At 37.7% G+C, this 131,575-nt stretch overlaps 3 protein-coding genes and 1 long non-coding RNA gene across 18 annotated transcripts; 3 read left to right on the forward strand and 1 right to left on the reverse strand.

Annotated features, from left to right (window-relative positions):
* The first annotated feature begins 12,819 nt into the window (after positions 1-12,819).
* On the forward strand, positions 12,820-20,211 carry NOF1 (U3 small nucleolar RNA-associated protein). 12 transcript variants are annotated; one of them, XM_086590244.1, is made up of 7 exons: positions 12,820-16,047; positions 16,152-16,213; positions 16,274-16,359; positions 16,534-17,386; positions 18,379-19,005; positions 19,105-19,207; positions 19,305-20,211. In XM_086590244.1, exon 1 carries the CDS (start codon positions 12,933-12,935, stop codon positions 14,919-14,921), a length of 1,989 nt encoding a protein of 662 aa, XP_086446370.1. In that variant the 5' UTR covers positions 12,820-12,932; the 3' UTR covers positions 14,922-16,047; positions 16,152-16,213; positions 16,274-16,359; positions 16,534-17,386; positions 18,379-19,005; positions 19,105-19,207; positions 19,305-20,211. The 12 variants fall into 12 exon arrangements, with proteins under 12 accessions (XP_086446370.1, XP_086446371.1, XP_086446374.1 ...); XM_086590245.1 differs by having other exon boundaries at positions 17,253-17,386; XM_086590248.1 differs by having other exon boundaries at positions 16,152-17,386; positions 19,305-19,397; positions 19,555-20,211.
* Positions 15,907-47,056, forward strand: SPI (BEACH-DOMAIN HOMOLOG A1). 3 transcript variants are annotated; one of them, XM_086590235.1, is made up of 19 exons: positions 22,158-22,742; positions 22,818-22,887; positions 22,970-23,055; positions 23,213-23,348; positions 23,429-23,485; positions 26,108-26,284; positions 28,617-28,808; positions 28,960-29,025; positions 32,662-32,776; positions 33,031-34,208; positions 34,624-35,326; positions 35,419-35,521; positions 35,620-36,737; positions 36,870-38,520; positions 39,287-42,352; positions 43,184-43,492; positions 44,230-44,536; positions 44,644-44,790; positions 45,255-47,056. In XM_086590235.1, the coding sequence occupies exons 1-19, from the start codon at positions 22,585-22,587 to the stop codon at positions 46,428-46,430; spliced, it is 10,815 nt and encodes a 3,604-aa protein (XP_086446361.1). In that variant the 5' UTR covers positions 22,158-22,584; the 3' UTR covers positions 46,431-47,056. The 3 variants fall into 3 exon arrangements, with proteins under 3 accessions (XP_086446363.1, XP_086446361.1, XP_086446362.1); XM_086590236.1 differs by lacking the exons at positions 22,158-22,742; positions 22,818-22,887; positions 22,970-23,055; ... (1 more) ...; positions 23,429-23,485; positions 26,108-26,284 and adding an exon at positions 26,342-28,038; XM_086590237.1 differs by lacking the exons at positions 22,158-22,742; positions 22,818-22,887; positions 22,970-23,055; ... (4 more) ...; positions 28,960-29,025; positions 32,662-32,776 and adding exons at positions 15,907-16,047; positions 16,152-16,213.
* Positions 47,057-48,960: 1,904 nt separating this feature from the next.
* Positions 48,961-50,266, forward strand: LOC147518390 (uncharacterized). Its single transcript, XR_015214051.1, has 2 exons — positions 48,961-49,862; positions 49,955-50,266. It is a non-coding gene; the product is annotated as an uncharacterized LOC147518390 (long non-coding RNA).
* Positions 50,267-68,892: 18,626 nt separating this feature from the next.
* On the reverse strand, positions 68,893-78,477 carry LOC147518391 (protein argonaute 10-like). Of its 2 annotated transcripts, none has more exons than XM_086590251.1 (23): positions 77,876-78,477; positions 76,607-77,212; positions 76,234-76,442; positions 75,938-76,087; positions 75,713-75,846; positions 75,494-75,603; positions 75,268-75,374; positions 74,986-75,124; positions 74,721-74,837; positions 74,100-74,207; positions 73,932-74,003; positions 72,926-73,048; positions 72,662-72,821; positions 72,415-72,536; positions 72,192-72,329; positions 71,965-72,107; positions 71,804-71,866; positions 71,314-71,377; positions 71,086-71,221; positions 70,926-70,999; positions 70,195-70,289; positions 70,078-70,109; positions 68,893-69,381 (listed from the first exon to the last, which is right to left on the reverse strand). In XM_086590251.1, exons 2-23 carry the CDS (start codon positions 77,102-77,104, stop codon positions 69,191-69,193), a joined length of 2,985 nt encoding a protein of 994 aa, XP_086446377.1. In that variant the 5' UTR covers positions 77,105-77,212; positions 77,876-78,477; the 3' UTR covers positions 68,893-69,190. The 2 variants fall into 2 exon arrangements, with proteins under 2 accessions (XP_086446377.1, XP_086446378.1); XM_086590252.1 differs by having other exon boundaries at positions 78,389-78,411.
* Positions 78,478-131,575: the final 53,098 nt, after the last annotated feature.

A 131,575-nucleotide genomic window follows, 5' to 3' on the forward strand; every position in this document is an offset into this window, starting at 1 on the left:
TCAGAAAAGGTTTTCACTTGCATTACCTTAAATCTATATTTGAGCTTCTCAATTTGGTTTATTTCTGATTTTGTTCTTTCTTTCTTTAAAGGCATTGGAAAGTCTAGATAGCAATGGTAATATCCCTGTCTCAGTTACAAGCTAATTTTATGCATGCCACCAAGCAAATGCACCATTCTAAACTACAAGGCTATATAATTGCAATAAAGTTACCTAGCGATCCCAAGTTAGGCTGCACTATGACTTTCGAGGGTTTCACTAAGCTAGCTAACAGATCAAGTAGCATCAACATAGCCAGCACTGTCGATATTCACAGCTCAGGTAACAATTTATCCTTATAAGGCGCAAGTCGGATTTTACATATCTAGACATGTATTCATTTTAACTAATTATCTAATTAGGTCCTATTATTATCATTTTGTAATCACTTCCTTCTGTCTTAGAAATTATTTCTTTTTAGTCTCCGTCCAAGCCATCACGAAACGTCTAACTAAAGAAGTATGCAGTCAAGGTGTACTTCTCTGACTTGAATGGGCTGCACAGGATTGTTGTTTTTTGCTATAGAATCAGTTTTTAAAAAAAAAATCTTGGCAATGATGGGATACTTATGCAAAAGAGTTTTGTTCAATTCCTGTCTGAATTTCCTAGGTGATCTTTGTTGTGAAAGTAACCCATCACACCAATCCTTCGTTTTTGATATTCAAGAAAGCACCATTAAAGAATTTCAGTTAACTCAAATGTGTCTATTCTTTGATTAGAATTACTATATAACTATTTGTTTACTATAGTTAATTAAATATCAGGTTTTACCACATAGCTAAAAATAGGTGAATGTCTTTTCTTAAAAGAGAATACTCTTTTGTATGCATTAATTCATCGAAGAGCACGTTCATGTGATAAATCAATTCTTCTAATTTAAAATTGTGCATGTTTTTTTTTCCTAAGTTTGGAGGAGGTGCATACATAAATTATTGAAGAACTATGTCATTTGCAATGATGCATATGACTCAAATGTGACCTATCCTGCTCAGCCTAAGGTATCGCTCTAAACTTAGATTTCATTCCACTTACCGCAAGCCTATGAGTAAAGCAAAAAGAGTCGTGAAACTTATATATTGAATATGAAAAAGATTTCTTGGGTGTGCTCATATAAATTATAAAACAAATATATAACATGATAGGAGCAGAATAATTAATCTTTCTTAGGTGTATGGTGGTGCAAAGGGATATTAAACTCACTAGAATCTTTTGATGACATAGTATTAGAAAAATCTTTCTTAGGTGTATGGTGATTGATGTGCGTATCAATTTTAGATGATAGCTAGAGTGATATCACTGAAGATAGATCTCCTCATGCTATTTGTTTTATACTTTAGAAGTCACTACAGTAATTACCTTATTATATCCCCACGTAACAAACCAAACAAAAATAAAACCCATCGTGAGTGAAGCAAGAGAAATATGGGTTTTTGTAGGAGAAAAAAAATGGCAAACCATCTTTGCTTCTTCATTCATCACCAATCTAATTTCTATTGACACCATATATGTTCACCTTCGTCATCATCAATTTAAGAACGAGATATTTAGTAAGGTATGTGTTTCGACCCCCACCTACGTGGCAAATGTCCATTAGTAGGGGTCTCCATTTTATTCATTTAATCGACAGGGCTAAAGCCCAATTTGCAATACCATGGATCAATGTACAGGCCCATTAACTCATATGTCTAAGGCTGAACCTTAGCTACATGGCTTGCCACTAATGTACATTGATTTATGTACAGATTCATTTATTATCAAAGAGATAATTATCAGTTGAGAGTTATATTCAATCACAATTACTTAAGATACAAGAATACTTGAGCTACAAGGACTCTCTACTCTACATATATAAATACCAAACTATTTTTCATAAGGAACTACATTGAAACTTGATCCCTAGAGAATAGATTTTGGGTACGTAGGCAGCCATTATTTGGTTCAGTTTCATCTCCCCTAACATCAAATTCCTCTGTTTTTTAGTGCATTCTTTACCATTGCTCTCGTTGTGTTGAAGCAGTTTACTGCCGAAACATAATTGGCGCCATCTGTGGGGATTTTAGAATTCATTATCACGTGAAACAATCAAGATGGTAAGCACAAGAAGCAGACCAAATAGTCGACATATTCCTCCTGCTAATAATACTCGCAACCCTCGAAATTCAAATCGGCCAATGCAAGAACCGTTGAACAATCAAGTTGCTCCTAGTGGTAGGATCAATTCGCAACATACAACTGTAGCAACAGCACCGCCGCCACCGCTACCGCAAACGGCGGTACAAACGCCTCCGAAAGAAGGTGTCGCGGAAGAAAGTATAAGGAAAAACTTCATCCTAGACTGGACCGACCTGACAGGGAAGGCCGACCTCGCAGATTTGCGGAAAATCGCCATCTTAGACAGGTCCATCCAGACAGGGGAAAAAGGCGTCACGGAAGAAAGTATAAGGAAAACCTTCATCCTAGACTGGACCGACCTGACAGGGAAGGCTGACCTCGCAGATTTGAGAAAAACTGCCATCCCAGATAGGTCCGACCAGGTAAGGATGGAAGGTGTCACAGAAGCAACTAGAGGGAAGACCACAATCCCAGACAAACTACCAACCTAGATAGGTTGGTTACACACAAAGAAAAAGACAATCTCCAGTCGGACTCGAAAGTGTGTACCGCCTAAAATCTCTAACTCTTGTAAGAGGTAATGGCGGTGTCATCTTCCACATAGGCTCGGCCGGGCGTGCAATGTCGTTTAAATCTTCTCGGGTGAAATGAATTTCACTCTTCAATACAATTTTTTCCGATCTGCTGGGAAAAATAATGGAGGCTTATATCGATGATATAGTCGTTAAATCGAAGGATACGGGTGATCATCTTTCCGATCTTTAACTTGTTTTTGATAGGCTTAACAAGTATAACATGAGACTCAATCCGGCCAAATGTTCTTTTGGGCCTCTCTTCTAGAAAATTTTTGGGATACCTCATGACTCGTAGAGGTATTGAGGCTAATCCTGATCAGATACGCGCCGTTATTGATATGCTATCACCCAAAAATAAGAAGGAAATTCAACGACTTCGGGTCGGTGGAAACGCTCTTCATAGATTTATTTCTAAATATTCCAATCGTTGTCATCCCTTCTTCCGGACTTTAAAGGGGGCAACTTGGAACGTTGATTGTGAGATGGCATTGCAACAAGCGAAGAAATACTTTGTCGGATCCTCCTATATTGACAAGTTCTTTAAGCGGTCAACCTATTGGCATATACCTAGCAACTACAACTCAAGCCGTTAGTCTTTGTTCTTTTCGTCGATGATGGTAGACCCGTCTTTTTATCGAGAAGGCGTTAACCCGAGCTGAAGTCTCGTTATTCAAAGATGGAAAAATTGCACTTGCATTGGTTCATGCCGCTCGTCGGTTAAAACCATACTTCGGGGAGGTTGGTCGAGTTTATCTCGAGTATCCCTTTACGCAAGATCTTTCGTAATGCACAAGAATCAAGCAGATTAATGAGAATGGGAAAGTTATCTTAATGCATATAACATTGTCTTTGAAAGTCGTACTCTTGAAAAAGGACATGCTCGCTTCTTTGGTAGCTGATTTTTCGATTGATGATGATTCTCCTATTGACGATTTTTTCGCGGGGAAGAATCTATGGAAGACGATCGCGCGCCCAATAAGCGGGGGCTTACGAAGACAACTTGAAAACGCAATTCCTAAACCCATTGACCTATGTATTGTTTACTCGGATGGCTCCCATAGTAAATGGGTCGGAATGGATGTGTTTTTGTTAAACCCCGCGGAGAAAAGATTGGGAAATTGCATGCGACTTGGCCGCCGCTTCAAATAACGGCCGAAGTATGAGGATGCCATTTGTGCTTTGAGAACATCTTTTTGACCGGGGGAAAAGCTCGGTTATACACGGATTTCGCCTTGTTGCAAATCGGTTTGGTGGGTCTTTTGAAGCAAGAGATGGCGTATGGCGGCTTATCTTAGTTTGATACATAGTCTTGCTCGACAATTTGATAGCATCTCTATCACTCAAAGACCCCGAAATGACTTACGTCATGCAGATTCATTGGCTTATCTCTCCGCCGCCATTAAAAGCGAAGGGCTTGACACATCACTTTTGCAGTCATCTTTTCGTCAGTCTAAGTTTGAACGTTTTTACACTCGCTTAATTCATTACTATCATTACGAAAAAATCTGACGAAGTTACCACATTTAGCTTTGTCAATCTAAGTTTGAATGTTTTTACACTCGCTTAATTCATTACTATCATTACGAAAAAAATCTGACAAAGTTACCACATTTAGCTTTGTCAGTCTAAGTTTGAACGCTTTTACGCTCGCTTAGTTCATTACTATCATTACGAAAAAATCTGACGAAGTTACCACATTTAGCTTTGTCAGTCTAAGTTTGAACGCTTTTACGCTCACTTAGTTCATTACTATCATTACGAAAAAAATCTGACGAGGTTACCACATTTAGCTTTGTCAGTCTAAGTTTGAACGCTTTTTACGCTCGCTTACTCATTACTATTGCTACGACAAAATCTGACGAAGTTACTACGTTTAACTTCGTTAGTCTAAGTTTGAACGTTTTTACGCTCGCTTAGTTCGTTAATATCGCTACGACAAAATCTGACGAAGTTATCGCATTTAACTTTGTCAGTCTAAGTTTGAACGCTTTTACGGTCGCTTAGTCCATTACTATCGTTCCGACAAAATCTTACGAGGTTACCATGTTTAGCTTCGTCAGCCTAAGTTTGAACGCTTTTATGCTCGCTTAACCTAATTTTGCAAAGTTAAGTACGCATTGGGGGTGTTTTTCTCTACATGGGGGCGTCTCATTCTATTTCATTTCAATTACATAAATCTACAACATTGTCAGTTTTCCGCATGTATGTTATCTGACACAACAACAATATTCAATAGTAAACCCATCTTTATTTTTATTTTTCATCAAAAGAAGTTTTAACTCTATGGTATTACATTCACACAATTACCTAATCAATTGTCTCTGTCAATTGTCTTACGGTCGCTCTATTAAATCTTTGTTTTCTTATTCGAAATCTGCATTTGTTTCGCTAGCGCTTTCGGTTAACTATCTTCCGATTTTTCTAAGGCATTGTGCCGATCTTTCTACGAAAAATTTTCCGAACGAAAATTTTCGTCAGCTTCATTATTTTTTCTATGGCATTGTGCCGATCTTTTTACGAAAAAATTTCCGAGCGAAAATTTTCGTCAGCGTCATTATTTTTTCTATGGCATTGTGCCGATCTTTCTACGAAAAATTTTCCAAGCAAAAATTTTCGTCAGCATCATTATTTTTTCTATGGCATTGTGCCGATCTTTCTCCAAAAAAAATTCGACGAAAATTTTCGTCAACGTCGTTATTTTTTCTAAAGCATTGTGCCGATATTTCTACGAAAAATTTTCCGAGCGAAAATTTTCATCAGCTTCATTATTTTTTCTAAGGCATTGTGCCAATCTTTCTACGAAAAATTTTCCGAGTGAAAATTTTCGTCAACTTCATTATTTTTTCTAAGGCATTGTGCCGATCTTTCTACGAAAAATTCTCCGAGCAAAAATTTTTTCGTCGCCATTATATTTTTTCTAGGTGATTCTCACGATCTTTCTACGAGAATTTTTCCAACGAAAATTTTCATCAGCTTCATTATTTTTTTTCCTTCGCGAGTTATGTTTTTGTTGTGTTCGTCCACTGTTCCAAGTTACGGAGCTTATCACTTCCTAATCTTCATTATTTTTTTTCCTTCGCAAGTTATGTTTTTGTTGTGTTCGTCCACTATTCCAAGTTACGGAGCTTATCACTTCCTAATGTTCATTTTTTTTTCCTTCGCTCCAAGTTACGGAGCTTATCACTTCCTAATGTTCATTTTTTTTTTCCTTCGCGAGTTATGTTTTTGTTGTGTTCGTCCACTATTCCAAGTTACAGCGCTTATCACTTCCTAATCCGGATTTAAATTCATGCTTATCACTTCCTAATCCGGATTTAAATTCGTTGCATTATCTCCTTCTTGCCTCAACCACCGACTTAGTAGATTTAAATTATTCCTACCTTATCGAACCCGGATATTTTCAATATATTGGACCGGCTTTTAATAGCCCAGGTTTGGGAATCTTTGAAATTCAAAAATTAATTTGTCCATGTGGAGACTCGAACATTGTTCACCCCTCTCACCAACTAGTGGGTGTGCCACTACAGCCCAACCACTTTCTTGAAAGGAATCTATTTTTTTTTCATACTTCTATTAATACTAGATCTGCCAATCCGGGTTAAAAATTGGTTTTCTTTATCGATTTTTTGTCACCTATTTTACTTCTTGCTTCCTCCTCTATCAATTAATTACATTGCAGCCTCATATAAATTAGTTTAAAATTATTTAACACACAATATTTTAGGCATTTTTCTCGACATTCCATTTTTCTATTATTTCCTTTCGCATGATATTTCGTTATACACTACGCTCACTCTTTTCTTATTCCATTTTTTCCTTGTTTTTTTTCTCTTCTTTGTCATATGGACTTTGTTCGCATGCCAAAGAGGGGGCGGTGTTTCGACCCCCACCTACGTGGCAAATGTCCATTAGTAGGGGTCTCCATTTTATTCATTTAATCGACAGGGCTAAAGCCCAATTTGCAATACCATGGATCAATGTACAGGCCCATTAACTCATATGTCTAAGGTTGAACCTTAGCCACATGGCTTGCCACTAATGTACATTGATTTATGTACAGATTCATTTATTATCAAAGAGATAATTATCAGTTGAGAGTTATATTCAATCACAATTACTTAAGATACAAGAATACTTGAGCTACAAGGACTCTCTACTCTACCTATATAAATACCAAACTATTTTTCATAAGGAACTACATTGAAACATGATCCCTAGATAATAGATTTTGGGTACGTAGGCAGCCATTATTTGGTTCAGTTTCATCTCCCCTAACATCAAATTCCTCTGTTTTTTAGTGCGTTCTTTACCATTGCTCTCATTGTGTTGAAGCAGTTTACTGCCGAAACAGTATGCTTCTTCTTTTCCTCTATGAATCACTCTCTCAAATCAATGACTACATACAATTTTGTAGATGTTTGATGATGGTAATATCTATTTTACTGACCCCCCAACATCGTATTGCCTAAAAATTTGAATTAAGTTACTCTAATAATCCTTTTTTTTTTTACTTCGTATCTGATGGTTAAATGGAATATTTTGATTTATTTAATTGGATTTTTGAGTTGAAAGCGATTAGACTCTATTCAATGGAGTTGCGATTTTTATTTTATTTTATTAGATGTCTTATTATTTTTTATATTCCCTTACAATTTGATGGTTTGGAATTAAAGTTTTTTGGCAGCTATGTTTAATGCATAAGATTTTTGATTCAGTAGTCTGAAGTGTCGTCGAAGATGGAAATGAATAGAGGATCTTCTAGGAAGAAATTACTCTGATAAGCTAAGTCCTAGAAACAACCAGGTACATTGTTTTCTCTTACCTATTTTTTATGAGATGAAGTTGTTTTTTGTATTTGTTTGTGGTGTTTGTGGACTTATGATCATGGTTGGTTAAGTGAAACAAATATGTATACTGTTCAAATGTATATGGTTTGGAGAAATGTCAATATCGCTAGAAAACAACTGCATCCATGGGTATTAAACGTGAGGTATTACTACCTATAATTTATTAATGGTTATCAAAAGACTCTTTCACATGTCAGAGTCTCTTAATTTAAGCTGCAATAGCTTCTCTGTTCATAGCTACTGGTGGTAATGAAACCACAATAGTCCTGCCCTCACTTTGGAGTTTTGCTTTTGAACTGCTTTGTTATAAGATTAACTCTCACGCCTTGATTACAGTGTATACACAAACAAACATTAACAATTCATCAGTAGCTAATGGTGCAAGTGTGTAATTGTAACGACGCATAAATAAGAGAATCATGTAACTATGTAAGAGAACAAAACAAACCATAGGTGAAAATGGTCATGCAACAAGTAGGTTGTTGGGCTCACAATACTGTGTGGAGTCTCAACCGTCTCAATGTTCATGTACAAATGGCAATGTCCCTCTTGGTCTGGCACTGAAACGTCTGTGTATTTTCCCGCCCCTCACTAACCAATACACAATCTACAGTCTTCAGAGCATCGAATTGCTTCTAACAACCATAAAGTGAGGGTCCTAAAGAGGTGTGATCAAATGGTCATGCAGCAGTAGGTTGTAGGGCTCATAATTCTGTGTGGAGTCTCAATGTCCACGCACAATTGGCAATGTCCCCCTTGGTCTGGCATTGAAACGTTTATGTGCATTTTCTTGCCCCTCGCTAACCAATACACACTTAATCTACTATCTTCAGGTCAAGGAATTGCTACTAGCAACCAAAATGAAAGGGTTAGATAGGTGATCAAAATGGTCATGAAATTGTAGTGAGTCAACCTCTCTGTCTATTTAGTCATATAACGTAATTCTATTTATTTCTGCAGGAAAGGATTGAAGCTGAGTGAGAACTGATGAAGACTCAGAATCCCGAGGACTACTTGAAGCTCTGCGAAGTTGTCAAGAAAACCGGCCCAAAGTCCTAAGCATATTGAAATATATGATGGTGCTCATGGTGGTCGTGTGATATTTAAATTAATTTACTAATATGTTTTTAACCTAGAAATAGAAATTCTGTAGTGCATAGCTTGCTGCTTTGTATCTAAAATCTCACCTCCCTTTGAATGGTCTGTAACGCAGATAGATTTTGCTATTGTTGATCGTAGATTTAGATCTAAACTCTCTCTCTCTCTCTCTCTCTCTCTCTCTCTCTCTCTCTCTCTCTCTCTCTCTTAATGTGGATGAACTCTTCAGATTCATGGTTTATGGTGGAACCATGGAAGCATTTTTGAGATGTGGCCTTCTGTATTCTACCTCCATTTAAAAGCCTATAGTAGCTAATGGTCAAGTGAAAATAAAGTCGGTCAGGACACAAATACGTCCCCCACAGATATTCTTCTGTAAGGTTTGAAATCACAACTACTCTAAGGGAAGTTTGTGTAGCATGAATCTGTAATTGGTCTTTAAAGACATAATATTACTCTACCCTATGCTATACATTGTAAATGCATTCAAATTGTGGAGTATTTTACTACTCGAGTCTTCGGTATATATCAACATTCTTCAGCATAGATATGTTTCTATTAGAGGAGTGCCAATATGGTTGCTATCATCTGAACCACATGTTAGGACCATATAATATGTCCAAATTCCTCTTGCAGTGCCATATGCCTATATTCATAGTAGGGGTGTGCATAAACTTTTGTGCTACTAATCAATGGAGCTACTTCATGTATTACATAGAATGTATGTGTCGGATGTCTTTTGATGAATATGAGAAGTAAAATCATTTGCGTTGAAAGGTGGACAATAGGAGTACGTTGTATCCAATGCCATTGAGCCCCACCCTATAATATCCTCTTGCATTCCACAATATGAAGGTTTTAGTTTTCCATCATTTCCATGAATCTCATGGACTTAACCTCTCTATTTCTTTCTCACGATTTATTTTGTTGGCTATCTACTCACTTTGTTATTCTTAGTTTTGTCGTGTGCAATTTGGTTATGTTTTTTATTCAACATTTTTTTTTTCTATAAGGACTTTGAAACATAAAGGGCACTGTGTTATTTGGAATAATGCCTTCATCGACTACTAATGCTCTTGCGCGAGGAAAATGGTTCCCATTCTACGACAAATAAATGGTATATGTGTTGGATTATTATTATATTATACTCACAATCTTGCATATTATTGAGTTAATCAACATTAACAAATTGGTTATGCAGTTGATGTTTTGGATTCGTAGTGCATACTATCGTATTGATATTGCCACATAGAACGTTGATATTTGTAGTACTTCACATTTGACGCGCTTTTATACCTCCATTCGTTTTCATTGCATTTGCGAGTTTTATTTACCATTATTTGTCAAATTATGATGAGTATGGACTATTCAATGAATGTGGGAAAGTTAGGAAAAATTTGACCCTATCTTTTGGCCAAATTTGTAGAGTAAATTTATATCATTACTAGAGATATTGTAGTCTGGCCATTGTCATAGTATTTACAATGTACCATTACTATAACCTTGTAACAATCGATATAGGCTGTTGATTAGTTTTGTTGAAATGAAGCAATGTCATAATAGCCAATACTCTATAGAAGTTTCCTGTCATTGATTACTTTATTTATAATCTTCTCTATGTTGTAAGTACATGCAATTGAATTTGATACACACCTACTCTGTGTAATCAACATAAATTGATGCCACGCGCACACACAAAGTAAGATGGTGTACTAATGCATGTTCATTATTCTGTCTAATTACTCAAAGTGCAACGCCAGCTCTAATCCCCATGAACTCCACTCACTTGAGTATAAAATCAATTTTACTTGCAGGTGGAAGAGCTGAGGATTGACATGAAATATGAAATTGAGAAAAACCGTAGGTGGAAGTAAATAGTTGCAGGTGGAAATGTTTAAAATGGATACCCTTGCTACTGTTATTTTCTTAAGAAATTATTGATGGAATGAAAAAGCAAATGTATTCTCTTATCTCTTGATTTGCATGAGTTTTGTAGGTAGAACAGAGGGAAAAATTAATTGCATCTTTGAGTTTGTTTTCCAAATTCAAGGTACACATTTTTTTCAAGGGAAGCATTGAAAGGATATTATACACATTTTATTGCATAATTTTAATGTTTGATATGTAACTACTGGAAAGTAACCATGATAATTTTCAAAAAATGTTAATCAAGAATAATTACTTCATAACGTACATTCATCAACCAATTATGGTTTCATGTCGATTATTTATTTTTGAGTATGTTTAATCAAGAAAATAAAACAATGTTGATTGTTAAGGAGAAATTTATTTTCTTTTAAAAGTGTTGAATTTTGAAAAAGGGTGATCTTTTTCACATTAATGAAATTGTTTAAAATTTTGTTGCTTAACTTTATTTAATACATTCCAGGCATAAAATTTCAAGTAAATTTAAAATTTTAGCAAAAATATCTATTTTATTAACTGCACCCGTTCATGGAATAACATTTCGCTAACATTTTGTAATGATATATGAAAAGAGATGTATATTCTGTGAATATACTAATTAAAATTATATAGATTCTTCTAAAGTTCAAATTCATATACGGTAGGATTAGAAAAACAAATGGTGACCTTTGAAAAAAAATTGTGTTTTTGTCTAAGATTTCTATCATTTGTGATTTATTTGTTGTGCCTCTCTAATGATCTTCAACCGATTATGCTTTAACATGGAATTGGATATTGCTTTTTATAGTTGAATTTCTCACTTATAATGATATGTTAAAATTACTCATCTTTTACAACTTCCCAAAAGAGGCGACATAATTTGTTGCATATTTCACTAAATTTTGGTTGATCAAAACTTGAATCATATCACTATAATATTTTAGAGTTGAGATTTTTAGTACATAATAATTTATAAACTTCAATTATAAAAAATTAACAAAAATCAAAACAAATATATGAAAACGGTCTTCGTTCGTTGAATGGGTACGAAAACTAGTTGTTATAATAAACAAACTAGGATTTCCCCGTGTTGTATAACACTGAACAACTTGTCTATTCGCCAAAAAACCCAATCATGGCAAGTCCATTATCCATAAACTCAATAATATTAATTGGGCCAGCCCAGTAAGCCAGCCAACCCTAAATGCAAAAAGAAATGTACCAGGCCAAATTTGGAGGCCCAATAGTTTGTGGGTTAGCCCAGTGTTTATAAGTCCAACTGCCCTTGTTGACTGTTGGGTGATTTTTGGATGGATTCCACAAGTACTGATTGCGCGCACATACCCATAAATCACTTAGATTCGCCATGTCACAACTTGTGAAAACCCATTGAATGGGCCTTGCGTCCTCACACTGTCCCTTTTTATTGGATAAACTAAGCTATATTTAACAGCTTGTGTAGCAACTTTTACAATTTAAGTGACGCCCGACAAACTTTGTGGTCACCAGCGGAATGCCCACATTTTGTGGTCATATGTGAAGGCTCCTACCCATCACTAGGGCTGTCAATGGATTGGTTTGGGTTGGGTTTTGAAAAATTCAAACCCGAACCGATAAGAAATTTTGGAACCCAAAACCGAACCGAACCGATAAGAAATATTACAAACTGAACCCGAACTGACCTGAATCGAAAACTATAAAATCAATTAAATCTTAAATTAAATCAATTAATTAATTGATAAACATATACAAAATTAATCATAAATATTACTAAAATGTCATCTTATTAGTTCAGGTTTATATCGGTTCGGTGGAAGGCTCTTATTGGTTTGGTTTCGGGTCGATAGAAAATAAATCAAATTACCAAAACCCAAACCGTTTTTTATCGGTTTGGTTCGGATCGGTTATCGGATTATCGAAACCCATTGACAGCCCTACCCATCACTTAAGTGAGGTGACTCATCTTTGGTGACAAAAGATACAAAGTGAGGGTTACAAGGAATTTGATCCATTAAATAGACAGAGTTCTAGCAGTTCCGTAGTCCATGCACCACGATCCGTATTATTCATTATATACCACCTTTCAATTACTATCTCTGTCAACAGGTATGGACTGGTCCTAGGAATTCATTCTCTAGCTAGGGAATAATAAGTGGTAAAATAGTTATGTGGCACGAGTTGGGCTTTTGGACTTAAGGTGGGCTTTGAAATTACAAAACTGGACGGAATAGATTAACTAGGGTTCTAATATCCAAAACTAAAACCCTAGTGAACTAAATATCAAATTATAATAAGTCAGTGACAACAGACTTAAATTTATTTTATCGGTTTCTAGTGAGATTGCAAGTTTACAAAAATGACAAAACGTTACGGCGGAAAAGGAGGAGTGTTAAAGAGACATAAAGAACCTGATGAGAAAGTTGACAGTATGAAGCGGGCAAGGAGTGAAACTAAGCTTGTTCTTCATAGTCCGAGTCCTAGTGTGTCTGAAGAGGATGATGAGGAAGGTACGGAAAACGAGTCCATGGGAAGTGATGTTGAGGAACCTATCTTGGGTGATCTTATAGTGGAGGGTGAAAATGAGGATGAGGCGTTTGACACGGACTATGAGGATCATATTGATTCATCAAAGAGCACGATTTCCATGACAGTTCATCTGGGGCGTGTAATTACACAAGCAGAAGCTGATGAGTTAGCGAAAAAGAAATGGAAGTTTGAGTGGAAGGTGCCTGCAGTTGACATGCCGATGACCAAATGGGTTGGAACAGGGGAGTGTTTTCTTAAGGAGGTGAGTGAAAGTTCAGATTATGGCCTTAAGTTGAAGTTTTTTAAGCATTGGCTTGATGTGTATAATTCATCGGGAGGTAAAGAATTTCATTCTTCCAGGCGAAGACTCTTTTTCTCTCTCTGCAACAGCTATCGCGACATATTGCACTGTAACAAGAGGCCTTTTTATCGTAAAGGTTTGGAAGAAGATTCGAGTATCATGGATGGATACATTATGCATGCTTTGAACCATGTGTTCAGAACTAGGGAACTTGTTACTAAGAATGAAGCAAAATTGGCCAAGCTTCCTGAAATTAATAAAGAGGAGTCTAGTAATGAAGGTGGATTCCTTGATCATGGATTTACCCGTCCCAAGGTGCTGATCTTGTTGCCAATGGCCAGCATTGCATTTCGAGTTGTTAAGAGGCTGATACAACTGACACCTTTGTCACACAAAAATAATGTGGAGCACAAGGACCGTTTCTATGAGGACTTTGGAACAGAAGAGGTCAAAAACAATGATGACGATGAAGAAATCCCAATACCTCAGAAGTCTTCAAAACCGTCTGACTTTGATATTCTTTTTGGTGGAAATAACAACGATCACTTCATGATTGGCATTAAGTTTACTAGGAGAAGCATAAAGCTGTACAGTGATTTCTACTCGTCAGATATGATAATTGCTTCCCCTCTTGGTATAGTTACTAAAATCGGGCAGGCTGAGTTTGACAAGGAAAAAGATGTCGACTATCTCTCTTCTATTGAGGTACTAATCGTTGATCATGCAGATGTAATTTCAATGCAGAATTGGTCCCATGTGAATTCTGTAGTGGAAAAATTAAACCAGATTCCATCTAAACAGCACGGAACTGATGTGATGCGCATTAGGCAATGGTATCTAGATGGACATGCTAAGTTCTATCGACAGACAATAGTGTTGGGTTCTTTTCTCAACCCAGACATGAATGCATTGTTCAATCACCACTGTCTGAACTACCAAGGAAAGGTGAAATCTGTCACAGAATTTAAAGGTGTTCTTCCAAGAGTACTGCTTCAAGTGAGGCAGATTTATGAGCGCTTTGATGCCGCTTCAATTGTTGATGCTGATGATGCCCGTCTTGATTATTTTGTTAAGAAGGTGTTTCCCAAGATAAAAGATTCTGTTCTGGGAGGAACCATGCTTTTTATCAATTCTTACTTTGAATTTGTTCGGATAAGGAATTTCTTGAAAGCCCAGAATTCTTCCTTTTGTCTGCTTGGAGAGTATACGAAGCAGAGTGACATATCTCGAGCACGTGTGTGGTTTTTTGAAGGAAAAAGGAAAATCATGCTTTACACCGAGAGATCACACTTCTATCACAGATACAAGATTCGTGGCATGAAGAATTTGATCATCTACTCTCTTCCAGAGAGAAAAGAGTTCTATCCTGAGGTTATGAATATGCTTGAAGGGTCTGATGACTTGACTTGCACTGTGCTTTTTTCTCGCTTCGATCAGTTGCGGCTTGAAAGAGTTGTTGGAACGACTCCCGCAAAAAGGATGATGTCTTCAGACAAAGGTATATTTGTTTTCTGCTAGTGCACCCTTTGAACAAGAAGTACTCAGAGAGTATGCAACAGAAATACATTGTGCACATGAGCCGATAGAAAGATGTTATAGCTGTTTCTGGATTATTAGTTGGTAGTTGTTTAGTAGAGAGTTGAGTAATTTATACCAAGAAAGTATCTGATCTGACTTTCTGGTTTATTTCTTTAATCTGCTCATTGTTTTAGAGATGCATTGTTGTAATTTTAGATAGTTATATGGGTTATGGGGCAATGGTACCTATGTGCTAACTGAATGCTATTCATTTTGTTGTTTAAAACTGGCAGTGGTACGGTATTACCTTATTTGCTGATGTTGTTAGATGATTAATGGTTATTTTCATTTGTTTGAAGTAATTAGGTTTCCCCGTCTTATGTGAATTCCTTACTTGTTTTAATTTCATGAAATTTTATAGCTTACTGGAAAACATATTCTTTAGATGTGTGTTTGTGTAGTTTAGGTGCTGGTATATGTCATAGTCCTAGGAAAGAATGCTTTTATTTGTCAAGTAGAGTTGAGCTTTATATCATTGATTTTAAGACCCTTGAGTCGTTAACTTCTAGAAACACTCTACCTTCCTGAGTATTGAACACTATGATATCTATCCTTGTATTGGATTAGACTCCTTTGATTTGTTTATATGAAGTACTTCTTAAAAGTTAAGGAATTGCTTAGTCATGTTACTTAGATTGATACGTTTCATGGTCATCTTTAATGTGGTGGGTGTCAAAGGAATGATTTTTTTCATGTGGTTGTGATGCATAGGGACATCTCTTTTGTCTTTAGAATATTAGGAGACCTCTCTGCAGTGACTTCATGCTGTATGCAATTTAATGCACAATGGCTAGCTTCCGAGAATGGCACTAGCCTAGGCAAGGGGTGATTTTAGACGCTACACTTTTGAATGCATAGGCTCCTAGCTAGTTGTGAAGGAGGTAGATACCATTGATTGGTATGCAGTGCCACCTAGATATGTTTCCTTAAGAACAGGTACACTGAGGAATCTCCCGAGGCAATTCTAAAAGCACAAGATGGGTCACTGTCTCTGAAGACTAATGAAGAAACTCTTGATGGTTTCTCTCATATCATGTTTGCGACTGGGCGTAGACCAAATACTAAGGTTATTTTGATCTTGTTGTGGACACCTTTTGTTTTTTTTTCTCTACTTTCCTTTAGAAACTTGTTTTTAACTATATTTTTCCTTTGGATTTTTCTGTATCCCAGAACCTAGGACTAGAGGATGCTGCCATACTGGGGTGAAAATGAAAAAAAATGGAGCTATAGAGGTAATTAGTATTAATTGGCTTCAGAGTTTTCTTTATTGTTATGTAATTGTTTCATGTCAGGTTGATGAATACTCCCGCACTTCTGTTCCTTATATCTGGGCCGTTGATGATGCTACTGACAGATTGAATTTGACTCCCGTTGCATGGTATCTTAATCTAACACATTTTATTGTTGTGTACATCAGATTTGTATTTGTAGTGACAATTGGAGAGCCCGTGTTTGGAATGTTTGCTTTCTTTGTGGTCCCCCTATTTGCAAAGTTTGTTGGTCAAAATAGAACTAGAAATAGGGTGATCTGAGGGTTTTGCTTGTCTTGTAGGTGTTCGCACGACCAAATTATCCATCAAAGAAAATGCAAATACAATAAAGAAATAAAAACCTTGCTGCCATTTGAAAACTACAAAACTTTGAGGGTTTTTGCAGCTTTCTCCTAAGGTGATATTGGTGGAGGATCAGGTATCTAGGAAATTGAAAATAAAGCCTTGAATCACCTTAGCTTAAGTTCTATCTTTATCTTTCAATCTTTTCGCCGAACTTGCAGGTTACCCACTAGAACGTTCTCATGGCCTTTTCTTTCACTGTACTCAAACTTTTGATTGATTAATTGTATTTGTTGTGAAATTAGTCTTCTAGTAATACCAAAACAATTTCCATAGTTTTCTTATTAACCAATATAAGAGCCGAAGAGAGTGCTCTGGAATGTAGATAAAGGTTCAGAATAGGGAGTGTTTCAGAACATTGAACATTGAGGACTCATTGAATGTGTGCATTCCTTTGAAGAATTGAAGAGGATACTAGGCGTGTTGGATACATGCATGCTGTTCATTGCTCACTACCGGAATAACATACATTCAGTACAACTTTCCTTTTCCTGTTTTTTCTTCTTTTATTTGCCTACCATTCAGTTTTATCCTTTGTCTTTAATGATTCGCCCTGGTTCCCCTAAAATGGCAAGTCCTCTTGACTTCTTGAGATAGAATCAGGTGACACAGAACTAGTTTTACTGTCTAAGTGTTTAATGGTCTGCTTTTCTTTTAGAGTATGGAATGACTTGGGTATGCCCGGACCGGGTATTGGATTTGCTTAAAGGTTGGAGTCATGGTCCTTTCTCTTCTTCTGGAAATCGCATGTGGAGCGAAACCGTCGTCACTTTAATGGCATCTCTATTTCGCGTAAGAATACAATTCTCTCGATAAAAGCTTTGTTATTTCGGTGGTCTAAAGTCTTCAAAGAGTTTAGAGGATGGTTCTTTGAGTATTTTGTTGCTAGATGGGATCGTATTATGTTTTTAGACATGGGGTGGCGGTGCATGTCAGGGGTTTTTTGTTTTTTTCCTTCTTATGTTTTGTTTCATCGCTTGTAAATATTTATTTTTCGGTTGTTCTCTTGTAATGTAGGTCTTCTCAGCCTACTTTTCTTTTATTAATGGAATATCACTTTTACCGAGCAAAAAAAAATAAAAAATGATGCTAATCACAAAAAATGATACTCTTGAAATAATATATATTCCATGTATTTTGGCACATTTCAACTGCATCTGCAAATAACAGTTGATGCGGATAAGGGATTGCAGTTTTTTGCTCCTAAGGATGTGATGCAGCAGAGCCACTGCCAGTGGCGTGCCAAAGCAGAAAAACCCACACACCAGTCAAACAAGCTTCTGACGTTTGTTGACTACAGACAAAATTTTCCTTTGACGAAGTTAGCGCCCTTCCCCACGAAATTATGCCACTCCGAAGACTAGAATGCTAGATTAAGATTGAAAATATAAGTTAATGTATTTGGAATGTAATTGTTTGGGGAAGACTAATTGGCGCACGTATGTCAGCCACTGGCAGTGGCAGTGGCGTGCCACAATCCTGCTAGAAATTCTTAACTTTTTCACCAGTCGATATCTGTTCTATGTTAAGATCAGAATACTAAGCCAATGATATCGTTCTTGTTCCTTAATCCTTTACATTGATAAAGTGTGGTGCATTCATGTAAATTGTCTTTATCACTTGACTGCACCTGAGTTGCAAGGTTTTCACTGCGTCTGGCGTCATTTGTCCATTTACTGTATAAATGCAACATGATTCATACTTGCTTCTTTATCGTATTTGTCCTTGTCTTGTGATAATTTGAGTGAGTTCTCTGACAGTGTGGTTATGCATTTTAAATGCAGGGATACTAGCTAAAACTTACTGGTGAACTGCTGGGAATGAAAAGAGTGAAGGATAGTTTGAATGTCTGAACTTGCACTGGAGGAACTTTCAAAAGGGGTACCACTCTGTGTTGCAGTATCAGTTTATACTTGAGCGTATTAGCTCTGATTTACTTTTTCGATGCTGGTTAGCTGACAGGCCGGTTCAACGTGATGATGTTCTGGAAGACGACTCCTTGTGAAGCTGCAACGTGCTCTTACAATATTCATTGATTTTATATTTTCCCTTCCATGGACTTCAATTATATTCCTTCTCCTCATTTCGATATACCATCAATTATAAAACTTCCTGAGGCATCGTATCGATAATACCAACATATCCAAAGGCCAAAGTATATTCCCAGTAATGCCCAAATCAAGGAGTTGTGGCCTTACTAGGGGTGACCAAAGAAAGAGAAGCTCGATACTGTGACACCACTGTTGAGTAATGTAGAAAAGTCTCCTCGGGGAAATCCTCAAGCGAGGAGCTGAGGAAAACCAATTGCAGAAAACTAGAAGAAGCGAAACCATAAGTATGTTTTGTTTGATATTCACCGATCAGGGGTTCTACGGACATTGTCTTGTTTGATTGTCGAGGATGTTATGCAGGTTTGTACAGAGTAAAAATTTAATCCTTTCTTTTTAATTAAGACATTACTTGTTCACAGTCTTCTTAAGTTCTTATTATATATTTGCTTGTAATTTTAGGATGCTTGGGACTTTTACTTGAGACAATTCAGCCTTTTCTTCTGGGATCATCTTCATTACTCTCTCATGCTTTGCAAATTGTGGAAGCACTTGGGGCTTACAGGTGGCTATTATGCATCTCCAGAAATTACTGATGCAGGTTTATTTTAATGTTTTTTTCTTTTTTCTAAGCACACTGAATAGCATGTTTATGCTAACAGGTTGTCATCTTCGGAGCTTCGAGTGCTTGTTAGATATATTCTGCAAATGAGGCTGATGAGCTCAGGCCATGCTCTTGTTGCCATGATGGAGAGGTTAGTACACATGGAAGATATCACCACACAGAATGTTTCCCTGGCACCCTATGTGGAGATGGATATGAGCAAGTTTGGGCATGCTTCCTTTCAAGTATCTTTAGGGGATAGATCATGGCCCCCTGCTGCTGGTTATTCATTTGTCTGTTGGTTTCAGTATCGGAATTTCTTGAAAGCTTGGGGAAAGGAGTCAGATCAAACTTCCAAGACAGGCCCTTCTAAAAGGCGAAGCACCGGTAGTAAGCAGCAGATGCAAGGGCATGTTCTTCGGCTCTTTTCTGTTGGTTCACCAGATGACGGAAATACACTCTCTATGCAGAGCTTTTTCTTCAGGATGACGGTATTCTTACTCTTGCAACCAGCAACTCTTGTTCATATCTTTTTCTGGGTTAGAATTGGAACTGTGACACCACTGTTGAGTAATGTAGAAATCAAGCTAGGAGCTGAGGAAAACCAATTGCAGAAAACTAGATGAAGCCAAACCATAAGTAAATGAAGATAGCAATTTAATAAGAAACCTGAAACGGGAAATGGCTTCGAACTGTTGGCGAAAGACCATTATATGACAAAACTAATAGCTGTTTGCAGGTTCCGATCTGTGAACCGTAGTGTTGTGAAGTAATCTTGCAATCTCCGTAAGCTCTGCCTTTAACATCCTATCAGCCGTCTTGCTCAAAATAGTGAGCAGTCGATGGAGTGACTCTCGTAAATATATTTATTTGTTCCATATTTTTCTATCAAAAAATTTGGCACTCTGAAAGTAACAAGATACAATTCTATGAGAATCAATAATTGCAGTACCAGTTTACCAGCATCTCTGTCTGAACTTATTTAGATTACGCAATTTCTATCATGTATTCATGTGTCACTTCTTAGGGTTCACAAAAAAAAAAAGTGTCATTTGGAGTCTCCACTCTCCAGTTATGCAGTTTTAAATTTTAAGTAAAGTATGCTCTGTGGAAACCATTGTCACCAAATACGGCGTTTTTTTGAAAAAAACGCGTTTAAAACCGGAGATATTGCCAAGGCTTTTTTTTCCGTTTTTTTCCCAAGAAAAGTTTTTTTTCAAGTACACCGTTTTAAACCCGTACCGTACTTGGTGACAATGGTGGAAACTGGAAAGTCGAAAAAATATAGTAAAGAGAAAAAGTAAAAAAGAAGATTATCCATTTATCAAAAGTCAACAAATTAATCTTCTTTATTCCGCGTCTCCCGCGCTCTTCACATTCAAACTAGAAAAACGAGGTGGGGGGACCAGCACCAACTGACTCAGATATTGGATTTCCCCCAAATCTCCCCACAGTTAGAATCTCTTTTGTCCTTTTTTTTTTTTTTTGAATAAGCTCTTTTGTCCTTTTGTTTGCTGTAATAATTGGATAAACCTAGTGACCCGGTTGTAAGTTGTAACCCAATTTTTCTGGATTTAGACAGGTTTCCCTATTTCTGAGCGGCTCACAGTTAGCTGAAGGAATCTCTCTTAAGATCAATTTTGCTTCTTTATTACAAGTGTAAACCAAGCTTCAGTGGACTCAAACGCGACCCTATGAGCGATATAATTGACCATCAAAAAACTTTTGATATGGGTACCGGTGAATTTGTACGCATCCAAGACCTATGTGTATTTTAACCAAGTCTTTTTTTTTTTTTTTTCATTTTTAAAGTCCAAACTAGCTAGATGAAGTAACACGAGTTTGTAGATATAGAAATCATACAAGTGCTTTTCCTAAAATCAGATTTCATAGTTTGCATGTTTGAGTTTGCTTTTGGTGCCGCTGAACCACATCCTGGGCTCCCAGTATGGGAGAGATTGCTTCCACGCAAAGTTAAAGATAAGATAGTAAAATGTGGTTCAACTTTCACTACATGCAGAATCCATTTTAATATTAAACAGTCCTTTGCTGTCAGTGGACTCGATTCATCACAATTCTCGGCCTCATCGTGCCATTCACCACACTTTACTTTCTTTTTCCCGAGATATTTTGGAATAAACAAGTCTTTTTGGCAAATGACCAATTAATTTCGCCGCGCGTGATTCATTTTGGAGGTCTAGCATAGAAATGGTAAAATCACACCGACCCTTGGCCTCTTAATGCTAATCAGTGGTGTGTTGCATTCCTTTTCCTTTTTAAGCGGGTATTGTTGGAAACAAAATCAATACAATGTCATCAATTCTCACTAGTTTAAATGCAATTAGCTAAAGAGTTAATATCTCATTAATAATTCCAGTGAGACTTCTAAGTAAAGCTGAGTGACACTTAAATTGTATGAACATGTTACTGTTAGATTCAAATCTTGTCCTTCACCTACTCTTTTTGTTTCCTTCCACCCAAAGAAAGCCAACTACGGCGCCATAGATTTTCCTAATCCATTTTTCCGCAACAGTTGGTTGTCTCCTTATCAAATGAGTAATTATTTCCTCTCAGCCTAGCTAGCTTTTCTATCAAACAACTAAATTAATTGATGAGTAGGCCATCTTTTTCAACCTCGTCGATTTGGTAATTTATTTATTTATTTTTGGGTTTAGGTAGAGATGGTGACACCATTTGATGAGATGAAAAAATCAAATCCTAGAGATTTAGAGAAGGGTACAGAAGTGATTAAATAGTGACTTTCCAAAGTCAATAAGATGGATTATTTTTTTATATCGGGGAGTGTCCAACCATTTGACCACATATATAGTGGTTGTAATAATGAGAAATCTAGATATATATAACTCATTCCGGCAATTCATTTCCTTTTTATTATCGCGCATGGTTACCAAGTTTCCTTTGGCTTCGCTAAGAAATGATTGTTTTTTGAGACACCATCAATTTTGTAGAAATACATCATTATACATACACTTGACACTTCCCATTACGATTTATATTATTAAAACCGGTAACAAAATCTCTTAATCAACTCCGGTATTATTCTAATCACAGAGCAGAAACAAGAAAGAACAAGGCAGATTTGGCACGTGGCAATTTGATGTGTGAGAAAACGAAAAAAGAAAGAGAGAAGCGCGAAACAAAAGACGCGGAGAAGATTTTGTCTCTCCTCTTAGCCTTTCTTTCTAAACAGAAAACCGCGTTTTATTAGCAAAACATAAAGATTAGATCTTTTTACTCGAGTGTTTTAAATAATTCATTTCTGGATCTACCACTAGGGCTTTGGGATTAGATGATCGAATGACAAATAGAAGAAGTAGATGTTTCAATCTTCTAGAAAAACAATGAAATGGACCACATTGCTTAAGGATATTAAAGACAAGGTCGGTTTTAATCAGAATCATTCCAATTCCAATTCTCCGTCTTCGTCTTCTGCTCATTCTCTTGAACATAATGACTTGCCAGCTACCCCCACAAGGTACATTCTTTTTAATTCTATTGTTAAGTAGATCAGACGCTCAACTTGTTATTATTTTGGGTTTGTTAAAATCAGAGACAGACATGAGTTGGAGTTGGACTTTAAGAGATTTTGGGAAGAGTTCAGATCATCCAGCTCTGAAAAGGTTGTATCTTACACGAGATGGTTAACTTATGTCAAATGTTGTTGTTCCAGATACTAATGATTTGGATGAATTTTCTATGCAGGAGAAAGAAGCGGCCCTCAACATGGCGGTAGATGTTTTCTGTAGATTAGTCAAGCAAAATGCAAATATTGCGCATTTCGTTACAATGTAAGCGATTTTTTACCCCTTGTTTACTATTTTCTAATTACTTATACATATCCGTTATCTTCATGTGGAAGTAATTCTTTTTATTATAGCTTTTTAATCAGCATGCCTTATCATGTGCCTGTAAGTTAACTATTTCTTGAGCATCGAATGTCTATAGGTTAGTTGAAGCACACATATTCTCCTTTGTCGTCGGAAGAGCATTTGTAACTGATATTGAGAAGTTAAAGATCAGTAGCAAGACTAGATCATTGGATGTGGGGAAAGTTCTAGATTTTTTTTCAGATGTCTCAAAGGTATGTTTCTTTATGTGTTCTGTTCTGTTCTTTTGAGATGTACTGTTCTTGGAAGAATATACATGGATTTCATTGTGCAGGACGGCTTTAGTCCTGGTTCAAATTTGTTGTATGCGGTGGAAGTCCTTGTCTCCGGGGTAAGCTTCATCAACTTTATACATTCTTCTGGGCTATCTTTTCCCCTAATTTTTAAGTTTTATTTTACCCCATGTAGGTGAAATTTTCTTATGAGATTTGCCTAACAAAAACAAGGGAGTTCCTTGATCATATTCTTCTTATTCTCCTCTCTCTCTGTGAGGCACATCATATCATCTAGGTTAATACTTGTGACATATATGAGCCTCTAATATATTAATAGAATTGACCCTTCACATAAGTTCGAACTTATGGAGAAATTGGCAATTCAACATGGTATCAGAGCCATTGGTTTCTGAGAGGTCTCAGGTTCAACTCCTACCAGGTGAAGATGTCTAGCCCTTCTACTTGTATATTTTTAGCGTGCCCCATTGAGGGAGAGTGTTGACATAAATGAGCCTCTAATATATTAATAGAATTGACCCTTCACATAAGTTCTAGCTTATGGAGAAATTGACAATTCAACAAATACAACTGGTTTTTTCTTTTGATACACTCAAATATCTCTTACATATCCTGAAACTAATACTACTTAAGTGTATGTTTATAGAGCTACAAGAAAAAACCAGTTGCTAATATAAATGAGGTAGAACCATATTCATGACTAGCCTTGGACTAAGTGGGTAGGATCATGTATTTTGGTTCCAATATAAATTAATTAACAACTTGTCTGGTCATAGTAATCATAGCTTTTATCCTGCACTGATGTTCTGTGAACATAATTAGTATTGCTTATATGGAGTTAGGGAACCCAAAGCTGAATTGCATGACCTATTGCAATTTGCGTATATTTGTTCGGTTGTTCCTTTGCTAGACATGTTTCCTATGGCGGGTGTCATTTGGCATGTTGCGGCCACATGTTAAATCTCGCAGTCCATTTGATATATATCCAGTATATAATGCACTTTGAGTGGAATACGAATCAAGGGTCCTCGTTCTATTTTCTTCTTCAGCAAGAGATTATTTGATACCAAGCCTAAGAGGTCATGTCTACTTAGGCAACCTGGAGGAATTCTCTTAAAACTTTAAGTTTCTTTTGTCATATATCCCACTTTACCTATTTTTAAGATCTGGTAGCTATCTCCTTTTTTTTTTTCTGATCAGTAAGTATACAGAAAAGACAGTTCTTTGCTATTATATTAGTATTATTCAAAGATCTCAATTTATGTTATGGCTCTCAAGTTCTCATTATAGCAATCTCAATCGTAGAGTTCTGTACTTTATGCAAATCTCTGCTGCAATTTAAGTTCGTGAGTTCGTCAAACTTCAAAGAGCACAACTCTAGCAAACTTCAAGTTCAACATACCGGAGGAGAAGTAGCCTTGGATATGGATGAACTATTGGTTGTGTTTCAAACAGAACCATACTTCTCGCCATAGATACTAGAATCAGGATGCAGTTCCTCTTTTTCTGTCATCTAGTGTATGCCAAGTACAACCATACTATTCTCAGTAGCTAGGCCAACTGCCAACGTCAACGAGGAAAAAATCTAAGGAAGAGTTGGTTGTTGTCTTTTTGAAGTCAAAACACTGTTTTGAGGAGCAGTTGCAAGATGTGGAGAGTGGAGACGTGGAGTAGGGGAAGCAATAAGTTCAGGAAGTAGAGTAGATAACTTTCTGAGGGTACCGAACTTTTCATTGAGTTTGAGAGATGAAATATGAAGATTTTGAGAAAGGCGCAATGAGTGCTATTCATATCCAACTGCATGAGTAAAATAGCAATGAGATGAAGAGATGGAACAAGAAATTTATGAGGACATTGTGAACAGTGGTGATGGTGATGACTAGTAGAAAGATGATTAGTAAGGGCATGAGGGGCTTCTGCATGTATCATTTATCGTGAACTTGTGAATAGTTATTTATGTTGGACAGTGTTTATTGGTGGATAAGTTAATTTAGTAGTTAATATGCTTACATTTGGTGCTTTTTGGTTGATTGTGTGGTAATATGCAAATTTTACTAGGAAAAGACAACTAAATAATATGTGACTTAATGTATTCAATTTCACCTGTTAGATTTAATTATCTCTTTTTGTATTAGCCAAAATATCCGTGACAATTACATTTGTAATATCCAATATGATAAGTGCATTTTTTTTTTCTTTTCAGTAATATAAGTTTGAACTTATATTAATAATAAAAAAAAGCTCTTATTTTTGGTTAAGGTTATTTTTTTTAATAGGTTTGCCTTTTGTGAGATTTGATTTTACTCAAAAATGGTTTAAAATTTTCAATAGTAGAAGATGTAATTTAAGTTTTTCCTCTGTTGTCTTGGAGTCTTTAAGGATGTAGATTTCCTTCTTTCTTCTCTATTTGGTATTTTGATTTGAGCCCGATAAGGCGATAAATTCGTCTATATTGGTATCTTCAACAATTCCTTTATTTAATAATTATACCTAGAATAATATGTATACGAGAACTGTTGCCTCATGCACAAAGAAATTAGAAAGAAAAAAAAATAGACGACAAAAGAAGGAAAAACGAAAGGGGATAAATTGTTGAATGTGATATGTTCAAGTGATTAAGATTTGTTGCAGAACAACTATGTATTATATGATTTTAATATTCAATATATGAGGCAGTGTACACACCATGCAACTTCACCCTTTCTTGTTGCTTTTTACAGCCAATTGACAAGCAATCTCTCCTCGATTCTGGAATTCTTTGCTGTCTTATTCGTATTCTCAATGCCCTTTTGAACCCTGATGGGACCAATCAACAGCAACTGGCTGAAAATTCAGGGGAATCAGTTGTAGTTAAAAAAGGTCATGGTGGAGATGTGGGACAAATACGCCGGCTTGAGGTCTCTCTCTCTCTCTCATCTGTGGTTGGTTTTAACATAGTTTTTGCACTTAGGGTTGCATGCTTTTATTGATCTGAGAAAGGAAAAAAGAAGAAGAAATCATTGCTTATGATACTTACTTTTTAAGTCTGCGGTTTTGTCTGAATCATTCTCATGCTCTTTCAGTCATTTGCTATTGAATGAGCTCTTTGGTTTCAATTTTTTTTTCTAATGGTTTTTCTTGTGTAATTGTACTTTGTTGGTCTTATTATAATCTTTTTTCCTGGTTGATGGGTAAAAATTGATATGAAATATCAAGAAAATGTTGAAATTTGAATATATTCTTTGAGAAACAAACTAAAGATACACCATCATGGGTTGTGGAAATCTACTAATCAGCAAGAAAAAAAAACAGCAAAGAAAAAGAACTAGGAAAGGTACACTTCACTGCTTACATATGATAGAGACACCTAGCCAGGGGTGGAGCCAGGCTTTTTATCCAGGGTGGGGGTGGAGTTTGGGTCAACAAAAAAACTTATAACAAATCACATATATTAATTCTATAATTCTAAATTAGTCAAATAAGTTTTCACACACATTGATAATTGTAAGCAAAATAAGTTTGTAACTCAAAAACATTCAACATATTATAAGCATACCAAGAATCATAAATAGCCATGTCTAAATGCAAAATGAAGGCCGACCAAAAAAATCAAGTTTTAACTTCAAACTTAAAAGAATTTTCCTTTACAAGACTTGACATCAAAGTCTACAATCAATGAATCAGTGCTAAATTTAAATTTTCTAGGAATCTCCTTTTCGATATACACTGCTGACCTGAGAAGACAAGATCGAGTGGAGTGATGGAGTATTTATTCGCTAGTTTATTTACTAATTGTGGAATTGTGGGAATTGTGGGAACTGAGAAACTAATTGTGGAATTGTGGGAATGAACCGAATGATGGCTAGACTTTAAATATTTTGAACTTTAATTTGAATATTTTTTATGTCAGGGGCCCATCGATTTCATTCTCACCAGATAGTAAGCCCAAACAAAAATAAAAGACAAAACAATTAACTTCTGGAAAATGAAAAAGAGATATATATATATATTTCATTTTTGTTTCTTAAAATTTTAGGGGGGGCAACTGCCCCTGCCCGCCACCCCCTTGGCTCCGCCACTGCACCTAGCTAAGATGATAGTATCAATAGACTTATCTCCTTTCCCAGTTTCCTTACTGGGGTATTTTTTTTTTTAAAAGAGAAAAAGAAAAAAAGAGAGATTAATCTCCTTTCACTTGAGGGCTCTTGGTTCTCCCCATTCCAGGTATCCTAAGAGGCTAAGAACAAGGAGGGACGTACCCAATCGTCTCTCCGTGGAGAAGGCTGAATGTGAATCGCACGTAAAAAGAGAACCTTTAGGCTTTAGCTACTCGACTTTGTAAGGAGTCAATATGCACCTTTCTGTTTTCACGAGGATTTGAGTTTGCAAAACCTGAGAATTGTTTCTGTTGTCTATCAAAAGAAGTGGGCAGATACAACTCAAGAAGGGAACTGATGTCGTCAAATTCCCAAATTTTCACCTCCTCCAAAGAAGAGTTTGAGGTACTCCGGCTAAGTTGGTAGCCTCAATCTAACACAGTCTGAGTTCACAAAGTGCTTTATGTCCGCATGCTTTTTCGTTGATGCTACCTGTCGAAGTAGATTGACTTTCCCGTGTGATTTTTGAATTGTAACAGTTCATTTCCTTTGTATGAAGACTTAATCTCATCCTGGTAATTATCTCTTCAACCCAAAGACCGTGTGATCAGATGTTGAGATTCATTAATGTGTATGCACTCATGTGTTGCGCTGTTTTTATTATTTTATTTGTTTTAAATTCCTTTTATGATTTTTTTAAATGCATTTTGTCCATTATTCTTACTAAACCATTGATAAAAGTTCTGTTTTCTTGTGGCATCTCATTGAACAATATTTGTGGGTTGGGAAATATCGAAAACATTATTCATCTACACACTATTACTAGAAACCTATATTAGTTAATCTCAACTGAATGAACTGATACTTGGGTTTATAGTAAAAGTCAATCTGCAACAATTTTAAAGATTTCGTTTCTTTGTGTATATATTATTTTTGGCTACTAATGTGTATATATCTTTTTTTGGGTTACTATTATGTATATATCCTTTTTATTTATTTATTTTGGTTTCTTTTCTGTTGAGAAACTGATTCTGATGCAAGATTCTCTTTAGTTCGACTATGTGGTTTTTTTATTTGGAGGTTATACTTAATTGATCATTGGATGATATAAATTGCGGGTTTGGATAATTCACTGAAACTTTGTATCGTGCAGGTAGAGGGAAGTATAGTGCATATTATGAAAGCGCTGGCAAACCATCCTTCAGCTGCACAAAGTTTGATTGAGGATGATTCACTTCAGTTACTCTTTCATATGGTTGCAACTGGGTCTCTCATTGCTTTCTCTCGATTTAAAGAGGGTCTTGTTCCGTTACACACAATTCAGCTTCATCGACATGCAATGCAGGTAGATATGTAATCACAATTGAGCTCAACAACTTTTGGAGTAATGTTATATCGCATTAATAACTATAGTTCCATTTCTCATTTCCATAATTTGATATTTTTTATTAACCAATCTCTCAACATGTAATCCTTGTTTTCGATTGTTATTCCAGATACTCAGCCTTCTTTTGGTCATTGATAGTGGAAGCACAGCAAAATACTTGCACAAACATCATTTGGTATGGCATTTTTCTTTTGTTGGGTTTTACCTTTGAATGTGCAGCTATTTGTAATATATTTGGTTTATGCAACTTGTTCTCTACTGTTCATTTCTATTTACATCATAAACTAAATTGCAAAAAAAGGTACTGCTGTTGAAAAGTAGTCACCTTTTGCTCATGAACTTTTTTACCATGCAAATCTACCTTTGAACTAAGAAATACATCTAAAGGTGTTTGTGCTGGATTTCGGCAACACTATTGTGTTGGTATGCATGATGTGGTGCAGCAGCAGTGATAAACATGAAGCCATCATCTTGTCATATGTGATTAGTAGTTTCCCTTTTGGGTTCAAAAATAATTAGGAATAGGCTTCAGCTGTGGTGGGAAACCTCAAACCCAGATCCAGATCTGGTGGAAAAATAAAGTACTGGTGCCCAGTCATAAAAGTCCTAACAAAATGGGAGGGTCCAAGCAACTTATTAGACCAAGTCCAAAGAAAATAGAAAAATGCGCTAAGGGTCGATTTAGGTATAAGATGTCTGAGGGACAATCCTTCAATGGTTGAGAGGATGGAGGCGATTCTAGTTGAAGTGAAGGAAGTCCAGAAAAATAACGAAGGTGGGAGTGAATACTGGAGGCAAGAGAGACTCAAATTGATCTAGACATAGAGTTCAAGTCAAGCCCATGGGTTGCATTATGCGGACCCCCATTTTTAGTTGGTTTATTTTATTTAGTTATTTGCCATGTGGCATATTTTCATTGGTTTGCTTTGTGTCAGTTAGTATAAATAAGGGCTTGTAATTCAGTTTAGGGAGAGAGTTGATATTTAATAGTTTATGAGAGATTAGAAACAAAAGAACAACCCTTAGGGTTCTTGAATATTTTCAATAAAGTGTGGATTTTAATTAATGGTTGCTTCTGCCAATTGTTAATCTACATTACAAGTGGTATAAAAGAAGAAGCAAGGGGCTAGAAGAAGAGAAGAACTTGAGGAAGCAAGTGGTAGAGGCTACGTAGAGTGAAAGCGAATGGGAAGAGCCCTCCTAATTCTACGAGGAACAAAGCAAGGCATAAAGCCGTTTAAGAAGGAACGGGACTCATTCATACCAGTGGCAGGTGAGGAATGAATTGTGGAAGAAGCTAGCAGCTGAAGGGAGGCACAGAATGAGAGCTGAGAGCAGTGAGGGCGGAAGAGCCATCCGTTTATATAGGATAGGCCTCTCCACTCGACTGACTCATGGCAGACCGAAGAGAGCAAGGCAGTGACAATGGTGCTTAGACCACACCTCGCCAACCAACCCCGATCTTTAAGGGTGGCTAAATGAGTCCATGCTACATCAAAATTTGCTTATACCAGCGGAAGTTTTACAGAGATGATACAAGGTGATCGAAATAAGGAATTAATCAAGGAAGGTAAAAAGGCGGCTGATGCAGCTGAGAAGTAACAAAGTTATCTTGATTTTGGCAAATATTGGGTGTGAATGTGGGTAGAATTAAAGGTATGCTTTTGGAGATTATAGATAAAGAGGGGTGCTAAGAGCATCATCAATGCATTTTTAAATTCGATTTCTAATGTTACAAATATCAAAATTGGGCAATTTGTGTTGTCACTTCCAAATCCTAGTAATTGCTAGAATGCAAACAAAATTTGTATGAAATTTAGCAATGATTGGGATGGGACAAGTTTCACATCCCCATTTTTGCGAATAAAACAAAAAAAAAAAAAATTATCATATAATATGTAAAAGATCATTTTAAAAAGGAAAAAAAATTGGGATGGCACAAGTTTTCCCGTTTCATTTATAGATTCGAAACAAAGTGAAAGAACACATTGAAGCTTAAGATAGCAATTGCACTTTTTGATGGTTTGAAAAGCTGATGGGCCCAATTTTTTTTGGCAAATGCGTTGTTGATACTGTAACTGAAGGTAGCATGAACTTTGACAACATGAAGACAAAGAAGAGGAAGATGCCAGGTTGGATCTTGACTATTGTGGAGAGGAGGTGTTGACTGAGGGAGTAATGGATGAGGAATGGGGGCTGACCGGCTGTATAATTGAACCTATGATCAATCATTATGTAGAGGGGGAGAGAGTGTAGTCGTGTAGATGGTTTACAGGTTATCGGGTGGTCCTGTGCATGGAATCAGTGGTGGTGTGGTGCCTTGGTGGTGCTTCTTGGCCTTTGCACTGTTTTTCATTTTTGCCTTTATGGATTTTGTTGTTTAGCCTCTTTTTTTTCCTAGATTTTTCTTGTAGTTTTAATAATTATATAAGGTGCAATTGAGGTATCGGTTATGCTATCTGGTGAGACTCTTAGGTGATGCAGCTGCTGGCTATGTTCCGAAGTATTGATGTACTTTTAACAATTATCTCAATATACTATATTTTCTTGATAAGAAGTAAAGTATCAATAGGAATATGATTAGGTGGTTTCCAAGCTCAATTGGGATTAGTATATTTATAGTAATTATTTTTCCCCCTATTTAAGCAAATGTAAAGTTAGATACTTTAGTTCTTAATGTTTGTTTGGAGGATTAATTGAGAAATTCATTATCCCTTTTTTGGGAGTTGGAAACCCTAGTTGTTTGATTTTACTTTATTTTAGCTGATGTTGTTCTTTGTTGTTTTTGTGATTACACATCATGATGCCTTGTAGTTTTCGTGATGCCATTTTGAGCATACGAAGGCTTGTAAGTGAATTATTAGACTGTAGATCAGAAACATGATTATGAAATCAAATAAAACTTGCATATAATCAGAGTGAGAAAAACAGGAAGTAACTCAAAATAACTCTCATGAATAGCAGTAAAAATTATTGTATTGCTGATGGACGAGAAAGTTTGGAGAGAAAGGTGACAAAAAGAGGATATGTCCTTTGTTGGTTTCGGCCTTGTATCGCTCTATATATATATAAAGAAAATTAAAGTTTTGCATGATAGAAACTTCCTAAAAAAATGGGAGATGTCCTTGTAAAACTCTAACAACAGAAATTAGGCAATATAGAAATGCATCAAAAAGGCAACAATGTCAAAGAAACTTTTCCTAAGGTCACACCCTAAATCTAGATGGACCACATCAATTGGACTGTACATTCAGAAGTCATTGAAAGAATTGACTTATTCAAATTTTGGCAAGAATTTTTTCTTTCTCCATTTTGGGTCAGTAAAATTTGGTATCATAAGTAGAGAATGTTTTTTCATGAAAACATCTCATTTGGGTTAAGGTGCTATCTGGATTGCGCATGAACCTTACTAAAATAAAAATTTATGAGGTGAGTGGTGATGATGGTAATATCCTTCAGATTTTACTAACTACTGTGGGATGTGGGGTGGTGGCTTTCCTCAACGACTTGGGGTTTCCTATCACCACCAACCACGTAGAGCTTCAGTTTTGTTAAATGGATGCACAAACTGGGCACATCTCAAAACCAAATAAGTTGTTTTGAAGAGCTCTGCCCCAAAAAACAGTGCCACTTATGACAAGACACTCAAATAAATGAGTGAAGCACAAAATTGCCACTCTGCAATGTTGTTGATGCTCTGCAACAATCATATTCTCCATCTTTTCTGGATAATGGCTTTGATCGTGATTCTATTCACCTTTTCTCCATTCTAGAAAGGTTTTTTACCAAGTACAAATGCTCTTCTGTTCAGGTAAAAGTGCTGTTGATGGCTGTAAAAGATTTCAGTCCTGAATGCGGTGACCCTGCTTATACAATGGGGATAGTAGACTTGTTACTTGAATGCGTGGAGTTGTCATATAGACGTGGTAATTTTTTTTTGTGATTTCTCCATTTTTTTTCTGATAAAATTACTGATGAGAAAAACTTCATCAGCTGTCTTTGACACTCAGTGTCATGTTACAAATGCTTAGGTAAATTATTTCAAAATTTCATATGTTCTAGCTGCTTGTATTTACACTGCCATGTGTGCGTGTGTGTGCTTATGTGGAGTGTGTGTGTAGTTATTTGTATATCTAAATTTATACAACTGATATGGGAACAATTGAATTTGTTTTTGTAGACGCTGGTGGCACCAGGCTCAGGGAAGATATACATAATGCTCATGGTTATCAGTTTCTTGTTCAGTTTGCGTTGTTACTCTCTACCTTGCAAAAAGATCAGGGCGTTCACTCTGTCCGTTCAGATACTTCTGATGAAGTTTCTCGACCAGATACTTCTCATACATACTATACTGCAGAAAGAAAGGACACCAGAGAAAGAGGGGACTCCTCACAGTCACAGCTTTCTCCACCATTATTCAGGTTACTTGACGTTCTCGTTAGTCTTGCACAAACAGGTCCAAATGAGCCCACTGTATTGGTTGGAGGCAAAGGATCCAAATCAAGTTATGGCAAAGCTAGTGGCCATAGCAGAAGTCGTACACCATCTTCAGATAGACTAAGTGATGATATCTGGGAGAAGGACAATAGTAAAGTTAAAGATCTTGAAGCAATACAGATGTTGCAGGATATTTTTCTCAAAGCAGACAACACAGAACTGCAGGCAGAAGTTCTAAATCGAATGTTTAAGATATTCTCAAGTCATCTGGACAACTACAAGTTGTGCCAACAGTTGCGTACAGTGCCTCTTTTCATCCTAAATATGGCAGGCTTTCCTCCATCGTTGCAGGACATTATCTTGAAAATCTTAGAATATGCTGTAACCGTTGTCAATTGTGTTCCTGAACAAGAGTTACTTTCTCTTTGCTGCTTACTGCAGCAACCAATTACATCTGAGTTAAAGCATACAATTGTTTCCTTTTTTGTGAAGCTCTTGTCTTTTGATCAGCAATATAAGAAAGTTTTGCGAGAAGTTGGTGTTCTAGAAGTTCTATTAGATGACCTGAAGCAGCACAAATTTCTTTCTGGGTCTGAGCAATATAATAAAAGCACTGGAGAACTTGAGAGGAAGTCCAGTTCAAGCAGTTTCAAGAAGCACATGGATAGTAAAAACAGTATTATTTCTTCACCCAAGCTTCTTGAATCTGGTTCTGGAAAATACCCTTTGTTTGGAATTGAAGATACAATATCTGTTGCATGGGATTGTATGGTCTCCCTATTGAAGAAAGCAGATGCCAGTCAGTCATCTTTTCGCTTATCAAATGGTGTGACCATACTTCTTCCTTTTTTGGCATCTGATATTCACCGATCAGGGGTTCTACGGACATTGTCTTGTTTGATTGTCGAGGATGTTATGCAGGTTTGTACAGAGTAAAAATTTAATCCTTTCTTTTTATTTATTTATCTTTATTTTTTAAAATTTGAGCCTTTTTTTTTATTTATGTTTTATTATTATTTATTATTTGTATTATTTATAGTTAGCTTAGTTGGCAAACCTTTGGGTGACGATACCAGAGGTCTCGAACCCTGCTAGCAAGACTGAGTTACTGATCTCATTAAAAACCGACTTGCCAATCAAACAATATTTCTACTGCCTCCCTCGTTATACGGTTGGCATAAAGTCCTCCATTTCAGCTTTATCAAGTAGGCATCAAACAGTAACTGTCATTGTTTGCATGTATGCTTTGATTGGTTTCCATGCTGGCATGTTAGTTGTCTAAGACTCGGTGTAAATTATTCATCCACTAGATGATTTGATTTTCAAATTGTGCCAGACTCATCCAGAAGAATTGGGAGCTTTGGTTGAAGTTCTAAAAAGTGGGATGGTTTCAAGTGTTTCGGGATCTCATTATAAGCTTCAGGCAGATGCAATGTGTGAGACTTTTGGAGCCTTGTGGCGCATCCTGGGTGTTAATAATGCTGCTCAGAGAGTTTTTGGTGAAGCTACTGGATTTTCCCTTCTATTAACAACCCTCCATAGTTTCCAGAGTGATGGACATGTTGAAGATCAATCATTACTGGCGCACATGAAGGTTTTTACATTTTTATTGCGTGCTGTGACTGCTGGAGTATGTGGTAATTCTGTTAACCGGACCCGGCTACACACAGTAATATCATCACAAACCTTTTATGATCTTCTATCTGAGTCTGGTTTGCTTTGTGTTGATTGTGAAAAGCAATTAATCCAATTGCTTCTGGAACTTGCACTTGAAATAGTACTTCCACCATCCTGTGTGTTGACATCAGAAAGTACCACATCATCTGCTATGGCTGAAGCTGGGTCTGCTAATTTTCTTTTAAGTGCTGCATCAGGTTCCTTTAATCCTTCCAGGGAACGGGTGTATAATGCTGGTGCTATTGGGGTGCTGATTCGTTGCTTGCTGCTTTTTACTCCAAAAGTGCAATTAGATCTCCTAGCCTTCATTGAAAAGCTTGCTCATGGAAGCCCTTTCAATCAGGAAAACCTTACATCTATAGGTATCAAACCGAGCTTTTGTAACTCTTTAATTAAGACATTGCTTGTTCACAGTCTTCTTAAGTTCTTATTATATATTTGCTTGTAATTTTAGGATGCTTGGGACTTTTACTTGAGACAATTCGGCCTTTTCTTCTGGGATCATCTTCATTACTCTCTCATGCTTTGCAAATTGTGGAAGTACTTGGGGCTTACAGGTGGCTATTATGCATCTCCAGAAATTACTGATGCAGGTTTATTTTAATGTTTTTTTCCTTTTTTCTAAGCACACTGAATAGCATGTTTATGCTAACAGGTTGTCATCTTCGGAGCTTCGAGTGCTTGTTAGATATATTCTGCAAACGAGGCTGATGAGCTCAGGCCATGCTCTTGTTGCCATGATGGAGAGGTTAGTACACATGGAAGATATCACCACACAGAATGTTTCCCTGGCACCCTATGTGGAGATGGATATGAGCAAGTTTGGGCATGCTTCCTTTCAAGTATCTTTAGGGGATAGATCATGGCCCCCTGCTGCTGGTTATTCATTTGTCTGTTGGTTTCAGTATCGGAATTTCTTGAAAGCTCAGGGAAAGGAGTCAGATCAAACTTCCAAGACAGGCCCTTCTAAAAGGCGAAGCACCAGTAGTAAGCAGCAGATGCAAGGGCATGTTCTTCGGCTCTTTTCTGTTGGTTCACCAGATGACGGAAATACACTCTATGCGGAGCTTTTTCTTCAGGATGACGGTATTCTTACTCTTGCAACCAGCAACTCTTGTTCCCTATCTTTTTCTGGGTTAGAATTGGAGGAAGGAAAGTGGCATCACCTTGCGGTTGTTCATAGTAAGCCTAATGCTCTAGCCGGGCTGTTCCAAGCTAGTGTGGCATATCTGTATCTCAATGGAAAGCTGAGACACACAGGAAAGCTAGGATATTCTCCATCTCCGGTTGGAAAATCATTGCAGGTGACTGTAGGGACACCGATTTCATGCGCTAAAGTTCATGAGTTATCTTGGAAACTCCGCAGCTGCTACCTTTTTGAGGAGGTGCTCACATCAGGTAGTATTTGCTTCATGTACATTCTTGGTAGAGGATATAGAGGGCTCTTCCAAGACACAGATCTTTTGCGGTTTGTTCCTAATCAGGCTTGTGGTGGGGGTAGTATGGCCATCTTAGATTCTTTGGAAGCTGAGTTGCCTCTGGCATCAAATATGCAAAGGATCGACAGTGCTAGCAAACAGAGTAACCTCAAGGCAGATGGAAGTGGGATTGTCTGGGATCTGGACAGGCTTCGAAATCTATCGTTGCAGCATAATGGGAAAAAACTTATATTTGCTTTTGATGGAACATCATCAGAAGTTTATAGGGCATCAGGAACTTTGTCGATGTTTAATCTTGTTGATCCCAAGTCAGCAGCTGCTTCCCCAATTGGTGGTGTGTAACTGATAACCTTTTCTTTTTATGCCTTTTATTTATTCAATTCATATCACTTCTTTTGTTAGTTTTTAAATTTATATAGCGGATTGTGACCATTCAGCGTTTTGATAAGAAGTTCCTATGCTGTAGGCATACCTCGCTTTGGTCGTCTTCATGGTGATAGTTATATCTGCAGACAATGTGTTGTTGGGGATAGCTTACGTACAGTCGGTGGCATGACTGTTGTTTTAGCTCTTGTTGAAGCTTCTGAAACCAGGAATATGCTGCACATGGCCTTAGCTGTACTTGCTTGTGCTCTTCATCAAAATCCTCAGAATATACGAGACATGCAAGCGTATAGGGGATACCATTTGCTGGCCCTTTTCTTGCATCGTAGAATGCCTTTGTTTGACATGCAGTGTCTTGAGATATTTTTCCAGATTGCTGCATGCGAGGCGGCAGTTTCTGAACCGCATAAGACGCAACAAATTCATAGCATTCTTTCCCCTGTTGGCGTCAATTATGAAAGCAGCTACGAGCATCTTGCTTCTTCAAAATTTCCTGATGAACTTTCTTCAGCTGGATCTCTTGGAGATATGGATGATTTTTCTGTGCAGAAGGATTCACTTGGTCATATTTCAGAACTCGAGAATAATGATATGCCAACTGAAACCTCGAACTGCATTGTTCTTTCCAATTCGGACATGGTTGAGCATGTCCTGTTGGACTGGACCTTGTGGGTGACATCTCCTGTTTCCATCCAAATTGCATTACTTGGATTTCTTGAACGTTTGGTTTCTATGCATTGGTACCGGAATCATAATCTTACAGTCTTACGAAGAATCAACCTTGTCCAACATTTGTTAGTGACTCTACAAAGGGGTGATGTTGAAGTTCCTGTTTTAGAGAAATTGGTTGTTCTGCTTGGGGTTATCCTAGAGGATGGTTTTTTGGGGTCTGAGCTGGAACAGGTGGTCAGGTTTGTGATTATGACATTTGATCCACCTAAAGTGACACCAAGGCATCAAATCATTCGAGAGTCTATGGGGAAACATGTAATTGTACGGAATATGCTACTGGAAATGCTTATTGATTTACAAATGACCATAGATTCTGAAGAATTGCTTGAACAGTGGCATAAACTTGTTTCGTCTAAGCTGATAACATATTTCCTTGATGAAGCTGTTCATCCAACCAGTATGAGATGGATCATGACTCTTCTCGGTGTGTGTCTTGCTTCTTCTCCGACATTTTCACTTAAATTTCGTACTGGTGGAGGTTATCAAGGTTTGGCGCGTGTACTCTCAAGTTTCTACGATTCTCCGGAAATATATTACACCCTGTTCTGTCTAATATTTGGAAAACCTGTGTACCCAAGATTACCTGAAGTTCGCATGCTAGATTTTCATGCCCTTATGCCAAGTAATGGTAATTCAGGAGATTTAAGGTTTGTTGAGCTGTTGGAATCTGTAATTGTTATGGCTAAGTCAACATTTGATAGGCTCAGCTTGCAGTTGATGCTGGCCCACCAAACGGGCAATCTATCACAAGTTACTGCTAGCCTTGTGGCGGAGCTTGTAGAAGAAACAACAGATATGATGGGAGAGCTTCAGGGTGAAGCCCTTATGCATAAGACATATGCGGCACGTCTTATGGGTGGGGAGGCAGCATCTCCTGCTGCTGCGATGTCAGTCTTGAGGTTCATGGTTGATCTGGCAAAAATGTGCCCCCCGTTTTCTGCTATATGTAGAAGAGCAGAGTTTCTTGAAAGCTGTGTGGACTTATATTTCTCTTGTGTAAGGTATGCTAAAAGATTCCTTTAGTATGCTTTTTATTTAATTTGTATATATATACAGGAAGGTATATTGTGACACTTTAAATGACACGTTGTTGGGCGCAGATGGGAAAAAGTTAGGGGCTGATTTTTTGTGAGGATGTTTTCAGTATGAAGATCCTCACAAAATTCAGTCCATATAAAATGATTACCCTTATCAAAAGAATGTTGCAAAGTGAGTATTTGTGAACCATTAGATAAATCCTAAGCTTGAACAGGTTGGGCACATCCAAAGTGGTTATGTGATGATGATCTCCATGATGTGGAGAATGTACCCACAAAACATCAGCTCGTAACTTCTCTCAGTTTGCAAATTAAAAGTGTCATTTTCATATGTCATTTTAGTGTGTCATAATATCCTTGCAAAAACCAGCTATTGAATATGTATAACATCGTCAAAAGCTGTGTTAAAGTTTTTAGGATTAATCGAACGGTCCACACATTTCAACTCTTATGATATAGCTACACATTCAATTGAGCTGATTTTTCGTGTGTATGATCTTCATTATGAGGAGATTATCTCCCCAAAAATCAGCCCTTAATTCACATTGTAGGCACACTTTATATACGGGATTGTACATGGGCAGTGGCTCTATTACTCCTCTATATATGTGTGTGAATAAATATAAGCTCACAATCAATGGGATGAGATAGTCGTGTTTCGTGTTGACATCTTGCTTACAAGGTTACAAAATTATCCTTTCTCACTTCTATGCGGACTTTTACTTTTCAGGGCTGCTTGTGCTGTGAAAATGGCCAAAAATCTCTCTATAAGAACTGAAGAGAAGAACTTAAATGATTCTGATGACACACATAGTTCACAGCATACCTTCTCCAGCTTGCCTCATGAACAAGAACAGTCTGCCAAGACGTCTATAAGTGTTGGAAGCTTTCCTCAAGGGCAGGTAAGTACAAGTTCTGAGGAGATGTTTGGGCCCCCTAATTATTCAGTGCATGATAAAGACGAGGAGAAAATGCCCTCTTCAAGGAAGTCCTTAAATAAGACACTAGATGGCGTAGCTGGTCCGAAGTCTGAAGGTGTAGACCTTGATCAGATGTCTAAGGTGACCCGCAGCAGCAATGAACTAAACTCTTCTGATGCTAATGGAGTGCTGGATGGTGTTCATGCTAAAGAGTCTTTCAGTTCTGCATCTTTGACTGTTCCCAGTTCTCCTATGATATCTGAGAAATCTATTCCTAAAGTTCCCTTAACACCCTCTGCGTCCCCTGTGATTGCTTTGACATCTTGGCTTGGTAGTGCAAGCAATAGTGAAGTAAAATCTCAATCATTTGCTACCCCCTCAATGGCATCCTCGGTGTCTATCAGTGAATTTGATGCATCTCACGATTCAAAATCTAGTCTACAGGGATTATCTGCTGCAAACACATTTTTCGCTTTAAATCCTAAGCTGCTACTAGAAATTGATGATTCTGGTTATGGTGGGGGTCCTTGTTCTGGAGGAGCTACTGCTGTTCTAGATTTCATGGCAGAAGTGCTTGCTGATATTGTAACGGAGCAGTTTAAAGCAGCTCTGATTATAGAAAGCATTTTAGAAACTATTCCTTTGTATGTGGATGTGGATTGTGCTTTAATTTTTCAGGGTTTATGCCTTAGTAGACTGATGAACTTTCTTGAAAGGCGACTTTTGCGTGATGACGAGGAAGATGAAAAAAAGCTGGATAAGACTCGTTGGTCTCTGAACTTGGATCAGTTATGCTGGATGATTGTGGATCGCGTATATATGGGTGCTTTGACTAAGCCGGGAGCTGTACTCGGAACTCTTGAATTCTTGCTATCCTTGTTACAGTTGGCTAATAAAGATGGTCGGATTGAAGAAGCTGCTCCATCTGGAAAAGGGCTTTTATCTATAGCAAGAGGAACCAGGCAACTTGAGACATATGTACATGCTCTTCTGAAAAATACAAATCGCATGATAATGTATTGTTTCCTACCATCATTTTTGAATACCATTGGGGAGGATGATCTTCTTTCAGGAATAGTGTTACAAATGGAACCGAAAAAGATTTCATATCTGAATTCTTCACATGAAAGTTCAGGGATTGATATCTGTACAGTCTTGCAGTTGCTGATTGCTCATAAACGAATTATATTTTGTCCGACCAATCTTGATACTGATCTAAATTGCTGTCTGTGTGTAAATTTAATCACTCTCCTCCGTGATCAAAGACGATCTGCACAGACTTTGGGCGGGGATGTCATAAAGTACTTATTAGTGCATCGTCGTGCTGCATTAGAGGAATTGCTGGTTTCTAAAGCAAACCAAGGTCAACATTTGGATGTTCTACACGGTGGTTTTGACAAGCTATTGACAGGGAACTTATCTGTGTTCTTCGAATGGCTTCATAGTTCTGAAAAGGTGATCAACAAAGTTTTGGAGCAGTGTGCCGCTATCATGTGGGTACAGTATATTGCTGGGTCAGCAAAATTTCCTGGGGTTAGGATTAAAGGAATGGAGGATCGTCGTAGGAAAGAAATGGGGCGAAGATCACAGGAAACTTCAAAACTGGACTCAAGACATTGGGAACAGATAGGTGAGCGCAGATATGCACTTGAGTTGGTTCGCGATGCAATGTCAACCGAGCTTAGAGTTATCCGTCAGGATAAGTACGGATGGGTTCTCCATGCTGAAAGTGAGTGGCAGGCACACCTCCAACAACTTGTACATGAGCGAGGAATATTCCCAATGCGCAGATCCCCAAGTAATGAAGAACCTGAATGGCAGCTTTGCCCCATTGAAGGGCCGTATAGAATGCGCAAAAAGCTTGAGTGTTGTAAACTGAAAATTGATACGATTCAAAATGTTCTTGATGAACAATTTGAACCCAGTGGAACTGATCTCATTAGAGGAAAAATTGAGAATGGTTTTGATGCTTCTGAAACAGACTCCGATTCAGTTTTTCAGCTCTTATCTGATGATACCAAAAGGAAGTGTTTTGATGGTGGTGAGTATGATGAGTCCTTTTTTATAGACACTGATGATGTTAAAGACGGTGATGCAACTTCTGCTAGGATTGGTTGGAATGATGACAGAGCTAGCAGTATAAATGAAGAAAGTCTTCATTCTGCTCTTGAATTCGGTGTCAAGTCTAGTGCTGTTTCTGTTCCTATTACTGATAGCATCCACGGGAGATCTGATTTTGGTTCACCAAGGCAATCTTCTTCTGGAAAAAATGATGAAATGAAATCGAATGAGGATAAGTTGGATAAAGAAGTATATGATAATGGGGAATATTTAATCAGACCTTACTTAGAACCTCTTGAAAAGATCAGGTTCAGATACAATTGTGAGCGTGTTGTAGGTCTTGACAAGCATGATGGCATATTTCTAATTGGGGAGCTATGTTTATATGTTATTGAGAATTTCTACATTGATGAATCTGGATGCATATGCGAAAAGCAGTTTGAAGATGAACTCTCAGTAATTGATCAGGCTTTGGGTGTTAAGAAAGATGTTACTGGCAGTATGGACTTCCAATCAAAATCTTCTTCCTCATGGGGTGCAACAGTTAAAGTGTTGTCTGGGGGAAGGGCGTGGGCTTACAATGGTGGTGCTTGGGGAAAGGAAAAAATGTCTACTAGTGGTAATCTTCCGCATCTATGGCGAATGTGGAAGCTTGATACCATCCATGAGATTCTAAAACGTGACTACCAGCTGCGTCCTGTCGCTGTGGAAATCTTTAGCATGGATGGATGTAATGATCTTCTGGTTTTCCACAAAAAGGAGAGAGAGGAAGTGTTCAAAAACTTGGTCGCAATGAATCTCCCAAGGAACAGCATGTATGAATCTCTACTTCATATAAATAATTGATGTTAAAAGACTATTTTGGCATATTTGGTTTATGCGTAGTCCTGGGACTTTGGGGTTTCAATGAGGGATCTCCTCCTAGATACCAGTCTCGTTGATGCATATCTTACTAGGGGAAGAAGTAGAGGAAAATACATGTTCAATCTTCTCCTTTATGATAGATGAATTCTTGGGATATTGGTGAGGATGATTGCCTCGTGACATCCCTATCAATAGGTTATCAGGTCACTGTAAAATTCATAAGAAGCACCGACCACCATCTCTTTGTTTTTCTTTTAAAAATCTCAAATTCTACGGATAATAGATTAGACATACAAATATTTTGGAAAATGTGTTTCAGTGTAATTAGGAGTTCATGTTTCATGTGGTTAGAAGCTTCGTGATTGGTTGTTTGTTTTTTAGCTTGATCCTTTTGTTAGTCATTATCAAAATCTTTATTCTTCTCATGTCGACGTAGAGTCATATAAGCAATAAACAAACATGTTTTCTCTATGCCTATTACATAAGTCTAGATTGTAGTCATTTCTAGTGCTCTATGCCTGTTATGGGCTTCATCACTTGTTTTGTCACGTAAATAGTGTCACCAGATCCGAACCTTACGTGTAATGGAAATAGTTTTATGATGACTCTGTTTCTGTCATAAACTGACGAAGCCAAAAGTAGTTAGAGTGATGAGTAGTTTGGTTTATCTTACTACTATGCTCTACATTTTCTTTTTATGTGTTGTTTTAAATTTGACCTTGTATCTGTGTTAGAGATTGACCTTAGATTGTCTCTAATATTTGTATCCATTTCTGCAACAGGTTGGACACAACTATTTCAGGATCATCAAAACAAGAAAGCAATGAGGGAAGCCGTCTTTTCAAGATTATGGCCAAGTCCTTCTCCAAGAGATGGCAAAATGGTGAAATAAGTAATTTTCAGTACCTCATGCACCTCAATACTCTTGCAGGGCGTGGATATAGTGATCTCACTCAGTATCCTGTATTTCCATGGGTCCTTGCTGATTATGAGAGTGAGAGTCTGGATTTGGCAGATCCCAACACGTTTCGCAAGCTTGAAAAACCAATGGGATGCCAAACAGCAGAGGGAGAGGAAGAGTTCAAGAAAAGGTTTGCTATAATATCACTTACGATGTTGTCTTCCTTTAGTATTTGATTTTCACTTCTGTTAGTTTTTCTTCAATGAAGATTTTAAGACAGTTAGGCTTATGATTTCGATATTCCATGTTATTTTTTAGTTTTTTTCATCCATTGTTTGACAAATCTTCTGATTGCTTGTTCTTACCTTTTTGTGTTTAACCTGATCAAGTGAATTTGTTCGTTCACCTCCATCATCAATCTCTCGCCAATACTGTTTAACACCTCCCCCCCTCTTCTAGCATGATTCTTATAACTTATTAAGGATTTTGAAATCAAACAAAATAGATTCTGCTTAATGAAATTGCTCAAATTCTAGTTAATTATTTAAGGTCTGTAATCAACGTCATGAAGTGAAAAGCCTTACGTTCACCACATTTGGATATGGTACCGCTATGCATGTCGTTCGTTGCATCTGTTATGTTACTGGGGAACAATTCGCCTGTTTTATCTTTCCCTCTATTTATTTTCTTATTGTTATGTTGTCATCGTTATCATTATCATCACCACCACCACCATCGTTAGAATTAGTATTACTGTATTAGTCCATCACTATATTTTTTTCACAGGACTCAGTCGTTCTTCAAGTTTATTGTTCTCGCCTGCTTCTGTTACTTCTTTTTGTCTTATGGTCTTTAAGATACTAATGTTCTTATGAGATCTTTGTGCTGCCTCTGACCTTTTTCCTTTTCTCAATCCGTTTGTCACAGATACGAGAGCTGGGATGATCCAGATGTTCCAAAGTTTCACTATGGTTCACATTATTCTAGTGCTGGAATTGTACTCTTCTATCTTCTTCGTCTCCCGCCATTCAGTACAGAGAACCAAAAGCTACAAGGTGGTCAATTTGATCATGCAGACCGTCTTTTTAATAGTGTGAGAGACACATGGTTGAGTGCAGCAGGAAAGGGTAATACATCAGATGTGAAAGAACTTATTCCAGAGTTCTTTTATATGCCTGAGTTCCTGGAAAACAGGTTCGATCTTGACCTGGGCGAGAAACAATCAGGAGAGAAGGTTTGCCTGACACCTTTACCTTATTTTTGGCACCGTTGTTTCTACTTACCTGCCAACACCCTGTCAAGTAAGTTATTTGAGCAAGATTTGTCTGGGTGCCTTTTCAGGTTGGGGATGTTGTTTTGCCCCCTTGGGCCAAAGGTAGTTCCAGGGAGTTCATCAGAAAGCATCGTGAAGCATTAGAATCTGAATATGTATCAGAAAATCTGCATCACTGGATCGATCTCATTTTTGGATGTAAACAGAGGGGAAAGGTTGGTATTTCCCAGTAGTAGTGACATCTTCTTGTTGGTATCTGTTCTAGCGAGTCATCCCAATGTAATAGGCCTTAGGTACCAAACCAGTCTTCTTTCATTCTTCATAACATCAGACATCTGATGATGCCACTGAGACACGGCATACTGTTGTATTTCTTCCTTAGAGGTTTATAATCAATTCAATTGGAAGAACATTCTTGTTGGCTTTTGGTTGTAAATTTCCATCAATATTTGACTGAGGAAATCTCTCAGATGGGACCCATGGATTGATGGTCCTTTTGACTGAGGAAATCTCTCCGGTTGAAATTATGTGCTTGAAGAATTTTCTTTTTTCGTATTGGCGTGTCTTCAACATTTATGTTTGCACATGGATAACCGTACTTTATGTCTGACTGTACTATTTTGTTAAGGTTCTTTCCATTATTCTGTTTGTTTATTTATTTATCCTTGACTATCCACAGGCGGCTGAAGAAGCTGTCAATGTCTTCTATCATTACACATACGAGGGGAGCGTGGACATCGACTCTGTTACAGATCCTGCTATGAAGGCCTCCATTCTAGCGCAAATTAACCATTTTGGGCAGACACCCAAGCAGCTATTTCTTAAACCCCATGTGAAGCGTCGGCCGGATAAGAAGCTTCCGCTTAATCCACTTAGGCATTGTAGTCATCTGGTCGCGCATGAAATCCGCCAGACTTCGTCTTCAGTAACTCAAATCGTCACTTACAACGATAAGATCCTGGTGGCTGGTATAAATAACTTACTTAAACCCAGAACATACAGCAAATATGTTGCTTGGGGCTTCCCAGACTGTAGTTTGAGATTTATGACCCACGATCAGGACAGACTCATTTCTACTCATGAGAATCTTCATGGAGGTAATCAGATCCAGTGTGCTGGAGTTAGCCATGATGGTCAGACCCTGGTTACTGGGGCTGATGACGGTGTTGTCTGTGTCTGGCAAATCAGTAAGGAAAGGTTACGCAGCTTACGACGTCTACATTTGCAGAGGGCCCTATGTGCCCACACAGCCAAGATCACATGCCTCCACGTAAGCCAGCCTTACATGTTGATTGTGAGCGGGTCAGACGATTGCACTGTCATTTTGTGGGATCTCAGCAGCTTGGTTTTTGTGAAGCAACTTCCTGAATTTCCAGCACCAGTTTCAGCAATCTATGTGAATGATTTGACTGGAGAGATTGTTACAGCAGCTGGAATCCTGCTTGCTGTCTGGAGTATAAATGGTGACTGCCTTGCCGTTGTTAATACTTCTCAACTGCCATCTGACTTCATTCTTTCTGTGACTAGTGCAACATTCTCTGATTGGTTGGACACAAATTGGTATGTGACGGGTCATCAGAGCGGGGCTGTGAAAGTGTGGCACATGGCTCATTGTTCCGACGAAGCAAGCGGCCACAGCAAATCTCCCACCAGTGGAGCAGGGTTTGGCATTAGTGAGAAAGTACCCGAATACAGATTGGTCCTTCACAAGGTGCTCAAGTCCCATAAGCACCCAGTTACTGCTCTTCATCTTACAAGCAATTTGAAGCAGCTATTGAGTGGGGATTCAGGTGGGCATTTGCTTTCTTGGACATTACCGGACGAGAGTCTGAGGGCTTCATTTAATCAGGGGTAATGATAGTGATGATTCCCAGTGAGAGTCGAACTTCACACCTCCTGTACCAGTGCTGTGGCTGCTTTTCATAATTTGTCTAAGCGCTGTGTTTAGCTGGTCTTTGGCAAGGGAGTAATTCATGGGGTTTATCAGTCAAAGACGGAGCAACAGACCGAGCTGGCCTGGAAAACTATCGGGAAAGATGAAACTGACAGCATTGAACTCCCACTCGCCGCTGGTACATGTTTGATGTGGATCAGCGTCACCACATGCTACTTGTCGAGCGGAGATGAAGATAATGACATAGCATGAAAGGTTGGTGGCTATGATCAGTGGCAATCGGAGGCAAGTTTTTGAATGTGAACTAACATATTTGTTTTACTGGATTTTCATGTAAATATGGGTGACTAATTTTTGTACCAAACTTGTATAGTGGAAAGTGCATTGCGGAAATGTACGCAAAAAAGAAAGAAAAAAGAGAAAGTGATATTGCGGGGTTAACACAGTAGAAGATGTTTCAGTTTATTTTTTCAGTGTAATTTCATTCATGTCCATGCACCTACTTAAACCCCCTTTTTTCGTGGAACGTGTGATGGTTTCTGTTTCACTTTTTAAAATTTGTATGATAAGGCTTCTTTAGCGTCAAAGCTGCGCAAAGGATCGAGTGATTATTTTCTTTATATTATGTTAACAAATAGTGGGGATTGCTTATATGAGTTCCAATTGAACAAAATTATGAAGTATGAACATCATCTATTTTGCCAAGACAAAAGATAGAATTTAATTATGATTGTTGTTTTTATATTATTTACTCTTTTCAGATTGTAAAGGTGACGAACAGTTGTGCTATTTGAGTATTTTTATTGGCTTCAATACTTTCACCTTCCAATTATATGTCTACATATGCAGTGATTTCAGAGGCAGTGAAGGCCATCTCAACTGGCCTTAACGTTATCTGAATTGGTGTCCGGCACTCCACATCACCATCTCACTGCCTGTAGAATGAGTGCGCCCCCGTTCTGCATATCTAGGACCCTCCTATTGCAAATGCTATATAGCAGTTGAATTCTCCTGTAGAGGTTGGAGATGGTCTCTTACCCTAGCAACTGGTTCTAGTTTATATTTGGTCTAATTATGAAAAGATAGAGGTAGAATCAAACATACACTTTAGTTACAGTACCAAGAGAGAGTGTTGCATAACCGCAAGCAAAACTAGAACATACAAGAATATCAACGGCCTCACTATATTTGCACTTCAGAACTTCATAGCTTTCTCAAGGCACGCCTGCTCCCTGCATAACCTTTTATTATCTCAACATCCAACCTGCTAATTGATCAGTCACCCTCACACCCTTAACTCAGATACTTTAATGGTACAGTACTACAGTTAACACGGCAAGGCTTTCTTTCTTTGCTTTGGTTTCGTGCCATAGTGTCTCCCAAGAGAAAGGCCATTCATCTCTCTCCCTAGTTAATAGTCCTACAAACAATAGGACCACTCTACACTCCTAAAATACAACTGCAATAAAAGTTGGATGCCAGCACTACTATACAAGGACTACTTCTGAAATTACCCTTTACTTTTCAGAGCTGCATTTTGTCTTTAAGTCTTTCTCAGAGTCATGAAGGTTCTAATGGAAAAGTGATATCCTATATTCCTACCTATCAATTGGCTTATACATAAAAGAGTGCTGACCATAAACTATACTTGTATGATACTTGGACGGAACCAGGATTGAACGTCTTGGAGTGCAAGACTATATGCACAGCCTACAATTTAAATAGGGGGGGGTGCGGGTAATAGAAATTTTGTGAAAAATCTTGAGGGGTGCAAATCATTACAGTTTAAACATTTTCTGGCAAAATACTCATACAGTGATGGAGTTTTCCAAATCCTTGGGGGTGCAGTCGCCTCCCCCCCCCCCCCCGCTTGTTCCATATATGCTTGAGGTAGTCGTGTGGGGACTGAGGATGCCATATATATTAGGTTTATGGTGTTGATCTGATTCCTGTGTGAGTTCACAGGTAAAATGCTTTATTATTCATAAGTCTTAACACTTGCCTTAATCAATAATTTGGACATTATACTCACATGCAATGCTGATATGGGCCAAAAAGTGAAATTCAATCCACTGTCGGAGCAATCCACCCTAAACCCGATCTGCATGTTAACATCCCTAAACCAAAATGTGGGTGGGGATTCTGCAATTGAAGATTTGAAGCTTCAACTCCTGCAAGTATGAATGTATGATAACTAAGTTTTTAATTGCTTTTGACTTTTTTCATTAACTACATTCTAATGTCTTACTCAACCCTCTGGTGTCCCCCATGTTCCTGCCAAGCCACCCTACCCAAGTCCTATATGAAAACTAGCTAATACCTACTCCAAGCCTACACCACCAGCTATGCTCACATGGTTCTTTTTTCATCTCTCCCCTCAAAGGCAACACTGCTATGCTGTCCCATCTCTATCTTCCTTTCTCTTCTCTACATCTGTCTCATACTCACATCACTTCCTCTATATATAACAGATCTCCAAATTTGTATATCTATCACTTCAACTTCTTCTTTAGGGTTTTTTCTTGAAGCAAAGTCTTATTTTTTTTCTTTCCTTTTTCTCTCTTTGTTCTTGTATACTCGAGTTCATGCGAAGTTGCAATTATACTTGGGTTCTTGTGGTTCCTTTCACACAGTCTCCTTCCTTTCACACGTGGGCCCACTAGCTTTTACCACCAAAAGTGCTGGTGAACAAATTCGGACTCCTTCTCCATCCCCTTGTTCCTTAATTATTATGTATTAAAATATTATTTTATCTTCATATCATATCCTGAACTTTTTTCTTCTCTGCAACCTATACTTACTTTGGTTGTGACCATAGTGCATGGTTTCTAACTTCTTAATAAGGAAGTTGCACACATATTTTCTGTTAATAGTTTCTTTTCAGTTCTAGGTTCTTTAACTAGCTAGTTAGTTAATCATGCAGTTTCGTACTTCATAAGGAGTTCAGATTTTCATTTTTAGTTTCTTTGGACGAAATATCCTTTTTCTGTTTCTCCTTTGGTATTTGAAGATTTTTTTTTCTTTGTGCTGCAGACGCGTCTTAATTATTTCAAATTTTTATGTGGATTGTGGAGAGAGAGAGAGACCAAATATTTCCATAAAGCCATGTGAAGATGAGCCGGCCTTGAGTTATTGTAACAGTCTCCAAGGGAATAAGTGAAGCTGCCAGCATGATCTAGCTTTGGATGGCACAGAGGAACAACTATATGAAATATAGCAACCTTTAGCTAAACTTACCTAGGTCATGTCCTGACAGCCTCACTCCTTCCTATTTTGGGAACCACAGATTCCAAATCCTCATCAATTCTAATTCAAAGAAATGAAGATGGAAGAGAGTCCACTGTGATTATAGTCCACCATGTGCAGTGGCGTTCTTCATGTGCAACTATATAAGTAACTACTAACTACTAACTCGTACCTTGTCTTTTTTGATTTATTTATATTTCTCATTAAACAGGAACCAAACTTTGCTATTGCATGTGCAGCAAAAAAGTCCTTATAGAGCTATATGGGGACATGGGGTGCGCTCTAACTTGTTTGTTTGTGCTGAGTTGTTATTAAAGTGAAGAGGAAGTGAATGTATTCGGAAGACTGAGATGCTTGTACTATGGTTGGCAAGCTCGACAACCAAGCCATGCTTTATAGTCTTGTATCACTTGTGGGTGTCAAGGGTTCTCATTATCCAAGCAATTTCTAGCTTTAGTACCATCTTTACTGGTCTAGAAGTTTGGTTAATTATTATAGTATGATGATGATAGATCGATCACTTCAAACTTTAATGGAAATTAATCTTTGTGTACAGGTAATCTTCTCATGTGACATACACCACTGTTCCAAAGAATGTTTGTCCTCATGCGTGTTGGTAATTGTATCCTTGAGAATAAATTAGCTTTGTTGAAAAGCTAGACCAATAAAACTATAAACGAACAAATACGTATTTATGGGATATTTCCCAAATTTATTCGAAGGTTGACTTTTCATATAAGGGACTTTTAATTTCTTTTTATCATTGAAAAGAAATTTGAAAATTGTGACTACAAAATACACTAATACTTTCTCACAATAAATCAAACAATTTGAAAATCAACCTTTTGACAAGCGGTTTGTTGTTTTTTGGTTTTCGGGTTCACACCTTGCATGATCCCCACCTTATGAGACCTCATGTATGTGTTCACCAACGCTCTCCTTGGCCAGTTGAGATATCAATCAAATGCGTCCGATATTTTGGAAAGCCATCTTCAGAATAGATCGGCTCTTCTTAATTGAATGTAAGGTGTCCATACTCCATAGATGGAAAAAGAGGTGCCCAAATTCTCAAGCTGATTTCTGGTTTAAATCAACAAAGATGGTAAAAGCTATACATGGCATATGGCGATGACACTATATGACTTGGATGGATATGTAGGTGAATTATAACCGTCTCTGTGTTCAGTGGAGCTCTAAAGTTGAAAAAATCTCAGAACTTAAAACATTATTGGCGATTTGGTGCATGGTTAAGGATTTCAGAGTTGTCAAAATCTAACACCGAGTCCCGGCCCAAAAATCAGAATCCCGGTATATTCCGACTAAATTTTGAAATTCTATCATTTTGATAACGTCTCAATTTGGTTAAAAAACGAAATATTCGATGAAATTATCGCAATCACAACCTATGAAATTCTTTTCTTGTCATCATTAATATACGAGTATGCGAACCGTGCTAAGCATCGGTGTTTTTTCAAATCTTTAAACATGTCGCTCTAACATTTCTATGATAGTACGATTTTTTGAATTCTAGTTATAATCTAAAAAATAATATAAAAATATTAGGAGGGGTTGAATATAATTTGAGTGACGTGAATGAGGTTTTCTAAATTATTTTAAATAATATGAAGCTAATTCTAATTTCAATAAAGTGAGAGAGTTTTTGGTAAATTGTTTAAAAGGGAGGGAGCTGATTAGAATAATTAAGGGAGGTGGTTCTAAAATCATAAAATAGAGAGATTACAAATACACAGTTCGGTTGAGAAATTTTTCTCCTAAAGATCCGGCTATCATATAGTGTAGAGATTCTTTCTCGCCAACCAAACAAACTACTATTCTAGGAGAGTCCAATACGGCAATACCCATATATACCCATGTCCAATTGTAGTTTTAGCTAGGTAATTATAATTAATAAACTAATTGAGAGAGGTGATTATTTCTATACTAGAAAGTAGACCCGTGCATACGCACTGGCTCTTTTAAAAATTTGTTCAACAATCATAACAAATCTTCCTGTTTTTGTCGCTAACCTGTTTTATTTTCCTAACAAATTATTTTAATCAAGTCTTAAAAATCCGTTTTAATTTCTTAACAAATTGTTTTAATTAAGTTTTAAAAACCCGTGTTTTTTAATTTGGGGAGGAATCCTATTTTAATTTGGAAATAAAGAGTTTTTATGCTACTATTTGAGTTTTGGTTTTAAAAGAAAATGAGATTCTCGTTTGAAGTTGGATTCTAAAAGGAAAATAGTTTCCCATTTTAAATTAACTATTAAGTTGATGACGTGGAATTTTAATAGAGCTTGAAAAATACCCCTTATAGGAGCTTTAATATTAAGATATAGATTTAAGTCGGGTGGGACTTATTATCAGTAAAATACATACATAAGGAGGATTCTAAATTTTAATAACTTCAAATATTTATTTAGGAAATTTGTGGTTCTGAAAGGTCCGTAGAGATATGTTCAGTAGAAGTCTCAAAATTTGCAATAAATCAAGCACAACATATACAACGCAAATAGTAATGGGCTTCAATAGGCCTATGCTGAGCATATTGCTTGATATGTAGAAATTTCATGTGACTTCGTCGAAGTCAACCGTTTAATTTAGTAATCTAATTGGGTATCTCATTTTAAATGCTAATTTACACATATATGGTAATTTAATTTGATGTACGATTCCTATTCTTTTGGTTTTGGCTTCTTTCAGTTGCCTTGTCCAAATAACCGTGTTCAATTTAAACAAAACATGTCATAATTGTCAGTAATATATATTTCAATTATCTATTTCTCTAATAAAATCCAAATTTGTAGGGTAACCAACTATAGAAAGTCAATAGTATTAAAAAATATCACCAAATATAATATTTTCTAATCTGGAGAGTTTATGTTAATTTTTCGAGATAGAAAGAGATATTTTATTTCCTTAATAGTTGCAACTTAATTAACACAATTACAGGGCCATTAGATATTATTAGAAAGTAGGTCTGTGCATACGCACCGACTCTTTTGAAAACTTGCTCAATAATCATAACTATACATATAAAAAATTTCTAGTAATCGTGATTCCTGTTTTACTTGTTAACCCGTTGTAATTTCATAACAAATCGTTTTAATTAAGTTTTAAAAACTCATTTTAATTTCCTAACAAATAGTTTTAATTAAGTTTTAAAAACATGTTTTTTAATTAGGAGAGGGATCATGTTTTAATAATTGACTTAATTTAGAAATGTGATTCCCATTTTAATAGGAGAAGGCCGGATTCCCATTTTAATTAGGTATGCTATATTTTCTCTTTTCAATAGAAGAGAAATTCCTGTTTTAATAGAAAAATGATTTCCGTTTTAATTAGAAGTACCTAAAATTTATTATTTTAATGGAAGAGGAATTCTCGTTTTAATAAGAGACAATATGTAGAATTTTAATAGAGCTCAAAAAATACCCCCTGTAAGAGCTTTAATATTATTAAGACTAGAAAGCAGACTCATGCATACACACCGACTCTTTTAAAAACTTGCTCAACAATCATAACTATACATATATAAATTTTCTAACAAATCATGATTCATGTTTTCGTCGCTAACCCATTTTAATTTCCTAACAAATTGTTTTAAGTAAGTTTTTAAATCTCGTTTTTTAATTTGGGGAGGGATCCCGTTTTAATTAAGAAGTGTGATTCATGTTTTTAATAGAAGAATGATTCTTATTTTAATTAGAAGTAATAGATTTTTCTTTTCTAATAGGGGGAATTCCCGTATAGTAGAATAATAGGGGGGGAAGTCCTATTATAATAGAATAAATATTCTAGTTTTAATTAGAAGTGTTATAATTTCTCTTTTCAATAGGAGAGGAATTCCCGTTTTAATAGGAGTTGACAGCATGAAATTTTAAGAGAGCTAGAAAAATATTCTTTGTGGGAGCTTTAATATTAGAGCATGCCTTCAGTGCGCGAGATGTATGGGCCTTTGGATCAGTACTTCTTTGTTGAAATACACCCTCACCTCTGTGTGTGAGTGGCCCAGATTTACCCTCACTTTCTCTCTCCTGCGCACCATAGATTTACCCTTAATATTAACTATAAAGTAGACCCGTGCATACACACCGACTCTTTTAAAAACTTGTTCAACAATCATAACTATACATATATAAATTTTCTAACAAATCGTGATTAATGTTTTCGTTGTTAACCCGTTTTAATTTCTTAACAAATTATTTTAATCAAGTATTTAAAACCCGTTTTAATTTCTCAACAAATTATTTTAATTAAGTTTTAAAAATCAGTTTTTTAATTGAGGGAGGGATCCCGTTTTAATTTAGAGTGTGATTCCCATTTTTAATAGGAGAATGATTCTCGTTTTAATTAGAAGTGTTAGATTTTTCTTTTTCAATAGGGAATGAATTTTCATTATAATAGGAGAAAGATTTCTGTTTTAATTAAAAGTGTTAGATTTAATTTTATTTTTCAATAGGAGAAAAATTCTCGTTTTAATAAGAGTTGATAATGTGGAATTTTAAGAGAGCTAGAAAAATACCTTTTGTGGGAGCTTTAATATTAAGATATAGATATATTGATTGATATTGAATTATGAATTTGTATCCTATTTAAACTCTGATTGTTTTATTCCATTTGAAATCTTTTAAAGTAGATATAAACCATAAATTAACTATGAGAGTTTCAATAAGGACCACTACTTAATACTCAAATTCCCCGAGATCGTCTTCTTTATTACGTTAGTTTGATTTTGTTTATCTAATAGCGTCTAGTCTCGTTGTTCATTGCTTGGTGGAAACCTTCTTTTTCATCTTCACTAATTTGCAACAAAAACCAAGCACTAAAAAGTCAAAAGGGCCCAATAAATTCTAGTCCTATGTCCAGCTTAATAGGCCTGGATGCTACTACTCATGTGGTGAAGGAGTCCAAAATCTAACCACCACCCACAGATTTGAAAAGGTCTTGACTCGCCACTTCTCGAACCGACTGACCCCAGCTCCATGTTCTAAATTTGGCAGATTCCCCAATGTAAAGACAAATCTAGGATAAGCCATTTAATAGGTTAAGCCATTAAAACTCTCTAGAATACCAAACAACAATAGGTCAACCGCTGTCGAACCAAACACATGGATATGACATCATTATATTTTTTTTTTCGGAAATACATTAGAATCTTTACAAATGGATATGTAATCAATCAATGTCTGTATCTATATCTTAATATTAAAGCTCTTACAAGGGATATTTTTCGAGCTTTATTAAAATTTCATACCATCTCTTATTAAAACAGAAATTTTTCTTCTATTTGAAACAAATTAAAGCACTTCTAATTAAAACGAGAATCTTTTTCCTATTAAAATGGAAATTCCTCCCGAAATCATTCTCCTATTAAAACATAATCTCTCTCCCAATTGAAAAAATGGGTTTTTAAAATTTAATTTAAAACAATTTGTTATAAAATTAAAACGGGTTAGCGACTAAAACGGTAGTCCCAATTTTCTAAAAAAATCTAAATATTTTCAAAAGAGCCAGTACGTATGCACAGGCCTACAAGCTAGTTTAAATATTAAAGCTCCCACAAGGGTATTTTTCGAGCTCTATTAAAATTCCATGTCATCTCCTATTAAAATGGAATTTCACTCCTATTTGAATAACAAGAATATTTTTTTACAACGGAAATTCCTCTCCTATTATAACGGGAATTTCTCTCCTATTAAAACAAATTCTAGCACTTCTAATTAAAGCGGAAATCATTTTCCTATTAAAATGGGAATTCATCCCCTATTGAAAAGGAAAAATCTAGCATATCTAATTAAAATTGGAATTATTCTCCTATTAAACCAGGATCTCTCTTCCAATTGAAAAAATGGGTTTTTAAAACTTAATTTAAAATAATTTGTTAAAAAATAAAACGGGTTAGCGACTAAAACGGTAGTCCCAATTTTTTTTTAAAAATCTAAATGTTTTCAAAAGAGCCGGTGCGTATGCACGGGCCTACAAGCTAGTCTTAATATTAAAGCTCCCACAATGAGTATCTTTCGAGCTCTATTAAAATTCCACATCATTTCCTATTAAAACAGAAATTTCTCTTCTATTTGAAAAATGGAAATCTTTTTTTACAGCGGGAATTTCTCTCCTATTATAATGAGAATTATTCTTCTATTAAAATAAATTCTAACACTTCTAATTAAAGCGTGAATCCTTCTCTTATTAAAACAAAGTTTCTCTCCCAATTGAAAAAATGGGTTTTTAAAAGTTAATTAAAACTTCATTAAAAACAATTTATTAGAAAATTAAAACAGATTAGGGACTAAAACGGTAGTCCTAATTTTCTAAAAAAAATTTAAATGTTTTTAAAAGAGCCGGTGCGTATGCACGGGCCTACAAGTTAGTATATATTAATATTAAAACTCCTACAAGGGGGTATTTTTTAACTCTCTTAAAATTCAATGTCATCAACTCATATTAAAACGGGAATTCCTCTCCCATTGAAAAGAGAAATTCTAGCACTTATAATTAAAACGAAAATCCTTATCCTATTATAATGGGAATTCCTCTCCTATTGAAAAAGAAAAATCTATAACTTCTAATATAATTAAAACGAGAATTCATCTCTTATTAAAAACGGAAATTCCTCTCCTACTGAAAAAGAAAAATCTAGTACTTCTAATTAAAACAGAAATCACACTTCTAAATTAAAACGAGATCCATCCCCTCAATTAAAAAATGAGTTTTAGTGACATCATTATATGAACCAGGTTATCATAAACAGATAAAATATGAGAATAATCTATAATAATAATAATAATAATAATAACTAGAAAGTTGGCCCGTGTATACGCACCTGCTCTTTTGAAAACTTATGCTCAACAATCACAACTATATGCATATTATTATACATATACAAATTTTCTAACAAATCATGATTCCCATTTCAGTCGCTAGCCCATTTTAATTTCCTAATAAATTGATATTAAGTTTTAAAATTCTGTTTTAATTTCCTAACAAATTGTTTTAATTAAATTTTAAAAATCCATTTTTTAATTAAGAGAGAGCTCGTTTTAATAGTTGACTTAATTTAGAAGTGTGATTCTCGTTTTAATAGAAAAATGATTCCCGCTTTAATTAGATATGCTAGATTTTCCCTTTTCAATAAGGGAAGAATTCCCGTTTTAATAGGAGAAGGAGTCTCGTTTTAATTAGAAGTACTATAATTTCTTTTTCTAATAGGGGAAGAATTCTCATTTTAATAGAAGAAGATGACGTTGAATTTTAATAGAACTCGAAAAATACCATTTGTGGGAATTTAATATTATAGACTAGAAAGTAGACCCGTGCATACACACCGACTCTTTTTAAAACTTGCTCAACAATCATAACTATACATATAGAAATTTTCTAACAAATCGTTATTCCTATTTTCGTCACTAACCCGTTTTAATTTTCGGACAAATTGTTTTAATCAAGTCTTAAAACCCATTTTAATTTCTCAATAAATTATTTTAGAAATCCGATTTTTAATTGGGGGAAGGATCTCGTTTTAATTTAGAAGTGTGATTCCCGTTTTTAATAGGAGAATGATTTCTATTTTCATTAGAAGTACCAGATTTTTCTTTTTCAATAGGGGAGAAATTATCATTATAATAGGAGAAAAATTCCCGTTTTAATTAGAAGTGCTAGTTCTCTTTTCCATCAGAGAGAAATTCCCATTTTAATAGGAGTTGATGATGTGGAATTTTAAGAGAGCTAGAAAATTACCCTTGTGTTAGCTTTAATATTAATAGATTGATTGATTGATATATATATATATATATCTCTGTTATGGAATTAAAAGGTTGTAGAGCCAATGTATCAGACCTCATTATAAATGGAAATTGGGAGATACCAGAACTCATACATGAGGTGATTGAGCTTGCTGGTTTCAGTGTAGCTTCCCTAGCCAGTCCAAATGAGAATGAAGAGGACCATCTGGTATGGATTCCTGATTTAGGGGGTGAATTCTTAGTGAAGCGGCCTTCGAAGAAATTCGAGCTGAGTTAAAAGTAACAAGAAAAGTTGGCATTCTCATGTTCGAGTAAAGACGGCTGCCACTGCTTGGAAACTGATCATGAATGTTGCTTCAGTTGATGTCAATGTCTAGAAAAAAGGAGTCCACTTAGCATCCTGATACTATGTATGCCACAAGAATGAAGAAAACCTTGGTAATTTATTGTGGCATTGTGAGCATGCTCAAAGAGTTTGGAAATGGATGACTGATACTTTTGGGTTTCGGGTTCAATGCGCCTCTTTCGTTGAAGTTACTGATGTTGCTAAGTCGATGAGTCCTATGATTAAACAATTATAGGATATCGCGGTGTCTACTACTATGGTGACACTTTTGCATCACCGTAATAAGATTTATCATGAGGATAAGACAGTAAACTTCAGCCTATGTTCTGGGAAGATAAGAAAAATTATTAGGGTAGCGTCTATGGTAATCATTGGTAAGTTGTTTCAGAAAATGGTAGATATGAAGATAATGAGAGTTTGGAATCTGCTAGTACTTTTACCAAAAGCTCTTCGTATTAGGCCATACTGGTGGACGCTGCCAGAAAAAAAACACAATTAAGGTCAACTGTGATGGATCGGCTGTAGGGAATATTCCTGGACCAACTGGGATTGGGTCTACATTTAGAGATGCTTTAGGTGACTTTTTTCAAGTTATGTGGAAGAAAATAGGAGTTAATACTAATTATATAGCTGAGTGCTTAGCCATAGTTGAGAGTGTGGAGATTGCAGTACAAAGAAATTGGAAGAATGTGTGGGTTGAATCAGATTCAGTGGCAGCAGTTTCGTTTCTGTTTTTGGGTCAGGCAAGCTTCCATGACAACTCAAGATCAGGTGGAGCAAATGTATTTATGAAATGCATCAGTTCACAATATCCTCAACGTGGAGAGAGGCAAACTTTTGGGCAGATTTGGTGGCAAAAAAAGCTACAACTATGACTTCTGAAACCCTTTGTGTATCATGGCAAGCCACCATATATGGTTATATAAATCGGAGGCTGTTTCTAGTACCTACTTTAGGTTTGATTAAGTAGGATATGTGCTTGATGAGGTGCACTTGGAGGCCTACCTAGTAGGGTTGCAACAACACTTCATTACAATACAATACCCAGTTTTTCTAATTTTCTTTTTATACTTTTCTTAGTGTAACCCTCGCCTCCCTTTTTCCATACTCAATACAATTCTTAGCTCACTTAAAAAAAAAAAAAAAAAAAAAAAAAAAACATAAACGCAACCAGTGTCCAATGATGCAATTGGCAACGCAACTAGCTAAAAACCAATTCCGACTTTCTCTTGCTTGAAAAACCAAACCTGCACTTATACCAAAAGATCGAGAGTTCAATTTCTAGTTAATTTTTTTGGTAATTTTAAGTCCAATTGTTGCCACGTCACACCTTTAGGTTAAAATCAAAACTGCAATGAAAGAGGACTGTGTAGCACAAAACTGCAATGTAAATTAGACTGTGCAGTTGTGTTTCTTTCGGTGATTTTAATTTAAATCAAATTAGTTAGGAACTTTAAGCTAGTCACATAATGTCTCATGGTAATGCACAATTCTTCCGTGCATGGATTAAAATAATTTATCACTTTTGTAGAGGAGACTCCAATGAGCAAACGTATAGTGCGAACCCAAATTTGCTCTGGATCACCAACTACAACGACTTCAACTTTTAATTCTAGTAGCTCTCAATAAGCTAAGTTTGTACATATTAACGAATTGGCAGCGAACCAATATTTACTACGTACAATTCTATCAAAGTCACAAAATAAGTTCGGCGGTGAATCAAGATTTCACTGCAATTCTATCAAGTCACAAAAATGGTTTCCAAGAATCATCTACATCTCTTCTAAATTCTAACGCAAAAATGGCTCCAAGGGAATCACAAAGTTATGAATACATTCAACTTTCCAAACAAAATGGGCATTTAGTCGCATCGAAAATAACTTTGACCAGGAGCGTCCCATCTATAGATTGGCTTGCCTGTTAGAATTTAGTTAATGATATTCAAATCTTTTTTTTTTTTTATGAAACAATTATAAGGTTAGGCTGACCTCTACCTGCATTGATTTAAATTCTTTCATAAATACAGCCATTAGCATCCTCCTCCACAAAACAGGCTAGTTTCTTATCTAAGAAAGGCATAAGAAAGGCATAAAATACATGGCTACATCATCATCTATCATAGAAAGACTTCTAGATAGCTAATAGGTCTGCTGCTCTATTAGTCTCCCTGAAACCGTAATGCACAGACCAAGTTTGAAGTGTCTAGAGCACGCCTTCCCCAGATATTCAAAATTTAAATGTAGTTGCTGCTACATTTTTTTTTTTTTTTAATTTTTTATTCTAGCATATAATTTTCTTAATTATTTCCCTTATTTATTTAATAAAATGGTTTCGATTACCAACTTACCGGCCAATTGCTAATTGTAAGTTGGGTTGGATACTTAGATCAATGTCGTTAGAAAACACTAGACATATACTACGAATATATTTTAACACACACACACACACACACACACACACACACACATATATATATATAAAAGCTCCCACAAGGGATAGTTTTCTAGCTCTTTTAAAATTTCACGTCATCAACTCCTATTAAAACGGGAATTCCTCTCCTATTGAAAAGTGGAATTCTAGCACTTTTAATTAAAATGAGAATTATTGTCCTATTATAATGGGAATTCCTTCCCTATTAAAAAAGAAAAATCTAGCACTTGTAATTAAAACGAGAATCTTTCTCCTATTAAAACTGAGAATCGCACTTCTAAATTAAAATGAGATCCCTCCCAAAATGGGGTTTTTAAGACTTAATTAAAATAATTTGTTAAGAAATTAAAATGGGTTAACAACAAAAACATGAATCACGATTTGTTAGAAAATTTCTATATGTATAGTTATGATTGTTGAACAAGTTTTTAAAAGAGTCGGTACATATGTACAGGTCTACTTTCTAGTATATATATATTAAAGCTCCCACAATGGGTATATTTCTAGCTCTCTTAAAATCTACGTCATCAACTCTTATTAAAACAGAAATTCTTTTCCTATTGGAGAAAAAAAATAATTAACACTTCTAATTAAAACAAGAATCATTCTCCTATTATAATGGAAATTTCTCCCTATTGAAAAAGAAAATTTTAACACTTCTAATTAAAATGGGAATCATTCTCCTATTAAAAACGGGAATCACACTTTTAAATTAAAATGAGAGCCCTCCCCCAATTAAAAAACGGGTTTTTAAGACTTAATTAAAACAATTTGTTGAGGAATTAAAATGAGTTTTTAAGACTTGATTAAAACAATTTGTTAAAAAATTTATATATGTATAGTTATAAGTGTTGAGCAAGTTTTTAAAAGAGTTGGTGCGTATGCGCGGGTTTTCTTTATTGTGTATATATAGATATCTCAATTATTCTATTCTCTATAGTTAATCAGCCTCCTAAATTCATCTTGCATTTTTTCCTACCACTATATACCCTTGAGTCAAATCTTGATAAAATTATTCAATACCTTTAAACAGGACTACATAGTCATTTCAGTCTTTATTTTGTCTTGCTTTTATATAAATAATGTTTTAATTAGAATTATTTTTCATATCAATAAATTTTAAACTTCTATATATAACCCTATATGGAGGCTATATATATACATCACGTCACCGAATGTAAGTAACCAAAAAATAAACTAAACATAGAAGAAGAAGAATGAAAGGACTCCTGCAAGCTCTTAGGAGCGGGACTGTAGTTTTGTGCTTGGAATGTGAATATTTCTAATGAAACAGTAGATACATTGTGCAGGAAACCATTAAATCATGCTTCATCTATCCACTAAAATAATCAAGTTAGAAAGGGAAAAACAACATAAGTAGAGACTGTCTCAATCATAATACCAATATCAAAATATATCATCATTTTCTTGGTTCTCTAATCAGATTGGTCACTTTACAGAGTAATCTTCCAAATGTTACCTAATCTAAGGCAATGACTTTGGTAACTACTTAGCATGTATAAGTGGCACTAATCAGGAGTGAGCAAGTATCATTAAGTAGCAATCTATGTTTACAAAGTGAAAAATGTTTGCATCACTCATTGAAGAAAGATGCTTATTAATTATTTATGCAATGAAGTTAATGCACATCATATATAACAAAGAAGAGACAGATAGAGTCACATGTTTTTGTTAGGTTAAGATAACTCTTTTATTCTTCTTTACACATATATATGTGAACCTTATGAAACACCTAAGCCATGCAAAATGGTCCCCCATGTATCCTTCTTGAATTTTCACTATTTTCTTACAAGATGGATGCTTACATTTACAGAGAGGGAGGGAGAGAGATAGATGTGTATGTTCATGAAAGGTCCCCCACCAAATAAAGTTATTAAAAGCTCAATGTAAATATAGAAAAATTTCACTAACCTGTCTGCATGGTGGTGGGGTGAGCGTGACAATATTCAATTTGCTTCACTTTGGGACCACATTTCTCTTGTTTATTACTTAATCACACAAGCTTTTTCAGTCTCTAATAATAACAAAAGCACTAATAGCTATTACAATGAGACAACTCAACTCAACCTCTCTTTCCTCCCTATCTCTTGTTTCATCTATTTATATCCCTCTTACCCCCACTCCTTTCATAGAAGATAGAAGAAGAACTACTAGAAATACGAAACAGCTGTATTTACATCTCTAAATTTGAGGTGTGCATTCCCTTATCATGCACCACTGACTGTTGAAGCTGCCAGCATGATCTAAGCTACTCTCTTTGTAGAGAAGATCAGATCATGTGGCAGTTTCATCTGTTGTTGGTAGCATGAGAAACTTAATCACAACTTTGCCTACTTCTCTAGCTTCTGTAGCTTCTCTCTGAAGTTTCATCTGCTAGGGTTTTTCTGGACAAAGCATATATACATGGAAGAGGTCTGTGATCTTTCTTGTGTACTTGATTTTGGCATATATGGGAATTCATGATTTGTATGCTTTATGCTTTCTATTATAGTATATATTAGTTGTTTTGTTGGTGAATGAGTGGTGGGTTGTTCTTCTTTTTCTGATATGTTATGTGGAGAATCTTAAGAGTAAGGAGGAGATGCTGTTAAGGTATTGAGTGACAGAATTTCTGTGTCTTAATACTGTTGCTGCTTTTAAGATCCCCTTTAGAGTATTGGGGAGAGAGCCTTGTTGTCGAATTTCCTTTCTATTGGGAAGGTTTCATTCTTTTCTCATATTTTATTAGCCTGTTATTTTTATTGAACAAATGCTGTAGGTAATTAATTTGACTGAATTCAATCCGGTACATCTGTTTAAAAAGTTCAAAACCTTGAATCATATAATGGATCAAGTGCTTAATTTGGTGTAGATTTCAGTCCTTACAAACTCAATATTGGATAGGACTGAACTTGAAAATTCTTCTTGAACACTTTCGGGATACGTTTCCAATTCTGTTTGAGCCAGCAGTTAGCTAGCTTGCTCCGGCATTTAATTAAGGGAGAGCTTGAAATGTTGATCCCACCCCCACCCCCCTCCCCCCCCAAATTTCTTGGAACATGACTAATTTTGTGAACTTGGAATCTGAATATAAGATTTTGCTGATCAAGAAGTGGTTAAAACATCAAACAACATAATGCGCAATTCAACTACTAGGTACTACATAACGCAAGCATTTGAATCCCAGCTTCCTACAAAAGGATAGATAACTAACTAGGCCGGCCTGTGTCAAACAGCATTGGTTTATGGTTTGGACTTTAAATTGAATTTTCTTCTGTAGATTACAATGACATATTTATTTGTGGTTCTCTAGCAGGTTACATGAGTGTCTTAATGCAATGAAGGGACAGTACAAGTACAGGAAGTAATAAGTATACTGAATCTCTCTAAACCAAACAATACTGATCATAGGGAATTGGACATAGTACAGATGAGAGATTTTACAGATTTGTTTGAGATTTACACACTTTTTATGATGACTTCAATTAGTTACAAGAATGATGAGAGGCAAGCAATGAGCCTGTTACAACTCACGATTGGAAACCAAGTATGTAGTATCTTAGTTAGAGAATATTGAAGCAAAACAAAAAGCTAGTTTAGGTCTCTAGTAAAATTACTGTTAATTGGGAATTACTTAGAGCTCTGTTGGCTGCCTTATTTTGAAAATAATATAAGCATGTGGACTAAGACTAATTCAACAGGCAAACTAAAGAAAAGCCAAACTAGCTTTGAAGATAGAAGGCTTTCGAAAAATACACGGTAGAGTGAATGAGTATTAGCTAGTGACAATATAAAAGTGAAGAAAGACACTAGAGTTCATAATCATCAATGAAAATGTATATGTAGTTCCAAGACTTTGACATCTCTCTATTTCTCTATCTTATCGATTTATATGTATATGTTGCTTGTTTAATGCTTGAAATTTGAAGCACTTGAGTTGATTTTCACTAGTTTGGTTGTTGGAGTTTGACACCTCTTTCTTGGTGGGAAGCTCCATTAGGCTAAAGTCCATATACCTTTATGATTCTCCAAGTACCAACAAACCAAAAAAACGTCACTTATTTTGATTCCCTTACCCTTTCTAGGGTATCACTTGTCTTGGTTCATTGATGATACACATGGGTAGAGAAACATTTCTAGGGTTTGTTATAACCTATTTATGGATGATCCCATGAATTTATAATTTGTAACCAAAAAAGAAAAAAGACTTAACTTGACTGTGAAGCAATTAAAGATGTAATAGTTGTCCTATGGTATCTAGAGTTAGGGCCACCGGGCATAGAGCTTGTAATGGGGCTGGTGACCCTAGGTACTGTAGGACAAAAGGCTTGTATTTGAGAAGGAAATATCAGGTAAAAAGAGTACTACACATATTTATTGCTACTTCAAGTAAGTGTTTTGTTTAAGACTATGAGATCCACGGAATGATGGAAAATATTTTTCGATTTCATTACTTTCTTGTCAACTGTTGGCACTAATATAATGCTCAAAATAAGAGCTGCTGGGACTAAAGTTGGTTTCAACTGGTTTGAAAAATGTTCAAATCTTTACTACCTTCATGATATATACAACTTGACTTTCTAATCATCTGAGGGTAAAGATGATACTATTTTAGTGTAAATGAAAAAGGTAACATTCAGTAGAATGGTATTTTCATCATATATATATTAAAAATATTTTCATTAATTTCAAAAAGTTTTTATTGTAGTTAAGCACCGAGTCAATTCCATTGCCCTTATATCATTTAAAAGATCAAAATAATCGTAGGATGAAGTAATTAACTAATAATTAGAAACGACTTCAAGATCGAAGTTAAGTACAATATTTGCTTAAGGTGAGATTTGTCGACTGGTTCTGTTATAAAGCCAATAGCTAGGTTTTAACAATATGATTTCTTTGAAGTTACTTATATGCTAAGCTAATTATTTTTCGCTTCTTATGTCTTCTAAGTTCTAACTACATGTTCTTTACTTTTTGCTGTTTATAGTAATTAGATTAGCCAAAGAATATGTGAGGTATGTATTAACTACAGGATCTTTACTGAAAACTCAAATCTCTCAACAAGTTTACCTTAATATTGGAAGTAGTCAATTTCTTTAAATGATGTTTCTTACCGTACGTATGGTATAATTTGCAAGGGGGGGTTGGCTAATAATTTTGAAGTTCTAGTGCCAAACTGCCAATTTGTACCCAAGGCTTTTTCTTTTTCTTTTTTCTTTTTTCATATTTTGCAACTTGTAGGCTTTATCTGCGAAAATTTGGACCCGATATGAATTATGAACTGCTGTCTTCTAAAGTACGAAAAACAAGTTTGCACGCATCATACCAACATCCGAAGAAAAAAATAGAGGATTAAGGTTGAATACTTGAATGTGTATCCAGTTATCCACTAGTCCACTACAATACAAAACTGATTTATCACTGGAAGGAAAAATATTGCCACTAGTCACAGGTTTAGCAGCCACAAAGCGCATACCAATTTGTATAGTGATTAAAAAAGATAACAACAAAAGTAATAATTCAAGGACACCTCTAATATGAAACTTTCACAATTTCACACCAAAAAAATTAGATTTCCTCTACTATTTTATTGAAACAATGAATATGAAATAAAATTCTAGATCAGAGTACACTACGTTGTGCATGGATGATTTATATGTACTTACATCGGTTTTTATATTGGAATGAAAATTTAAAGTAAGGTACACTTACAGAAAAACGATGCCGAGGATTGCGTGGAATGAACAAGGAAGGATATATGTTGTACACTTGTACCACGCTGTAAATACTTCACCACTAGCGTCAGCCTTGTTTTCTAGTTTCTACTACTACCGGATATCTTTCTCAAACCTGACTTGTTTAAGTTCTTTTGGTTGTTAATTAACCAAACCCACTTCATATCTGGGATCCAGATTAAGTTGCACCGGAGTGTTAATAGTCCAAACCCATGGGCTCAGCACTTGTGCGTGCGGCCCAAATCGTTCGGAGTTCCGACTCTGTTTCGCTTCGGAGTTTGGTTGTTTGCTTAGGCCTTAGGTGGACTTAGCCAAGCCAGTTTTTACTTGGAGATGTGGATGTTAAAAAGAGTTCAAAGCATAGTGTTCACGGATGGGAAGAGGGCATGGGTGCACCATGGTGGCGTGGTGTGTCGACTCAGATAAAAGGAAAGAGATCTATTACCTTGGTCAAGAAAGTGGGATTCTGAATACTGAATAATTTGCAAATCTCTACATGCAATCTACAATTTTATCGCACAAAATCACGTTTAGTAACCAATATCGGATATCTCGGCCAATTAATCGGCAATTAATCGCGTATCGCTTGTAAACCAATTAGTTTTTACTGATTTTTTTAACTTTTCTCACCGAATCGATTTAATCACTGAATTGACCAATTAATCGGCCTTGATGACCAATTTTTCACTAAACTGAGAAAAAAAATTATTGAAAATATCGGTTCCCTATCCAAAAAAATACGTAAAATTAACAAATTGGATTCTTAAATTGTATTAATAATAATATAACCCAATCAATACACAAAATTAAGAGTTTACTTATTTTCTCTATTTAAGGAAAGTTAAATATACAAATTATTGTAGGTACTCGCTATGGGCACTTTCTATTTTGTGTTGGACGTACCCAAAACAAAATTTATTACAAGTTTGTCATTGACCTAAAAAATCATATTTTGTGTTGGAACCCCCCCCCAACTACATCAAGGTAACATGTTGCCAACTTGTTTAGTCTTTCTCTTCTTTTCTCCCGCATTCCTATACCTAATCCCTAAACTTAAAGTTGTGCCAAAATTATTAACACTATACAAATCATCATTGAATAAAGTGATATCATCAAAATATGGTAGCTCAACATTTATACTGGTCCATGTTTGGTCTCCTGGTCTCGCAAAACCAACGTTCTCAACGATAATTGCAAATACTACTACATCTGACGGGGGTGATGACTTAGGAGAGAAGCGGACCAAGACAAACTTCTTGATGTGTAGATATCCATACAAATTATCAACATCATAAGCCCAAGGTATTCAGAGAAGGAAGGGAAAAATGAGCCTAGGTGAATGGATTGACCATCTCCAAACCCCTTGCAAATTCTATCACCAACCACCCAAATGGAGATCCTGAACATACACCGGACAGCGGCCTTGGCACTTCCAAAACGTGTTTTTCATAGTCTTGTAGACTCAGTGAGTTGAACTTGGCCTTTGAAGTTTCATCCATTGAAAAAAATAGCCAAGAATAGATCCCTCGACAGATATTATTTTATTGCTTCTCGACGACAAAGTTCCAAATAGAACATACGACACCAATAACATATTTTTTTTAGATAGATCTAGAATGTAACATCTCTTTAAAATCATGTTTAAGAACTCGTCTTGTAGTTAGCAACCCCAACAGAGAATGACATAAGAGGTTTACCTTGGTCTCCCTCTGACGTGTCTTCATTGCTCAAGTAAACCATCCTTTTTGAAAAACAAATTATCTCAGCACTTCAGTAGGAGAATCAGAATTTATCACAACACTTTAGTAAACCATCCTTTCTTAATACAAACTCTACCATGTTTAAATGTAATGTAGCTAATTGGTTGTAACTTAAAATTTTGATTTGCCAAATGAAGTTAACTGGTTGTTACTGGTTATTTTCGGTTTATTTTTGTGCGGGCTTTGGTGGTTGGGTTTACCCAACACTCTATGTTGTGCCCAACATAATTAAAGACTCCAAATTGGACCGGGGTCTGCCCAACACAAAGTGGGGTCCGCCAATAATAGGACTCTTATTGTATTCTCTCTCTAATAAATATTATCCCTTCTTAATCTCCTTATTCCTTTAAATAATTAACGTAATTTTTGTGTTTGACATATATGTAGTACTCCAAAATTGAGCTAGTTAGATGTGATTATAAGAATTTGATATTTTTTGTTGTATTTCGGATCACTGTTTAGAAATATTTGGTATGATTATACTATTATATATTTTGAAAAGGTCAAATATATACATCGGATATAACCAATTAAATCACCGATTAATCGCATATCGCTCCTCGACCGATTAGTTTCCATTTTAACTGCTTAGTTAGTAACTGAAGCACACGATCAAATTTGCGCAAAGCGAATTGCTGCTCCGATTGAGATCATACATTTGCCATATACTGATTTTCTATTCACTTTATGTTATTTATTTTACCAACCAATCCAACTATAACACATTGGTGATCTGCGCACAATTTAGCAATCAACAACGCAACTACACCAACGTTACCGACGTAGTATAAGAAGGCCAACACTCATCTCCTCAATATTTCTTGCGGACGTTTCCTGTAACGTTACTTGGTGCCCTGGCCCAAGATTCCCTCTACCCTCCTGAGTCCTCATTGTGATGAATGAATGATTTAGAAATTTTGCAACAAAATGCAGAAAATGACAAATGGTTTTCCTAGAATCTACCTCCAGAAATTATTTTGCACGAGAACTTCGAGTTCCATGTTTCTAGATTCGTAGTTTGTCGATCAAGATCATAAAAGGTTAACTTCAGTTTGCTAATGCAGTCTGGGCCACATTTTGCTTGGTGAAAGTCGGGGACATGATTCAGAGTTTATTCTCGCTTTCACTCGCGCTTTGCATGGTAAGAGATTAAATCTCAATGTCAACAAGATCTATAACAGCACCGAGCACCTATGTTTCTTCCATTGGATACCTTAGTTCCTATTGTAGTAGGGCCATAACATCCCATGCTACAGGTACTAGTTCTAAAAGTTACAGAAGGCACAGGTACTAGTCCTACAAGTTACAGAAGGGTCATAACATTCACATCTAAGATTAGAGACCTATCAACCATATACTACGAAGCATAATAGATACAATGAGGGAATTACAAGGATCAAAAGAAAGGACCATGAACACCACAGAGGTGTGTACCCAGCCCCTATCAATCCTCTCTAACAGTAAAACATAACTCTCTTCACATTTTCCTTGAGAGCTGGCAAAGGCCTCACACCGACCTCCCCAGCTGCCCGCATATGTCGGACTGATGCTTGACTACCACCTGTAGAGCTGTTGTCATGCATGTCTGGCTCCATGTAAAATCTGGCTCGAAATGCTGCCAAGTGTGCATAATATGCAGGCGGTACTGCAGTAACAAAGCAGTGTAAGCATCTAAGAACCAGTCTCTAAGGCCCTTTTGATTCGATATTTGCGGGAAATAAATTGAGGTGGGTTGATAAGTGAACCACACAACAAGACCCTTCAGTGCACCTCTGTCCTAATTAGTAATTAGCAGCAGAAGTATGTCATTCTACAAACTTTTATATCATGTTAGTATTGTGTTTGGGGGGGGGGTGGGTTAGGTAGGGGGTGTATTGGCATCTAAAAGCTGAAATTATTTCTACCTACGGCAGATTTGGAACAAATATGAGAATGACTTCAAGACACGAACAGATTCATCAATAGATGAATTCTCCAACATTCCACTGGCACTACTTAAATGGATTCTCACTCGAGTTCCAAATAGGAACATGCCTTCTTAAAGCAGAATTGAAAAGATAATCACATTAAGGACGTGTATAGGGGGGGGGGGGGGGGTTAGGTAGGGGGTGTATTGGCATCTAAAAGCTGAAATTATTTCTACCTACGGCAGATTTGGAACAAATATGAGAAAGACTTCAAGACACGAACAGATTCATCAATAGATGAATTCTCCTAACATTCCACTGGCACTACTTAAATGGATTCTCACTCGAGTTCCAAATAGGAACATGCCTTCTTAAAGCAGAATTGAAAAGATAATCACATTAAGGACATGTATAGTTATGAGTAAAGGACTTACCAACAGAGACAGAGCGTGTACACCTTGCATACCTGCAAAATGAGGGTTCATGTTCATCAGTTACCATATAAAAGAGACATAAATGAGAAAGAGAGTGGAAACCTAAACCAAACTTACGTGTAACAGAGGTTGTTTGTCAAGGATTGAATCCCATCTGCTGTAAAATTGTTCTCGTCCCACAAAACATGGTAATGAGCTGGGCGGCTTGTACCCTGATAAATCCCAGAACATAATACTTCGTCAGTTAAACTCATACACTACATTAAATTAATAGGACAACCCCCCTTGAGATCTTGAAATACAAATGTATCCACCACTCCACCTCGTGGTCCGAATCTTAGTTGCAGGACCTTCTACTTGAAGTCCAACTTCTTTCCAAATTTTACTCCCAGTCTAGTGAACAATGGAAAAGATGGTGGAAACTATAGTAAGTGTGCTTCCATATGCATCACCAAAAAAGCACATTCCTCCATTGATCCTAGCAACTAAGTATTACTTCTTTCAGAGTATCCTACAACAGAAATATATACTAACATCCTTCCAAGAGGGCCGGGTCGTTTTAGAAGTGACCATCATATTTATTCTGATTAGACACATACAGCAATTAGACATTATCGTACCAGTGAAATTCAGGAAAGCAAGGTTAGACCGACCATCAAAACGAGACACTTTTCTTTTACTTTTAACGAATCGGCATCTTACTGATTGAAAAGAAAAGGAGGTGAGAGAATCTGAATATTACAAGACTCACCCTTTCTTTGTTATGAAAACATTCTCTTTGTATAGGTTTCTACCATTATTACATACAGCTATTTGCAGAATAGAAAAATTGCAAAACAAAGGATCACCTGTATCCCAGCATGGCTGCAGAGATAAAAGTCGAACTCGCTAGGATGACAGATCTTGGAATCAACAACAGTTCCTGCAAAAACAAGAATAACTGCTTACAAAGACATCAAAACGGGATACTAATTTTAACAATATTACCACATTTCATGAACATTTTACCAGGTAAAATGTTCCCACTCTTGTCCGTGCTGCTCCGATCTTTGTGGTTGTTAGCAAACAATCTGGTGTGATGCCTTTTTTGTACAACAACAAATGTCACTGGTGGTTGGTAATTTGGTTCTAGAGAAGCACAGGCCTGTAACAAGGTTTAAGTTCCATCAAACGTTTCTTCTAATTTCATTTATTTTTCAAATTCAGATGACTAAAATGGAACATTATGTCACCTACCTTCCTGATTGCCTCCAACTCATAGAGTAGAACTTGATAAAATTGGCCTTCACTAACACCATCCCTGCTCAATGCATATCAACTTCAGAAACTAAAATTATGAATATGGATATGGGTATTTATCGTACTCAATTTTTCTTGATATGTATTGTGGATATATCCCCCTCTTTGGGGATATTTTACATTGTTTCATATACAAATATCGTGGATATATCTCACGATATATCATTATATTTATTTGAAATATAATAGTAAATATTAAATAAAATTGTTACCTACTATCGCCAATATTGTCAAAATATCACCGATATTTGCAGTCTTATATCTCTAAACATACCGCAATATTTATGTATCCTTTGCTGAAATCTTGATATATCACGATATTTTGTACTGTGGTTAAAACTACTCGGAAAATTTATTTTTCAGAAATGTTACATTAATATCTTGGAGTAACATTTTTATATAGACATTCATCAACTCATTTAATGACCTGTAAAATATAATTCTTTGAGGTTTTTGCCCAGTTGCTTTCCGAAATGAAACCAATAGATCCCTACAATACAAGGGAATGGAAAGATTGTTAGGACTAAGGAGACAATGTAAGAATATGATCAGAAGTTGAATGAAAGCACAGAGAAGAATTTCATATACCTGATCATCCCACCACTCACAGTGCCGCGGACAGGGTCATGCCAAGTCTTGTACAAATCTTGTATGAGTTCCTGTCTGTGAGCTTGAGCACATACTAAACCGGCATACTTCGTGACTTCAGGCCAGTCCTGAGAAGCTACTACCTACAGCCAAAACAGCATCACTTAGCATCCAAAATCTTAAAGAGCTATTATTAATAGTAAAATGGGAATGCTCATTAGTATTACAGCAGCAATTGAAGGACTTGAATCTTCTCCATTCTCCGGGTGGGTCACATCTGCTCCAAATATTATTGTTGGTATGTCACTAACCAACGGTATCCTGCAGCTGATAGCATCCAAAAGAACAGTGTTCCTTCCTCCCATCTGCATCAAGACCCTCACTAGTCATTCATATTATTATTCATTGCAAGCATAAATCAGATGCGGATTTTAGAAAGGCTATCCACACCTTAACATTGATTTTTAAGGCCACATTTGCCAAGTACTGTTTGTTGATCTTGAAAACATGCTTAGTAAGACAGCATTGGGATATTAAACCCAGATCAGTTTCACATATCCTTTTGAGATCACCTAAAAGCAACAAAATAGAAATTGAGGTATCAAAATAGGCACATTCATACTTTTGGGTCCCAGGATCTAGTAAAACAACAAGTTTATCGATTGGAACCATCAAATTTTCGAAGAGAATTCCCTACCATATAGAGAACCATTGTTGTCAGGTAAAATGACTAAGACAAGCTCCAAATCTTTTCCTTTAAGCTTGTTTGAAGCTGCATGACAAACATGCTTCAAAGCCTTCTCTACATGATCAGGCCTGGTTGTGTAAATTGGAATTACAGGCTCCGGATTGAACTCCTATAGAAACGAAAAAAATTCAACGTCTCATTAGTATTAAAAATAAATGGCTTATTAGCATAATAAAAAAGTGGATGAATAAACAAAAGATGTTCAGAAACTACCATGCCAGAGATTTGACACATTTGAACCAGCTCATTGCAAAATCCCCGAGCAACATTCTCTTGGACACTGCGGGAAAAGTTTATGCATGCCCACCTGCTGACAGTACTCCCATTGATCATTTTCTGTTTTACATATCAAGATGCATTAGGTCAGAGGCTATGTAATAGCTAAGACATGCATACTGGTATCCAAAATCCTACATTTAAAATGAAATTTACAAACTAAAAGAACAAAGACGAAGATAAGAGGAAAATAAGAAACAAAAAAAAAGTCTTAGGTGACATCTCAAGAATAATGAGTCAATAAGGTCACTGCGAATGAGTGGACAGTTCATATTCTTAAAAAAATGTGTCAGACACACAGACACGTGAACACTCGTAATCAATGAACATAGTTACTACTCCATGATATATCACTTTCATAGTTACTTATTTGTAAGGAGGTGCTTTGTACAGTCTCGAGTCCTAATGATAGTTTTCTTTTTAATTAGCAGTGTCCCCGTGTCCTACTTTATATAGTAACCGTGTCGGACCGACATGCATATCTGTGTCAATGTAACTTAGCTAATGAGATAATAACTATGAAATGTAGTTCAGCACTTGTGAACAAGCAACCATATGAAATCAATTTACAGTGTGCAGATAATAAGTACGAAGAAAGACACCGACCCCGCAAGGATTTAAAAAAAAATGATTTCACAAGTATTAAATTTCTATGAAAGCATTCGATTTATGTGTATAGTTCTGGTTCATGCAACCTTGATACGTAGAATACAAATTTACAAATTTTGAAATGATTAAAATAATTAGTGAAAGTGTGAAACAAATACAACTTCAATCCAACTACAATATATCGATTTAATTAAGAATCACTTCATTGATCTGTTTTGAAAATGAAAATGCCCGTGATTTCTAATTCCCAGCAATTGCTTCGGCATCAGTATGGTTACAACATAATCCCGACGAAAAAGGATCCTTGAAAAAGATAAAGACACATAATGAATACCTTGTTCATCATATTCCATTGACCAACTTGAGGCAAACAATCTTTTTCCTTTCCTGTGTCATGATATTTCAGCTGCGGATAACCATGAGTTCAGAAGATGCCAAAGAATAATATAATAATATAACCTGAGTGCAATACAAAACAAACATAAATGAGCTACAGCAATACCCAAGGAGCTGGAAGAATCCGAGCCTCCACAGAAGCTAACTTTTCACTGATTTTAATTCCGAACTCCTCTGCATACGGGTCTTGATCATAAGCATTTTTACGAACTGTCTGAGCAAGTGTTTTGAAAAGAAAAATGAATTATTAGCACTTTACATTTACCAAAATTCTCAGTGTCACAAAGTTAACTGGCCATCTTAAAGAGAATGTGATGTTGGACAGAGCTATACTTTTGGTACCGTCAGCTGTACTGATCTTGGGGAGTCGGGATCGATCTGACTACCAACACTAACATTTTCAGTCCTACATCAGCATGTGCTTTATACTTATAATTACTTGACATGATTCAGATTTCCAAGATATTAGGCCACTGTAATAAGTGAAACCTAGATTGAGTCTACTAGATTCCTAACAAAACACAGTTCCTTATAACGAGTCTACTCTTCCAGTCTTGCCAGAAAACTGTTTCAGGTTCATGAATTTTTGTAAGTGCTTTTTGGGAGGTCCATATTATAAGGCTATGTATTATGGTTTTGGGAGGCTGTTGAGCTCCACTGTGTCCTAAATATTTCAGAAATCATATGAAGAGGAAGCTAAAAAAGGTGGAACTCAAGGATCACATACCTGCAAAATGTCATTTTCCCGATCCTTTGGTCTTTGGCAAGTAACTTTCAGAAGAGAGGTGATTTGTTTTTCACTCAATCTTTTTGTGTACCGTTGCCCCTCAACAATTTTGCAGGCCTAAGAAATATCACATTTTACAAATTTTAAATAAATCTGTAGTTGGATACTCAATCAAAATAAGTTTAAATACAATACCACATCTAACAAATTAGCAAACCGATCAAGTAGCGCAACAGGAATATCAAAGTTAAGGACTAAATCCTACCTCCATTGGCAAATAATTTGCTTTCTTCTGGTTCCCAACTTGAAGGCATGGAAGATGTGTATGTTGGATAGTGAAACCATACATCTCTTGGAAATACTCTACCACTGATTTCATATTTGAGTGGTCATCAACAGGAAATCTACGGGATACAAAAAAAGCAATAATCAAAATACTAGTCGTTGCTTTAAAAAACCTACAGGTCTCCAGTCTACACTACTAAATTTTAACAGGGAGAAAGTAAAAATTGTACTCTACTGGGTAACGGGAGAGAAAGAATCTTACACAAGTTCTCTAGTGGGTTGTGATGTCAAGCCTGAAACTCTGTACTTCCGTCTAACACTTCCTCTATGTGTTACCTCAACTTTTACTCCTCTTAGTGCCTTTTTAATCTAATAACATATATTTTTTACGATTGGAAATTAGATTGGTGAACAATTTCTCAAACAAATGAAAGCTCAAGTCAAAGCATATTAGATGGACCAAATAACCAGAGGTAAATATAATACACCTTTATGCGATCAGAATCAGATAATGGCTTTGACAATACATCCTTGCCAAGAAGTTGAGCGACAAACTCAATTACAGGGAGTGGCTCAATGAATGCAGCTGAAGACATATCTGCCAAACACAAAGAAGGTCCAAGAGAAGAATAAGAAAATGGAATAGTAAAGTGATAAACAAATAAACAACTTCTATCACCTTATACAAATGGATTGAACTTACAGACCTATATTTAGAGACAAACCCATCTGTGTAGGCCTTATACTCTGGTAGAATCCACACCATGACTCTAATCCCTCCCCAAGCCGCTGTGGTGTTCGTATATCAGGGGAAAAGAAGGATCTCCCAACAGCACAAAACCTGATAAATTCAATAGGACTTAATACAACCTTGACAAAGCCGATTATATTTGTACAAGTGAATATCAAGAAAACACTTTATGATAGTATACCTTTTAGTAGATAGCTCCCTCAAAACAATGTCAAGAATCTGAAGGGCTTCTTGTGGGGCATCTGCACGTTTACCAGCTAGAAACTGGCCTAAATGGTGCATATTCGCTCGAGCAGCAAACTTAATCACGACTTTGTAATCTCTTTCCCGTCTGAATAAATTCCGTTAAGTGATTAATATTAATAGCATGAGAGCAGAAGCAGACCAACAAAAGAGACAATAGCAGTACAGGAGTGATATTTTGAAGGGAGTGTGGAAGGAAGATAATGTCCAAACTCTAAAGCACTAAATTCTTACTTGTGGCCATTGATTCCATCATCTTCACCAACAATTTTGATACTGAACTCTCTGGAAATGAAGGGAAGTTCCCCAGCTGTGTATAGGCACTTTCTGCCATCATAGGCAGGTAATCTCATTCCCAAGTCAGATTCCTTGTATAGTTTCACAAGTTCTGCCATTATAGTTCTATTCATTGATCTTGAAACAACTTCAGGTGTTATGGTAACCTACAATCCATAGACAAAAAAAAATTATAGACCGAGTTGTCCATAGACGAAAAAATAAAAAACTAACACCAACAATCAGGGGATAGCCAACAGGCAACTACTTTCACTCTAAAATTTCAAGTATCATAAGGTAAATAAAACTCATTACAGGAAGCACAACTTACATCATATTGGTTCAAGTCTTTTTCTGGCAATTGCGCAAAGAAATGGTTGGCTTTTACTATACACTTTGTTCCAGCTTGTCCAAAACCAGGCCTAGGAGCAAACCTCAAAGATTTGCTTGAAGTAGGAAAACCCATATCCATTTCACAAACATGACCTCCATTCTCCAAAGACCCAGTTCGATTCTCAACTGGTTGAGCTTGGACTGGATGCGCAGAAACCGACTTATCAACTATAGTACAAGGTCTTGAGCTCGGGCGCATAGGAATGTCGTTCTGATCAGATTTACGTCCTCCCCTTCCCCTCCTTCTCCCTCTATTTTTTGTAGGAGGTGAATTTTGGTTATTAACTTTAGCATTTTGGGGTTCAGTGGGAGGTGGTGGACCTTTGCCATTTTGCAAAGTTTTTTGGTTCTTTTGAACTTGATTTATGGAGTTTTGTACTGGGGTTTTGATCACAATATGCTGTTCTGAGCTCTCTTTCATTTGCCTTATAGGCATGGTGAACTAAAATATGTATTCAACCACAGTGAAGAAGCTTAGCAACACTAGACTAGATACACTAATGTGTCTTCTTCTTCTCTTCTTTCAGACTCAACGCTATTTATACTGAAAAACGTCCAAAAAAGAACAGATAGAACATAAGACCGGTCAGCAAGATAACTTGAACAGTGAAACAGGTAAATAAATAGAAACAATAATGATATTACATCACACAGCTCTATCTATCTTCAGAGATAAAAATGGAATGAGGTAAACTCCAGTCTTTATTGCAGATTACAAGCATTACTATTTCTTTGCAAAACCCAAAATGCCAGTATACCAAGTTTTCATCTTTGTTGAAACAATACATACAAACAAAACCCAAAACCTTTAACTAAAATTTCTGTTTTCACCAACATGGAAGGCAAAGATACTCACTCAGCTTAGTGAAATTTCAGTTCTGCAACAGAAACTTTAAACAAAAGAAACCAAACTTCTTCTCATTGCATTTCTTTTTTGTTAGAAGAACAAAACAAAGACCAAAAGACAAAAACCAATTTTGTCAAAATCCCAAAAAAATTAAGCTCCAAATATCTAGTCCATCACACTCAACATTGATTCAAACATAAAACTAAGTACTACCCACTAGTCAAAATCATAACTTTACACCAAATTTAAGCTTGCCACCTCAAAAAAAAAACACCTGTATGAACTAGCATTCAAACTCCCCATTGACAAGAAACAATAACAAAGACAGAAACATAACTGTACCCAAGATTTGAAACTCACCAAATAACTGAATATTACCAAGTGGTGTTCATCAACTTGATACAAAAACAAACAAGTACTAGCTAGTGGGAAAAAAGAAAGTGAGTGAGTGAGTGAGTTAGTGAAACTGGCAAAGAACGTGAAGAGAGATAGAAAGTGGGAAACCAAAAAGAATGATGGTTGTTTTGAAGAGAGAGATTCAAAGGTAGATTACATATAGAGAGGGAGAGAGAGAGGGGTGTGTGTGTGTGTGAATGAATCTTATAGAGACGCATGCAGTGAGTGAGTGCTTTTTGGTGCTTTCTTTATCACGTGTAAAAGGCTTATAAGAGATTGCTTTCCTTTTTAATGGTTTCTGTCTTTGCTTTGCTTTTCTGACTGTGTTTGTGTTTGTGTTTGCGTTTGTGTGTGTTGGTTTTGGACTGAATGCGCAGCCTAGAAGAAAGCAAAACAGAAACATTTTTACTTTTTAAAATGAAAGAAGAGAGAGAGTATCAGTCCAAAATAGTTACTAAGTATCAAAAGCAATCATACACAGAAGAAGAATAATTCGAACTTGACAGTGCCCCATTCTGCATACTACGCAATAACTTCATTTACCACACACACACACTCTCTTTCTCTCTCTCCTTTTTCTTTCCTCCCTCTTTGTAGTGTGTGCATGATGTGAGCAATATTTTTATATTTTGCAACCTTGCATGAATAATTGGATATACATCAAACTGATCTTACTTATTCTTCAGTGTCTTGCTAGGAAAATAGGGCCCTTGATGCATTTTGTGGGCGCCTATAAAACAAGTTAAGACTGCTATGCATTTTGCATTTTGTTGAGGCCTCATCTCATTGAGTAGACTCATAGTTTGTGATTTCGAATTGCTTTTATATTTCAGTTTTTACAAAATTTGAGATAGTATCAATTATCAAAAGCAATATATCTCAATTGCTTTTATAGCCTTATAATTAACTTGCAGCTTTAAATTCATCATCCTATTTAACTTTCCAGTTATACCCTAGATCTTATACAAAATCAAATTTACCAAACATGATTGGTAAGGACGTTTTAGTAATTTTACTAACTCTCAAAATCCTAAGTTTTTTATGTTCTCATTATAGCCTTAAGTAAACCTATTACTATTGAAAGGGACAATTTGGGCATATCACGAATTCTAATAACAGAAAACCAATTCCATGCATAACTTTAGTGGTTCGCCAGCTTGGTTTTCCCCACTAAATACAAAAGTATTTAATAAATACCACGATTTTCTCCTAAAAATTAGTTATAATCTCCACAATTTTCTTCTAAAATTTAGTGATATTCTCCCAATTTAGTTTAAGCCTTTAAGGAACAGTCATCCTACTTCCCACTTTTATGATCCTTTAAGGAACCCACTTTTATGATTTCTTAGAGCTTTTGATACTGAATTTTTTTTTTTTCCTTTGGTAAACTTGACATTGTATGTTTTTCTCTTGACTTTCATTGACAATAACAATAACAATAACAAGGGACTTAACTTTTGTTAACTGATTTATTAAATTTTTTGTTTTTCGCCTACTGATTGTTTTTCAATTTTGTGATGCACGCAATGCGCGTGCCCAATTTGCTAGTTAAAGTTCATACAAGGGGTATTTTTATAGTCCTCTTAAAATTCCAAATCATCAACTCCTATTAAAACGGTAATTCTTCTCCTATTGAAAAAAAAATCTAACACTTATAATTAAAACGGAAATCATTATCCTATTATAATGGGAACAAGTATGCGAATTGTGCTACACATCGGTTTTTTTTTCAAATCTTTAAACATGTCACTCTAACATCTTTAAAAAACAATATAAAAACATTAGGAGGAGTTGATTATAATTTCAGTGACGTGAATGAAGTTTTCTAAATTATTTTTAAATAATATGAAAACTAATTCTAATTTCAATGAGGTGAATGAGTTTTTTTATAAATTACTTAAAACAGTGGGAGCTTATTAGAATAATTGAGGGAGATGTTTCTAAATTGTAAAACATGAGAGATTAGAAATAGCATGTTCGGTTGAGAAATGTGGTTCCTGGTAACCCGGCTATCATATAGTGTAAAGATTATTCTCTTAATGAAAAATAAAAATCTAACACTTCTAATTAAAACGAAAATGTTTCTCCTATTAAAAAAGAGAATTACACTTCTAAATTAAAACAAGATCTTTCACCCAATTAAAAAATGGGGTTTTAAAACTTAATTAAAATAATTTATTAATAAATTAACAGGTTTTTAAGACTTGATTAAAACAATTTGTGACGAAAACAAAAATCATGATTTGTTAGAAAATTTATATATGTATAGTTATGATTGTTGAACAAGTTTTAAAATGAGTTTGTATATATACAATGTATGGTTGAAAGCTGTAATTTTTTTGCTCTAAATTTTAATTGTGAATTTAAAAAAAACTCGGCTAACGTAAGCAATCTTCACTAATAATTTCAATTTTAGGACAAATCTTCATTAATAATTTCGGCTTAATGACAAAACGGACTGACGTCATCATATGTAAATTTGACAATATAAAATTACATAGTTTTCTTTACCTTATGTAAATTTACACATTATTTTACATATGTACATTTACATTTACATATGAAAATTTAAATTTACAAAATATTTTTTGCAATTGAAAAAGTCGGTAAAAATTATATTTACATAGCTGTCTTGTGTAAATTTACATTGTTTATATTAGCCCGTGTTTTTCTCTTAAATCCGTAATTAAAATTCAGATGGACTTGGGGCGAAAAAATTTGGGCTCTCAGGAGTCTCAGCCCAATTACTTGTTACGAAAAATTAATTCAGCTCGTTTGCCATCTGAGAAAAATAAAAGTCCAAATACGATATCAAATCCTAAGAAGTTGTATTAGTGAGTTTTAAAAAATTACTCACTGTTGTGAATTTGTGATAGGAAGTTTGTTTACAAGTTTATATATTTTGTGGGTTCAACTCTAAGTTGGAGAAAATTCCTTTTTGCAACCGCTCGTCGGTCTATGATTAAAAGAGTTTCTAGCAGAAATGAGAAATTCAAAAAAGCCGTTATATAGTTACAAAAAAAAAACAAGAAGCCTGGCGCTATACATGTTTAGCTTTTGTAGGCCTGATCAGTTGTACTGTGGGCTAAGCATGGATGGTCCCATAAAAATTGTACAGCACAAATTTGCACTAATTCAAGAAGATAAAGAACAGTGTGGTGACAATGACACCATTCAAACAGACGGACCCAAGGAATAGATACCACTTTAGCACTTTATAATAGAAATGTTGACCATACAACGATAATGAGACCAATTTTCTTAGGAACTCTCACTATTGTCAATTTATTATTATTATTATCTTGTTTTTATATAATCCCCAATCTTGGGTTCTAGGTTTTGTTCATTGGCAAACGAAATGTATTTAGTTCTAAAATTATGTATAAGCAAATCTACATATATTCAGTGTTCACGATTCGAAAGGAATGTTGGAATTCCGCCGGATGAAATATTGATGATTCCGTAATTAGTCGAAATCAAAATATGACATAGGTCGAAATATTATGAATTTCAATTTTCCGGATTTTTAGAATTCCGATAATTTTGAAATCCCAAACTATGCATATATTATCACGAACGACATGAAATATATATAAACACAATGAGAATTCGATCATTATCCTTAATTTGACTTACTTAGAGAATCATCAACACGTTTAAAAAAAAAACCCTATTTCTAACGTGACAAATATAAATATTTTTGACAAAAATTGTCTCCAATACATTTGTATAATTGTTTCTATATTACAGCAATCACTAAAATCAAAACAAAGTTTGTGATAATGATAGAAATGGATTAGATGGAGACGTTTAGCGTCTTATTTTTGGGAATAAAACAATAATATAATTATTTTCAATCAAATGGACAAAGCCCTAATTACGTACAATTTTTTTTATTATAGTTTAGGACTCTAGGTGTTGGATTTTCAAATCTCCTACATTATAATCAATAAAACAACATGTTATCTATTTTTAATTAGGGGATAAAAACCAGTCAGGACTAAGTTCCAAAATAAATTAATTAATTAAAAAAAACAAAAAACAAAACCGATATAATTTTAAAATCATCAATAAGGACATTAGTTGACCTATTTAGAAGAATCGTCTGATCAGTTTCAATCTAAGAGATAAATTAGACAATAGCGCAATTTTGTGTTTGCTCGATTTATCCGCTTTATCTTTTTTTTCCGTCAAGGGTTGGATGTACTCTTTTTCTCTCTTTGTGTTATAAAATACATATAATGCCAAAAAAAAAAGTCGAATCAATCGTTATTAATGATTAAAACTTATTTAATTTTATATATGTAAAAAATCATTTAAATATAAATTTCTTTTTGGGAAAGCACTATTTCTCCAGTTCTCCCTCCATAAAGAAAAATATAAATTTAGAGATAAAAAATACGCCTTACAGTTAAAGGTGGAATTTGAGCCGAGCGGTTCGGGCTCAACTCGATTAGCTCGGCTCAAGCTTGCTCGTTTAACTATATGAGCCGAGCACAAGCTCAAGTTAAAACTCGTGTAACAAATGAGCTTGATGAAGCTCAACTCATTTAGCTCAAATAGCATATTTGTAGTGTAAAATAACTGAGCCACTCGGGCTCAACTCGTTTAAACTCAACTCGAGCTTGTTTGTTTAACTATATGAGCCGAGCTCGAGCTCAATTTAAAACTCGTGTAATTAAGTAGCCAAACTTGAGTATGATAGAGCTCGGCTCGTTTAGCTCGAATTTCACTCTAGTTTCAGATAAAAATGGCACTTTTCAGTTTTTATTTATGTTGATGTGTCGAAATGAAGATGCAATTTGTTTTGATGATGTTATTACATGCATGGGTGCATGTTAAGTGTTAACTCAATTTCTGGTTTGCATTTTATCTGATATTTTTTTTTAAATGAAAATTTTATTGATACTGATAACGAATTTAATAATTAGGACAAGCGTGCAACAAATTGCGCCGCAAATAATTTCTAAATAGTAAATTTATTAGAACCAGCTATCATAACGTTAATGTTCATAACTTTCTGAAGTCTCTTAAAAAACTCAATATACTGTTTTTTTTTGAAGTTAATTGCTAGAGTTTATGTAAGGAAAGGAGGCCAAATCACTCCTTCAAAGCTTCAATACAGAACATTTCACTACATACATACACTCGTATAGTGCTATTTTTGTATGACGGTTCTGAATAACTGCAGCACAACATATCACTCAAAATTGTACTTATTGGAGAACCATATATCTTTTATACAAGAGTTGGTCTACTCCGAGAATATTTTCACAGGGACTAGATCTTTAGATATGTGATCCAACAGTCCGAAAATCAAAAACAAAAAGTAAATTTGTTTTTTTATTTTCAGAACGTTGGATCATATTTTGATACAATTGAACGTGATCCCTCACAGATTTTCCTCGATATAAGATTGCAACAAGTGGCATGCTTTGCCTTATTTTCATGGATCATGATTGATTGAGCAGAATTTCCATCATTAAGTGTACGTGGGGCTGTAGTCAACCATCATTACCATATGGGGCTTGCAATATTGATGATTTGATTCGAAGTTTGAAACCAAGGATTCGACATATAATAAATACCATACGTCCATACTCATTACATATTAACAATACTCTAAGAAAGGAAGAAAGGGAGAGCACGAGAATGGGCGTGTTGATTGTTTTCTAATTTTAGGTTTGGATTTTTCTTCACTGTCATTATTATATAGGCTAGAGGGAAATCATGGGCATCTTTTGTTTCTATTTGATACGGTAGGTTTGTTATTATCGAAAAATAAAATAAAAATGATATGGTAGCTTTGTTTTTATATAATTGTGGACAAGTGAAGGGGATGTTTCCGCGACTATCCCCATATCATTTCGATCACATCCTCACTTCCCAAGTGAGTGACTGTTTTAGAGTGCTTATGCCCGTATGTATGGTGGGTTCCTCACATTGTTGCTATGATTCCCACCCACTTCCAAAAGTTAGGTGTTTTGGTCGTGACTCTTTGGTGGTGACATTGTCTGTTTTTGGACAGTACCTCCTAACATACAAAATATTGTTGCAGTCCATAAAAAAAAAAGTTTATTGTTTTTTTTTTCTATTTCCTAACTTACCCTTTTAGCCAATTTTATCTTTTAATTTTCATTTGTTATATTCTTAGACCAACTCCAATGGTGCATCTATCTAATTGACCATATGTGCGGCAACTAACCTCCAACAAATCTGCTAACCTCAAACACGTTAAATAGTCGTATGGAGTGCAACACCGATGTGGAGTGTGAGACTCTCAACCTCCGTATCACCAGTGACCTCCAAAAACAAAACCAAACGCCCTCTATTTCTCCAATTATCCTATTACCCTATTCACACTCCACGTGATTTGGAGTGTGGGCATCTATTTGGTTGGAGACGAAATTCCTATATAGTTATCTGTATTTGCTTAAATTTGGGGGAATAACATATAATACCATATTTAGGTAAGATACTTTCCTAACATTAAACACCAAATTTTTAGGAGAGTTTTTTCATCTTTAGGAGAGTCACATGTTGATATTTTTTCATAGCAACAATTTGGGAGATACTTTCCTAACAACAATTTGGTGTTTTTTCATCTTTAGGAGAGTCACATGTTGATGAAAATACCAAACCAAATACCAAATCGGCCAAAATTTGGTTCCAGCTTTGGTGCTGTATTAAATCTCTCACGCGATTTTGAAAAAACCGTGCGGTTTTTTGAACACCGCATGGGCTTGGGCTGCTAAGTGGGCTTCTATGGCGCGGTTTTGAAAATACCACGTGATTTTTCCAAAACCGCGTGCTCTCAATGAAGAAACGGGCAAAAAACGGCTATATCTTTCTAACACTATAAATTGAAACACTCACACAATAGTTTTACACTCACTTCTTTTCTCTACTCTCTACTTTTTACTCTTAAAACAACAATGACTAGTAAAGAACCAAAATCAAAATCTAGAAGGGCTTCATGGATACAAGAAAAAGATGTTGCTCTCACCAATAGTTGGCTACAAATTAGTCAAGATGCATGATGTAGTAGAAAATGAGGAAAAGGCAAACGATTTTTGGAGTAGGATTCTAAATGCATTTCATGCAAATATAGGAAGAATGACCGAACGCAACTTGACGGGCATGAAACACCGTTGGACTCTCATTCAAGCTAATATCAACAAGTTTCATGCTATTCTTTATAAGATTCAAGCATCTCCTCCAAGTGACTATAATGACAATATGATTATAAGTATTTACTTTTTATTTGTTATTTTGATTCACAAATACATTTTTCAATTCTAATTTAGTTTTTTCTTAATTAGTAGGTTGAAGAAGCAATAAGTGCATATGGGATGCATAATGAGGTTTGGAAGTGGATGCAATGCTATAATATGGTGAAAGACTCACCCAAATGGAAGAGGCTACAGTTGAGAAATGATTTGCGACCCACCAAAAAGTCGAAGTCAAACAGTGGGGAAGGAGGTTCATCAGTTCCAATATCAACTACGACAACTCAACCAATGGATTATGATCCACACCAAGTTGATGGGCTGGAGGATAGGCCTGTTGGAAAGAAAGAAGAAAAGAGAAGAAGACAAAAAGAGAAAGAAAAAGGTGATTCTAAAGTGGAGGAATCCGCTAAGAAACTTGATGATTTTCTGGTGAAACTTTCTAAAACCACCAAAGAAAGCCATAACTTGGAAGCTCAAAGACAATTGAAGAAAGATGAGATGGAATCCGGAAAACTTCAATTGAAGAAAAGTACGATGGATTGGAAGCTCCAAATCCAAAAAGAAAAACTTCAATTGAAGAAAGATGCGCTCCGAGTTCGAGAAGATGAAAATGGTGCGAAAATACTAGGAATAAAATTAGAAGGATTACCCGAAGATGAGCGCGAAATTTGACAACTCAAAAAGGCAGAAATTTTACAAAAAATGAAGAATCGACTTGGCAATATCACTGATAGTAGTCAAAGTACGTAGTGCATAGTCTAAATTTGAGTTTGTATGTCTTTTAATTTGAGTCTTTTAATTTATGTCTTTTAATTTATGATGTACTTTAATTTGAGTTTGTATTTTGATTTTAATTTGAGTTAAGTTACCTTAATTTAAAGTTGATACTTTTTATCATTATAAAATAAATTCAACAGAGTCTACTTTGTATTTTCAAAATTCTCATATACACAAATCATTTCATAAAACCACAAATATATAGAAATAAACTTGGAACACAAATACATAGAAATTGAAACTATAAATAAACACAAAGTCCAAATGAAGTGCAAATAGAAATATAAATCAAGTCTGACCACGCCTCCCACGCCTACTCTACAAATGCTCGACCAAGTCATTATTCAATATATCATGAACAACTTTTGAACGAACCCTCTCAAAGCCAAATGCCCAACGAGATAGAACAAAGTGGCGTTGATATTCAGATGCACTTTCTCTATGTGGCACTTCATACTCAGGAATATTCTGCGGGATATCCGTTTCACATTCATCTTCCACAATCATATTGTGTAAAATGATGCAAACCCTCATAACAGTAGTCATGGTCTCCAAATACCATAACCTGCACGGATTCACTAAAATAGCCCAACGCGACTTCAATATACCAAACGCCCGCTCTATGTTTTTTCTAGTAGCTTTTTGTTTCTTTGCAAAATATTTGTTTTGTGTAACAGTCGGTTTAGCAATCATTGAATTAACGTGGCATAATTAAGATAAATACCATCAGCCAAGTAATAACCCATATCATAATGATGGCCATTCACAGTGTAGTTGATAAGAGTCCAAAACTGTAGTTTTAACCCTTTTAATATTATCGCTTTTGACCAATTATGTGATTAATAAGTAAGAGTTAGTACTGCTATCGTATTCTTATGTATTTCAGGCATTGGAGTTGAATATGTGCAGAAATGAGCCCCTTTTGTGAGATAAATGAGCAAGGGTTAGTTGCTAAGAAGTTCTGTGATTAAAGGCAAAGATTCAAGGAGAAAAAACCTTTTTAAAGCCTGGTCAAAGCTGAAAAGTTAAAGTCAACGCGGGCAGAAACATTGCACAAAAGTCAACAGAACTTCTGAAAGCCGTATCTTTGGACTCAGACCTCGGAATTGGGCCTACCTTATGTCAAAACGACCGGCTCGGAAATAGCTTTCCAATGGTCTAAAACTTGACCCAATCAAAAGAGCAGAAGTGGGCAAAAAGTTTGTGGAAGTCAAATCTAACTGAAAAGGCCTCTGTGGACTGAAAAATTGGGTTTTGGGCTCGATTTTTCGGCCCAAAACATGGCTCCTCAGCCCATGCACGAAAACATGGATCTGGTCTCCTCCATTTGTATGGAAAAGACTTAGCTCTTAAGGATACCTAGATCTAGATTAGAAAATTAGGTTGGACTCTATTAATTAGTTAGAATAGCTTGTTTTAGATCTAGTTTTTACCTTCAATTAATTAGTGTTAGAACAAATTAGATTATTATTTAGAATCACTATTAGTTTTATAATAAAGTATTAGTTTTCATTTCAATTTAATTATTGATTAAATTCTTATTTAGTTTTAGTTGTTTTAAATTCATAAATTAGGTTGTCTTCATTTTGATTCTTAGACTATTGTTAAAATTAGATTTATAAAGTTTAAATTAGTTATTGAATTATGACTTGTTATTCCCCTTTTGCCTTGCACAAAGCGCCCCCTCCCTCCCTTGTGTCTACTGAATCACAGAGAAGAATACTGTGGTAAAGACATTTTTAAATTTCCAAAAATTCTGAAAGTTTTCAAGTATAATATTTAAGGTGTTATTGATTTACTGGAATATTTTCAGAATTTTCCTAATTGTTTTACCTTGTGAACAAATACGATCTTTACAGTGCTGCATTTCAGTTTTCAAACCGTAAGTTCTTGAAAAACAGACGAGTAAGGTTACTTAGGCAGTTTCAAAAACTCTAAACTTTTTACAGGAGTATCTATCTTAAGTCAGGAGTTTTCAGTAAAAATTTGACGAGTTTTTGATTTTTTTTTACCTCCTAACTCGTGGAGTGTTTTCAGTGTGTTTCTGCAGTTTTGCAAACACTTAATTTATAGAACAACGGCCGATAAAGAGGGTTTGTAGAATTCCAATTGCTCTAAATTTTTTACAGGAATACCCATTATCTGTCAGGAGTCTCCAATAAAATTTTGGTGATTTTTTGTCTCTGTTTTAATTGGTTAACCATTCAGTTGTTTGTATTATGTTCGAAAACTGTTTCACAAACTTTGAAGGGCAGTAGAAGGAATTTCATAGCTTCGATTGATTTGAAATTTTACAGGCTACTCGATAGGCATTTTATCAAACTACTGTAAAAATTTCAAATTTTTTGGAGCGCACCCCGCGCCTTAGATAGCCTATTTCCAAAGCGCCGGCTTCAACCGACCCCTAGACATTGTGTCAAGCACGACGAAGCGCCAGCGCCTAGATAGCCTATTTCAAAGCCCCTGCGCTCAACCCTCACCGCTTGGACATTGTGTCAAGCACGAAGCGACCCGCACCCTAGGTAGCCTATTTCCAAAGCTCCCAGCTCAACCACCTGGAACTTGAGTTAGGGGGGGCGCGACCCGGCGGCCGGTCGGCCTATCAAGGCCATTTTCGAAAAGAACCAGCCCTCTTATGGAGCGACCCGATTTTTCGCAGGTCAGGTCAAATTTTCATTTCTTCAATTTATTAAGTGTTTCTAACATTATACAAACACTGAGATCGCGTATACAAGACGCTATTCAAACGCGTAGCAAGGAGGCATTCAGGTACTCCTTCTTCCACTCCTCGCCTCTTATGTCAGAGGAGTTTAATTCTAGTATAATCAAGCTTCTTTTTCGTAAACGTTAACGCACATGCCTATCTAGAAATTTATAGTTAGAGTTTCATTTGCATATTAATTGTCTTAGAATATATTTTTAAAACCAATATGGCATATCAATATGTAGACGAACAATCATGTGATTATTATGTAAACCCTTCACCATGTTCATGCTGCGGTAGTCCTTGCCATTGGGCTTCTCATTGCCCATCATACCAAGAGTTTAGACCTACTATAAAATATAATAATAATTATGAGCCTCAATTTTCAAATTTTCATAGTAACCAATACAATCAAGAGTTTTCTAGTCATCCAAACTATACATGGAGTCAACCTAACCCAGCACAGTACGAAATCAACCAGAGTTACTCAAACGCCAATAACTATGACTATCAAACACTGTACTAACTAGAACCACACCACCAAGCTTCCCCTCCGCTAACAACATTTGATAAAATAATGGCCCAAAACAAAATAATACTTCAGAACCTAGAACGGACAAGATTGATGCTAACCTCACCTACGCCAGACCTTTCCACCATGCCAGAAATCACCCACCCATCTAGCTCACCACCCTTTTTAGACCAAATTTCCCAACAAATAGCCAACAATGGAAAAACGTTTAGAGAACAAAATGCAGAAACCCAACTATGCTTTAGAATCTAGCCAAAATGATTTCCATGATCCCCTTGCCTAACACAGAACTTTCAACCTTGCCAGAGATCGACACACAAGATGAACCATTATCTTCCCATGACCCTCCCATTAACCATTATATTAACTCCACACACAACCTGTGTCACGCCCCGAGACCCCACACACACATCCCGAGGACGAGGAGTGAATCTCGAGGCTGACACCCAAGTCTAACGAAATTTCGGCAGAGTTTCCTTTGTTTAATCGACATTCGTAAACCCTAAAACCTGTCATAACCCCTGAACATCTCATAATTCATTCTTCCAACCATATATATATCCAACAACCATATATACTACTCTTAACTTTAAATACTACAGGGATATGACAATATCTACAAAACAAGGGAGAATTGTTGCCAAATACGATTATTACATCAAAATGACCTAGCTTTCTATATATACAACAAAAGAAACTAGTCTATCTCTATACAACCAAAAGTATGAACTTGACTCTGTCCTCGTCAAGCATAAGAAAATCCTCCCAAATCACCATAACCGTCATCACTAGGGTTAGGGAAAACCTCCTCCGCAACTGGCTCGTCTGAAATGTTAAGTAGGATGAGCAAACAACTATGCCCAGTAGAAACACATATAGCCAATAAATAGTTACTTATAGAAAACATTTAAAACATGCAGGGTTTCCATAAAAGTATTCAAATATCGTGACTATATATATACATCACTAACTAGCAGAAATCATCTCGACATGCTTCATTGATATACAAAATATAGTTTTTCACAATCATCATACACTATTGTGGCGTGATCCTATTAGAATGGTGAAGTACGGTACGGTACTTTCGATTGATCATAGGCAATCTCGGTTCAAGTACTTTTTCGATTGTGAACCATGCACCATTGTTTTCGATTTTTACGGGGAGGAGGAGCTGAAATGCCGTTGTTGTGTTCAGTATACACAAAATCCCCAAAGCTTTTAGGGCTCGGTGGGCCTGTGACCCACGACCCCCATACGGGTGTCACCTAACTTACTACGGTGTCAACCGTTCGACGACTGCAGATCGCTTTTCGGGATCGACACACATCCATGAGTGGACTAAACTCTCACTCTCGGCCTAAACCTCATCGAGGTAGCATGTAACCCTACACAAGCTAATCACCATCTGGCGTGACACGCATTACAAGCATGGTTATCTAGAAAAGTAGAAAAGGAATTCCCGGACTACATCCAGTGATGCATCCCTTTAAAGGTGGCCCACCACCTCGAAAGGTGTACACCACAGTTGGAATCCTAAAGCGAACTGCCGTCTTCGGAATTGCGACAACAGTTCCTTCTTTATAGGAATTCACAATTCCTTTTCTAAATCCCCTCGTGATAAGCATAGTAATATCTATATATATACTCATATTACCGATTGTTTTCAAATACTCTAGTTACCTATTTAGTTTTTTCTTTTAAAACTGTTGATTCTGTAGGTGTGAGTTCCTGGATTTCCTACCATCGAGTAAAAACAACCTATGACTCCCAAACGGGCCAGTCATAGTAAATGACAACCGATGATTCCCAAACGGCGAATCATCGTAAATAACACAACCATCCCGGGAACAATCCAGAACCTCCCACCTAGTTACAAACACCCGGGTAATCCTCACCCGCATACAAAATCTATCTCTCTGTCTCCTTACTGAGACAAGAGACGCGAACCCTTCCCAAAACCAGTTTTTCTCTTTTAACAAAGAAAACAAATCTCCGCTACCCCGATTTTACCAAAAAAACCATTAATTTCACACGAAAGCTATCTATATATATAGTTTATAGCGAGGAAATACAGTGCAAAACATGAATATCATATATACATGCATGGTTGATACATAACTATCTATTTCCTATTTAAACAATTCAAATCATGCATGAAAATAAGCAGACCATATATTGGTATGTAGGTTCCTACCTTAGCAAGCTCCTTCTCTTCAAGCCCACTTAACCAAATCGAGCCCGCTTAACCGAATCAACTCGAATTCACTCCTATAATAGCATATACATATACGTCGGTTGTTAGAATTGATCGAACAACGAGGAATTCTTAACTAGTGTAAGCCGAGAAGAAATCTCGACGTTAAGAATTGGGTTTCGGATAAATTTTCATCTAACTACCGTTAACAGAGCTACATGCCATTTCTGGCACTATTACTTTGACAGTCTCTACGGCTATTTCGGGCCATGGCAGACCCTCATATCGACGCCAATCCTATCGCATCCCACTTCCAAGTCCAAATTTCAACTACAACCAATTCCACACTCTTTGATTCATATTAAATCTAACAACAATTACTGTCGTGTTCCTTATCAATCGTGCATTACTCAATCAAATCCTAAACAAGTTTAAACTAACATAACTTCTCTAAAATAAAGTGAATATAGATAATTCTTATCGAGTCAGCAAACAAACTCGCTCCTCTAGCTTTCTTCTCTATCAGTTTCACTTCATTCTAGCTTCTCCAACTGCTACCGCCGAAATACCACACACCCCATTCAATATTTTCATCAATACATCACAAGCTATCGACATCGAGTTTAAACTATTTGATTGAGGCGAAAATAACTCACATTTCACTTCGATTTCGCTTGGTACGCTCAAAATTCACTAGCTTCTCCAACTGCTACTGCCGAAATCCCACACCCCCGTTCAATATTTTCAGTAACACATCAAATCTATTGAAATGAGTTTAAACTAGTTGTTTGAAACAAATTAAACTCACCCGGCAGCGGCGGTACGACGAAATTCTACTCAATTTGAATATTCACGCTTGATTTTAGTGTTACTAAGATTGGGTGTGAGGAATTGTTGGTTTGGATCACTGAAATTGGGGAGAATTTAGGTTTCTCTCTCCTAGGGTTTGAGAGGTGCGAAATTGGGGAAGAAATTTGGTTTCGCGATTTTGGTTTGGCCGATTTTTGGTTTTTTTTTGTTTCGTGCGTTTTTGGTTTAGTGCGATACGGGGGTTTTTTTTTTTTTTTTTTTTTGTTGTTGTTGTTGTTGTTATTGTTTAGCTAATTAGGCCCAAGCCCAATATGACCAAATTAGGCTTAAGGCATAATTAGACTTCTAACCACTAACTCGTTTGACGTCGCGTCGTAATTATTTTTCCGGCCCATCCCGCTAAATTTAATCTCCTATCTTCTATCTCACTGCAGGCTATAACGATGACCCACTCATGCGTGTAAGCTGTTAACTCGTGCCAGCTTCGAATGCAGAAAACCGCTAACCGGCATTTTGTCAAATTTTCGCATATGGGTCGCTTACCTAACGTGACTTATGAGTCGGAGTTAAGTTTCAGTAAGTTACGTACGTTTGAAATATAAACCCGACGACCAATTTACATAAATGACCCTAGATTTAATATGAAATTTACAAAAATACCCTTAACGAGAATTTGAGTCTTTACAACCTGAATGAGGAAATTCTTGAAGACGACTCTGTAGGACTTGTTTCGGATGACCATGATGCCATTGAGGAAACTTATATTGTTTTAGAGGATGAGAGTGAGGAAATAGAAATCAACAATTCTAATCTAAGGCATGAATAAGGTAATGTGCAGAAATTAAAGGAAGTAACATCTTTAGAGCAATGTGAATCTAAATTTAGTTTGACAGTTGAGGAAATAACAATGGAAAACATAGATGAAATACTTACAGATAAAGCCACGAACCACAACTTTATAAATTCAGCTAAGCTAGATGAAAAATTCTATGATTTCTTAAGAGTATGTGAGGATCCACCAACTGATAAACCATCAACTGACCACCATCCACCTGAGTTACCACCTCCTACAATCCAACCATCTACCACAACTAAGCCATCCATTCACCCACCATTTCAGAAAAAACTCGAATTTGCACTTGAGCCTATTGCCTCAGAGACCCTCTATAATTTTTTCAACCCTCACGGTGAAGAGTGTTTTCCTAGTACACAATCCCATGAGTACACCATTCCTGTAGTTGAGAGCCTAGCTTTGACCGAGTGTAGTGAGAAACCTAGTTTGTCTTATTTTTCCTCATCTAAGCCTCATGAAAGACATCAAAATCCATATTTCATTCCTTTCTCACCTAAAATATCACTAATTCATCTTTTGGGTCATTCTAACTCTTTAAAACAGCAACAACATGATGGTTTGCATATATTTTTTGATGGGTTACATAAGTTTTTTTTCATTCTTCTACATAATTATTTCCAATTATACAATTTTATTCTGTTTGGGGGTGCATTTAGTATCATGTTTTTATGGCTAGACATCCAACTCTTTCGGCTATTAGTTTATAGTTGACCACGCATCATCCATTTTGTGTCACCCCAGTTTTTGCTTGTTTGGGGGTGCACACAATCTAGGGGAATCTGACTTAAAACGACCCCATATTAAGTCTAGGAGAATCTGACTTTAAAAGACCCATATAATTTCTTGTAAAATACCACCTTAATGGAGTATATAGACCACAAAGTTTGAAAAAAAATTTCAAACTTCAAAAGAGTTTCAAATTTTGTTTGGGGGTGGCGTATTTTGGTATTTCATTTCAAATCTTTTTGCCACCATTTGCCTGTCATGTTTACTCCAGTAGAGTTTGTGTTAGTTAGTACATAATAGTTTAATTGTGCTTCATATTATCATATCTTCTTTACAATATTTCTATTACAGGTACTGCCAATTTGTTGCCACGTTTTTATGGTAAATTCTTTCCTTATCTCTTTACACTTTGAGGACAAAGCGTTTGATTATTTGGGGGTGGGATAGAAACATTTGCAAAAATTAAACACTTTTAGGATGTAAATTACGCACTTTTATTCATAAAATATTAAAAATCATAAAAATTAGTTAGTTACATAATTTAATTGTGCTATTGAATTGTTTCATGAACCCCTTATCCCAAATTATTTGGGGGCGGTATAGAAACATGATGTAAATGTTTAAGCACATATTAGGTTGTATATTATGTATTATTTGTCTTATAAAATTTTAAAAATTCAAAAATATAAATAAAAAGTTTATGTTTTACACTTAGTTATAATGATATTGTTCCCTTCTCCATGATGATATTAGTCTAGAAATCTCACGTAGTACTTGAATTGGGATTTAATTTTTGAAACATAGATTAATACGTAGGTAATAGTCATTGCATCTTTTTCACGAACATCTCACATGGACATCTTTGATTGTACTTGATAGTATTTTTCTGAAACCTAGGTTAGAGTACTTAATACATATCCTGTGAGCATCTAGCCTAAAAGCCTCATAAGAGTGAAATATCTGAGTGATGACACAAGGAAGAAGTAAATTCCGAGTAGAGAAATTACACATCCACTTGCTTGATCACCACACCATATCCTAAGCGAGAATTTAGGCCCTCTTTGGATCGATATAGCCAGAAATTCACACCTATATGAAATTTATTATCCACTAGTTAGCCCTTAATCGAGCTTTTCATTAGCCTTTTCACAAACCACAAATCCTTTACCCAATAAAACAAAAGAAAAAATAAAATCAGCCTACCTATCTGGATAAGTCTAAGAAATGGGATGAGTGAAGAAAAGAGAAGAGAAATGTAAACAAAAATTAGTTAGTTGCTTCAGAAAAGAAAAAAAAAAGTTTCCATTCAAAGAAAAGAAAAGAAGTTTCCATTCAAAGAAAAGAAAATAAAAAGAAAATAAAATAAAAACTCCAAAAATAGAATAAAACGAGTCAAAAAGCCAAAATAAAAAGGCTAAGGATGGAAACAAAGTGTAGAAGCAAAAGAACAAGGTTTTCTCTAGTTACTTAATATGAAGACCCTACTTTCTCAGACTTGCCTTTTTGAATATCCATTTCCTTCCTTCTTTAACCAATACCTATGCCCCGTATCACCTAATAAAGACCTCTAGCTCAATTAGGAATAGGTTGGTGTGATAGTAAGTGGTAGATGTGTTTGATCGACCTCGGCTTCCTTGGATTGTCATTGATATTGTGAGGAAATGTGTGCCCACTGCACAATAGAGTTAGCAAACTTAAGTGGAAAAATCAGAGTGTTATGTGTTTTGACACATTCCTTGTGAGAACCTACTAAGGCACGTTACCCAAAAGTTTCAGAAATGGACCTGCCATTGCATTTTATATCATAGTTCATTGTATAGTTATTTATCTTAAGATGATTTGATTATTATGCATGTATTAGTTTAAGTTTTAGAATGATCATTCTTGTTTAAATACTAGTGAGATGTATAGATCATTGAGACATAAATAAGGAAACAATATTTTTATTTCTTAGTCGTTGTAGTATAGATGAAGTTTGTGAGTACCTTCACTGGGAAACTCTCACGAGGCTATAACTCGTCCACTAGGGAATTCCTATTGGTTTAAGGCCTTGTTGCATATGGTCAATGCAATCGCACTCGGCGAAACGAGATTAGTTAGAACTCCATTTTTGGTCACTTATTCTAATTTCTCATATTTGCTTGAGGACAAACAAAATGCTGTTTGGGGGTGATTTGATAAGATCCAAAAACTGTAGTTTTAACCCCTTTAACAATATCGCTTTTGACCAATTATGTGATTAATAAGTAAGAGTTAGTACTGCTATCGTGTTTTTATGTATTTCAGGCATTGGAGTCGAATATGTGCAGAAATGCGTCCCTTTTGCGAGATAAAGGAACAAGGGTTGGTTGCTAAGAAGTTCTGTGATTAAAAGCCAAGATTCAAGAAGAAAAAGCCTTTTCAAAGCCTGGTCAAAGCTGAAAAGTCAAAGTCAACGCGGGCAGAAACAGCGCACAAAAGTCAGCAGAACTTCCAAAGGTCGTATCTTTAATTTGGACTCAAACCTCGGAATTGGGGCTACCTTATGTCAAAACGACCAACTCGAAAAGAAATTTCCAATCATCTAAGATTTGACCCAATTAGAGGAGCAGAAGTGGGCGGAAAGTCTGTGGAAGTCAAATCCAGCTGAAAATTCCTCTGTGGACTGAAGAAATTGGGTTTTGGGCTCGATTTTCCGGCCCAAAATATGGCTCCTCAGCCTATGCACGAAAATGTGGATCTGGTCTCCTCCATTTGTATGGAGAAGACTTAGCTCTTAAGGATACCTAGATCTAGATTAAAAAATTAGGTTAGACTCTATTAATTAGTTAGAATAGCTTGTTTTAGATCTAGTTTTTATCTTCAATTAATTAGTGTTAGAACAAAGTAGATTATTATTTAGAATCACTATTAGTTTTATAATAAAGTATTAGTTTTCATTTCAATTTAGTTATTGATTAAATTCTTATTTAGTTTTAGTTGTTTTAAATTCATAAATTAGGTTATCTTCATTTTGATTCTTAGACTATTGTTAAAATTAGATTTATAAAGTTAAAATTAGTTATTAAATTATGACTTGTTATTATTGTTTTTGTGTTGGGAATGATAGTATAATGATATTAGGCTAAAACCTCCATTAGAGGAGGTTAATGAAGCCATGTGAGGATGATTTCTTGTTAGAATAGTTGTTATTTAGAATATAAATTTCACATCTCATTACGTACTCTCACCATTGTTCCTTGTGTTTGACTAGTTGAATTTGTTTAAGTCTTGAGAGTTAAGAGTGGAACGATTTCGTACTCTATATATTGCATGGATATATTTGTGAGAGTAGGAAATAAATAGTTGATACTGTAAGAATAAGGTTAAAGTAATATAGTTGAGTTTTTACAGGTTATCAGTAGTTACAAGGAATAGCTTAATCATTGACTATATCATTAAATATTGGTGAGCGGTCAAGCACATTAAGATCATTGTGAGAACCCGCCATTCCAAAAAAAACATGCCAAATCTATGTGTCATGAGAAGCAACCACCTCCAAAATCACTGTTGGTTTATGCACATGGCCAGTGTGAGACCCTTACCACACGGATGGGCAATTCTTCCATTGCCAGTGCATGTAATCAATGCTTCCTAGCATTCCAGGCCATCCACATTTCTTAGACTCTTCAAGCAAACATTGAATATCTGCAGCATTTGGTTTGCACAAGTATTCACCTCCAAAAATTCTAATAATTCCATCACAGAAATAGCGCATGCATTCATGAACAGTTGGCTCAGCAACATATAACATGTCATCTACTAGATCAGCTGAAGACCCATAAACAAGCATTCATATAGCACTAATTACTTTGATTTTTGGGTTAATCCCAAACTTACCCGTACTATTAACTTTTTGTTGAAAATATAGTACATTATAGTTAAAATGATTGAAAATACGAGTAAATAATGACTGACCCATATGAAATCAGCTTCGAAAGTCGTGGTCACGAAATATAGGATTTGCCCCAAAGTAGTTAGCATTTACACCAGCCAGTGTTGCCTCGTACTGACGATTCTTGCATTTTCTTCCTTTCTTCGAACCACCATGTGGTTTATAAGAAGACTCCGCTTCTTGCTGATACAATAAACTCAAACAATGTAAAACTAAAGGTAAAGCAATAACTACTAATTTATGAGTTTTAATTGCAGTGTTATCATTTGAAGAGCTCGAGCTCGAGCTTGATGAAGAATCAGAAGAAGATGAATCATAAGAAAATGAATGATCCATTGAAAAATCGTCAATAGTTTTGGTAGTTTTTTCTTTTTCTTTTTCTTTTTTGGCTAAGGAGATGAGTTTAGGATTAGAGGGAACATGAAAAATGAAGAGAACCTCACAGGATTAAGAGGGTTAAATGATTATAGCACGCAATTTTTAGAAAACCGCGTGGGCTTGGGCTTTGAGAAAACCATCAGTGACGCAATTTTTGAAAAACCGCGTCATTTGATGTCGAAAATTTGATGTTTCTCCTAAATATGGTTGGTGTTTGTTTGGTTTGGTATTTGGTTTGGTTAAAAAATTTGTTGTTTTTTTGGTTTCTTTCCTAAAGATGCTCTAAGTACTGCTATGGTTGGAGTTAGTCTTAGGGGAGGGGATCTATATATATGGACATATATTATTAAAAAAAACATGTAATCAAATCATTATCGTTAGGGCATTTCTAGATTATGCTAATTTTTTGTAGATATAATCTCCTAACTATTTTAAACATTGTCACAAAAAATTATTCAAATAAGAAACTTTTAACCCCATCGAATGTAGTCAACAAATTAAGAATTGTGGATCGTTCATTTTCACGATAATTTATACTAAATTTGGCAAGTTTAGAAAATTTCAATTATTTTGATTTTTTGTGACAATGTTTAAAATAGTTAGGAGATCACATCTAGTTTTTTTTTTTTTTTTTTTTTAAAAAAAAGAAAAAAAGAAAAGAAAAAAAGAAAAAGAAAAAGCTAAATCTAAAACTTAAAAATGTCATAACTATTAATGTCTTTATAACCCATCCCTTTTCTTAAATAGCTTAAATGGCAAAAATTCATGAGGACTGTGGGAGTCGAAGCCGAGAGTGCGAATTCAGTTCAAGATTGGGTGAATTTAACTTCAAACTAAGGACGTTTTATTGGAGCTTTTTGAAACTTTCATAATGAAGTTTTACAACATTAAGGATAGGGGTGGAATTTGAGTTAATCGAGCCAAGCTTCACTATGCTCGGCTTAGCTCATTTATTTAAATAAGCTTTAATATAGGTTCAAGCTTGGCTCATATATTATATGAACGAGCCCGAGCCGAGCTTAAATAAGCCGTGCCCGAGCCAAGCCTGAGTAGCTCGACTATTTTACACTATGATGATGGTATTTGATCTTATTGAGTCGAGCTTCATCCTGCTCGTTTATTAAGCTAGTTATAATATAGGCTCAAGCTTGGCTCATTTAGTTAAATGAACGAGCTTAAGCTGAGCTTAAACAAGCTAAGCCCGAGTCGAGCCTGAGCTACTCGGCTCAAATTCCGCCCCTAATTAGGGACTTCAGGGCTGCTTTGCGCATATATTATGCAACTTCAAAAGAGACATTGCCATGAATATGGCAGCCTAATTTGCTCAAATTCGCTCACAATCTACTTGCAATAAAAAAAGACAATGCATATAACACCCCGTGTTTTATTCTTTTATTTTTCCTAATAATAATAATAATGGATAATAGATAAAATAAAATAGGATAAGTGTTAGTGGAAATAGGAGACGTGGGTTTATGGGATAAACCTCCTTCCCTATTTCGGGGGGTTTTTAACAGAAAAGAAACAAAATAGGGTTGGTAAAAAACAGAGGGTTTTACAGAAAAGAGGATTTTCACAGAAAGAAAAGAGAGAAGTTTCTTGCTGACAGCAGGAAAGGAAGTTTTTCTGATAGCGAGCTAATAGTCGGAGCGTTACGAGTGAGTAGATATTTTACATTTTTTATTTCTTGTTTACTGTAGATTTCATGATACGAGGTACTGTTCACATGATGTTTTGTTTAGTCAGTACGATATACTATTTAGTGTTAACTAAGTATATAACTTTGAAGAACCTATATACAGAAGTGGATAAAAAATGAGGGTAGTAAATTGATTGCTGGCTATAAACAAACTAGACGATTTATGTATTCGTGCTTTGGTTGGATGGAGAGTTGTGGGTTCGGGAGGTTGTCGAAGCCTTGAAACCGGTTGTTACTGGCGTCAACCTCAGAACCAAAGCGTCCTATTTCTTTGTTGTGTTTGATTGATTGCTTTGTTAGAAATTTTGTTGTGATGTTATACTGTTGGTTGGTTGGTTGTGGATGTTTGAAATAGGATATGTTGGTTAATGTTTGGGGGGGGGGTGTTAAAGCTTTAAAAAGAGCTGTAATGGCATCGAGACCAATTGGTGAGGAGTGAGGATGTTTGGGGTTTGATTAAAGTTAGGTTTTTGGTGGAGATCAAAAGTGGAAACCGATTGGTGGTGGTTGGAGGTTACAGTGGTGCAGGTGAAGCTCTGAGCAGCCCTTAATGGCGTCGATCGCGAGTTTCACAGTATAAAGGAATCGAGAGTTGATGGTATAGGTAGGTGGGGTTTTCATGGGGATGAAAACCGATGGGTTTATAGTGGTGACGAGCGGTGGTTGTGGGGGCTGTGGTTGCCGGTGGTGGCTGGAGAATGGGAGAGAGAGAAAGATGAACAGTGCGTTTTTAGTTTTGGTTTGGGCTTGGGCTGAACTAAAAACGTGGGCTTGAATGTTTTTTTTTTTTGAAATTTCAATTTGGATTTTAGTTTTAGACTTTGGGCTTTTGGGTTAGAAGAGTTTGGGACTGGTTGACTGCTGTTGACCCTTGGCAGGTTGACTTTGACTTTGACCAGGGTTGACTTTGACCAGAGTTGACTTTTGACCAGTTGACCCAATTTGACCTTTTAACTCGGATTATGATTTGGGCTATTAGAATAGGTCTAGGGATATTATCATGCTTGGCTTTAGGCTAAGACCTTTATATATACGTGTGTATGTGTATTAACTACTTTGTGATATTTCAGTTTTTATGATATGCAACGTTATGACACTTAGACATCAATCTAATTAATAACGCGTAAACCAAAAATACATGAAATATAATACTCCTACGTTCTCTGAAATAATATATGCAATAAAATTCAATAATGCGTAAACAAATTTACCGCACTCTTTTAGAACTCTCCACGCCTCAAGTTTTAGATATGAGTCTTATGACTGAAGATGTCCTGTGATAGGTGGGCATTTATTGAATGTGTCATAAATGGCCCGTTAGCATTATAATTGGGTATTCATTGACTGTGCCATGAATGACCCGGGTATTCATTGAACATGTCATGAATGACTAGATTGTTTGGATCACCCTAGAGAGGAACTAAGGTATTCGTCTTGCGGGTGAGTTGTATTCATTGAGTGTACGAGAATGTAGGGTTGGGTATTCCTTGAATGTGGCGAAAATGACCCAGGGCATTCATTGAATGTGCCATGAATGGTCCGTTAGTGATATGATAGGTATTCCTTGAATGTGGCGGGAATGACCTAAGGTACATAGGTACTAAATGGTGGGTGTATAAGAAAAGAAATTGATTAATTGATAAGAGAAATTGATTTGATTATGCGAGTGTGTTTGTGCTTACTTTTGAATACCTATATGATATCTACATATGTTATATAGAAGTTCTAGCTAACTTTCTTTTGCAGGAGGGTAAGACTTAATAACCTTTTGTGCAGGGACACGGTCCTACCCTTATCCAGAAGTGGATATCGGTAAGTTTTAATTCAGTTGCCTAGTTATTAAAACGAGTTATGATAATGAGTTAATAGAATGAAAGTCTTGCTTGGGAAGAAACTATGCCGGTTGAAATGACGGAACTACCTGTCTTCCAAGCTGAAAAAGATTAAGTTATGGGAAAAATATAAAGTGATTGTTTGGACAATTAAAGTATGATATTGTTTTTATGTGGTTAGTCTACTCATACCAGCAAATTCCATTTTGCTGACCCATGTTTGCTTTGTTTTGGCAACGTGGGTGTGTTCTTGAGAACATAGGTGGAAGGTAGTGGAACCACGGCGTTTGGTTTAGATTTGTTTCTGGAGCAGGCCGGGAGTTTAATTTTATTAGGTCTGATCTTTTTGAAAACATGTAATAACGTAGTTTCATATCCATCATGACATGAGAATACGATGTTGAAGACCTATTATTCTTAGAGTTTTATATTGATGATTTTTGAATGGAAGATAGTCTTTTAATAAAGTGAAACTGAGAGATTTTGGAGATTATTGTTTTCAAGTTGTTTCTTTTATGATGTGGGTTTTAGGTTTAGCCTGTGTTTTTAGACAATTGAACCGAGTGATGTTTGAGATATTTATATTTTAAATATTCACTTTGTAATTGATTAGAAATTCGGGCTGTGACAATGCACATTCTACTTATCTTGATTGAGTTTTTCTAAGGCATAATCTTCTTTTCAATTTTGAATCCTAGTTAGGAACGTAGGAGTATAGGACTGCATAGTATCTACTTTTGAGTTTAGATGTGGAAGTGTGGAGTGCCAAGTTTACGTTTAAGACACTACGTGGCTTATTATTATTATTATTATTATTATTATTTGGTAATCAAAAGACATTTTATAGATTAGAAATTAATATATACATTTAGTCTATCCTTTTCCAAGGCATCCATTAGCCATACAGGCGGGGTATATGTGATAAGTGCCTAAAATTGTATATTTTATATATAGTTTATAGGCACTTTATAATATCATTTGTGCTTAATTGCATATTTTTAACCTAAAATCATACATTTGTTTTATTCCATGACATTATATATATACATTTTTTTGGTCATAAAGGTTTATTTGCATATATGTGCATGTCTTTGGAAAAGTCTCATGCAAAATATGTTTTATTAATTTGGTTTAATATTTTTTTGTAAGAAATAAAAATGTTGGTCAAAGCCCAATCAAAGCCCGAGCCCATGAGCCAAAGAGGATCATTTAAAGAATTAATAAGTGAGGGCTCATGGAATAAATTTTGCTATCAAGAATGAAAGGAAATGTTAGAGAATTGATAATTATGGAAGAAAATCAAAAAAGGATAATCACAACTACCACTATATATCCTTACCATTTTACCCTATTAAATATCCCCATTTCCATTAATAATTTATTCTCTTAATTTTATCATACCCAATCATTCCTTAATACCTTATATTTTTGCCACCATATACATTCCCCCATATCTTCCAAATTCTTGCCAATCACTTCATTCCTAATTCAAAACCATATCATTCCATTTTATCCTTTATTTGATTACCAATTTATATTTCCTTCCCTCATCATGCCTTGATAATATCTCTTCTATATTACATTTTCTAAATTCTTTTATCTTATATTATCTTCCCATATCCCAAAGATTATTTCCATTTTGTGTGAAGATATTATATGCACTAAGATTTTCTTTGTGGAAGCTATAAATAGAGAAGAGAATTGACATGGAGGTCACACCCATTCGACATTCATTCTATCTCCATTCTAGTATCCAAGTAGTAGAAATTTTGTTTTGTAGTTTTAGTTCATTTAATTAGTGAGGAAGAGTGCTCTTGAGTGTGTAATTTTTCGAAGTTCAACATCAAAGCAATAAAGGCGGTTTCAATGTTCACTCTATCTCTTGTCTTTAATTATTCTTTCATGTTAATTAATAGCATGGAGGGCTAAGCTTCCACCCCATGGTGGAAAGTGAAAGCTCTCCATGAAATTCTTGTTATTTTGTTTTTGTCATTTTTGTTAGAATCTCCACAATATGTGTTTTGGATAAAATCCAATGATATCTCTTTTTAATTGATTTTTGCACTAAGGTTAATTGTGCATGGTTTCTATTACCGTAAAAAATACGGGGTATTTTCCATTGTTAGTTTATTCTTTTTGTTAAAAATCTTTTAGACTCAACTTTATTAGTTATTAAGGGATTTTTGGGATTTTTTGTACTTCTTATTGTGGACATTGAATACCTAAAAATTTCTCATTTTGAGTCAAAGAGAATAGAGGATTGAATTTAATATTGAGATGTTTTATTATGTTCTTAAAGTTATATTTTCTATTAATTCTAGAACTAGTGTTTAAGATTTAGTGAAGTTTCGGAGAAATTTAACAAGAGGTATAAACATGAAATACAAGAATTGTTGGTGAGTTAGTAACTTTCTACCAAGGGTTTTGATAAATTGATCTTTGAAAATTAATTGATTTAGTTAGTCATTATTTCCTTACAAGTTACTTTTATTTTTAGTTTAGATAAGAAATTAGAAATCCTCAACAATTGTTTTAATATTAATCACCAAGTTAGCTATTGGTTTATGAAATATTTTCTCCCCCATTTATTTACTTTAAGATGTGGATCGATACCTCACTTACCGCTATTCTAATAATATTTTATTGATTATTTTACAATTTTTGAGATTTTTGTTGATTGACAAGTTCTAGACGACGGAATTAAATATTCAAAGGATTTGTCTAAATCAATATGCGTATTCACATAGAAGTGGAGTATTAATAAGAAAATTAGTGGATTGCATTGCTAGTATATGTGGAACCTTGTTTCTAGTACGTCCTACCCATTTTATACAAACACTAGTATGTGCCCGTGTCGTACGATATTGATCAGCTCATCGCGCCTTTGGCATTACCGTAAACGTGACATATCACCACCATCACTGCCCTAGTGGGTATCACAACACTGATCATCTCATCGCACCTTCGGCACAACCCGTAAACAGGACATAACACCACCATGCACCAATGGCCTAGTGGGTGCCGCACTTAGTCCATTGTTGTGACTTAGCCTAAGTCAAATGGTTAAAAGCGCTAAAACAACAAACCACAATAGATTAATGGATAGGGTTAGCGAGATAGTGGTATTGGACCCAATGGTTTGTTCTTTTACCCGCCAGTGGCAAAGGCGTGTAGTGTTGGCATTGTATAGATAGGTAAACTTATACCGATAGTGTTGGCTGGTTAGCGTTTTGTCGTACCATTATACCACAATTTCCGTTATATATGGTGTTTTGCCGCACCATTGGGCTCAGCCTTAAGGCCCAACTCTTTTTATTTTCAGTTAAACACTAACATATCTAAATAGTTAAAAGGCCAATCCATAGTCCAACAACTATTATTGACTAACATTAACATGGGGACAACACAAACCAACCACCGACCCACCACAATAGTATAGTTTTTTACTTTATTATCAAGTGTGATTGAATGGATTATATACAAAAAGAGTAAATAACTCAAGGCGTGGAATACATTAGATCTACCATGTCATAACTTGTGAGGAAGATTTGTAGCCGCAGGATCATTCGGGCCCCACACCATTGTGTTTTATTCGATAAATTTTCATAAAAGTCAGAATAAGATATTGCATCATTAAGTATGAGCTGGGATATCCATGATAAGCTTCATTCCTTCTGCTTCAAAAATTTGCCTACCGCCTGACAATCTGTCTCCACCTCTATATATTGGTGGAAGCGAACTTCCTATGATTCCTCTAAGTATGGCTTGGCATTCTGCCTCTTTGGCACATTGATCCCATCCATGTTCTCTTCCTGCAACAATATAAAACCCTTTAGAATCTCTCAATACATAAATACATAACTGTAATATGATTTTTCTCCCCGTTTTTTTAAGCTTGCATTTGTATTAAGTTTCATGAAACTCTCTAAAGCGGGATTCCATTGTTGTACTTGCCTCTTTAGAGTACTAGAGCTTTGCATAAAAGATTGATTAGTAGCAAAAAATTGTTGTACCAACATGTTGAGCTTATAAAAGTTTGGGGTATGGTCCATGTTAGCAATTCGCTGAATTATTCGCGAATCGAATTTTTGAAGGGAAAAACATATAATACTTCCGAATGTTTGAAAGATTTGCAATAATTCGGGATTTTTTGCCTTAAAACAAATAATAAGAATTTTTGCCGAAAAAATTCGGCTAAAAAAAAAAGAAAAAAAAAGAATGAAAATTCGGTTGCATTTTTGTTATTTTTTATATACTTTATGCCTCACTCTTATTTTACGTTCCTCATTCTTACATTTTTAGTGATAAATTAATCCAAAAGCTTTGCTTTTATATTTTTTGGACAATATTTAAATTGTCATGTCATGGTGTGTGTGTATTTTGAAATTTGAACGGTAATTTCAATCCAAGAACAAATAAATAAAAGTACCTATGTGGACTATTTAATTGGTTTCAATGTTTTTGTAGCTAAATTGTTTAGATATGTTTGTTAGGTTGTAAAGAATGACAACTATTATTAATATTTACTAACATAATATCACGAATTTTTGCAACCAAATGTTTAAAATGCGTATTAATTAAACACCGCATAATTGTCGTATTGCGAATATTTGACCGTACTGTTTTTTTAATCACCCTGTATCGAATTTTTGCCGTATCCCGAATTGCTAACAGGGGGTACGATTATTGTGGAGGATGGAACATCTTTCCAGCTAGATGTTCCAGTAAAGCGTTACGCAAAATTTTGTCCATATTCTGGTTTCTATTGGCCATCCAATAGGTGGTGCATACCGTATATCTATCCATTGTTTTACCTGTAAACTCTTAAATGTTGATAGCTGAAACCCCAAGGTGTGTTTAAGACACTACGTGGCTAAATTTACAAAGAAAATGAATGTATATAGTTTACCATTTTTATCATTTAATTAGTTGATATAAAAATTGACACACCAATCATCTTGAGCCTTCTCTGCCACATCAAAGCCAAAGTATTAATATTAACTAAAACAATTCAAATTTCGATTAGACCCATGCATTACAGCATCATCAACGCACTGTTAAAAAAATTTGTGAGACACCAATTTTTTTCGTCGATTAAAATTGTTATAATCGTGTCAAGTACCAATGCATTTTCACAAAATTTCTAGTTTCTATTTCGGACGGGAATACTTGTCCCATTCTAATTTGAATTTGCTTTAGACGACAAAAGTTGTCCCTTCCCAATGGAAACAATTTTTTTTTAAAAAAAACGCGTTTTAATTTGTTATTAAAAAAAAATTGAAAAAGTTCTAGACGGCCCTTCCAACATCTTGGGCCCCACATAGAAAATTGAGCCGTTTTAATTTTTTAATTAAAAAAAATAAAAAAATTCTAGACAACAAAACTTGACCCGTCCAACATGTGGACGGCTAAAGTTGTTCCGTGTGAGTGGCTGCTAAATATCCGATATTTTGGTCGAGAATTTGACAATTGCTGGGATAGAAATGGATGTTTGGTAGCGCGTTAGTGAATGAAATTACCAAATAAATTTCTATATGTCACATTAGAAATGAGATATAGCAGCGCGTTGATGATGATGTTATTTAGCTACTACAAGAGATTCAGGGTTAATTTGTCTCCTATAATCTTTGTGCAAGATTGATATCTTTTACCTATAAGGAAAACTCCCAAAGCAACATTGTTATTTCCATCAACCGGATTTTTCTCTTTCCAATTTTGCCCTCGCTCAAAATTTCTATTTACAATGCTATAATCTGATTTTATTTGTAATTTATTATATTTGATAAGGATGAATGTGTAAATGTAATATTCAACTCTAACTAGAGTGGTCAACAATTGCGGCTGGGCTGGAATTCGATGGGCTTTTGAGTGGGCTTCGGTTGCAAATTTTTTAAAATCAATCTTACCACATGGACTGGGCTTTTGTTGGGCTTGCTTTCGTGGTTTGGTTAATTAGGCAACTCTCAATTTCACACTCATAGAGCGTGCCCAAAATGCTAGTGATGTTAAGTTGTTTACTGTTAAGTTTGGTTCGGAGCAAAAATGAGATCGACTTTTTTTTTCGTGTTATAAATAAAAATAAAATGCGTATATCAACAGGACTCGAGATCTCTACAACCGGGTACATAGATCATCTCTGTAACCGTGTTATCTCGCCGTTGATTCGAATCCGAAATGTGTGTGTGTGTGCCTCGATACCTGTGTGTGTGCTCCGAGATGTGTGTGTGTGCGCCGAGATACGAGATGTGTGTGTGTGGTACAGAGATCAATCTCAGTACCCGATTATAGAGGAACCAGTCTCTATCAACAAGGATAGCTCTAGCAAAGAGAACTGACACCTCCAATATGTATACCACGTCACTCACTCACAACTCAATTTGCAATATCATGTCACACTATAATTTGAATAACTTAAGGCGAAGGATGCCTATGCCTCCCAAATAAAGTTATATATGTGAAGGCAATGCGATTTTACTTGGTCAAGAAAATGGAAACTCTCAACTCCGTACCATAGCAAAGATGATAGACTAATTAAAGCAATAGTTTAATCTTGCTTAAGCGTCAAACGAGGCTAGTGGATTGGACAACTAACAAAATATATAACACAATTTGCAACTTTTGCTACCTTGGAAACAACTTGAGACATGTAAAGAAATCATAGAAAATGTGATTACTATATTCATTGGTGGAATGGAATGTTGGGAAGCAGATGAGCTTTGAAAAAATGTGATGAAAGGGTTGTTAGGAATATACAATTTAATTGTAGTTACTATTTACTAATTACTAAACTATACAATTTTTTTATCTTGTAAGTGTTTTGTACTTCTTAATTAAATCCGAGTCTAGTGTAGATACACTATGTTCTTAAGACATATTTTTTCTCTCACGATGTTTGAAGATTAATGGGAAACTGTCTCCCAAGATAGAACGGATTTCCTTCTATAGAAAGCTAGTACTTCAATTCTATAGAATCATCGAACACAATATAGTATTTGACTAAGAACAGAGGGAGAAGAGAAAGATCAGAACTCTGTATGATCTGGTGCGTGTCTTTCTCTCCAAATTCATCCACTATTTATAGGTGAGTGGTGCCTCTTCGAAACAACATAGTGACTCTTGGAAAAAAGTAAACAACTCTTTGAAAAGTTACATGTTTCGAAAGGACACACAATTCCGGTATAAAGCACTGTTTTGAACCAGTGCCTATTTCGAAAGGTCACACCTTTTCGACATGATGAACTGTTTCGAACTAGTACACATTTCGAAAGGTCGCACCTTTTCGGCATAATGCACTGTTTCGAACCAGTGCACCATTTCAAAAATGTTTTTCTTACTTTACGTACTGTTTCAAGAGAAACCCATTTCATCTCAAGTGGGGTAATCTTGGGAGACAAATTACTCATTCATATCTCAATGGATTTGTGCAAATCCATTTTTCTAACAATCCCCCATATTAATAAAAATTTGGCTTCTTCTATTATAAACATCGGATTTCTGTTCTTTTACAAATGAAAAGATACCGCATCAGGTCAAGTAGCATGGGAGGCCTTGAACTTGCCTTAGTGAAAGACGATCGGATTTAATTGGACGATCAATAGATTTCAATTAATGTCCTTGAACTGTCAGCCGTTTGTATAAACCTAGACAATCATCTTCACGTAGTACCTTCTCGAATACTATTGGTTCTCACATTGGTGTTCATTTTGGCCTTGAACACTTCTTGATTTCAGAGAGTGTTTTTGAGACATTTACATTAAAATTCTCATAGAAGCGGCCCCACTTCACACTCACATAGGTGATTTCTATAAAGAGTATCCTGCAATACTTCACTTGGATGACATAACCTTCCAAGATATATGCACTGCCTTATATAGGAATGGGTTAGAGTATACTAGTACTCTCCAGTGCTAACTGAGTCACAGACATAATTCAGTTGTCCTTTTGAACCTAGATCTTGGGATCTCCAGTTAACTAGGTTGGTTTTTTCATTATGAGGACTCTTGGTTGATTATCTTAAAGGCTTTAAGACCATTCCCCTTGATAATCTTTCCACTTGCTCTCTTGTTAAACCTTTTGTACACGGATCTGCAATGTTATCTTTTGACTTTATATAGCCGATTGAGATAACTCCATTTGAGAGCAATTGTCTAACGGTGTTATGTCTACGATGTATGTGTCGAGACTTCTCGTTATACATGCTACTCTGTGCTTTACCAATAGCAGATTGGCTGTCACAGTGTATACACACTACTGGTACAAATTTAGCCCAATTCGGAATATCTTCTAAGAAATTTTGAAGCCACTCTGCTTCTTCTTTAGCCTTGTCCAATGCTATAAATTCTGATTCCATAGTGGATCTCGCTATGCACGTTTGTTTTGAGGATTTCCAAGAAATAGCTGCACCTCCAAGCGTAAAGACATATCCACTTGTGGACTTTGAGTCTTTAGTGTCAGATATCCAATTAGCATCGCAGTACCTTTCTGGAACGACTGGATATCTTGTATAGTGCATACCAAAATTATGAGTATACTTTAAGTATCCTAAAACTCTCAGTATGGCAGTCCAATGATATCTACCAGGATTACTCGTATATCGACTTAGCTTGCTCACAGAGTATGCTATGTCAGGTCTTGTATAGTTCATGACATACATTAAATTGCCAAGTATACGAGAGTACTCTAGTTGAGATATGCTATCTCTAGTATTTTTGGCTAAATAAAGATTTACGTCAACTGGTGACCTTTTTGGTGTAATGTTATATTTCTTGAACTTTTCAAGAATCGTCTCAATGTAATGAGATTGTGATAGAATAAGTCCATCATCTGTCCTAGAAATCTTAATTCCTAGGATAACATCAGCGACACCTAAATCTTTAATGTCAAACTTACTAGACAACATTTGTTTGGTAGATTTTATGACATCCATATTACTACCCAAAATTAGCATATCGTTTACATAGAGACAAATAATTACACATCCCTTTTGAGTGCTTTTGACATAGACACACTTGTCAAACTCGTTTATTTTGAAATCGTTTGACAACATTGCATTATCAAATTTCTCATGTCATTAATTAGGTGCTTGCTTTAATCCATATAAAGATTTAACAAGCTTGCAAACTTTCCTTTATTGTCCAGGAGTAATAAACCCTTCGGGTTGTTCCATGCATATTTCTTCATCTAACTCACCATTCAAGAATGCCGTCTTTACATCCATTTGATGTATCTCAAATCCATGTATTGATGTTATTGCTATTAGAATCCTTATGGAAGTTATTCTTGTAACTGGAGAATAAATCTCAAAATAATCCAATTCTTCCTTTTGTCTAAAGCCTTTGACCACAAGTCTAGCTTTATACTTGTTGATTGATCCATTAGTTTTAAATTTCTTTGTGAATATCTATTTATATCCCAAAGTCTTGGAACCTGGTGGTAAATCCACTAATTCCCATGTATGATTTTGCATTATGGATTCAATCTCGCTATTTATTATTTCTTTCTAATAAGTAGCTTATGGAGATGACATTGCCTCTTTAAACGTTTAAGGATTATTTTCCAACAAGTATGTTAGAAAATCAGGTCCAAAAGACGTTGATGTCCTTGACCTTTTACTACGTCTAGGTTCCTCCTCAATTTCGCTTTGTGTAGGATGGTTATTAGTTGTAGTATCTAAAGTTCTCTTTGTTGAACTTGGCTCTATACACATGTTATACGGAAATGTATTTTCAAAGAATGAAGCATTCCTTGACTCAATAATCGTATTAACATGTATATCTTGAATCTCTGATTTATGAACCAGAAAACGATATGCACTACTATTGTTTGCATATCCAATGAATACACAATCAATAGTCTTGGGTCCTATCTTCACCTTCTTAGGTTTAGAGACTTCCACTTTAGCAAGACACCCCCACACTTTTAAGAATTCGTAGGGTGTTTTAAGTGTCTTCTTGTTAGGAATCTTGTTGAGACTGTAATTGGTGGAAAAGAAAGCTTCCCCCCACAAATTCTGGGGTAAACTAGAACTTAACAACATAGTATTCATCATCTTTTTTAGAGTTCAATTTTTGCGTTCCGCAATACCGTTTGATTGAGGTGAATAAGGAGCCATAGTTTGATGAATGATTCCATGTTCAGAACAGAAACCTTCAAAAGGTGATTCATATTCAACTTCTCTATCACTCCTTATAGCCTTAATCTTTTTGCTTAGTTGATTTTCAACTTCATTTTTATAGTGTTTGAACACTTCAATTGCCTCATCTTTACTTCTCAACAAGTAAACATAAACTATATCTAGTGCTATCGTCAATAAAAATAATGAAATGCTTTTTACCACCTCTAGTTTGCACGTACTTAAGATCACATATATCTGTATGTATTAAGTTTAGAGGTTTTGTACTTATTCTTTCAATGGAATGAAAGGATGATCGATCTGGTTAACTTAGATTCTACACAAGTTTCACATTTATGGTGTGGGTCTATTTTTATCTTTGGTATATATTCCAAATTAATTAATTTATGCAAAATATCATAATTAACATGTCCTAATCTACCATGCCATACATGTGAAGACTCAATCAAGTAAACAGAAGATTCAACTTTATTGGCGCTCTTTGGCGCAATAGTAAAACAAGACATTGTAAAGAGCCCATCCTGAAGATAGCCCTTACCCACGAATACATCATTCTTAGTTAGTACAAATTTATCAGAAACAAAGACTAACGTAAAACCATTCTTGCTCAGTAGCGACCCAGAACCTAAATTCTTGCAAATGTCAGACACATAGAACACCTCATTCAGAGTTAGTTCCTTCCCAGAAGTCAACCTCATCACCACCTTTCTTTTGCCTTCAACCTTGGACGTAGAAAAGTTTCCCATAAAGAATTGTTCTTCATTTTCCACAGCATGATAAGTGGTGAACATCGACTTGTTGGAGCATATGTGGCGAGTAGCACCAGATACCAACCATTTTCTTTCATTTCCAATCATGAGACATTTAGAAACCACAGTAGATAGGTTCATGTTATTAACATTGTCAGAAAGCGTGTCCATTGTCACATTTGCTTCAGTCTTTTACTTCTTGTACTTCTTTGGCTTGCGACATTCATTTGCCTTATGTCCAACCTTCCCACAGTTGTAGCACTTGCCCTTGAACTTAGTAGACGTACTACTCTCTTCGCCTTGAGCTTTGCCTTGGCGCTTCCTCTTTCCCTTAGCACTTGATCCTTCCACAACATTGGCCTTTGCCACCATGGGATCCTTGCCCTTCTTCTCAGATAGATGGTTATCTTCCTCTATCCTTAGACAGACAATCATATCAGTTCTTCAAGATTCATATCTTTGCGTTTATGTTTAAGATAGTTCTTAAAACCCTTCCAAGATGGCGGTAATTTCTCAATCATAGTAGCCACATGGAAAGATTCTCCTAGGGTCATTCCTTCAGCAATGACATCATAGAGGATTACTTGAAGTTCTTGGACTTGGCTTATGACGGTCTTACTATCCGTCATTTTGAAATCAAGAAATCTGCCAACTATGAATTTCTTCATGCCAGTATTTTCACTCTTGTATTTCTTGTCCAACAAATCCCAAAGTTTCTTAGCAGTCTTGAGCACACTATACACATTGTATAATGAGTCAGCCAACCCGCTAAAGACATAATTTCTACACAAGAAATCAGCATGAAACCAAGCATCTTTGGCCAAAACCTTCTCCTTGTCGGTTTCATCAGGGCTTACATCAGGAGCCTTATCCCACAGAAACCTTGCCAAGTTAAGGGTGGTTAGATATAAGAGCATCTTCTGTTGACAACTCTTGAAATCAGTTCCATTGAACTTTTCAGGCCTCTCCTCATGATGAACAGAATGGGGAACAATAGTAGGAATAGTAACAATAGGAGTAACTGGTGGTGTTGCCATATTCTGAAATACAACTATACTTTGTTATTCCTTTAAACCAAAACAGAAAAGAAAACAGAAACAAATTTTGTTCGGTAAAGAAGAAGAAGAAAAAGAAATCTGTCTTAAGTTGTTAGGAATATACAATTTAATTGTACTTACTCTTTACCAATTACGAAACTATACAAATTTTTTGTCTTGTAAGTGTCTTGTAATTCTTAGTTAAATCCGAGCCTAGTGTAGATACACTATGTCCTTAAGACAGAATTTCCCCCTCACGATGCTTGAATGTTGATGGGAAACTGTCTCCCAAGATAGAACGAATTTCCTTCTATAAAAAGCTAGCATTTCAATTCTATAGAATCATCAAACATAACATAGTATTTGACTAAGAACAGAAGGAGAAGAGAAATATCAGAATTCTGTGTGATCTGGTGTGTCTTTCTCTCCAAATTCATCAACTATTTATAGGTGAGTGGTGCCTCTTCGAAACAACACAGTGACTTTTGGGAAAAAGTAAGCAACTCTTTGAAAAGTCACATATTTCGAAAGAACACAATTCCGATATAAAACACTGTTTCGAACCAGTGCCTATTTTGAAATGTCACACATTTTTGGCATGATGTACTATTTCGAACCAGTGTACATTTTGAAAGGTCGCACTTTTTTGGCATAATGCTGTTTCGAACTAGTGCACCCTTTCCAAAATATTTTTCTCACTTTACGTACTATTTCAAGAGAAATCCATTTCATCTCAAGTGGGGTAATCTTGGGAGACAAATTACTCGTTCATATCTCAATGAATTTGTGCAAATCCATTTTAAAGAAGCACGTGGAAAACCAAAAACAATTCTTCTGAAAGACGAAAACCAAAAACCTTTTATACAAACAAGAGCCACACGTGGAAATCGCTCATTTGCTTAGTTCTTGCTTTAGTGACATTTTTTTAATGGGTTGCTTTTGATTCAAGCGTGTTACTCTTGATGCATGTGTAATATTTGTTTGCTTTTATCTGTAGCTTTATAGAGACCCATGAGGCAAATGTCGACTGCACACACCTTTGTGACTTTGTGAGAGACTGAGAGTTCCACGTAAAAGTTTGATCATATCCTACTACACTAGTGATCAATTTTGTAGGGGAGCGATATCCTCATAGGGCATCGCACTCGCGAGGAGCATAAGCGAACTGAAGATGTCGACCTCCAAGAGCGGACACGAGAGCGCCCCTAGCGGATTACCTGCGTGCGCAAAGCATAGATGAATCAAAGGCGACCTCAAGACCGACTGCGAAAGCAGCTCGAGTAGGTGGTGCGAACGAAGATATCTCAGTACGAACACTTCGCCAATTACAGAACGCTTCGGATAGAAACACGTCCCACCTGGGGTAATGATTGCCAAAATCTTAGTGGTAATCTCAACACCGGAAATAGGGACTACTACGATCTACCCCAATCATAACAGATCCAATTCAACACTCATCCGCGATCTCCACCCTACATTTGTACAAAAGAATACACGCGTGTCGGAAGGATCTCCTCTCTCAAAACTCTATAAATACCACCCTCTTTGGAACTACGCCGGACGATTCTTTCTCTCAGAAAAAGGAAAAACGAGAGAAGATACGTAGGCAGTTCGCTCACAGCGACCTCGGTCACATCCAAAATCCTAACCCTTCCCGTTCTTCCTAGTTGTAATTAGGAGAAGACCAAAACGCTCCTTTACATTGGCGCCGTCTGTGGGTTCGATTACTGGAGAGCCACTTTAGATCAGTTCATCTATCTCTAACTCTCCAGCCCACGAAGCATGGTTAGCATAGAAGATCAAGTTCAGAACCTCGCCCACCAGTTAGGAGTAACGAATGAGAGCATTTCCTTGCTCAGGGAGGAAAATGCTACGTTACGCGCTCAGGTGGATAGTTATCAGCAACAACAAGTCGGAAACGGAGCTGAACACAGCATCAATGACGTTAATCAGCAGCTTAACGAGTTGTCCCAAAGGATTGGCCAGACCTCTGTGAAGAAGGACTCGACACAGATTGTACACAAGATGCTTAAGACGTATCGCGCATCTCCGTTCACCGCAGAGGTCCTCAGCAAATCCTCTCCACACGACTTCATCCAGCCACGCTTTCCCATGTACGACGGCAGCACCTGCCCTGGTCAGCATGTGGCTCGCTATATTCAAAGTCTGGCACTTTACAGCTCACCTGAGTTTGATTATCTCCACTGCAGATTATTTCCAGCCAGCCTCAAGGATGGCGCTCTCGATTGGTTCTTTTCACTGGAGTCTGATTCTATCAACACCTTCGAGCAGCTTACTGATTTGTTCGCCAGCCAGTCGTCCACAACCAGGCGGAAGAAGGCAGATCTTGATTCTCTGTTTCAATTATCTTTCAAGGAGGGCGGAAACTATTCGTGAATTCCTAGGACGGTTCAAGGCCGAACTGCTGTGCATGGAAAGTGGCTTGAAAGAATCTTTCGCCACACTGGCTTTTTCTAATGCTTGCCGAGTGCGCAACAGCGACCTCGCTAGGTCGTTGATGAAGGAACGCCCAGAGACACTGTCCGAGCTCTACGCTCGTGTCGACAAGTACATCAAGTTGCAGGAAACCTTAAAACTCCATGGTTTAGCAGAGAGCCACGAGGTCGCCGAAGTCTCGGATCGTTCCCCACGGGGCAAGAAGCGCGCCAGGTCGCTTGCACCAGCAGCTCGTGCCCGATCAGATAACAGCAGAGAGTTTACTGTCCTCACTCGCCCCAGTTCACATCCTTGGATAAGATCAAGCGCGCCTCATTTTTCCGGCCAAACATCAGGCAGCCCGCAGATCGTCCTGGCAAGCCTTTTTGTGCATTTCATAAAGCAAAGTGCCATGAAACTGATGCATGCTGGGGGCTCAAGCATTATCTCCAAGACCTGGTGGAAGCTGGTTATATCAAACATTACACTAGCATTCCTGATGGCGACCTGCGTCACAAGTTGATAGCTCGTCGTGTACGTAGTCGATCTCCACCTCACCGTTACCGCCAAGGAGTACAGGCTCGTCCTCCACGGTAGAGGGCGTTCCGTAATCGATCTCGTCCACGAGAAGGCAAAGACTTCGTCCGATGGTCAATGCGAGGCAAGGGAAAGCTATCTTTAGGCGTGGCCTGATTGACATTTGTGAAATCGACACATAAGCGAACTGTGCCATTCTTTTTGGGGACGGCAACAATATTGGCAATCCACTCGGGGTAGTCTACCTTTCTGATGAAACCGACTTGCTTGAGTTTTTCGACCTCGTCATTGATGGCTTTTTGAAAGCGCAGGGATAGTCGACGAGGTCGTTGTCGGACTGGTCTAGCATTGGGGTTCACATTTAATTTGTGGCAAGCGAGGTTAGGATCGATTCCGGGCACGTCGATATACGACCAAGCAAAAACATCTTTATTCATAGATAAGAAATTTACAAGTTGTGATCTGAGTGTGGGGTCGAGGTTAGCCCCTACATACACAAACTTGGGGTCGTCTTCGGTGCCAAGGTTCACTCTTTCTTTTCGCCATTTGGAGGCTTTACGGTGATAATGGTTACCGCTTAGCGACTTCGCTATCGGAGGAGATCTGAACACTTGGTGGGACGACTGACCGACCGGTCATTTGAATGTGGAGCGACCTTCTCGGCAACGCTGCCAGGGGTATCCACGACCTGGGGAGGGGGCCCTGGCTGCAAGCACATTGATGGAGCAGTTGCGGCGGACAATTGTGTCGGCTTGATATGAGCTGGGACGATCTCTGAAACTTTAACTGACAAAGGTACTGACAAAGGTACTGACGTTGGTTCGATGCTAGAGGTCTGCGCTGGCGTACTGAGGACTCGGGGTGCGAGTGCAGGTATCGGCAGTGGAGAGAACTTCTGCCTGGAAGAGCCCCCAGCGTTCTGCTTGGCAGTTCGGGGTTGGACTTCTGCGACTAAGTCCCGTGCCATTGTGTAGCTGGAGGGCTCCTGTATGGTGGGAAGCAATTCACGAGCAGGTGCATCTGTTGATTGGACCTGGTTGCAATGGTACGCTTCAAGTTGATTGCTTCGAAGTTCCATCATGCCTCGAGGTCCTGGGAAACGGAGAACTTGATGTAAAGTAGATGGTACGGCCTGCATCTGATGAATCCAGCGTCGTCCGAGGATGGCATTGTATGGCGACTTGCTGTCGAGAACGCAGAACCGAGTATTACAGGTAATCTTATCCTCTCGAGATCCCACCGATACTGGTAAAATAATGTCACCAACGGGGTCGGCTCTGGAGCCATTGAACCCATAAAGGGGAGCGATCGGGTCGACGAGAACGGACTTGGGGAGGTTCATCTCTTGCATGGTGTGGTAAAATAAGATGTCACAGGAACTGCCAGGGTCGATCAGGACGCGCTTGACTGTCCAGTCGCTGATTTTGACATGAACGACCAATGCGTCATTATGAGGAAGGCAAACTTTGCTTAAGTCGGCCTCCGTGAAAGTGATATCGCCTGCGCTGCGACCTGAACCACGCGGGGCGTGAGCTGCTTGTGAAGTAAAATGATAGACTTCCTGAAGAGCGCCAACCCGACGTCTTTTCTCTCGGGAAGAGGTCACGGAATCGTCCGGAAAGGTAATCACATGAATAGTGCGAGCATTGTCACGATCGGACGAGTGCTGCCTTCTCTCGTGACGAGATCGATCACGGGAACGTCCTCTACTGTGAGGACGAGCCTGTACTCCTTGGCGGTAACGGTGAGGTGGAGATCGACTACGTACACGACGAGCTATCAACTTGTGACGCAGGTCGCCATCAGGAATGCTAGTGTAATGTTTGATATAACCAGCTTCCACCAGGTCTTGGAGATAATGCTTGAGCCCCCAGCATGCATCAGTTTCATGGCACTTTGCTTTATGAAATGCACAAAAGGCTTTGCCGGGACGATCGCGGGCTGCCCGATGTTTGGCCGGAAAAATGGCCGCTTTTGATCTTATCCGGTATGTGGGGGGAGCGAAGTGAGACGATAAACTCTCTCATTGTTATCCGATCGGCACGAAGCTGGCGGTGCTTTTTTAATTCGCGCTTCTTGCCCCCCGTGGGGAACGATCCGAGACTTCGGCGACCTCGTGGCTCTCTGCTAAACCATGGAGTTTTAAGGTTTCCTGCAACTTGATGTACTTGTCGACACGAGCGTAGAGCTCGGACAGTGTCTCTGGGCGTTCCTTCATCAACGACCTAGCGAGGTCGCTGTTGCGCACTCGGCAAGCATTAGAAAAAGCCAGTGTGGCGAAAGATTCTTTCAAGCCACTTTCCATGCACAGCAGTTCGGCCTTGAACCGTCCTAGGAATTCACGAATAGTTTCGCCCTCCTTGAAAGATAATTGAAACAGAGAATCAAGATCTGCCTTCTTCCGCCTGTTGTGGACGTACTGGCTGGCGAACAAATCAGTAAGCTGCTCGAAGGTGTTGATAGAATCAGACTCCAGTGAAAAGAACCAATCGAGAGCGCCATCCTCGAAATTTGGTGGAAATAATCTGCAGTGGAGATAATCAAACTCAGGTGAGCTGTAAAGTGCCAGACTTTGAATATAGCGAGCCACATGCTGACCAGGGCAGGTGCTGCCGTCGTACATGGGAAAGCGTGGCTGGATGAAGTCGTGTGGAGAGGATTTGCTGAGGACCTCTGCGGTGAACGGAGATGCGCGATACGTCTTAAGCATCTTGTGTACAATCTGTGTCGAGTCCTTCTTCACAGAGGTCTGGCCAATCCTTTGGGACAACTCGTTAAGCTGCTGATTAACGTCATTGATGCTGTGTTCAGCTCCGTTTCCGACTTGTTGTTGCTGATAACTATCCACCTGAGCGCGTAACGTAGCATTTTCCTCCCTGAGCAAGGAAATGCTCTCATTCGTTACTCCTGGCGGTGGGCAAGAGGTTGAACTTGATATTCTATGCTAACCATGCTTCGTGGGTCGGAGAGTTAGAGATAGATGAACCGATCTAAAGTGGCTCTCCGATGTCGTCCCCTACGGCGGCGCCAATGTAAAGGGCGTTTTGGTCTTCTCTAATTACAACTAGGAAGAGCGGGAAGGGTTAGGATTTTGGATGTGGACCGAGGTCATTTGTGGAGTTTAACCGCCACGTATCTTCTCGCTTTTTCCTTTTTCGGGGAGAGAAGAATCAGGTCTGACGTAGTTCCAGTAGGTGGTATTTATAGAGTTTTGAGAGAGGAGATCCTTCTGACACGTGTATTCTTTTGTACAAATGTAGGGTGGAGATCGCGGATGAGTGTTGAATTGGATCTGTTATGATTGGGGGTAGATGCGGTAGTCCCTATTTCCCGGTGTTGAGATTACCACTAAGATTTTGGCAATCATTACCCCAGGTGGGACGTGTTTCTATCCGAAGCGTTCTGTAATTGGCGAAGTGTTCGTACTGAGATATCTTCGTTCGCACCACCTACTCGAGCTGCTCGCAGGTCGGTCTTGGAGGTCGCCTTGGATTCATCTATCTTTGCGCTGCGACACGCAGGTACTCGCTAGAGGCCGTTTCGAGTTATTATCTTGGAGGTCGACATCTTCGGTTCGCTTATGCTCCTCGCGAGTGCGATGCCCTATGAGGATATCGCTCCCCTACATGTAAAGGAGCGTTTTGGTCTTCTCCTAATTACAACTAGGAAGAACGGGAAGGGTTAGGATTTTGGATGTGACCAGAGGTTATTTGAGTTAAACCGCCTACGTATCTTCTTCTCGCTTTTTTCTTTTTTCGGGAGAGAAGAATCAGTCCGGCGTAGTTCCGTGGAGGTGGTATTTATAGAGTTTTGAGAGAGGAGATCCTTCCGACACGTGTATTCTTTTGTACAAATGTAGGGTGGAGATCGCGGATGAGTGTTGAATTGGGATTTTATGATTGGGGGTAGATGCGGTAGTCCCTATTTCCGGTGTTGAGATTACCACTAAGATTTTGGCAATCATTACCCCAGTGGGGCGTGTTTCTATCGAAGCGTTACGTAATTGGCGAAGTGTTCGTCTTTGAGATATCTTCGTTCGCACCACCCACTCGAGCTGCTTTCGCAGTCGGTGGTCTTGGAGGAGGTCGCCTTGGATTCATCTATCTTTGCGACACGCGTGTGTCCGCTAGAAATTTGTTCTCAGTCTGTCTTGGAGGTCGACATCTTGGTTCGCTTATGCTCTCGCGAGTCGCGATGCCTATGAGGATATCGGCTCCCTACCGACCCTACCGGTAGAGGCGTTGGTGTAAAGGGAAACGCTTATTTCTTGAGAGAAAAGAGTCGGACGGCGTGGTGGGCGTGGCGAAACGATAGTGGATGAACCGGCGGTAAGCGCCACTTTTGAATGTTTGGGCCTCGTGAATTGGCGGGAAAAGGTAGTTTTAACTTACGTGCACGTGATGTAATCGTAGCGGTTGAAGCGAAGCGATGTCGCGTGTCGCGCGTTATCGCGAGCTGCTGAAAGGCGATGCCTTGGAACACGTGTGCGGGCTATAAGCGTAAAGGCTGTAATGATTACTCCTTGGTAAGCGAGCGCAGGCGGTTTATACAAAATCAGATTTGGAATCTGAAAAAGTTACCGTGTTTTCTTCTTCCAAAAAACGCCCGACTAGGGTTTTCGGTGAGTGCTCCATTCTTTCATTTTCTTTCCCCTTTCCATTTGCTTTCCTCTCTGTCCGGCTCGTTATTTTAAGTAAGTAGGTTATTGTAAGGCTATAGGGTTTAGAACTGAATATTTGATAGAAAAGGGGTTGTTAGAATGTCTGATTCTGATGATACTCGGTCGGAGGAGGTCCGAGAGATATCTTTGAGTTGTGGAGAGTACGAGGATGAAGAATCAGTAAGTGTCGGCGTGGGGGTTGAGTTAGAAGAAGAAGATAGGATAGGCGGGGGTAATGCCCGATCTCGGTCAGGAGATGACGTGGCCAGTACGTCAGGTCGAGGGGAGAGGTCGGCATCAAGCGATAATGCCTAGAAGTGTGAACCGTCGTCTTTGCTAACTCTTTCCCCCCGAGGGGCGATATGGGATTAATGTCCCGACACGGAGATATCTGAGCCACGCATCGAAAGTGAAAATGTTAAGTAGTGAGGAGTATAACCCGCCCGAGCGGTGGAGTTATAATCTGTGAGGGCGGTGAGGCGCGGATGCACATACCGTTCGAAGCGGTATCGACTTCTTGGCGCTTTGTTGGAAGTCTCCCTGTCGGTTCGTGGGTAACACTGGCGATTATTTAAGGTGTTCGACTGCTGAAACGCGAGTGGGAATATGACATAGGAGTATCGGATATAGTGGAGAACTATGTGATACGTCGATCGGGGAACATGAACTTTAGCTTGCAAACCATGACGACGCGTTACGCGTGATCGATGGAGTAAGCAATGAGGCTGGACTAAGAGACCGTTGTTTGCTAGTTGGCAATTCTTGTGTGGCGGGTGTATCTGCGAACTAGGATTTGTAACATATCCGGTGGGTAGGAACACTTTTACGTTGTTATTTTTGAGCGTTTGATAGTTGCTCTAACAGTCTTTGTTTTGCTTTGGCTGCGAGTTTTACGTGAAGCGAAGCCGATCGTGGGGAGATAGAAAGATTCGCTCGGTGACTTCGTCTTTGAAAAACAAAGCGAAGTTACCCGAGGTTGCTCATTTCTTTGAGGAAAAGGGGGGCTGCGATCCGGGAGAAGAGGAAGGTGCAAAAAGGGCGGGCTCTAAGTCGAGCGAAGCGAGGGTGATGGAGAAGCGCGTCAAGTGATCGATAACACGAGGAGGAGAGGCGGGTGCGAGGGGCGCAAAGCGGCTGTTAGGGGAACCGCGGGATTTGGAGGATCGGGCGGTCGGGCTGAATGGGGTTCGATCGAGGCTCTGTAGAGTTGGAGCCGATGGTTTTATTTGCTTTCGTGCTAGGGGCGCAGTCGGAGAGGCCACGCATGCGATGTCTCTCGGGCGGAGAAGATTTGGACGAAGCTGCGAAAAAGCTTCGACATGCTCGTGAAGATGGTGCTAGTAAGGGGGCGGATCGATGGTGGTGCGGTGGGGCCACGGTATCTCGCCGTAGTGGGGCCCGACTGAAGCGAGTCATGGACTTAGCCACTTTTGGGTGGGGGGTCAGTCGCGCCTCGGCGGGGCCGCGATCGATCCGGTGAAAGAAAGGGGCAAAGCTCCACGTAAAGCGGTGGAAAAAGCGGTGGCGTCTGCGGACGATCTGGAAGGACATTTTGTCTATCACGGGCGAGAATGGAATGGGCTTAGCTTTGTGAAAGCAAGCGGCTGCTGTTTGAGATCGATAAGATAGCGGGTTGTTTGCTAGAACAAATAGCTCACGGATGGCAACCCATGAGAGCTAGATGAGAAGGGGTTAAGCCCGACAACTTGAGGCGAATGGAAATGCGCAATGCTTGGTATGTCTATAACTACATCGAGGGTACTTGCTTGCTTATGCAAATTGTTGTTGTGCTAACCATGTGTATGTTTCGTGCGGTGGTGAGTGGATTCGAAGTTGAAAGAGATCGCCGGTTGCGAGAATCGGATAGGAAATGGTCTTTGAAATTTGGGTGAGCTGAAAAATGTCGGGGCGCCCTCATGAGATGGGCCTTGAAGGCTGGAAGATTTGAAAGAGCTCATGAAGCGTTGAATCGGCCAAGATGTTGAAAGATCTGAGCCGGAAGAGTCGAGGCAAAAGCTAGAAGGATTTGAAGATAATGTCGCGGCGATTCTACCGTGGAGATTGGGAGAATTTGAGCGATTATGCCTTACGACCGCCAAGAAGGTTGCTTTCGGGGGCATTAATCGGGCCTATGACATTTGGGCCTGGACCGTTGAGGCGGAGGTCGACTACAATGGCTTGAAGGAGGAACACGCCCATTTGTCGTCCGTCCCTCGGTGGAGGAGGTTCAAGGGGGTGCCGGTGGGGCGATTGCCTCTTCTGTGAGCGTGCCAGAAGCCGCGGTGGCTCGAGCTGAAGCTGTTGCACCTGATGCGGTGATGAGCTTAGAGTTGGATGGCATATCGATCATTGTGGACGGGAGAGATGTTGAGGTCGATGAAGCGTTTGAGCGTGGAGGAGTAGTTAATGTGGCTGGAGATGACGAGTTGTAAAATTTGTTCTTTGCCTTTTTATCAGCTTATATGCTGTGATACAATAGAACTGGTTTCCTGGGGTAACCTGGGCAGTTCGCCTTTTTTATGTTTGTGTACTGTAATCCTGAACAAGTGGGTGTCTCCTGGCTGATTGGGGGGGTAGCGAATGTGACGAACTTCGTGTGGGGCGGGTTGGATTTCTGAGTAATCTCAAAGACTTCGGCTTCATTTCAACATTGAAGCCATATATGATAATTTATTACACGGATCTTCCTTTGTTTACATGCGATGATAGATAGTTGTGTTGTGTGTGTATATATGCGAAGTCGGTTGCTCACTCATAGTTATGTAGGATGATGCAACTTAGGATGGAGCGTGGTAGGCCCATTGTGGTGGCGACCTCACTTACTTATGATTGGTAAAATGAGGGGAGCGTCCTGTTGTTGGAGTGCTTTAGATTGCGAAGTCGGCAGCGCGTGGCGTGCGTGGCATCGGATATTTGAGAGCCCGGCTCGAGATGTAGGTCGAATTGCTCTGTATTCAGTGCCGCCAACTGCAGTGTTCCGTTGCGTGCGTGACACGTGTAGGGAGACGAGCGGTTCATGGGACATAATGATGGCGGGCAGATGGCGTTTGGCGTCTCAAGGTGATAATGAGGCATTTAGGAAAAGGCGTTTCCTAAGGAATATAAACCGCTTTCTCACATATCATCAAGAGGTTACGTCATTGTTTTGCCTAAGCTTTCCTTCCTCATCTTTTACGCTCGCTCTTTTGCGCTTTTTTTACGTCGCGCGCTTGTTCATCCGGGTATGTGGCTTCTTCTCTACGCGTGTTATTATTGGTTTGAGAAATACCTAGAATAAGCGTTAACTTTCTTTGTGGTAACTTTCTTTGCTAGGGTAATATGGCTAGATGCCGATGCGTTTGTGAGAAAGCGTCGCCACTATCAATGGAGGAGATGGAGTTTGAGCCTCATGTTCATGGCGATCGGGGAAAAGAAAGGTTCTTGATGAGGGAGAAGCGAAGGGTCATAAAGCGACCGAGGAGAGATAGTCTTCTCTTTGGTGGCATTGTATTCAGTCGCCCCCGGTGAGTGGGTGAAACTACTTGGTTGGTTTGGTTGGCCACAACGAGTTGGGGCAAAGGTCGCCCGATTCTGGTGAGAGTTCGCCCCCCATGTAAGGATGTGGGGGCGAATTCTACTACACAGGAAAGGCGGGGAAGAAGCGGATGGTGAAACGCTTTCGGTTGTAGCTTTCACTCGGCCCCATGCGCGACCGCGTTAAGAAGGGATTGTGCTAGATGGAGATAAAGCGAAGTTGAGGGCGAGGACATGGGGACACTACCGGGGGCGATGGATATGGCGCTTGTTTGGTGAGTTCTTGATAGCTTAAAATTTGTTATCCGACTTCGTGGGAGTCACGGTGTTCTAACTATGTTCATCACGGTTTTCGCGGGGTATGATAAAATTTGAAAGATCTTTGTGCGGCGTTCGAGACTAGTGGTAACCCGCCGCGTGGGTAGGGTTGATCTTGAGCTGCGTGGGGGTGGACAAGAAGAAGCTGGATGATATGTCCACCAAGTACCGAGCGTAGCTGCTGAAACTTATTTATCTTGGTGTCGGATGTGGGCGAAATTTGGAAAGGCTGGCGGTTGTGGCGGCTTATCGCGAAGAAATGTCGGAAGGTGGTAGCGAAAGCGAAGAAATTATCTTGAAGCCTGTATCGCCTATGCGCTCTGGACGAAAAAAGTATGACATCTTTGAGAGGAATTTCGACATTTGCCGACTAAGCGACCGGAAGACAAGCATGTCATTTCGAAAATTGATAAGGTGATCATCATCGACTCTGTCGGTCGTAAGTTGTGAATATAGTCTACATTCCTCTCTCTTATCACGGGGAGCAAACAATAGAATTTTGTGTTTTCAGGCTTGCACGGCGGTTCGCCTTTTGTTCGGAGGATTGGTTTCCACGAAAGTGGCGGTTCAAGACTTGGTGAATTTTTGTAATGAGCATCGATCACGGATTTCTGGGTAATCCCGGCAGATCGGTGGGCGTAGTTGTGATGGCGTCTTGTCATGTAGCGTTGTTTTGGATGTGTATGCATGCTCTTGTGTATTTGTGTGTAACTAGCATCTTGATCTTATAAATATCGTCTGTTAAGTAGTCAACCCTAGAAATATAGGTCGTTGATGTGGCGAGGCTGGATGGATTACGGTGCTGTGGGCGGAGGCGTTCTTAGCGATGAAGCGTTCTCGTGTGGTCGATCCTAAAATGTAGGGTCGCGGCGTAACAAGACTTGGCAAAGGCTATGTAGCCGATGAGCTCGATTTTGTGTGCTTTCTGCGGAGGCGTTTCGTGTAGTCGATCCTAGAAATATAGGTCCTCGGCGTAACAAGAATTGGAGAGGCTATGTAGCAGTGTGAGCTCCTCGGTACATGCGCTTTCGGCTGAGGCGTTCTAGTGTAGTCGATCCTAGAAATATAGGTCCTCGGCGTTACAAGAATTGGAGGCTAAGTAGCTATGTAATGTGAGCTCCGAGAACATGCGCTTTCGGAGAAGCGCGTTCGCTTTAGTCGATCCTAGAAATATAGGTCCTCGGCGTTACAAAATTGGAGCTTTTGTAGCTGTGAGCTCGAGTAAGCTATGCGCTTTCGAGAGGCGTTTCGCTTTAGTCGATCCTAGAAATATAGGTCCTCGGCGTTACAAGAATTGGAGAGGCTAAGTAGCTGTGAGCTCACGAGTATGCGCTTTCATTACCGGTGAGGCGTTCGCTTTAGTCGATCCTAGAAATATAGGTCCTCGGCGTTACAAGAATTGGAGAGGCTTTGTAGCTGTGAGCTCGAGAGCGTTCATGTAGTCGATCCGCTTCGGCGTTACAAAATTGAGGCGTTCGCTTTAGTCGATCCTAGAAATATAGGTCCTCGGCGTTACAAAATTGGAGAGGCTTTGTAGCACGTGAGCTGTACCAATACAACTAAGCTGGAGTAGATAGTATCGGTCGGCCACAAAAACTTGTCTTACATTAATGAAAACAAAGATTTACAACATGAATGGCTCTTGATAAAATTTTTTGGTAGATAAGTATTCAAAGGTCGAGGCAACATCTTCCCCTCTTGGGTTCTTATCGGTATGCTCCATTGCCAACGGCGCGTTCCGCGATGTAGGGGCCTTCCCATGTATGGGTGCTAACTTGGAGTCGATCTGCGTCTTTTTGAGCACTAGGTCGCCCGGGTTGAAAAGACCTAGGATGAACTTCGCTTGTTGTAGGAGTTCTTGAGTTTTTCGATAAGAGGCGACTCGGCCCGGCAGCTAAGTCCAGCTTTTCTTCAATGAAGTCGGCGTCGTGATAACACGGAGTCGTTATGCCGACTTCGACAAGTTCGATCGAGTTGTAGTGATGGTCGATTCGGTGGGAATTACGACTACGTGCCATAACATAAGGAGAATGGCGACTTCGCCCGATCTTGGAAGCGGTTTGTCGCGGTGAGCCCATAGAATGTTTTCCAACTGATTTGGCCATTGGCTCTTATTCTTCTCAATCTTTTTCTTCAAATTTTCCAAGATAGCTTTGTTCTCATTACCTTGACCATTACTCTGGCGTCTTGCGGAGTAGAAACGCATGAATGATCTTCCACTTGGCTAGGAACTCTTTGGTATTCGGCCTTTGAATTGAGGCCCATTGTCCATTACCGGTGTATGTGGTAACCCCAAATCTGGTGATAATGTGAGTCGGATGAAGTTGCGGACATGGGACTCTTTGACGTGTGCCAAGGGAATGGCCTCGACCCACTTGGTGAAGTAGTCGGTGGCAGCTAGGACAAAGCGGAAGCCAGTACTCTTCTGTGGGATGAATGGTCCCATAATGTCCATGCCCCACATGTGAAATGGTACGGGCTCGCTATCTTGTCGGTTCGCGCGGGTTGGATGATATTGTGGCGAGCGTTTGGCATTTGAGACATTTGAGGGCGTATGCTTTAGCATCGATCGCATCGGGGCGAAAAATATCTTGAGAGATGGCCTTGTGAGCTAATGGCGACGCCCGGCGTGATTTCCACATTCTCTTCGCCGTGGATTTCTGCAAAAATTAATTGACCCTGTTCTGGGGTAATGCATCGTAGGTGTGGGCCACCAGCGGATTTCCTGAATAACTTGTTTTGGACTAAACAATAACGGCGAGCTTGATAAGAGACCTGCCGGGACTTGGTACGCTCCTCAGGGAGCGTTCCGTGCTGGATATAATCGATGATGGGCTGCATCCATGTTTGGCTCAACCGGGTGGCGGAGAGGAAATAGGTCGCTTATCATCAAGGTGTGGTCGACTTGGTATGCAGGTCGATCGACTACCTCAATGAGAACTTGTCGGGGAACGCAGCTCGGGGTTTGGGTAGCCAAATAAGCTAAACTGTCTGCGTGGCGGTTCTCCTCACGCAAGAAATGATGTATGTGTACCTGCTTAAAAGAAGGCAATAAGCGATGAGCGACACGAAGATACTTTGAAAGGTTACCGCCGTGGGTAGTGTACTCTTTTGCAACAACTGGCGAGCGACCGATTCGCGAGTCACTAAAGACTTGGAGCTCTTCGACGAAGGCTGCGGTATATCATCCTTAGTCCCCTAATTAGTGCCGTACTCCGGCTTCATTGTTGGAAGTGGCAAAGTCAATCTGAACCGACTTTTCAATCATATTTCCGTCGGGGAAACTAAGGCGACTCGATGCGCTTCCACCGAGGTTACTCGAACCATCCACAAAGAGAGACCGAGGCGATTTATTTCAGCGTTTGCATGTTTGGGAGCTCCGTTTCTTGTTCCCAGTTGGGGTCCTCGACTGGGAAATCTGCGAGGAAATCAGCGACGACCTGACCTTTCTGAGAAGTGCGGGGGACGAACTCTATGTGGTGTTCTCCGAGTTCTTCGGCCCAAACTGCCATTCGAGTAGTCTTGTTTTCTTTATGAAGGACTTTCTTCAATGGAAGGTCGGTGAGAACTTTGATTGGATGTGCTTGGAAGTACGGTCTGAATTTCCGTGCGGAATACAACAAAGCGAAGTGCGGCTCGTTCGAGGGAAGGAGTAGTTCTTTTAATTTGGCGTGAGTGTCTTTTCGTGAAGTAGATCGGCTTCTCTGAATTGTTCTCCTCTTTAAAAGGCTGAGCTGATGGCGAAATCGGATATGGCGGATAAAGCCCGGTGTCTCTCCATGTATCTTGGCTTGGCTAAGGCGGGGCGTGGTGAGATACTCTTTGAGAGTAGCGAATGCATGATGACATTGATCGTTCCATGAGAGCGGCTCGCCTTTTTGAATTTGTAGGAGCGGTCTACACTTATCGAGGCCCTTGATATGAAACGGTTAAGCGCCCGCGACCATTCGACAACCGTGTATTTGTTTCTTTGTCGCGTGGATCGGGCATATCTAAGAACGCTTCGGATCTGGTCGGGATTTGCCTCGATCCCGCATTGCGCGACACGATACCCTAAAACTTGGGAGGGCGCCCCAAAGAGGCATTTTTAGGGGTTGACTTCATGCCCGTCTGGCGTAGTGCGGAGAACGCTTGTTTGAGGTGGGTGAGGTGATCACCCGGCTTTTGCTTTTGACCACCATGTCGTCAATGTAGACCTCCATGGTGTCGCCTAACATGTCTTGGAACATGTCCGTGACCGGCGTTGGTATGTGTGGCTCCGGCGTTCTTCGGACCCGAGCGGGAGGGCGTTGTAACAATAGATCCCTTGTTCGTGATGAGCGAAGTCTTCTCTTGATCTTTCTCGGCGAGTGGGATTTGGTTGTACCTTTATCATGCATCCATAAAGGAGAGGAGTTCATGACCCACAAGTTTGGTCGACCCGGTTGGTCAATCGAGGCAAAGGGAAAGCTATCTTTAAGTGGCACGATTGACATTTGTGAAATCGACACATAAGCGAAGTGTGCCATTCTTTTTGGGGACGGCAACAATATTGGCAATCCACTCGGGGTAGTCTACCTTTCTGATGAAACCGACTTGCTTGAGTTTTTCGACCTCGTCATTGATGGCTTTTTGAAAGCGCAGGGATAGTCGACGAGGTCGTTGTCGAACTGGTCTAGCATTGGGGTTCACATTTAATTTGTGGCAAAGCGAGGTTAGGATCGATTCGAGACGTCGATATCGACCAAGCAAAAACATCTTTATTCATAGATAAGAAATTTACAAGTTGTGATCGAGTGTGGGGTCGAGGTTAGCCCCTACATACACAAACTTGGGGTCGCGTCTTCGGTGCCAAGGTTCACTCTTTCTTTTCGCATTTGGAGGCTTTACGGTGATGGCGAAGCCTTTGCTTAGCGACTTCGCTATCGGAGGAGATCGAACACTTGGTGGGGCGACTGGTTGGTCATTTGAATGTGGAAGCGACCTTCACCGGCGGCTTATTTGCCCGGGGTATCCACGACTGGGGAGGGCCCCGGCTGCAAGCACGATGATGGAGCGATTCGCGGCGGACAATTGTGTCGGCTTGATATGGCTGGGGCGATCTCTGAAACTTTAGCCCGACAAAGGTATGCGACAAAGTATGCGGCGTTGGTTCGATGCTAGAAGTCTGCTTGGCGGCGTCGCGAGGACTTCGAGTGCGCGAGTGCGGTATCGGCGATGGAAGAACTTCACTGGAAGAGCCCCGGCGTTACGCTTGGCAATTCGGGGTTGGACCTGCGCGACTAAGTCCGTGCCATTGTGTAGGCTGGAGGGCTCTGTATGGTGGGAAGCAATTCACGGCGAGGTGCATCGTTGATTGGACTGGTTGCAATGGTGCGCTTCAAGTTGATTGCTTGAAGTTCCATCATGCCTCGAGGTCACGGGAAGCGGAGAACTTGATGTAAAGTAGATGAATACGGACTGCATCGATGAATCGGCGTCGTCCGAGGATGGCATTGTATGGCGACTTCTTTGTCGAGAAGCGAGAACCGAGTATTACAGGTAATCTTATCCTCTCGAGATCCCACCGATCTTGGTAAAATAATGTCACCAACGGAATCGACTCTGGAGCCATTGAACCCATAAAGGGGAACGCGTCGGGTCGGCGAAACGGACTTGGGGAGGTTCATCTCTTGCATGGTGTGGTAAAATAAGATGTCACAGGGAACTGCCGGTCGTCGGGGGCGCGGCGAGTATCGGTCGCTGATTTTGACATGAGCGACCAATCGTCATTATGAGGAAGGCAAACTTTGCTTAAAGTCGGCCTCCGTGAAAGTGATATCGCTGCTTGCTGCGACTGAACCCGCAGGGCGTGAGCTGCTGTGAAGTAAAATGATAGACTTCACGAAGGCGCCGACCCGGCGTCTTTTCTCGGGGAAGAGGTCGCGGAATCGTCGGAAAGGTAATCACATGAATAGTCGCGAGCATTGTCCGCGATCGGACGAGTCTTGCCTTTCTCGTGGCGAGATCGATCGCGGGGCGTCCCTCTTGTGAGGGCGAGCACCTGTACTCCTTATGGCGGTAGCGGTGAGGTGGAGATCGACTACATTACCGACGCGAGCTATCAACTTGTGGACGCAGTCGCCATCGGGGAATGCTAGTGTAATGTTTGATATAACCGGCTTCCACGAGTCTTGGAGATAATGCTTGAGCCCCGGCATGCATCGGTTTCATGGCACTTTGCTTTATGAAATGCACAAAAAGGCTTGCCGGGTCGATCTGCGGGCTGCGATGTTTGGGCGGAAAAATGAGGGCGCGATCTTATCGGTATGTATTTGGGGGCGAGTGAGGAGACGATAAACTCTCTGCATTGTTATCGATCGGGCACGAAGCTGGGGTGCAAAGCGACTGGCGCTTCTTGCCCGTGGGGAACGATCCGAGACCGGCGACCTCGTGGCTCTGCTAAACCATGGAGTTTTAAGGTTTCTGCAACTTGATGTACTTGTCGACCGGCGGCGTAGAGCTTTCGGACGGATTGTCTCTGGCGTTCCTTCATCAGCGACCTAGCGAGGTTATTTGTTTGCGCACTTTCGGCAAGCATTAGAAAAAGCGATTGTGGCGAAAGATTCTTTCAAAGCCACTTTCCATGCCGCAATGATTCGGCCTTGAACCGT

Source organism: Coptis chinensis, chromosome 2 (genome assembly GCF_015680905.1).
Source record: "Coptis chinensis isolate HL-2020 chromosome 2, ASM1568090v1, whole genome shotgun sequence".
In the NCBI taxonomy this organism is placed as follows: Eukaryota; Viridiplantae; Streptophyta; class Magnoliopsida; order Ranunculales; family Ranunculaceae; genus Coptis; species Coptis chinensis.

What these genes read in the sequence shown, in the direction of transcription:
- NOF1 (XM_086590238.1), top strand. Translation starts at nt 12,933, where the DNA reads ATGACAAAACGTTACGGCGGAAAAGGAGGAGTGTTAAAGAGACATAAA.
- SPI (XM_086590235.1), top strand. Translation starts at nt 22,585, where the DNA reads ATGTTTCAATCTTCTAGAAAAACAATGAAATGGACCACATTGCTTAAG. An exon ending in TGGAAGTCCTTGTCTCCGGG is followed by an intron (nt 23,486 to 26,107) that starts GTAAGCTTCATC and finishes TGCTTTTTACAG; the next exon opens with CCAATTGACAAGCAATCTCT. An exon ending in AGAAACAATCAGGAGAGAAG is followed by an intron (nt 44,537 to 44,643) that starts GTTTGCCTGACA and finishes GTGCCTTTTCAG; the next exon opens with GTTGGGGATGTTGTTTTGCC.
- LOC147518391 (XM_086590251.1), bottom strand. Translation starts at nt 77,104, where the DNA reads ATGCCTATAAGGCAAATGAAAGAGAGCTCAGAACAGCATATTGTGATC. An exon ending in AAGACTTGAACCAATATGAT is followed by an intron (nt 76,443 to 76,606) that starts GTAAGTTGTGCT and finishes TATGGATTGTAG; the next exon opens with GTTACCATAACACCTGAAGT. An exon ending in GGGAAAATGACATTTTGCAG is followed by an intron (nt 74,208 to 74,720) that starts GTATGTGATCCT and finishes ACACTTGCTCAG; the next exon opens with ACAGTTCGTAAAAATGCTTA.